Genomic DNA, 144,179 nt, shown 5'->3' with positions numbered 1-144,179 from the left:
TAAACCAGGGTATGCCCCCTTATTTTGGCATACCGGCCATTAGACCAAGGCACACTTTCAGGTCCATTTCATATGGTAAGTCCACACTTTCAGGTCTATTGCTGATGGTAAGTATTATCTTTACTATAAGTGTTATCTATGTCCATATCGGACATAGGGCTCCGACCATAAATATAGATATAGTAAATCTACTGCACTTTGTTTTGCCTCGGGAGCAAATGTTTGGTTATGCATTTTCTACAAAGTGTCCATTATCCGCTGTGACAGAAGGTATGTGCTAGAAAATAATGGGTGTAGCCAGGTGCTGGTCTACTGCATTATGGAAAAGGAGACATTGGCTTTTATTGTCCTCTCCCTCAACTGAGATACTGATGTTATGTTGCACCATGCTCCTCCAGCCAGCAGAGGGAGAGCTAAAACCAAGCAAGCCCATAGGCTTCTATGCAGAGGGCTGAGAATCATGGGAGTGGTAGTTTAAGATGGCAGCTATATAAATAATGAATGAACTCCTTACAAAACAAATTCCAATAGGCACTGTGCAATAGGAGGAGTGGAAAGATGATTTTTATTATACAGCCCTGGAAAGCTCTTCCTCTTGGCAGCTAGGGAGTTAGAGAGAGAGAGCACCTCTATCTGGATATTCACCTGCCAGCAGGAGACCATACCAGCAGATATCCGAGCTTGAGACTGGGAGTGAAGATACCCGGGTGCAGCGCAGCACCAACCACAGAGAGACGGGAGCATCCACTCACCCTCTGCTTCCCATCCCTGATCACTGAAAGCTTTCAGGGAAAGACCGAGGGGGCCCCCCTGTCTATTGGAAGAGGTATCTGCAGCATCCAGGGACTGGTGAGAAGGCTATTCGCCCATTGCATGCTGCTAAAAGTGACTGAGCCACTGAGGGCAAGACACCAAGTGTACCCAAGCCATACCGCACCCATACTGCACTCTATACCACACTTAATCCAAACCTAGACTGCACCTATACCAACCCTATATTGTATTATACCGAACCTTTACTGCATCTGAACCACATCTACCTTGCACCTGTACCGAGACTATACTGTTCCTATACTGTTCCTCTACTACATTCAGGTTAACTGGGACTGTCATTAAGTGCGAAGATGCTCTTAAAGGGCCCCAGAGATAGCCTGCAGTAGAACACCTCAAAGGACTGCCCCTTACGTAATAATTATTCTGCAAGCCCCCTTTGTTCCCCTGCCCCTTTATGCTTGCCTAGTTGCCAACCATATTAGGTGGGACTACATAGACTTCAGGAAACCTTTCCCATTCTGTTGAAGCAAATTGAGGACTGTATTTGTTTTTTATAGGCTTTTTCCCCTCTATTTTTACCTGGTGATCTGGCCAGTAACACACCTCTTGCATGTGCCCCCACTCTGGATGAATGAGAACAGGGGGCACAACAGACAGTACTATTGTCAGTTTGGGGGGGCGGGAGTGTTAGATGTAGTAGCAGACTTAAACAAATGTAAGCCAGCTAATACTTTTTAAGCAATTACAGCAAACATTTTTTCCTTTTGGGATAAAGGTTTTACATAAATTAATAAAAGCTGATCATTGTAAGCCCCCTGCCATTGTTGAATGGTTTGTCTCATCCCTGTAACTGATTCATTTAGAAGAGAGCTTGTTCTTTTGAAAAACAACAGACTTACTGGCTGGATTGCCAGATGAAAATTTTTTAAAAAAGCATAAAAAGAAAACAAATACAGCCATCACATCTAAGAATTGGTACGCTGCAATATAATAAATTATTTCTTTTGGGTTTAATACCGCTTTACCTAAATTGCTAGTTATTCTAATTTGTTCTAGCATTAGAGTTGCGTTGTTTAACTTTGTCAAATACATTTTATGTTGAAATTTATACTGAAAGACAGAGTTTTTGTTTGAAGTGTCTCTCAAAGGTGTTAAAATCAACAAAATGTTGAATGAATGTTGCCAGATGACTGGCAATACCAAAAACGATTTCCAGCTCTGATTGGGTTCAGGTGCTCTCCTGGTTGCTTTCCATTCCGTAGAGCATTTGATAACAAAATGTGGACAAAATACTTGACAATGCTCATAATATGCATTAACTGTGTTCTGAATTTAATGCCTTTCAAACAAGAATCATGTTCTTCAGCAGTCCTGAATGTTTCAGCTATTTTCCTTTGAACATTTCCTGTTTAGATTGAATGCCAAATCATAGAAGGGTAAAAGCAGTACCTGGTTCCAAGAACAATTAAACATTTTGCAAAAGCCAACCTGCAAGTTGTGTCTTCCAGCCTAGGGATTTATTAGTGGATTAGTATTAGTAGACCTAGCAAAAAGCCTTATTAAGGTTCTGGGTCCAAGGAAATCCACAGTTCAACTTTGCATGTTTCCACTGTGACCATTACATGTACCTATTCTGGGGGGTCATCAGCATTGACAATCACACCTAGTTTTTCCATTCTGTCAAGCTTATCTGTTTTTCTTTCAGTACTTCTGAAACTCTGCAAAGAACATTCACTTTTAGTCCAATTGTTTTATGCAAAAGAATTTGTATTATCTAAAAAAAATGTCCCAGGCCATGAAATAGATGTTTGCATGTATTAAATAGAATTCATATTAGTTTTGTATGTATGTTTCTTTCAGACAGAACTAAAAAAAATACAAGTGTAAAAATGTGTTCCTTTTTAGCCAGGTACATATAATATTTTAAATATGAATATTATCTAAATTTTGTATCCAATGGGTAAGTAGAGCTTTTGGTTTCTTATTAGGGCTCATGTCAATGGGTGTTCTTGTCAAACGCAGCCTTTTCCAGTCATACGCATGATTTCAAATGTAAAATGCTGTGTTTGAATCTCTGTGCCTGCAATCCAAACATATCACAATAGGACATTCAGCATCTGTAGAAATACAACACAACGCAAAGCAAAGAGGGTCAAACACTCTGAACTGTCATCTACTCTACTCCATTAAAGTCAATAGAAATCTGATGACCTGCATTTTATTTGTGCTTAAAATGCAGAAAAACATAGCCTGTCTAAATGACAGAGGTAGAGATATTCAGAGCGGAAAATATTCCAGAGGGTAGTATTGGGGGCATTAGTGGTAGGTTGACTAAAGCACACAAACCCAAGGTAAGTATAGTAACAAGTCCTATTTGCAATCTTGGAACACCCAATAAGAGGATAGTATGCGACAAGATGGGAGATACTGTTGTACGAGGAGATTTAGATTTTGTGGGAATTTCAGAGACTTGGTTCAACAGCTCTTATGATTGGCTTCAATCGCTACCCCCTCTGGGTAGCGATTGAATCAGTCGACTGTGATCCGATCTCCATACCAAATCTAATATGATCTACCTCTTCTGACCATAAAATAATAAAAAACAGAATTACTAAATATACAATTGCTATATGGGATAGATTCAAAGTAATCAAAGGACTGCAATCTCCGCATATACCTCTTGTATCATTTATTAGAAATCCACTTTTTACCCAGCTCATACATCTCCTAAAACTTTTAAAAAATAGATTTCTGCTGACTTAACACAACTCTATGACCTGATAATGACCACTTCATCTAAAACATTTCCTGAAATATGTGAAAGCCATCAATTTCCAGATTCAGAACTCTTTTGTTATCCACAGATCAACATTTTTTTATGCCATTTATATAAGGTAGAGATAATCTATGTGACATAACGCATTTTGAAAGTATTTGTAAAAATGACCCCCACTCAAAGGGGCTCGTGTCAATGTTGTATAGTCACCTGAATACTTTGCCTGATACATAAATACCCTTCTATGTGGAAAAATGGGAGAATGATCTTGGATTCACATGGACTCATCCAAATGGGCCAATACCAAAATATCTTTTCAAAATGTACTAGCCTTAGAGGCGAACTATAAAGTACTTATGCGTTGGTATCTGATCCCTTTTAGGATTGCGAAATTTGTTCCACAATACTCTCCACTTTGCTTTCGTGGCTGTGGTGATCCAGGAACACATTTTCACATGTTTTGGGATTGCCATATAGCAAAAAATTATTGGAAAGAAATATTCCTAATGCTCTCTAAATTATTCAAGAAAACTATCATCCCAGATACGACAATTGCGCTTCTAAATTTAAAGCCTACCCAAATCTCCTATACCCAATTTAAACTCCTTCTACAAATTACCACAGCCGCAAAGCAGACCTTCGCCAAAGCGTGGAAATCCTCATCATTAATGCTTTCTGAAACTATGAATAGAATACATCAAGCTATGATCCTCTCGAAAACAGATGCCATATCCAACGATAACATACATAAATTTGAGAAAATATGGAATCCTTGGGTGACCCACTTTCTCTCTCCTAATTTTGACACTTGTTTACTAAGACCTTGGTAACTATATAACTTTGTTTTGAATAGCCGCCAAATAGATACTATGTATATATTGTTACTAAGAAATCCCTGGAAACCTCTACTAATCCAGACTTTTTCTTCTTATCTTTACTTTCCTTTTTGTCTCTTCTTTTCTCCTTATTCTATCCTGTCTTCTTATATTTATTTTGATATAACAAAATGGTAGCGAAACATTCTCTTTTATAATGTTCAATTATAACACAATAATAGTCAGTAAGCTCTAATGTCCTATTATAAGTAAATGAATCTCGTAGTAATTAATACTATTTCTTTATTACATATTACTCTAAAAGTTAAAAGTTTAACAACTTTTTCATTTTTTGTTGCTCTTGATTATATAATTGCTAAAATTGATTGTAACACCTCCTTCAAATAACATATAGCCTATTTAAGTCTTTAATTGCTTGTAACTACAAGTACAGTAATACTAAGATTTGATATGTAAATTCAACTAATGCTACCATTTAATGTAATCAATATTTTGTTATTTGTACCAATGTTTATATTTTCAAAATCAATAAACAAATTTGACAAGAAAACTGGCTAGAAGGGCGAGTTCATAGGGTAGTGATAAATGGGGAGTACTTGAAATGGTCAGGGGTGGAAAGTGGGGTCCCCCAGGGTTCTGTGCTGGGACCAATCCTATTTAATTTGTTCATAAACAACCTGGAGGATGGGATAAACAGTTCAATCTCTGTATTTGCGGAAGATACTAAGCTAAGCAGGTCAATAACTTCTCCACAGGATGTGAAACCTTGCAAGAAGATCTGAACTGAAAGTGCCTCCACTGCAGCATTTTATTGGGCAGATGGGGCTAATGGTATTTTACTATTGGTCCAAGACTCCAAGCTGTCCATTGAGCTCAGTGCCTCTGACAAGAAGTGAGGAGAGGCACTGTGAGCACAACCTCTCAGTCTGCTGCAAACAGAGTGTGCCAGCTTGTATTTAAACTGGCCGCTCTGTATGTAGCTTCTGACGGGCTGGGCAAGGAGCCCCGTATCTCAGGAACCGTAGGTCATAAGAAGCCCCAAATTTTTTACCAGTGGTGGGGTAGGACTTAGGCTACCTACCCCCCAATTTGGGGTCTCTGTGACCTCAGGTCGCCGAGCTACGACCCTCGAAGCTCGATTTAAAAAACAAAAAGGAATGTTCATGGCAGGTGAGGCTCTGCTGCACGTGCAGTTGTAGTAGAGAGTGGGAATGCAAGTAGACTCCTATGGGACACCTACAGAGTGTCTGCATGTCTGGGACACACTTTCAAAAGTAAATTCAGAGGAGGGAAAAAGAAAACAGCAAATACGTATAAGTTACATTAATACTATCTGTGTTATGAAAAAAAAGACTTTCTTATTATTAATATTAGCTGACATTCCAGCTGCAAGAGTCGGCTGATTCTGGCCACTGGAATTCAGTGGCTGCAGCTACCTGGCTGTGTAAATGTGGTCTAAGGATTTTATTTTCAGCCACATGACTGTGATTCTCAGTCTGGAGTCAAATAAAAGTAACTGTCACTTTTTGAAAATAAGAACTTACCCTGGTGTGTTAGCTTTGTGATTTGATATTATGCGTGTCTGTTCTTAGGTAGGGTCAAAGGGCAGCACTTTTTGCCCTTGTTTTTAATGTGACTCTGATCTACTGTGGTTCCCTGAAAACCAAGGTGTTTTTTGTAGTTAGTGACCAGGTTTACACACATCTCAGGAGGGATTTTGGTCCACTCTTTTTTACAGGTCTTCTCTAAATCCTTAAGGTTTCTTGGCTATCGCTTGGCAACTCAAAGTTTCAGTTCCCTCCATACATTTTCTATTGTCGATTAAGGACTGGAGACTGGCTAAGCCGCTCCATTACCTTAATGTCCTTTTTCTTGAGCCACTCCTTTGTTGCCTTGGCGGTATGTTTTGGGTCATTGTCATGCTGGAAGACCTATCAATGACCCATCTTCAGTGTTCTGGCTGAGGGAAGAAGGTTCTCATCTAAGATTTTACAATACATGGCCCCATCCATTGACCCCCAAAGGCTGCAAAGTTGGTCGGTACCTTTAGCAGAGAAACAGCCCCAAAGTAAAATGTTTCCACCTTCGTGCTTGACTGTAGTGATGGTGTTCTTAGGGTCATAGTCAGCATTTTTACTCCAAACACGGCACGTCCCCCTCCTCAAGAAGGCACATGTGCAGTCATGCCAAAGAACATCTAATTGATTCAGAGAAGAAAGTGCTGTGGTCATATGAGACCAAAATTGAGCTCTATAGCATTAACTCGAGTCGCCATGTTTGGAAGAAGAAAAATGCTGACTATGACCCTAAGAACACTATCCCTACAGTCAAGCATGGAGGTGGAAACATGATCCTTTGGGGCCTGTTTCTCTGCCAAAGGTACAGGCCCCACTTTGCTGCAATGAGGGGCCAATGGACGGGACCATGTATTGTAAAAACTTGGATGAGAAACTTTTTCCCTCAGCCAGAACACTAAAGATGGGTTGTGGATGGGTCTTCCAGCATGACAATTACCCAAAACATACCACCTAGGCAACAAAGGAGTGTCTCAAAAAGAAGCACATTAAGGTCATGGAGTGGCCTAGTCAGTCTCCAGACCTTAATCCAATCGAAAATTTATAAGGGAGATAAAACATTGAGTTGCCAGAAGACAGCTAAAAAACCTTAAGGATTTAGAGAAGATCTGCAAAGAAGAGTGGACCAAAATCCCTCCTGAGATGTGTGCAAACCCGGTAAACAACAAGAAATGTCTTACCTCAATTTGCCAACAAGGTTTTCTCCACGAAGACCCAATTCATGTTTTGCTAGGGAATTAAATAATTACTTTACTGAACTGCAACCTAATTGATAGCATTTTGTTGTATGTGTTTTTTCTGGATTTTTGGTTGATATTCTATCGCTATCATTTAAAATACATCTATTTTTTAAAAAAATTATAGACCCTTCATTTCTTTGTAAGTGGGCAAACTTACAAAATCTGCAGGGGATCAAAAAATTATTTTCACCACTGTAGTTTACCTTTACCTATTTTACCAATAGCAGCACTGTTATTGAAAGGATAATTGTCAGGGCTGGGCTCTCAGCCCTCCCTTATCTGTGCTAGGTTGCTCAGCTGTCGGTTAATTGCCAGCACTCATCATTCCACAGTGGCTTACCTGGTGATCATTTCCTGCTCCTCAGTCCGGCCTACAGCCAGCCCCTTCTGGCTATTTAAACTGCCTGGTTCAGTTCTTCCGTGCCTTAGCCTTGGTCAAACATATCTGGAGACTATCTGCTGTGTTCCTGTTGAAGATTTGCCTGGCTGACGTCCCTTCTGGTTCCTGATCCTGTCTGCTGACTCCGACTATGCTGATCTCTGGCTTCCTGATTTACTGGCTTGTTTTGACTACCCGCTTTGACTACCGTACTCTGGCTATGTTGTGACTACGTTTACTATCTGTGCCATTTTTACCATTACATTAAAAGGTGTGATTTTAACTGCATTTTCTGTCTCCGTCTGATTCATGGTTCCTGACAATAATATCAATGTGTGAGCATTTAGCCTTTGAATTAGGGAGGTTAGCCCCCGGTAACAAAAAAAGCTGATTTCTAATAGGTACACAAAAAGAGTTTTCTGCAAAAAAAAGAAATATTGCAGATCTTGTATTAAGTTTACAAAGACTGACACATTCACTCATTTTACCAGTGTTTAAAAAATATAAGAAAAATACAATACTCTAGTGTAGAAATGATAAATTTGTAATAATGGCCTGGAGTTTCATTGCTTCAGTCTAAATATATTATGTAGTGGTCTAGAGCAGCCTTTTTTAACCATGGTGCCCAGGCACCCTTGGGTGCCAACAGTTTTTTCAGGGATGCCTTGGCAAAATGCCTAAAAATTGCCCCAAAATTGTATACAAGCCAATGGGTGGATGAAACCTGCCTTTTAATTACACAAAGCCACAGGTTTTCATTGTGCACCATTACAACTTTCCAGCTGGGTGCCTGTACAGCATCCTTGTTTACCCCTACCCCGCCCCTCTTCATCAGCACTGGGGTCATATTAGCTGGGTGAGGGAGAAGAGAAACATTGGAATACTAGTCAGTGCCAGTGTGCTTTGGAAGAATAAATTACCTCTAATGTTGCATGTGTGAATGTTGCTGGGTTATGTAAACTTTTTAGTTTAGTTATTTGTACATTTTAGAATGGGGTGCCTCAAGAGTGTGCTTAATTTTAAAGCGTGCCTTAACTGTAGGAAACACTGGTCTAGAGTATGACTAGTGTTGTGACTAGTAGAACTTATAGAAGGTTAATTCTGACAAGAAACTTGTGTTAACCTAGAGGAACTATACAATCCTTCTAGATCCCTGAAGCTGTGTACAGAGGACCTTCTCCGTACATCCACCTTAGAGCTTAGAAAGGTTTTTGGCTGCACACGTCGTAATTGCCTCTAGCCCTTCACTGACATTTTGCACAGTTATGTTGATATGCATTATTGCTGTTAAAATCATTGGACATTTTTTCATTTTTTTTTCTGTTCTAGCTTGACAGTTTGACTTTGATTGCACTTTAAGTTGAAGTTTGGTAAGTTGCTCACAGCAATACCCTTTTAAACAATTATACCTGTCCCTTCTGCACTGTGACTTCATAGCCATCTCATGGATCTGTCTCAGCTTGCAGTCTGCCTCCATGTGGAACCTGTCAGTTGTCTTCATCTGTAGGCTGTGGCCACTGTATGTGCTGTGGGCTATTTGCCTTGGATTCAAGCTGCTAAGACGTATCTTCAAACACATTCATTGCAATCAGTCTTTTAGCACTTTCAGTCTCTGCTGCAGGCCATTGGCACATCCACTTATGTTTAGAGTCCTCTATGTATTTCACCTGTACACGTTATAAATGAATAACAGTCCAACTCATTCCTAATAATTTTTTCTTGTAGACAGAACAGATAAGGATGTAAAACAAAAGTAGAAAGAAGACAACGTGTTTTATTTAAACAGCAGTAATCACAAGAGTTGTGGCAACTCTCTAAAGGACACTACCAGTGTCTATTTCAATGTCCATGTCAAGTCTAAGATGCTCTCCTGATTTTGGTAAGTATATAGTTGATAATTAAAAATCTGCTTATATATATCAAAAATGTATCCAAGGAAGGAGATTTATTATTCAAGAGATTGACTCTATACCTAGGGATACTTGCATACAAGGTCTGACATACATCTCCTTATGAGTGTCATTTCCCAGTAGTGTCTCACTAAATTTTTTTTTAAAATTGTATGGGGTGTGTGTTTTTACTTTTTGTAATCATTTCTATTTACTCTTCTGGAAGTGGAGGTTGGAGATCAGAATCCTTTCAACAATAGTAACTATGGCCATATCAATTTTAACAATATATGATAACATTCTCTACCATAAATAGGGTACCAGTATAATTAGGATGTACGCTATACTGTAAATGTAAGCAATTGAGTTATTACAGAGAGAAAATTAGATTAATCAGACCTACAGTGAGGAAAAAAGTATTTGATTACATTGTTATATAGTTACATAGTTACATAGTAGGTGAGGTTGAAAAAAGACACAAGTCCAACCTATGTGTGTGATAATATGTCAGTATTACATTGTATATCCCTGTATGTTGCGGTCGTTCAGGTGCTTATCTAATAGATTTTTTAACCACTTCCAGCCCAGGCACGTCATATGACGTCCTGGGCTTTGGGCGGGTATATCTGAATGATGCCTGTAGTTACAGACATCATTCAGATATTGCCGGTTTCAGCCGGCGAATCTCGACACCATAGGAACGATCATAGCAGCCGTTCCGCCGCTTGATCATTCCTATGGGAGGCGAGAGGGGACGGACGTCCCCCTCCCGCCGCCCTCCGGTGCTTGCTCCGACTCACCGTTACGATCAGTGAGGCGGAGAGTGGATCCGCCGGTGCCGGATGTAGATCATAGAGATTTCCGGCGGACCAGATGGTCCCCGGAGTCTCTATGATCGTCGGAGGCCGGGCGCGATGTTATGACGTCACGCCCGGCCTCTCCATTCAAAAAAGCGGCGCCGCTTCGGCTGGGAAGCGGCGATCGTTTTTTTTTTTTTATTTCGGGCTTCCCAGCCTAGTGGTGAGATATGGGGTCTTATTGACCCCATAACTCACTATTAAGAGCACCTGACATGTCATATTGCTATTACAAGGGATGTTTACATTCCTTGTAATAGGAATAAAAGTGATCTTTTTTTTTTTTTTTTCAAAAAAGTGTCAAAATAAAAAAAATAAAATATAATTAACAATAAAAAAAAAAAAATTTTTAAAGCGCCGCTGTCCCCGTGTGCTCGCACGTAGAAGCGAACGCATACGTAAGTCCCGCCCACATATAAAAACGGTGTTCAAACCATACATGTGAGGTATCGCCACGAACATTGGAGCGAGAGCAATAATTTTCGCCCTAGACCTCCTCTGTAACTCAAAACATGTAACCAGTAAAAAAATTTCAAGCGTCGCCTATGGGGATTTTTAAGTACCGAACATTGGCGCCATTCCACGAGCGTGTGCAATTTTGAAGCGTGACATGTTAGGTATCTATTTACTCGGCGTAACTTCATCTTTCACAAAATGCAAAAACATTGGGCTAACTTTACTGTTTTTTTTTTTAAACACAAAACAGTTTTCTTCCCCAAAAAAACGCGTTCGAAAAATTCCTGCGCAAATACTGTGTGAGATAAAAAGTTGCAACAACTGCCATTGTATTCTCTAGGGTCTTTGCTAAAAAAACATATATAATGTTTGGGGGTTCTATGTAATTTTCTAGCAAAAAAATGATGATTTTTACATTTATGAGAAAAATGTCAGAATTGGCCCGGTATTGAAGTGGTTAAACTATCAATGCTCCCCGCTGAGACCACCGCCTGTGGAAGGGAATTCCACATCCTTGACACTCTTATGCCCCGTACACACGGTCGGATTTTCCGACGGAAAATGTGTGATAGGACCTTGTTGTCGGAAATTCCGACCACGTATAGGCTCCATCACACATTTTCCATCGGATTTTCCGACACACAAAGTTTGAGAGCAGGCTATAAAATTTTCCGACAACAAAATCCGTTGTCGGAATTTCCGATCGTGTGTACACAAATCCGACGCACAAGGTGCCACGCATGCTCAGAATAAATAAAGAGATGAAAGCTATTGGCTACTGCCCCTTTTATAGTCCCGACGTACGTGTTTTACGTCACCGCGTTCAGAATGATCGGATTTTCTGACAACTTTGTGTGACCATGTGTATGCAAGACAAGTTTGAGCCAACATCTGTCGGGAAAAAAAACCTAGGATTTTGTTGTCGGAATGTCCGATCAATGTCCGACCGTGTGTATGGGGCATTACAGTAAAGAACCCTCTACGTAGTTTAAGGTTAAACCTCTTTTCTTCTAATTTTAATGAGTGACCACGTGTCTTGTTAAACTCCCTTTGGCAAAAAAAGTTTTATCCCTGTAGCAATAACTCTCGGTGGAGCTGCTGGTTAAGGCGAGTCTGTTACCTTCACTCTGCTTCCCTCTGTTTCACCGGCACCGGGTCTAGGGTTCCGTTGAGTTTACTTCTGGATGACACACGCACCAACACTGGAGTACATTTTCAATGCTTTATTAAAGAAACGACTTAGGAAATAGCAGGAAAGAGGTGGAAAGGAAACTTGCAGAAGAAACTCAAATATCCTCTTGTAGGGTTCTTTTGACAAATGTCCTGGTAGAATTCAGATACTATATGGAATGCGCTCCCCTTGTGGGACACACTCCTTGCTTGTCTGGATAGGCCTCTCTCACCGGTCTAGCAGCCAGTACGCAGCACGAATCAAAGTCTCTGCCACAGACTTGTTTGGAAACAAAACCCGTACGATCCTCTGCCACAGGATGTATCAGATTTTCTGTAGTGAATGTCAGTCACAGTGCTTGAACCTTTAAGCCAACCTGGCAACACTATGCTGTATAGTTACTCTCGGATACGTCCTCCAACCGAGACACCAAGCCCCTCTATAGACCAGCACTCTGCGTGATCCCTCCAAGACGGGTCCTCCCCTGGGATCTCCTCGGTTGTCCAGCTTCGTCACACAGGACCGACAGCTCAGGACCATTCCTCGGCCGCGGTGGTAGGCCCCAGACAAGCCTCTGGACCCACCCCTGTGCCGCAGTATCGTGGGCCTCCGGAACGGAGGGCCACGAGGTAGCTCCTTAATGCATACCTGTCGGCCAGGAGGGCCAGCAGGTGGCTGAAAAATGAACCCCAATATATGGCGTCTGTCCCATAAATACCCTCGCCCAGAATGCAACTCGGAGGACCACCTCCACCGAGTTGTCTCCGGGACAGAAGAGCATCCATACGCTTCAACGCGTTGCCTTTCCAACACTAACCAGTGGTAACAGCGACACCCACCGGTCAACACGGAAACACACACAACGTCAGCCAAGCTGGAACAGAGGCAAACTTAACCTTCCTAACGCACAAATTACTAAATTTACCTAACATGCGGTAGATTGCAAATCTACCAGCGTTTCATACTCCCCCCACTACAGTAGACGTTGTCCCCAACCTCTGTCCAAAAACAGCAACAATAACTCTCAAGCCTGAGAGTAAGTATTTGAGATTCTTATAACTTTGGATAGACAAAGAGAGAGAAAGGACAGTTTAAAGACATTATAAGACTTACATCTATAAAACATTATGTTTACAGCTGCAAACAAACCACAGTATGATTGTACACAACCTCACTATCTAACTAGCTGAAAAGCCTCCCAGCTCTATATATGATCCGATGATCCCTGAAAAGGAAACATAGTTAACCCCTTCCCGCCGACCGTACGCAGATATGCGTACTTGGCTTTCCGGGGTTATACCGGGATGATGCCCGCAGCTGCAGGCATCATCCCGGTACCCTTGTTTACAGCGGGCGATCGGCTACCCGTGTATAACAACCGATGCGGCTAAAAGCCGCTCGGCTGTTATACCGGAGGAGCGGGAGGGGACATCCCCCCCTCCCGCCGCCTCCCGCCGCTGTTACCGGGCCTCCCGTGCGATCGGGAGGCCCGGTGTCCGTTCGGCTGCCTTCGGCGGCTGGGGGCGGGCTGGAACGAAGCTGCGAGCGGCTTCGTTCCAGCCTTCTTGTTGTAAACGCGGAAGCGACGTCATGACGTCACTTCCCGTTTACTCGGCTGCCAATGGCGCCGAATTTAAAAAAGTACACAGTATTCAGAATCGCCGTTTTCGGCGATCTGAATACTTTGTAGTGTAAAGGAGGGATGGGGTGTCTTTTAGACCCCCCATCCCTCCATAAAGAGTACCTGTCACCACATATTACTGTCACAAGGGATGTTTACATTGCTTGTGACAGCAATAAAAGTAAAAAAAAAAAAAAAAAAATTTTAAACACAATTTATAAAGTACAAAAATAAATAAAAAAAAAAAAAAAAAAAAAAACATTTTAAAGTGCCCCTGTCCCCGCGAGCTCGCGCAGCGAAGAAAACGCATACGGAAGTCGCGCCCGCATATGTAAACGGTGTTCAAACCACACATGTGAGGTATCACCGCGATCGTCAGAGCGAGAGCAATAATACTAGCCCTAGACCTCCACTGTAGCTCAAACCTGGTAACCGTAAAAAAATTTTAAAGCGTCGCCTATGGAAATTCAAAGGTACCGTAGTTCGTCGCCATTCCACGAGTGCGTGCAATTATAAAGGGTGACATGTTTGGTATCTATTTACTCGGCGTAACATCATCTTTCACATTATACAAAAAAATTGGGGTAACTTTACTGTTTGGATTTTTTAAAATTCATGAAAGTGTCACTTTTCCAAAAATTTGCGTTTAAAACACCGCTGCACAAATACCGTGTGATAAAAAATATTGCAACAATCGCCATTTTATTCTCTAGATTCTCTGCTAAAAAAATATATATAATGTTTGGGGGTTCTAAGTAATTTTCTAGCAAAAAATATGGATTTTAACTTGTAAACACCAAATTTCAAAAATAGGCTTAGTCATGAAAGGGATTTATTAAACACACATATGTACATCCTATACAACAATAGGAGCAAAGCCTCATTTAAAAACGAGACTCTCTTCCCATAATCTATACCAAAAAAAATATTCTTTAGGAGTCCATCCCTGCATACATTTTTTTCTTATAAAAGAAATCCGGCTAGCAAAAAAGAATTCCTTGGATTTAAACACTGAACAGAATCTGTAGGTCTTGACAATGCAGATCTCTTTACCCTGACACTATCTAGCTAAGTAACTTCAAAGTTCTATTTCCATACTTACCAGTAAAACCGGGGATCTGGCAAAGTCAACGATTTTCCCTCTTTATCCACAGTGGTAATAAAGTACACAACATTGCCCTTTCCCGGTCTGCAGATTACCACTTTGTCAGCATAGATGTGCCGACCGAAATTCCAATGTACAAAGCATCCGTTAAAACGTTCATCCATCCTGACAGAACATCCAATCTTTCTGAAGGGCTTAGGTACAGACAAATAGTCCCAAACAGCTTCACTGTACCAAAGTTCCCAATTAGCTTCAATCTCCTGCATGATATCCTGGGGCACATAGGGGAACTCCAAACCATACTCTGCTGCCACACGCTTGTTTAGCATCCTCTGTAAGCGAGCAAGTTTTGGCAATGATCTGTCTCTCCCCATACCAGGCAGTATACAGGAATTCAATGACTTTCTCACCATAGACCCAGCCGGTGTCTGTAGTGAACTAGTAATTTTTGGTAAAGTCCCAGCGACAGCACTGTGTGTCTCCACACAGGGTGATGTCTTCCCAGAACTCAGGGCAGTCCATTCAGGGAAAGTTATTGCGGAGGCAACATCCACACTTTGTGACCACAATAGCTCTTGTGACATAGTCTCAAATAGGTCACCATCACCGGAAAGATCCGACATGGATTCTATTTCCGAATCTCTCAACTCTTCCGCCGGCAAATATTTATTCACAGTCCCGAACACATTCCCCACCAGTGGCTTACCCGTTCCTGACGTAGACTCTGGTAGCTCCCGTTCAGGTAACCTCTGGGGTAGGCCTCGACCACGGTCGCGGGAAACCTTCACATAGCCCACCTTCCTCTGAGTAGGCACCATAGGAGTAGGCGTAGTGGACTCAGAAACCAAAGTAATGTCCCCTGATGAGACAACAGCAGCAGTGTCTCCTTTTGGAACATTGTCAGCAGCAACAGGCAAAGTGGTGGCCTGTCGCTCTCTCTCCGTAGCGATAGCAGCTCCTACTGTGGCGATACCTGTTGCCCAATTCATCCAATAAGCACGGGGCGGCATGGTAGGTTGCTCCACACAAACAAGTATTCTCCACATTGCGGACATCGGCCGAATGGACGAAGGTGCACTGCCAATCCTTCGCATTGATGGCAGATCATGCCCAGTCCCTCAACATCTCCTGAGGTATACAGGACAAACCTCCCCTGCGGCTTCAATCGAACTCCAGCATCTGTAAGCAGAATTCCAGATAGCACAGTATTCATCACGGTGCTTGTAGGGAACATTCTCGGTCCCATAACCAATTGCAATGCCGGAAAAGACATGGCCACACTCTGATCTTCTCAGCACGATCACAAGGCTCCTCTTTCCCTCTGGCGCCAAACACATACACGCGTCCCAAGCAGTAGCAAGTAGGGTAACTCCTCCCACTTGTTCTTCCAGTCACGTAGCTCCCGGGCCTTTCACTGACGCCCGACGTCTACGCACTCAGAAGCAAAGTCCTGTAGTTTAACCTTTCCTCTTCCTGAAAAGATTTTTTTTTTCAAAGTCCAGCTCTCTCCGTAAACTCCCGGTAAAACACTCCAACACTGGGTTGCGAGAACTGACGGTCAACAAATCCCGGACGACGCCCCCATATGTAGCAATAACTCTCGGTGGAGCTGCTGGTTTAAGCGGGTCTGTTACCTTCACTCTGCTTCCCTCTGTTTCACCGGCACCGGGTCTAGGGTTCTGTTGAGTTTACTTCTGGACGACACACGCACCAACATTGGAGTACGTTTTCAATGCTTTATTAAAGAAACGACTTAGGAAATAGCAGGAAAGAGGTGGAAAGGAAACTTGCAGAAGAAACTCAAATATCCTCTTGTAGGGTTCTTTTGACAAATGTCCTGGTAGAATTCAGATACTATATGGAATGCGCTCCCCTCGTGGGACACACTCCTTGCTCGTCTGGATAGGCCTCTCTCACCGGTCTAGCAGCCAGTACGCAGCACGAATCAAAGTCTCTGTCACAGACTTGTTTGGGAACAAAACCCGTACGATCCTCTGCCACAGGATGTATAAGATTTTCTGTAGTGAATGTCAGTCACAGTGCTTGAACCTTTAAGCCAACCCGGCAATACTATGCTGTATAGTTACTTTCGGATACGTCCTCCAACCGAGTCACCAGGCCCCTCTATAGACCAGCACTCTGCGTGATCCCCCCAGTGCTCGCAACCTTTCCTCATAACTAATATCCTCCAGACCCTTTATTAGCTTAGTTGCCCTTCTTTGTACTCGCTCTATTTCCAGTACATCCTTCCTGAGGACTGGTGCCCAGAACTGGACAGCATACTCTAGGTGCGGCCGGACCAGAGTCTTGTAGAGCGGGAGAATTATCATTTTAGCTCTGGAGTTGCATGCCAATATTCTGCATGAATGCATGCCAATATTCTGTTTGCTTTGTTAGCAGTAGCTTGGCATTGCATACAATTGCTGAGCCTATCATCTACTAGGACCCCTGCTAAATTACCTGCTAAATTTCGTACGTTTGCCCACTGACAAATAAATGATCAGTCTGTAATTTTAATGGTAGGTTTATTTTAACAGTGAGAGACAGAATAACAACAAAAATATCCAGAAAAACGCATTTAAAAAAAGTTTTAAATTGATTTGCATTTTAATGAGTGAAATAAGTATAGGATCCTCTATCAATCAGCAAGATTTCTGGCTCCCATGTGTCTTCTATACAGGTAATGAGCTGAGATTAAGAGCACTTTCTTAAAGGGAGTGCTCCTAATCTCAGCTTTTTACCTGTATAAAAGACACCTGTCCACAGAAGCAATTAATCAGATTCCAATCGCTCCACCATGGCCAAGACCAAAGAGCTGTCCAAGGATGTCAGGGACAAGATTGTAGACCTTCACAAGGCTGGAATAGGCCATCTCACCAAGCAGCTTGGTGAGATGGGGACAGCAGTTGGTGCGATTATTTTCAAACGTAAGAAACTCAAATTAGCTGTCAATCTCCCACAGTCTGGGGCTCCATGCAAGACCTCACCTTGTGGAGTTTCAATTATCATCAGAACAGCGAGGAATCAGCCCAGAACTACACGAGAGAATATTGTCATTGATCTCAAGGCGACAACACAAAGTAACACCGCTCTGAACTATGATATCTGGATAGCAGATAATTGGTAACTTTGGCACACCCAAAATCCAGGTGCACTTGAAGATAACTGAAAAAAAGCCGGCACTCTGGATATATCATCTGTGGTCTTTATTGCATCATGACAAGTAAAAAAGGACAAGTAGATGCGTTTTGGCACAAGCCAGTGATCTCAAGGCAACTGGGACCATAGTCACCAAGAAAACAATTGGTAACACACTATGCCGTGAAGGACTGAAATCCTGCAGCGCCCGCAAGGTCCCCCTGCTCAAGAAAGCACATACAGGCCTGTCTGAAGTTTGCTCACGAACATCTGATTTAGAGGAGAAATGGGTGAAAGTGTTGTGGTCAGATGAGACCAAAATCAAGCTCTTTGGCATCAACTCAACTCGCCATGTTTGGAGGAATGCTGCCTATGACCCCAAGAACACTATCCCCACTGTCAAACATGGAGGTGGAAACAATATGCTTTTGGGGTGTTTTTCTGCTAAGGGGACTGGACAACTTCACCGCATAAAGGGACGATGGACGGGGCCATGTATCGTCACATCTTGGGTGAGAACCCCCTTCCCTCAGCCAGGGCATTAAAAAAAGGTCGTGAATAGGTATTCCAGCATGACAATGACCCAAAACACACAGCCAAGGCAACTAAAGAGTGACTAAAGAAGAAGCACATTAAGGTCCTGGAGTGGCCTAGCCAGTCTCCAGACCTTAATCCCATAGAAAATATGTGGAGGTAGCTGAAGGTTCGAGATACCAAACATCAGCCTCAAAACCTTAATGACTTTGAGAGGCTCTGCAAAGGAGAGTGGAACAAAATCCCTCCTGAGATGTGTGCAAACCTGGTGGCCAACTACAAGAAATGTCTGACCTCTGTGATTGCCAGCAAAGGTTTTGCCAAGTACTAAGTTTGTGAAGGGGTCAAATACTTATTTCAATCATTAAAATACAAATCAATTTATAACTTTTTTGAAATGCGTTTTTCTGAATTTTTTTGTTGTTATTCTGTCTCCCACTGTTAAAATAAACCTACCATTAAAACTATAGACTGATCATTTCTTTGTCAGTGGGCAAATGTACAAAATCAGCAAGGGATCAAATACTTTTTTCCCTCACTGTATAAGGTCAAGGCATATGGCTTAAACATTTTTTATAAAACAAAAAAAATGCTGGAGCCAAGTTTTGATTTGTTTGATTGATTTTTTACTTAAAACAGTATTAAACCCAAAAACAAAATACATAACGGGAGAACAGATTAAAAAAAAACCCTGGACGTGCTTGTTCCATGATGTAGATATGGAAGTACCCCAATACAGCAGGCTATTAGTGCCGTTTCTTTTGAATGCTGCAAAAGCTTTTATACCACGCTTCTGGAAAGTCCTGGAAGCTCCAAATGTGAAAGATTGGATAATAAGTGTGGAGTGGGTGAGATCCTTAGAGGAGTCAATACACCTAATAGAAGGTACACGAGAGAAATATCTTAAGACATGGCAGAAATGGCTCAATTTCAAGAGAACGTAGGAGAATCTATTGCTGATGGAGTCATAGAGGCAGATAAGATGCGAGGAAAGAAAGAGGAAGGCTGGGGGATGGGGGGGAGATGCGGGGAAAAAAAAAAAAAAAACTATGTTTATGTTCTTAGCCAGCCATAGACGGTTTGAATCTCGGTTGGTTCAGCAGGAATAGATGGACAGGCTGAATGTACCCAAGTTGATTGATCAATCAACTTGGGTACAACCAGCCTACTGGATATTTCATGTGCTAGCGGCTGTTATAGCTGCAAGCAATATTCACTGTGTTCTCCTGGCGAGGACGGCTTCCTCCACCCCCCTTACATCAGATGTCCTCAGCGGAGCCCCTCCTTACATCCGATGTCCCCAGCGGTGCCCCCATTACATCAGGTGTCCTCAGTGGAGCCCCCCTTAGATCAGGTGTCCCCAGCGGAGCCCCCCCTTACATCAGGTGTCCTCAGCGGAGCCCCCTCTTACATCAGATGTTCCCAGCGGTGCCCCCCTTACATCAGGTGTCCCCAGCAGAGCCCCCTTACATCAGATGTCCCCAGCGGAGCCTCCTCTTACATCAGGTGTCCCCAGCGGAGCCCCCCTTAGATCAGGTGTCCCCAGCAGAGCCCCCCCTTACATCAGGTGTCCCCAGCGGAGCCCCCTCTTACATCAGATGTCCTCAGCGGAGCCCCCCTTACATCAGATGTCCTCAGCGGAGCCCCCCTTACATCGGGTGTCCCCAGCGGTGCCCCCCTTACATCAGGTGTCCCCAGCAGTGCCCCCCCTTACATCAGATGTCCCCAGCGGAGCCCCCCTTACATCAGATGTCCTCAGTGGAGCCCCCCTTTACATCAGGTGTCCCCAGCGGAGCCCCCCTTACATCAGATGTCCCCAGCGGTGCCCCCTTACATCAGATGTCCCTAGCAGAGCCCCCCCTTAATTCAGATGTCCCCAGCGGTGCCCCCCTTACATCAGATGTCCTCAGTGGAGCCCCCTTACATCAGATGTCCCCAGCGGTGCCCCCCTTACATCATATATCCTCAGCGGAGCCCCCTTACATCAGATGTCCTCAGCGGAGCCCCCCTTACATCAGATGTCCTCAGCGGAGCCCCCCTTACATCAGGTGTCCCCAGCGGTGCCCCCCTTACATCAGGTGTCCCCAGCAGTGCCCCCCCTTACATCAGATGTCCCCAGCGGAGCCCACCTTACATCAGATGTCCTCAGTGGAGCCCCCCTTTACATCAGGTGTCCCCAGCGGAGCCCCCCTTACATCAGATGTCCCCAGCGGTGCCCCCTTACATCAGGTATCCCCAGCGGAGCCCCCCCTTACATCAGATGTCTCCAGCGGAGCCCCCCCTTACATCAGGTGTTTCTAGCAGAGCCCCCCTTACATCAGGTGTCCCCAGCAGTGCCCCCCTTACATCAGAAGTCCTCAGCGGTGCCCCCTTACATCAGGTATCCCCAGCAGAGCACCCCTTACATCAGATGTCCCCAGCGGAGCCTCCCCTTACATCAGGTGTCCCCAGCGGAGCCCCCTTACATCAGGTGTCCTCAGCAGAGCCCCCCTTAGATCAGGTGTCCACAGCGGAGCCCCCTCTTACATCAGGTGTCCCCAGCGGAGCCCCCTCTTACATCAGATGTCCTCAGCAGAGCCCCCCTTACATCAGGTGTCCACAGCGGTGCCCCCCTTACATCAGGTGTCCCCAGCAGTGCCCCCCTTACATCAGATGTCCCCAGCGGAGCCCCCCTTACATCAGATGTCCTCAGTGGAGCCCCCTTACATCAGATGTCCCCAGCAGTGCCCCCCTTACATCATATATCCTCAGCGGAGCCCCCTTACATCAGATGTCCTCAGCGGAGCCCCCCTTACATCAGATGTCCTCAGCGGAGCCCCCCTTACATCAGGTGTCCCCAGCGGTGCCCCCCTTACATCAGATGTCCCCAGCGTAGCCCCCCTTACATCAGATGTCCTCAGTGGAGCCCCCTTTACATCAGGTGTCCCCAGCGGAGCCCCCCTTACATCAGATGTCCCCAGCAGTGCCCCCTTACATCAGATGTCCCTAGCGGAGCCCCCCCTTACATCAGATGTCCCCAGCGAAGCCCCCTCTTACATCAGATGTCCCCAGCGGTGCCCCCCTTACATCAGGTGTCCCCAGCAGAGCCCCCTTACATCAGATGTCCCCAGCGGAGCCTCCCCTTACATCAAGTGTCCCCAGCGGAGCCCCCCTTAGATCAGGTGTCCCCAGCAGAGCCCCCCCTTACATCAGGTGTCCCCAGCGGAGCCCCCTCTTACATCAGATGTCCTCAGCGGAGCCCCCCTTACATCAGATGTCCTCAGCGGAGCCCCCCTTACATCAGGTGTCCCCAGCGGTGCCCCCCTTACATCAGGTGTCCCCAGCAGTGCCCCCCCTTACATCAGATGTCCCCAGCTTAGCCCCCCTTACATCAGATGTCCTCAGTGAAGCCCCCCTTTACATCAGGTGTCCCCAGCGGAGCCCCCCTTACATCAGATGTCCCCAGCGGTGCCCCCTTACATCAGGTGTCCCCAGCAGTGCCCCCCTTACATCAGATGTCCCCAGCGGAGCCCCCCTTACATCAGATGTCCTCAGTGGAGCCCCCCTTTACATCAGGTGTCCCCAGCGGAGCCCCCCCTTACATCAGATGTCCCCAGCGGTGCCCCCTTACATCAGGTATCCCCAGCGGAGCCCCCCTTACATCAGATGTCTCCAGCGGAGCCCCCCCTTACATCAGGTGTTTCTAGCAGAGCCCCCCTTACATCAGGTGTCCCCAGCAGTGCCCCCCTTACATCAGAAGTCCTCAGCGGTGCCCCCCTTACATCAGGTATCCCCAGCAGAGCCCCCCTTACATCAGATGTCCCCAGCGGAGCCTCCCCTTACATCAGGTGTCCCCAGCGGAGCCCCCTTACATCAGGTGTCCTCAGCGGAGCCCCCCTTAGATCAGGTGTCCCCAGCGGAGCCCCCTCTTACATCAGGTGTCCCCAGCGGAGCCACCTCTTACATCAGATGTCCTCAGCAGAGCCCCCCTTACATCAGGTGTCCCCAGCGGTGCCCCCCTTACATCAGGTGTCCCCAGCAGTGCCCCCCTTACATCAGATGTCCCCAGCGGAGCCCCCCTTACATCAGATGTCCCCAGCGGAGCCCCCCTTACATCAGATGTCCTCAGTGGAGCCCCCCTTACATCATATATCCTCAGCGGAGCCCCCTTACATCAGATGTCCTCAGCGGAGCCCCCCTTACATCAGATGTCCTCAGCGGAGCCCCCCTTACATCAGGTGTCCCCAGCGGTGCCCCCCTTACATCAGGTGTCCCCAGCAGTGCCCCCCCTTACATCAGATGTCCCCAGCGGAGCCCCCCTTACATCAGATGTCCTCAGTGGAGCCCCCTTTACATCAGGTGTCCCCAGCGGAGCCCCCCCTTACATCAGATGTCCCCAGCAGTGCCCCCTTACATCAGATGTCCCTAGCGGAGCTCCCCCTTAATTCAGATGTCCCCAGCGGTGCCCCCCTTACATCAGATGTCCTCAGTGGAGCCCCCTTACATCAGATGTCCCCAGCGGTGCCCCCTTACATCAGGTGTCCCCAGCGGAGCCCTCCCTTACATCAGATGTCCCCAGCGGTGCCCCCCTTACATCAGGTGTCCCCAGCGGAGCCCCCCCTTACATCAGATATCCCCAGCGGAGCCCCCCTTACATCAGGTGTCTCCAGCGGAGCCCCCACTTACATCAGATGTCCCCAGCGGTGCCCCCCTTACATCAGATGTCCCCAGCGGTGCCCCCCTTACATCAGATGTCCTCAGCGGAGCCCCCTTACATCAGATGTCCCCAGCTTTGCCCCCCTTACATCAGGTATCCCCAGCGGAACCCCCCTTACATCAGATGTCCCCAGCGGAGCCCCCCCTTACATCAGGTGTTTCCAGCGGAGCCCCTCTTACATCAGATGTCCCCAGCGGTGCCCCCTTACATCAGATGTCCTCAGCGGAGCCCCCCTTACATCAGATGTCCCCAGCGGAGCCCCCCCTTACATCAGATGTCCCCAGCGGAGCCCCCCTTACATCAGATGTCCCCAGCGGTGCCCCCCTTACATCAGATGTCCCCAGCGGTGCCCCACTTACATCAGATATCCCCAGCGGAGCCCTCCTTTACATCAGATGTCCCCAGCGGTGCCCCCCTTACATCAGGAGTCCCCAGCAGAGCCCCCCCTTACATCAGATGTCCCCAGCGGAGCCCCCCTTACATCAGGTGTCCCCAGCGGAGCCCCCCCTTACATCAGATGTCCCCAGCGGTGCCCCCTTACATCAGATGTCCCCAGCGGTGCCCCCCTTACATCAGGTGTCCCCAGCGGAGCCCCCCCTTACATCAGATGTCCCCAGCGGTGCCCCCTTACATCAGATGTCCCTAGCGGAGCCCCCCTTAATTCAGATGTCCCCAGCTTTGCCCCCCTTACATCAGGTATCCCCAGCGGAGCCCCCCCTTACATCAGATGTCCCCAGCGGAGCCCCCCCTTACATCAGATGTCCCCAGCGGAGCCCCCTTACATCAGGTGTCCCCAGCAGTGCCCCCCTTACATCAGATGTTCCCAGCAGTGCCCCCCTTACATCAGGTATCCCCAGCAGAGCCTCCCCTTACATTAGGTGTCCCCAGCGGAGCCCCCCTTACATCAGGTGTCCTCAGCGGAGCCCCCCTTAGATCAGGTGTCCCCAGCGGAGCCCCCCTTACATCAGGTGTCCCCAGCGGAGCCCCCTCTTACATCAGGTGTCCCCAGCGGTGCCCCCCTTACATCAGATGTCCCCAGCGGAGCCCCCCTTACATCAGATGTCCCCAGCGGTGCCCCCCTTACATCAGATGTCCCCAGCGGTGCCCCACTTACATCAGATATCCCCAGCGGAGCCCTCCTTTACATCAGATGTCCCCAGCGGTGCCCCCCTTACATCAGGAGTCCCCAGCAGAGCCCCCCCTTACATCAGATGTCCCCAGCGGAGCCCCCCTTACATCAGGTGTCCCCAGCGGAGCCCCCCTTACATCAGATGTCCCCAGCGGTGCCCCCTTACATCAGATGTCCCCAGCGGTGCCCCCTTACATCAGGTGTCCCCAGCGGAGCCCCCCCTTACATCAGATGTCCCCAGCGGAGCCCCCCCTTACATCAGATGTCCCCAGCGGTGCCCACTTACATCAGATGTCCCTAGCGGAGCCCCCCTTACATCAGGTATCCCCAGCGGAGCCCCCCCTTACATCAGATGTCCCCAGCGGAGCCCCCCCTTACATCAGGTGTTTCCAGCGGAGCCCCCTTACATCAGGTGTCCCCAGCAGTGCCCTCCTTACATCAGATGTCCCCAGCGGTGCCCCCCTTACATCAGGTATCCCCAGCAGAGCCCCCTTACATCAGATGTCCCCAGCGGAGCCTCCCCTTACATTAGGTGTCCCCAGCGGAGCCCCCCTTACATCAGGTGTCCTCAGCGGAGCCCCCCTTAGATCAGGTGTCCCCAGCGGAGCCCCCCTTACATCAGGTGTCCCCAGCGGAGCCCCCCTTACATCAGGTGTCCCCAGCGGAGCCCCCTCTTACATCAGATGTCCTCAGCAGAGCCCCCCTTACATCAGGTGTCCCCAGCGGTGCCCCCTTACATCAGGAGTCCCCAGCAGTGCCCCCCCTTACATCAGATGTCCCCAGCGGAGCCCCCCTTACATCAGATGTCCTCAGTGGAGTCCCCCTTTACATCAGGTGTCCCCAGCGGAGCCCCCCCTTACATCAGATGTCCCCAGCGGTGCCCCCTTACATCAGATGTCCCTAGCGGAGCCCCCCTTAATTCAGATGTCCCCAGCGGTGTCCCCCTTACATCAGATGTCCTCAGTGGAGCCCCCTTACATCAGATGTCCCCAGCGGTGCCCCCCTTACATCATATATCCTCAGCGGAGCCCTCTTACATCAGATGTCCTCAGCGGAGCCCCCCTTACATCAGATGTCCTCAGCGGAGCCCCCCTTACATCAGATGTCCCCAGCGGTGCCCCCCTTACATCAGGTGTCCCCAGCAGTGCCCCCCCTTACATCAGGTGTCCCCAGCGGAGCCCTCCCTTACATCAGATGTCCCCAGCAGTGCCCCCTTACATCAGATGTCCCTAGCGGAGCCCCCCCTTAATTCAGATGTCCCCAGCGGTGCCCCCCTTACATCAGATGTCCTCAGTGGAGCCCCCTTACATCAGATGTCCCCAGCGGAGCCCCCCTTACATCAGATGTCCTCAGCGGAGCCCTCCTTTACATCAGGTGTCCCCAGCGGAGCCCTCCCTTACATCAGATGTCCCCAGCAGTGCCCCCTTACATCAGATGTCCCTAGCGGAGCCCCCCTTAATTCAGATGTCCCCAGCGGTGCCCCCCTTACATCAGATGTCCTCAGTGGAGCCCCCTTACATCAGGTGTCCCCAGCGGAGCCCCCCTTACATCAGGTGTCCTCAGCGGAGCCCCCCTTACATCAGATGTCCCCAGCGGTGCCCCCCTTACATCAGATGTCCTCAGCGGAGCCCCTCCTTACATCAGATGTTCCCAGCAGTGCCCCCTTACATCAGGTGTCCCCAGCAGTGCCCCCCCTTACATCAGGTGTCCCCAGCGGAGCCCCCCTTACATCAGATGTCCTCAGTGGAGCCCCCCCTACATCAGGTGTCCCCAGCGGTGCCCCCTTACATCAGATGTCCCCAGCGGTGCCCCCTTACATCAGGTGTCCCCAGCAGAGCCCTCCCTTACATCAGATGTCCCCAGCGGTGCCCCCCTTACATCAGGTGTCCCCAGCGGTGCCCCCTTACATCAGGTGTCCCCAGCGGAGCCCTCCCTTACATCAGATGTCCCCAGCGGTGCCCCCCTTACATCAGGTGTCCCCAGCGGAGCCCCCTTTACATCAGATATCCCCAGCGGAGCCCCCCTTACATCAGGTGTCCCCAGCGGATCCCCCCTTACATCAGATGTCCCCAGCGGTGCCCCCCTTACATCAGATGTCCCCAGCGGTGCCCCCCTTACATCAGATGTCTTCAGCGGAGCCCCCCTTACATCAGATGTCCCTAGCTTTGCCCCCCTTACATCAGGTATCCCCAGCGGAACCCCCCCTTACATCAGATGTCCCCAGCGGAGCCCCCCTTACATCAGGTGTTTCCAGCGGAGCCCCTCTTACATCAGATGTCCCCAGCGGTGCCCCCCTTACATCAGATGTCCTCAGCGGAGCCCCCCTTACATCAGATGTCCCCAGCGGAGCCCCCCTTACATCAGATGTCCCCAGCGGAGCCCCCCTTACATCAGATGTCCCCAGCGGTGCCCCCCTTACATCAGATGTCCCCAGCGGTGCCCCACTTACATCAGATATCCCCAGCGGAGCCCTCCTTTACATCAGATGTCCCCAGCGGTGCCCCCTTACATCAGGAGTCCCCAGCGGAGCCCCCCTTACATCAGGTGTCCCCAGCGGAGCCCCCCCTTACATCAGATGTCCCCAGCGGTGCCCCCTTACATCAGATGTCCCCAGCGGTGCCCCCCTTACATCAGATGTCCTCAGCGGAGCCCCCCTTACATCAGATGTCCCCAGCGGTGCCCCCCTTACATCCGGTATCCTCAGCGGAGCCCCCCCTTACATCAGATGTCCCCAGCGGAGCCCCCCTTACATCAGGTGTTTCCAGCGGAGCCCCCTTACATCAGATGTCCCCAGCGGTGCCCCCCTTACATCAGATGTCCTCAGCGGAGCCCCCCCTTACATCAGTTGTCCCCAGCAGAGCGCCCCCTTACATCAGATGTCCTCAGCGGAGCCCCTCCTTACATCAGATGTCCCCAGAGGTGCCCCCTTACATCAGATGTCCCCAGCGGAGCCCCCCCTTACATCAGATGTCCCCAGCGGACCCCCCCTTACATCAGATGTCCCCAGTGGTGCCCCCCTTACATCAGATGTCCCCAGCGGTGCCCCACTTACATTAGATATCCCCAGCGGAGCCCCCCCTTACATCAGATTCCCCAGCAGTGCCCCCCTTACATCAGGTGTCCTCAGCGGAGCCCCCCTTACATCAGATGTCCCCAGCGGAGCCCCCCCTTACATCAGGTGTCTCCAGCGGAGCCCCCCTTACATCAGATGTCCCCAGCAGTGCCCCCCTTACATCAGATGTCCTCAGCGGAGCCCCCCTTACATCAGATGTCCCCTGCGAAGCCACCCCTTACATCAGATGTCCTCAGCGGAGCCCCTCCTTACATTAGATGTCCCCAGCGGTGCCCCCTTACATCAGATGTCCCCAGCGGTGCCCCCCTTACATCAGATGTCCCCAGCGGAGCCCCCCTTACATCAGGTGTTTCCAGCGGAGCCCCCTTACATCAGATGTCCCCAGCGGTGCCCCCCTTACATCAGATGTCCTCAGCGGTGCCCCCCTTACATCAGGTGTACCCAGCAGTGCCCCCCTTACATCAGATGTCCCCAGCGGTGCCCCCCTTACATCAGATGTCCCCAGCGGTGCCCCACTTACATCAGATATCCCCAGCGGAGCCCCCCCTTACATCAGATTCCCCAGCGGTGCCCCCCTTACATGAAGTGTCCTCAGTGGAACCCCCTTACATCAGATGTCCTCAGCGGAGCCCCCCTTACATCAGGTGTCCCCAGCGGAGCCCCCCTTACATCAGATGTCCCCAGCGGAGCCCCCCTTACATCAGATGTGCTCAGCTAAGCCCCTCCTTACATCAGATGTCCCCAGCGTTTCCCCCCTTACATCAGGTGTCCTCAGCAGAGCCCCCCTTACATCAGGTGTCCCCAGCGGAGCCCCCCTTACATCAGGTGTCCTAGTAGGTCTCCGCCGGCTGCGTGGTTACAAGAATAGAACCCCGCCCCTTTCCATAACAGACCGGCAGCGGAGCGGAGTGGGGCGGGGGGTGGTCGGAGCGAGGCGGTGGATAGGCAGAGCGGGGCGGAGGGTGGGCGGTGACGTAGGAGCTCCGTCTAGCCACCCAGCCCTGTTCCTGGTGTTCCTGGTCTTCTTAAAAATGGCGGCCGGCGGACCTCTAGCGGCGGCAGGCGGCAGTTGAAAATCGTAAAACAACAGATTTCTCGGGACATTTCCCAGGAAACATTAAAATCGTGAAAATAGTCTAAATCCCGAAAATGTCCCAAGAAATTCGGGACAGTTGGTAAGTATGGGAGTGTCATGGTCTGGGGCTGCATGAGTGCTGCTAGCACCGGGGAGCTACAATTCTTAGAGGGAACAATGAATGCCAATATGTACTGTCACATACTGAAGCAGAGCATGATCCCTTCCCTTCAGAGACTGGGCCGCAGGGCAGTATTCCGACATGATAACGACCCCAAACACACCTCCAAGTGACCACTGCTTTGCTAAAGAAGCTGAGGGTAAAGGTGATGGACTGGTCAAGCTTGTCTCCAGACCTAAACCCTATTGAGCATCTGTGGGGCATCCTCAAATGGAAGGTGGAGGAGCTCAAGGTCTCTAACATCCACCAGCTCTGTGATGTCATCACGGAGGAGTAGAAGAGGACTCCAGTGGCAACCTGTGAAGCTCTGGTGAACTCCATGCCCAAGAGGGTTAAGGCAGTGCTGGAAAATAATGGTGGCCACTCAAAATATTGACACTTTGACACCCCCCTCCCCCCCCCCCCCTCAGGACACAGCAAAATGTATGTAATATTTGTGGCACAAACTGAAATAGTGCCAATAGTTGTGGTGTACTGCAGGGGACTGAAGAGTTTAAAATAGGTGCAGCTAACAGCTGCGAAACAAAAAATGTCCCTGTGTCAGTGGTGTCACTAAAAAGAAAAAAGTCTCAGCATTGGTGATGTCACTAGAAGGAAAAAATGTCCTTGTGTTGGTGGTATCACTGAAATAAAAAATGTCCCTGTGTTGGTGGTATCACTGATGTAAGGGGGACTCAGCGGAGCCCCCCTTACATCAGATGTCCCAAGGGGTGCCCCCCTTACATCAGGTATCCCCAGCGGAGCCCCCCCTTACATCAGATGTCCCCAGCGGAGCCCCCCTTACATCAGGTGTTTCCAGCGGAGCCCCCCTTACATCAGATGTCCTCAGCGGAACCCCCCCTTACATCAGATGTCCCCAGCGGAGCACCCCCTTACATCAGATGTCCTCAGCGGAGCCCCTCCTTACATCAGATGTCCCCAGAGGTGCCCCCTTACATCAGATGTCCCCAGCGGAGCCCCCCCTTACATCAGATGTCCCCAGTGGTGCCCCACTTACATTAGATATTCCCAGCGGAGCCCCCCTTACATCAGATTCCCCAGCGGTGCCCCCCTTACATCAGGTGTCCTCAGCGGAGCCCCCCTTACATCAGATGTCCCTAGCGGAGCCCCCTCTTACATCAGGTGTCTCCAGCAGAGCCCCCCTTACATCAGATGTCCCCAGCGGTGCCCCCCTTACATCAGATGTCCTCAGCGGAGCCCCCCTTACATCAGATGTCCCCTGCGGAGCCCCCCCTTACATCAGATGTCCTCAGCGGAGCCCCTCCTTACATTAGATGTCCCCAGCGGAGCCCCCCTTACATCAGATGTTCCCAGCGGTGCCCCCCTTACATCAGATGCCCCAGCGGTGCCCCACTTACATCAGATATCCCCAGAAGAGCCCCCCCTTACATCAGATTCCCCAGCGGTGCCCCCCTTACATCAGGTGTCCTCAGCGGAACCCCCCTTACATCAGATGTCCTCAGCGGAGACCCCCTTACATTAGGTGTCCCCAGCGGAGCCCCCCCTTACATCAGATGTCCCCAGCGGAGCCCCCCCTACATCAGATGTCCCCAACGAAGCCCCCCCTTACATCAGATGTGCTCAGCTGAGCCCCTCCTTACATCAGATGTCCCCAGCGTTGCCCCCCTTACATCAGGTGTCCTCAGCGGAGCCCCCCTTACATCAGGTGTCCCCAGCGGAGCCTCCCTTACATCAGGTGCCCTAGTAGGTCTCCGCCGGCTGTGTGGTTACAAAAATAGAACCCCTGCCCCTTTCCATAACAGACCGGCAGCGGAGTGGAGTGGGGCGGGGGGTGGTTGGAGCGAGGCGGGGGATAGGCAGAGCGGGGCGGAGGGTGGGCGGTGACGTAGGAGCTCCGTCTAGCCACCCGGCCCTGTTCCTGGTGTTCCTGGTCTTCTTAAAAAGGGCGGCCGGCGGACCTCTAGCGGCGGCAGTGGAAAATCGTAAAACAACGGATTTCTCGGGACATTTCCCAAGAAACATTAAAATCGGGAAAATAGTCTAAATCCCGAAAATGTCCCGGGAAATTCGGGACAGTTGGTAAGTATGGGAGTGTCATGGTCTGGGGCTGCATGAGTGCTGCCAGCACTGGGGAGCTACAATTCATTGAGGGAACAATGAATGCCAATATGTACTGTCACATACTGAAGCAGAGCATGATCCCTTCCCTTCAGAGACTGGGCCACAGGGCAGTATTCCGACATGATAACGACCCCAAACACACCTCCAAGTGACCACTGCGTTGCTAAAGAAGCTGAGGGTAAAGGTGATGGACTGGCCAAGAATGTCTCCAGACCTAAACCCTATTGAGCATCTGTGGGGCATCCTCAAATGGAAGATGGAGGAGCTCAAGGTCTCTAACATCCACCAGCTCTGTGATGTCATCACGGAGGAGTAGAAGAGGACTCCAGTGGCAACCTGTGAAGCTCTGGTGAACTCCATGCCCAAGAGGGTTAAGGCAGTGCTGGAAAATAATGGTGGCCACTCAAAATATTAACACTTTGACACCCCCCTCCCCCCCCCCTCAGGACACAGCAAAATGTATGTAATATTTGTGGCACAAACTGAAATAGTGCAAAAAGTTGTGGTGTACTGCAGGGGACTGAAGAGTTTAAAATAGGTGCAGCTAACAGATGCGAATCAAAAAATGTCCCTGCTTCAGTGGTGTCACTAAAAAGAAAAAAGTCTCAGCATTGGTGATGTCACTAGAAGGAAAAAATGTCCTTGTGTTGGTGGTATCACTGAAATAAAAAAATTCCCTGTGTTGGTGGTATCACTGGAAGAAAAAAAATGCCCCTGTGTTGGTGGTATCACTGGAAGAAAAAAATGTCCCTGTGTTGGTGGCATCACTGGAAGAAAAAAATGCCCCTGTGTTGGTGGTATCATTGGAAGAAAAAAATGCCCCTGTGTTGGTGGTATCACTGGAAGAAAAAAATACCCTTGTGTTGGTGGTATCACTGCAAGAAAAAAATATCCTGTGTTGGGGGTATCACTGGAAGAAAAAAATGCCCCTGTGTCGGTGGTGTCACCGGAAGGAAAAAATGTTCCTGTATCACTATAGCTATTGGAGCAAGGAGAGATCAGCTATTAATGTCAAAACTTCTTCTGCAAGAGAATTAAGTGGCTGAAGCTCCGAGTGCCCCCCTCCCCCCATCCACATATCAACACTTTGCCCAAGATACATATTCCTCCTGCCCACCCTTTGTCCTGGCCCTGAACATATCGTAAGGTCATTTTTTTTTAATTACTTATTTATTTTTCTGAAATAATGTTTCATGTTGCTAGATAGAGCTGGTAACCCAGGGATGGAATGTTGAAGCAAGTGAAAGCCTGCAGATAGCAAAAGGTTTTTAGTATGTAATTCAACTTAAAGTGGAACTAAACCCTCCTATCCTTTTCAAACTGGGGCACTCCCTCAAAGGCCCAGACAGCCTAGTACTCCATCTCCAGTTCTTCCACCGACAACTCCTCCCCAGCTGGGCTGACCCTGGGTATTTCAAGGAGGCCTGCCCCCTGCCAATCCTAGTTGGGTATTGGTAAAGGCTCCCTGAAACACTCCAGACAGTTCCACCTCTCCTCCCCTCCTCTTCTTCTAGAATCCTCTAGAAGCAAGAGGGAGGTAACCGTGGAGTGATGCTGTCTGTGAGTCACTGCTGCTGCTCTAAACCACTCCCAGCCCACACAGATCAAGACAAACAGGCCTAGCTTCCAGCTAGGCCTGCCTAAATTTACCTGCACTACAAAAATCCTCACCTCTAGCATACATGGCCCGCATGGTGACTCCTGCGACCCCTGTACTTGTGATAACAAAGTAATTTGTACAGGATAATTCTGAATTTCTGACATGATCAACAATATTTTTTTGCACTTATCAGACAGATATAAAAACATGTCTTTAATGGTTTCAAAGTTCAGAAATTCTCTGCTAGGGTTTACATACACTTTTTAAAAAATGAATTAAAATGTTTAAAGGAATCCCAGCTTGCACTGATTATTTTCAAACAATTTACAGGCTAGAGCTATCATATTATAAATTGATGAAGAAATGGCAACGTTTAAAGCGTAACTAAACCCATCAATTTTACAGTTCCAAAAAACAGTTACATTCCTGGTGTGCCGGGAACACTAACTGTCACATCTGCTTGTGTCCACAACCAAACTGTCAAAACATTAAATGGCATGCGGCCTAACTGATCACATGTGCAAGCACCATGGCAGTTGTAGGTCAAACAGAAGCTGAGATGGTAGCTTCCTTGGCTGACCTTGGGCCTGGGACTCGGGTGCAGGACGGATCCCTTTAAGAACTCATGGAGGATCTGAACAGGAGGCTTGGAGAGGAGTCAGAGAGAACATCAGGAGCTAGTACTGCCGGGCAAGTCTTTAGGAGGGAACCACCGGTTTGCAGCCAGGAGGGCTGGTGAGTGTCATGTGCTAGTGGGAGGACTGGAGAGGCATGCCAGAGAGGACTGAGAGGAAACACTCAGAGCTGGGAGTGGAGCCAGTGAGGATTGCAATGTCACAGGTAGGTGAAGACAGGCAGCTGCAGCCAGGAGGGTTGGCAGGGCCTGGAGAGGGCTTACTGGGAGCAGTAGTCCCCCTAGGACAGCTAGCACTAAAGACTTTCTATTTCTATTTTTGCTATATTAAAAGGGGTCCACGGTCCCTGCCTGCAAATGGTGGTTACCAAGGCTTGGCCGAGTCAGTGTCAGGCCTAAACAGGTACTAGCTGTGCCTGAAAAGTAAGAGTTGTGCTAGAGCAAGAGAGAGTAACAGTCTGCAAGCAAGAGTTGTGCTGGAGGAGACTGTAGTAGCCAAGTGTATATAGTTGTCCCAACTGATTGATATGCAATCAACCAATTGCTTGTTCTACAGGGCATCCTATATATTCCTATCCCTATCCAAGTTCAAATCCCTCAATAAAAATACAAAACAAATACATTGACTGTTCATTGTCTCAAAAGTGACTGGAAAGTGAATGCCGGACTGGGCAGGGTGACAGGTGGGCCACAACTTTCAGCAGCCCCTATGGGGGTACTGCTACACCTAGATAGGAGGAGTGGCAAGGGTGGCTGAGACCGAGCTCCACGATTCTCAGCCGAACTGTAAATCTGCAATGCGGGGAGCTCGTCACAGTGTTTACACCTAAAGTGAAAGCTCAGTGTGTGCTGTGCTCTTTGCCTCCCCCTACAGTGCAGTACCCAGGAGGAAGCGATAAGGTAAAGGACTGACATTTTTTAAAAGGCTATCTGTATGTATGTGTGTTTATATATGTGTGTGTGTGTGCATGTATGTATGTGTGTGTGTGTGTGTGTGTGCATCTATGTGTGTGTATGTCCATGTATGTGTGAGTGCATGTGTTTCTATGTATGTGCATATGTGCATTTATATATGTGTGTGTTTATATATGAGTGTGTGTATTTATATATGTGTGTGTGTGTGGTTATATATGTGTGTGTGTATATATATATATATATATATATATATATATATATATATATATATATATACAGTGGGGACGGAAAGTATTCAGACCCCCTTAAATTTTTCACCCTTTGTTATATTGCAGCCATTTGCTAAAATTATTTCAGTTAATTTTTTTTCCTCATTAATGTACACACAGCACCCCATATTGACAGAAAAACACAGAATTGTTGACATTTTTGCAGATTTATTAAAAAAGAAAAACTGAAATATCACATGGTCCTAAGTATTCAGACCCTTTGCTCAATATTTAGTAGAAGCACCCCTTTGATCTAATACAGCCATGAGTCTTTTTGGGAAAGATGCAACAAGTTTTTCACACCTGGATTTGGGGATCCTCTGCCATTCCTCCTTGCAGATTCTCTCCAGTTCTGTCAGGTTGGATGGTAAAAGTTGGTGGACAGCCATTTTTAGGTATCTCCAGAGATGCTCAATTGGGTTTAAGTCAGGGCTCTGGCTGGGCCATTCCAGAACAGTCATGGAGTTGTTGTGAAGCCACTGCTTCGTTATTTTAGCTGTGTGCTTAGGGTCATTGTCTTGTTGGAAGGTAAACCTTCGGCCCAGTCTGAGGTGCTGAGCACTCTGGAGAAGGTTTTCATCCAGGATATCCCTGTACTTGGCCGCATTCATCTTTCCCTCGATTGCAACAAGTCGTCCTGTCCCTGCAGCTGAAAAACACCCCCACAGCATGATGCTGCCATCACCATGCTTAACTGTTGGGACTGTATTGGACAGGTGATGAGCAGTGCCTGGTTTTCTCCACACATACCGCTTAGTATTAAGGCCAAAAAAATCTATCTTGGTCTCATCAGCAGAGGCGTATCTAGTGAAAATGGCGCCTATGGCAACCACTGAAACTGCGCCCCTGTCAAAACATTTCATCTTTCATATACTGCGGATAGGACATGATTAGAGGCTGTGGACATGGTAGTTTCCTACTCTGTCCCCCCTTAATATTACCATACCTTTCCACATCAGTCAGTGTCCGTCTTCTGTTCTGTCACTGTGTCCCGTTCACCTCTCCAGTCAGGCACTGTGCACATCAGTGTACTGTCCTCCTCTGCTGGGCCGGCTTCCCCCCCCCAGTAATGTTCTCCTGAGTCCTCCTGTGGTCTGTGCCTCCTCTGCACTGTTGCGCCGCTGTGGCACCGCCGAGAACGATTGCCTTCCATTTAAAAATGGCGCCAGGCGGCGACATTACGTTACTGCACATGCGCTGCCTGGTTGAGCCTGTATGATCTTTCCTGAGCCCTGCAGGCTTTGAAACGGTTGCATGGCCGGCCCATGGCCATCTTTTTACAGGCACGCTACCCTAACAGGCTTTTACGGGCAGAAGAGACCATACCTCCCAACTTTTGAACTTCAGAATGAGGGACACTTGAGGGAGGAAGTGTCCGACGGCACGCTACGTGCACTGTGGCAAAAGTGGATGTGGTCAGACTCTTAACAGTGGGGGGGGGGGGGGCTTAATGGGCCTGGCTAAACAAAACCCAGGTTTCCTTGTACTTCTAAAATATGCTTTGATTGCTGTGCCACAAGATAAAGTCTCATGGACACATACAAACCCCAGCACTATCATTAAAAAAAAAAAAAGGAAAAGCTTCCATTACAAATGGTTTTGTATAAACTATGAAAGTGTGTGTTGAACAAAGTGTGGAAGGATTCAGGAATGCATTGTGTACAGAGTTCAGGGTTCTGAAGTGTGCTATGAACAGAGTGCCTTGTTCAGGAGTGTGATATGCACAGGGAGTAGATTTCTGGAGTGCTTTATTTACAGAGTACAAGGCTCGGGAGAGCACTAGGTACAGACTGCAGGTTTCTGGAGTGCCTTTTGCACAGAGTGCAGGTCATCCATTCACATCTCACTATTGCCCCTCTGCTCTGCCCTCATCTCCCCAAAGCTCCACCATCTTCCACTTGTTTATCTTTGTAAAAGCAGATCTCTTCTGTAGATGGCTCTTCTATCCACTGCAGCCAGAGCTTCCATTCACCTTTCAGTGCACTGGGTGCACACTCCTTTTCAGCTCAGAGAGATCAGAGACTTCACCTGTCAGATCCAAGCTGTGATGTCGGATATGGGAGGGACTGCTACTTAGACCCGCCCCTCTGTCAAACAACCAGTGTAATGAAAGAGTCGCCAAAAGCTGTCAGTTTTTTTTCATTCAGCCTGCTGGTTGAATGAGAAAAAATGAACAGTGTATACCCAATTCCATTTTCAGGTAAATGTCAGCTTTAGGCTACTTTCACACTGAAGCGTTGCGGGCACTGGCACTATATTTAGCGCCGCTTTACCGTCATTTTAGCGGCGCTATTCGGCCGCTAGCGAGGGTTAACATTTTTTTTACCCCCGCTAGCGGCTGAAAAAGGGTTAAAACAGCAGCGCTTTGCAGGCGGGTTTGGAGCGCTGCCCCATTGTTTTCAATGGGAAGGGTTCGCTTTAGGAGCGGTAAATACACTGCTCCTACAGCGCTCCAAAAATGCTGCTTGCAGGACTTGCAAGTGCACCACTCCAATGTGAAAGCCCTCGGGGCTTTCACATTGGAGTGAATTGAGCGGCTCTTTCAGGGCGCTTTGCAGGCGCTATTTTTAGCACTTTAGCGCCTGCAAAGCGCCTCAGTGTGAAAGGGGCCTATATGTCTCCCCACATCAGGGATCGGCCTTGGCACAGAGCAAAGCATTCACCAGGTGCCTTACAGACAGACAGATGGCAGGAGAGTGCAGGGATGTTGTCAGCAATGGAGGCGCCCAGCTGTAGTACTTATCTTTTAGACCCCTTTCACACTGAGGCGTTTTTCAGGCGCTACAGCATTAAAAATAGCGCCTGCAAAGCGCCCTGAAAAAGCGGCTCAATTCACTCCAATGTGAAAGCCTGAGTGCTTTCACACTGGAGAAGTGCGCTGGCAGGGCGTCAGAAAAAGTCCTGCCAGCAGCTTCTTTGGAGCGGTGAAGGAGTGGTGAAAACTCACCGCTCCTCCCCATGAGCTGCTATATCACTGGCAAAACACCGCTATGGAGGCGTTTTGTGGGCAGATTTAACCCCTTTTTGGTCGCTAGCGGGGGGTTCAAACCGCTCCGCTAGTAGCCAAATAGCGCAGCTAAAACGACAGTAAAGTGAGCACTAAAAAATTTTAGCGCCACTTTACCGCTGACGCCCGGGGTGGTACAGTGTGAAAGGGGTCTTTGATCTGAATGGACGATGACAGGTTCTCTTTACTGCCTGACACCCCTAGGTGCCTGATCCCCCTCTCAGATCTCCTGTAGGGGGCCCCAGAGCCCACACACTGGACAGATCCAATCTGCAGAGAGATATAATATCTGCAATGATAGATCCCACCAGAACATACAGACAGCTGAGGGGGAGGCCAGCCTGACACATCACCCCCCCCCCCCCCCCCACCAGCACAGTGAGTGGATGGAACATCACACAGTATGTAGTACCCAGGAAGTGATGTCCTCAGCACTGTACATAGTGATGGCATAATAACAAACCTCCCCAGAAAGCAGCTGACATGCTGGGACCTGAAGTCCCTCCTCTGCATGTCTGATACCCCACTGTCCAATCAGAGCTCAGCCTCCTCTCACTATACACTCACCTTACATTCACCTGCAGTGTTCTCCCTGTGTATAAGAACAGAAGCTGCTCATGCTGGAAAGGACGTAGAGGGAGGGGCGGGGCTTAGTTACAACCTGCTAGAGGGGAGGAGCTGCTGTGCTCTGTGCAAGGGAGGAGGGGGAGGAGCATTACATGTGAGTCGGCTCTTTCATTACACTGGTTGTTTGACAGAGGGGCGGGTCTGAGTAGCAGTCCCGCCCAAAACCGACATCACAACTTGGATCTGACAGGTGTAGTCTTTAATTGGAACTGCACAGTGAACATCCGGCTGGCTCCCTCGCCAATCCCTGGATGTGCTGGATGTTCACACTGCTGCAGGTCCTATTCAGCCACAAGTTGACATATAAGCAACATAATTATGCAGGACAAAGCCTTGCTGCCCAGCCACTCAGCAGCGCCCATTTCATATTGCGCCTATGGCACTTGCCATGTGTGCCATACCCTGGATACGCCACTGCTCATCAGACCAGAAAATCTTATTTCTCACCATCTTGGAGTCCTTCAGGTGTTTTTTAGCAAACTCCATGCAGGCTTTCATGTGTCTTGCACTGAGGAGAGGCTTCCGTCGGGCCACTCTGCCATAAAGCCCCGACTGGTGGAGGGCTGCAGTGATGGTTGACTTTCTACAACTTTCTCCCATCTCCCGACTGCATCTCTAGAGCTCAGCCACAGTGATCTTTGGGTTCTTCTTTACCTTTCTCACCAAGGCTCTTCTCCCCCGATAGCTCAGTTTGGCCGGACGGCCAGCTCTAGGAAGGGTTCTGGTCGTCCCAAACGTCTTCCATTTAAGGATTATGGAGGCCACTGTGCTCTTAGGAACCTTAAGTGCAGAAGAAATTTTTTTGTAACCTTGGCCAGATCTGTGCCTTGCCACAATTCTGTCTTTGAGCTCTTCAGGCAGTTCCTTTGACCTCATGATTTTCATTTGCTCTGACATGCACTGTGAGCTGTAAGGTCTTATATAGACAGGTGTGTGGCTTTCCTAATCAAGTCCAGTCAGTATAATCAAACACAGCTGGACTCAAATGAAGGTGTAAAACCATCTCAAGGATGATCAGATAAAATGGACAGCACCTGAGTTAAATATATGAGTGTCACAGCAAAGGGTCTGAATACTTAGGACCATGTGATATTTCAGTTTTTCTTTTTTAATAAATCTTCAAAAACGTCAACAGTTCTGTGTTTTTTCTGTCAATATGGGGTGCTGTGTGTACATTAATGAGGAAAAAAATGAACTTAAATGATTTTAGCAAATGGCTTCAATATAACCAAGAGTGAAAAATGTAAGGGGGTCTGAATACTTTCCATCCCCACTGTATATATATATATATATATATATATATATATATATATATATATATATATATATGTGTGTGTGTGTGCATGTATGTGTGTGTGTGTTTATATATATGTGTATGTGTGTGCGTACATGTTTGTTTACATGTATGTATGTACATTTGTATGCACTTTAAAATCCTGCCCCCCTATATGTGTACAATCCAAACTGATTTTTTTTCTCCTGTGTGTTCATAGTACTAGCAAAAATATGTTGTTCCTCTGAAAAGTGATCCATGCTCAGATCGCTTTTCAGAGGCATTTGACAGCCTGTTTTTTTTAACCCCCTAAATGCATCATCACTATGCTTCAACTGCGTGCAATGCACACAGTTGTGGAGTGGCTGCAGTGCAGCCCCATTCACCTAGGGGTATACTTCAAGGGTGCCCTGAGTGGAAAAAGATTGAGAAACACTGGCAAAGAGGAACCCATCTCTCCATTTTCTCCCTCCAGCCGCTGAATGCCTGCTGGAGGGAGAGGAGGAGAAGCGGGGGGAAATGGAGAAATCAGTTCCTTTATATGCAGCCACTCACTTGCGACCGGGCTCTGGCTTTCCTCCACCGGGCTCAGAGGAAAGGGCCCTGTCCGGGGTCAGGGGGGCCCTTCATGGTTTCTTGCATCGGAGCCTGAAGGTTCTACTTATGCCACTGTCACAAGGCATCTAATTAGCCCTCCTACTTCATATTTTAGGACTACAGAACGATTAGTGACTATTTTGTAAACATGGAAGAATGGGGGGAGGAGTTAAATAGTTTAGCAAAAGATAACTAGGTTGTGTTGTGAGCCCATAATAGTAGGACTGAGTGCATTTCTGGCAGATCAACAGATATTTTTCTGTTCTTACAGGGTCTTTAACCACTTCAATACCAGACACTTTCACCCCCTTCCTACCCAGGCCAATTTTCAACTTTCAGTACTGTCACACTTTGAATGACAATTGCGCGGTCATGCAACACTGTACCCATATGACATTTTTATCATTTTTTTGAGACGGATAGAGCATTCTTTTGGTTTTTTATTTCTTGGAAAACAAACGAACAGTTTGAAAAAAAAAAGTTTTTCTTGGTTTCTGTTATAAAATTTTGTAACTAAGTAATTTTTCTCCTACACTGATATGCGCTGAAGAGGCTGCACTGACGGACACTGATAGGCTGCACTGATGAGGTGTCACTAATGGGCACCGATGAGGAGACACTAATATGCAGCACTGATGTGCACTGATCAGCGGCACTGATATGCAGAACTGATGGGCACTGATAGGCAGCACTTATGGGCATTGATAGACAGCACTTATGGGCACTGATAGTGGGCACTAATAGATGGCACTGATGAGGAGGCACTGATGGGCATTTACAGGCATCACTGATGGGCACTGAAAGACAGCACTGATGGGCACTGACAGGCATCACTGATGGGCACTGATTGACAGCACTGACAGGCATCCTGATGGGCACTGACGGGCATCACTTATGCTCACTGACGGGCAGCACTGATGGGGCTGCACTGATAATCAAGGCACTGATTATCAGTGTAGATGTCCCCACGGAGGAATGTCACTTATCAGCTCTCCTCACATGCTGTCAGCATGAGGAGAGGAATGCCGATAACCGGCATTTCCTATTTACACTGTGATCAGCTGTGATTGGACACATCTGACCACATGGAAAAGAGCCTACGTCATAAGCTCTTTAGCGTGATTGGTGATGCGCTGTGTCCGAGGGACATTGCGCTCAACCGATCACTGTGCTGCGCACCCCTGGGGACGCGCACAAGCGGCGCATTTTGAAGGATGTCATGCGACGTCCAGTCAGGTTGGGAAAGCCACCCCAGCCATCATTCTGCTTTAGGCCGGGCGGGAAGGAGTTAAAAATTTAATTTGGGTACAGTGTTGCATGACCGTGCAATTGTCAATCAAAGTGTGACAGCGCTGAAAGCTGAAAATTGGCCTGAGCAGGAAGGGGGTAAAAGTGTCTGGTATTGAAGCGGTTAAGGGGATCCTTTGGGGTCCCCCGGATCAGCAGAGCTAACTCGATAAAGGAGCATGGCTTTGCTTACTCCTGTCAAAGCTGCCTCTCTGATAAATTGTGGGGGAATATTCAAGAAACAGCAGGAGAGACAAAGGCACCCGGATCTACAGAATGAATGAAGCAGAAGCAGGGAGATCCTTGCACTGCAGGCTGTCAGGTATATTTTCCTCTCCAGCAAAGAGAACAGTGACCAGAAAAGCAGTGATATCACCAAATTACTCAAAATCCAGTCCAGACTGACAATCAGAAGCAGTGGTGCCTTGGATGATCTAACACTGCAAACATACATATATATGCTGTACATATGTAGCCCTTTTTTGGGGCCTTATGGTAAATGGTCCTCCCCAAACAGGATATTGCGCTAAACCTGTAGGTAACTAAGAGAAACAGAACTTTCGTTAAGTGGAAGAGTGAGTTTGGTAATAAGTTGACAGTGCCTTCCCCCACGACAGGGCCTCTATGAACAAAGGGGATACCTTTCCTGGGGAAATAACCTGTAATTTAATCAAAGTATTTGGGAGAAGAGGCACTTCTACAACTAGCATATAATATTAACCATAAGATTATAGATACACACCACACTATCAAAATAATACAAGCTTTATTGAAAAGATTAATAACCTTACTTACATCCAATGCACATACAGGTATTATCAGCAAAGGGCCTAACAAGAGTCCTGCTGGAATTGTGCACATATACCCAGGTATCAGTGGCGGATGGTGTTCAATATTTGGGGGGGGGGGGCGGCAAACCAACGCCCACCCTTCACCATGGGAGACGGACAGGAAGGCAGATGACAAGGATCCGGGGTAGGGCTGCTGCTCCTCGCTCCAGCTACTCCTCGCTCCGGGGCCGTTGCTTCTCCTCCCAGCCGAACAGGAAGTGGGTCCTGAGACCAGATTGGCCGGGAGTCCTAAGACTCCCTGGTCAATTGGATCTCAGGAGCCGCTTCATGATTGGCCAGGAGGAGAATCAGGAAGACAATAGTGAATATTAATTTGCTGTTGTCACATAACTGGGTGGGCTCAGAGTACAGTGATCTTGTCATGTCTAATCTGTGATGCAAACAGACCTCTAACTACCAGAAGTGGCTGTCATATGCCTCAGCTGGCTCCAGTCTTTGCTGGTTATTAAGCCCTGAGCTAAAACTAGCTAAAGAATCCCAGACCAGAAGGGACAGGTTTAAGTAGACTAACAGGAGCTGCATATAAACTCGGTTGCAATAAAAAGGTTCACTTACTAACATACAGAAAGGTGACCACTACACATACATACTGTGTCACAGACCAAGCAAGCCACCAGTCATTAAATATATAAACCCAGAATCTATGGACAACAATAGTAAACTGTTAACATTGTAACACTTGCCTAATGACCTCTGATTCTGATCTGGAATAGCAATATAGTTCTTGCATGGGGACATGTGGTCTCTCTCACACACATACAGTACTGTGCAAAGTTTTAGGCAGGTGTGAAGAAATGCTGTAAAGTACAAAGGCTTTCAAAATTATATATTTTAATTGTTTATTTTTATTAATTTACGAAATGCAAAATAAGAAGAAAAATCTAAATTAAATCATTATTTGGTGCGACTACCCTTTGGCTTCAAAACAGCATCAATTCTTCTAGGTTCATTTGCACACAGTTTTTGAAGGAACACCACCACAATAGATTTGAAATGAAACAAACAATATATGCTTTAACTGCAGACTTTCAGCTTTAATTTGAGGTTATCTACATCCAAATCAGGTGAATGGTGTAGGAATTACAACAGTAAAAAATACTGTTTTTCTTTCAAAATTGTAGCTCTTTTTTTGTTTATAGCGCAAAAAATAAAAACCACAGAGGTGATCAAATACCACCAAAAGAAAGCTCTATTTGTGGGAAAAAAAGGACGCAAATTTTGTTTGGGTACAGCATTCCATGTCCGCCCAATTGTCAGTTAAAATGACGCAGTGCCAAATTTTAAAAAGTGCTCTGGTCAGGAAGGGGGTAAAATCTTCTGGGGCTGAAGTGGTTAATATGACATACAACCCCTAAAATACTATGCCCAGGAAGACAGCTCATTCAGTGCTGCAACCACTTCACCTTGCACCAACAGGTATTGAAGAGTCTTGTTTATTGGCAACTGACCATCTTGACTATATACAGGGGTTGATTTACTAAAACTGGAATCTGATGCAGCTGTCCATGGTAGCCAATCATCTTCTAATTTCTGCTTGTTCAATTAAGCTTTGAAAAAAAAAGAAACTTGGAAGCTGACTGGTTACTGTGCACAACTGTACCAGGTTTTGCACTCTCCAATTTTAGTACATTTTAGTAAATCAACCTAACAGAGTTGCTTTTACATAACTTTTGATTATTTGTGCTTAAAAGCATTATTAGCTAATGAATTGGTCTATGAGTATATGAAACTGGCCTTAGCTACCGCTGAATGCTAGTGGTTGAATCCTGCAGTAAAAATGAATAGAAGTTACAGGGATAGCCAAAATGAATCATAGATCTTGCTGTGCCTCAAGATATATGCAGGTATGTCCTTTGCATCTACAATGTGATGACTGTGGACTGTACAGTCATTTTTGCATCCAAATTAGACTGTATGCAAAAGTAAATTTTTATTTTTTAAATAATATGTATGTTAACATGGATTTAGAAAAACAATAAAAAACATTATCATTTTAATAACTGGCCTTATCATTAAGCAGTAGGAGCTCAAAAATACAGACCAGCACATTTCTTTTTTACTATGATTAGACCAACAAGTACAATATATTTTTTTTTTTTTTTATATTTCTGTTATATGACTGTAGTATAAACCTGGACATGGACATTAGTCAATGGTCAGATGATGAAAGAAACTTTACTTTGATTGCCGTTTATATAAACATCCATGCTGTGTATACCACCACCAGCACTAATCCAAGTTAAAGTGGTGTTCTGGCCTAAATGATACTTTTTAAATAAAAATACCCCTATAATACACAAGCTTAATGTATTCTAGTAAAGTTAGTCTGTAAACTAAGGTCTGTTTTGTTAGTTTATAGCAGTAGTTTGTTATTTTATAAAATTACAGCAGGCCGTGGCCATCTTAAGTGTGGGCATCTGAAGCCAGACTGTATTTCTTCCTGGATCTCATCCTTGCAGATCTCGCACATGCTCAGTGCAGCACAAGCAGTGTAATAGGTTTCAGGTCAGGTTTCCATAGCAATGGCAGTTTCAGAGGAAGTTACCGCCCCTTCCCAGAAGGCATTGCAAACAGGAAATGATGCGATGGGCCGCGGCCAGGGAGGAGGAAGTGAAAAATGAATACAGTAGATATACAGTAGGTGCTGAGAAAAAAAATTTAAAAATATCCAATTTGTTTACAGTGCACAGTTTAGTGAGGGATGCTGAAGAGTTGTAAAAGTGGGTGGAACTCCACTTTAAGAGCTACAGTAGGAAATCTTTAAACAGCCGAAGACCAGGAATCTGACACTGTCAGAAGTGTCAGATTCTGAAGATTTTTTTTTTTTTTAGCTAGAGGTTTCTCCTAACTACAGTAAAAATCACTGGCAGGAAAAGACATGAGTATTATTTTTTTTTTGCTTGCAGAGAACATTTTATTGAATTTAATTTAGCATTAATTCATGTAAAAAAAAATGTTCCCTTTACGTTTTAGCTTTGCAAAGTGATCAAGGTTTGACTTTTGTTTCCTTACCTGATATATTGTTTATTTTTTTCTATGTTATATCACTCTGTCTGTTCTCTTTCAGGTAGATAGGAAGGTGACTTTCCATACACAAGGACAATGAATGTGAATTATGGCTACAACCAATGTACATACTGTTGGATTTAAACAATGTGATTACTACTGTTTATACTGATGTCTGTGTAAACACATATAGTATCATTACACATATTAGCGTGCCTAGGGTTGTGCAAAGACAGACCCAAATGACAGTTTTGCTTTTACGGCATAGTACATTTTAAAGAGATGAACCTTTAGAACATAAACCCTGTGATAGCTGACACGTTTACAGCCTATTGATAAAGAGCACAAAAGCTAATGATTGCCAATGGCCTTTTTTTCCTGAGGCAATACATAAGTCAGTTTTTTTTTTTAAATGTCTAACAGACTTTTTCACCAAAGTCTGTGTTATGCAAATCCAGAGAAACTAATTGCATGTATTATGATGTAAAGAAAAAGGAAATGTGATTTTACAAAAAAAGAAAAGTAATAAAACAAATGTGTTTTTTTTTTTTTACAGCTTTATATACAAAGGGGGCCATTCTCCAGAAGATAGTGTCAGAAAGATACAGCCAATCATACATCCAGAATGATCACATGCGTGACTAGTATCTATGACTACCCAAAGTAATAAAACTGCAGTCTTTATGAACAGGGCAATTTTGTGTTGAATGTGTGTTCATCAAAGAAAGACTGTTCATATTAAATATCATTTGTGGATTAAATTAAATCCACAGAGCTGACATTTTGGGGGCGTTTTTTTTTAATTTTTTAAAAAAGAACTTTTCACATTTTTGATTTTCTATTTTAGTTTAAAATATTAAACACAATATGCATACACATCTTCTTCTTCTACCTGAAAGCATAATTCTAATTTTGTCTGGCATCTTCTCAAGTGTATAAAATAGATCTTCCATACAAAGATCTGGTGAGCAGTGTTTTTTGTCTATGGCTGGTAAGATCTTTGTCATAAGAGATCACGGGTTGAACACACTGTCCCGTTTTTTATACTGATAACACACTTAAGCTGCGATGACAGATTGCCTAATGCCCCATACACATGAGCGTACATTCTGCCAGCAAAAGTCAGTTGAGAACTTTTGGACGGAAATTGCGACCGTGTGTATGCTCCATCGGACTTTTGCTGGCAGAATTCCAGCCAGCAAAAGATTGAGAGCAGGTCCTCTATTTTTCGGTCAGAAAAAGTTCCTATCCGAAAATGCGTTCGTCTGTATGCAATTCGGACTTGCAAAAAATCACGCATGCTTGGAAACAATTCGACGCATGCTCGGAAGCACTGAACTTTATTTTCTCGGCTCGTCGTAGTGTTGTACCTCACCGTGTTCTTGACAGTCGAAAGTTCAGAGACCTTTTATCTGACCGTGTGTATGCAAGCCAAGCTTGAGTGAAATTCCGTCGGAAAAACCATCCAAGATTTTTCCAACGGAAATTCCGCTCGTGTGTACGGGGCATAACATGCACTGAATATGAAATGTCTATTTGTAAAAGGAGAAAGTCTGCTTGTTGTGACCAGAAGTGTTTGATCACCATTAAACCACCTTTTAACCGTTTAAAGTGTATTTATCCATTTTTTTTTAGTTTTAGGTAGGGTAGGAAAGGGTTAAAACCCCTGGCAGGTTATTTTTTTTGGCTGTCCACTATTGGGAAAAATTTTCATTCACTTCCTACACTGGTGGTGTAACAGAAAGTAAAGCCTCGTACACACGATCAGATTTTCCGATGGGAATTGTGTGATGACAGGCTGTTGGCGGAAAATCCTACCGTTTGTACGCTCCATCAGACAATTGTTGGCCAACTTTTGGTGGACAAATGTTGGATGGCAGGTTTATACATTTTCCGCGGGCAACAGTCTGTTGTCGGATTTTCCAAGCGTGTGTACACAAGTCCATCGGACAAAAGTCCAAAGTACAAACACGCATGCTCAGGAGCAAGGACGAGCCAGAAGCGGTCGTTCTTGTAAACTAGTAGTTCGTAATGGAGAATTAACATTCGTGACGTGGCAAATTATAAAATCTCGAAATGCAGCGCACATTCTCTTCTTCTTTAATGGGATAATAATGAAGCTGCTTTGCTGGGGATATTGATGGAGTTCTGCCAAACATATTTTAAAAGGCTTTTATTTTCTAGTGATATCAAGAATAATATTATTATGCTTGTTTTTTGGGGGTTTTTTGGGGAAAGTTACCACAACACCATTATCCTGTAGTTTTTAAGATCAAAGATACAACTATGTTGGTGTCCCTTGTTAATTTTACATTGTATTTTTTTTAATGTAACTGCCTACTCCCAAACTGTCATTTGAAGTAAAACACATAGCCAAGTATTATTCTACACATTTTTTTTATTGTGCATTAAAAAAAGAAAAGAATTAAAATTAGACATGATATCTGCCAATAGAACTTAACCAAAAAGTGCATTCTATGCATCCAATAATATAGAAAATATACCAAATCAAATCATTATTCAACCAAAAAATTAAATAAAAGCCTCATGCTTGTGTCCTGCTTCTTAATATAGGCGGTCAACAATGCCAAGAGTTGGTGAAAGCAGGGGTCCGTCATCCGGAGATAATTCCGAAAATCATCTGGATTATTCTCCTGGAGCTCCTGCAGCAATGGCATATGACATATTTAGTACGTCACTACGTTTGTGTTTGTTGGCTGACAATTGTGTGCCGTTTGTATGCAAGACAAGTTTTTGGCCAACACCCTTCGGAACAAAAGTTTGAGGCTTTGTCGGCGGAAAATCCGATCGCGTGTACGAGGCTTTAGATGAAATCTCCAATAGTAAGGGGAGTTTCCCCCTTAGATGAGCCTTTCTCAACCAGGGTTCCCCCATGTGGTTACTAGGGGTTCCTTGAGCAGTAAGCAGCTGGATCTCCCCCCTTCACTGACCACTAATGCAAAGTTGCAATTTTCAACTAACCCCCAAAGTAGAGGTTGCTTCTACACTGAACATATATGTGTTAGAGAACACCACAATGTTTACTGTGATTCTTGCTATATGCTATATTTCATTTCATTTTAAGATTATTAATGAAAATAATTTTATTGCATAGAAAAGTGGATGTTAAATGATCTGTCGTGGGTGTCAAATATACTAGGTATGCCAAATTTTGTTATTTAAACCTTTCTATGATGTATTGTTTATGCTAATGTTCCATGGGCTGTAATTATAATTATTTTTAACAGGGCTTCCCCTGAAGGAAAAAGGTTGAGAAAGGATACCTAAAGCTGACTATACATTATACAATTTTCTTTTTCAATTTCCTTGATATTTACCTTCAACTATGTAGTGCAATTGCCTGCCTGATTGCATACAAATTGAAAGTGTTTATGTTTGTCTTCATATTATATGGTTTTGTTAAATCTACAAGAAATCTGTACAATGTATGGCCAGCCTTAGACTGTTGTCCCTGGAATAGCTGTCCCCATTGAAAGATTTTCCTTAACTTTTTTGTTCTGGGGACAATATTAAAAGTTTGGGTGTCCCCTCACTTTCCTTCTAGATGACAATGATCACCAATACAAATAGGGAGGGTGAAACTTCTCAATGGGGACATAGACTGCAATAGAAAACTTGGCAGAGGGTTCAACCTTTCCCTACTCTTTCCAAAACTAAAAAAAAGGTTTTGTCTAGAGATACACTTTAATGCACTGAGACTGAAAAAAATGCTAAATCCAGATGGTTTGAAATGTATAATGTAATTATAGTCCAATGTTCTTTCTATATGTTGTAATGTAAAACATTTTTAGAAAAGCAGCCTTACCTCTAACAAATTGTTCTCTTTTTACTTTTTCAAAATAAGAAAACGTATATATAAAAAAAAAAAAAAAAAAGAATGCTGTGTAATAATCGCCTACCATACAAAGACACGGTTCACTGTATTACCTAATTCTACGTTTTGGTTTTTGAGATTGCTTTGTAAAATTGAAGCGCCAGTTATTAAATAGCAACCATTTATACCAAAAGTCTTAGACACCCCTTAATTAGTAGCATTTAGTAATTATAATAAGGTAATAGCTAGGCTGGAAAACATTTTCAGAAATGAAGAAAGAAAAATGTTTAGGATCTGTATAAGTACCTGTATGTTATTTGATTATATTACAGTATATATTATTATATTAAAGATTTTGTTATATTATTATTACTACTTGATTATATTGACAAAGAAAAATGATTAACTATTTTTAAGTGTGATATTCGGTATACCAATTATGTACTTTACATGTATTATGTTTGTACTTTTTTTTAGATATTAGTTGCCACCTACAGCTTAGCAAATTGATGTTGAACTTTGACCTGTGATCCCTCACTCACTTATCCCCCAAAGCAGCAAGCTTAAGGTAGCATTGTGTTTGAAGCCTGTGCACCTTACACAGGGAAATCCTGAAGAAGACAGAGCGGAATAGATGATAGGAAAGTTGAGTGAAAGAGGTGAATCCTGTGGATGGATAGAGGGGGGAGTGGAAAGTGACTTCAGGGAGTGGCTGTGCATGCACTATCCAGATCAACTACAGACACAGAGGAGAGATTCTGCCAGAGACATCTCTGAACAATCTGCTACAGACTTGTCAGCACATCCTAGACTTGTTGTGACCAGGTGACCAGGACAGTGACACAGAGACATGCACTAGCAGAACAGACGAGGATAGCTGGATCTAAAGGATTCCACTCATCATGGGGCACAGTGATGAGCTCAGAGGAAGCATCTATTGCACATAAGCAAGAAACAAACACTGGAGAGAAAAGGTAGGACAATAAAGGGCACATCAGGGCATCCCTGAGCAAGCCGAGGTCAAAATAGCAATGTAAAAACCCCTAAAGAAAGTACAGAAGAATCTTTACAAATTCACTGCTGATTTCTAATAATGCTGTCTAATGATACATTGTTGTGACATTATGTAATATATAGTGTTTTGCCATTACAAAGACATGTCTCAACATTTCATACACATCTGGTCAGCATTTTAAAATAATTTCAAGGGACATTGTTTCTGAGCCAAAAAAGCCAAAAAGCTTGCTAGTCTTCATTCTATCCTAATCAAGCTCAGTTATTTGGACAGCAACCGTGGTATTGTTAATAATGTAATAACAATGGCACAATGACTGCTTGGATGGGATGCTGGCAACTGCTGAACTGCAGCGCTCACAATTATCATCATTTTTTTTTTAAATAATTTCCTGGGACACTTTTTGCTAAAGCTCAACCTATATCATCCTGAATACCATGCCAGAGCACAGCGTGAGACTACAGCACCAAGTTTTGTATGTTTAATAAATTGGGTTGAATTCTTCCTAAATCTTAGCGTTGCTCTTTACTAAACATAAATTGTAAAAAAAAAACAGACAATGATAATATGTGATAGTGTAGCACTTCGTTAAAAACAGCATTTGTAGAGGACAATTGGTCATTTTTTTGGTGTTTTTTTTTGTTCAGTTGGTCAGGTTTGACATTTCCAGGGGCAATCACATCCAAGCCAAGGCATGAACTCTTTGTGCAAATCAGAAACAGTTGGGAGATATGTCAATATTTTCTAAAGGGTATCTGAATCAGGATTAGATGTAAATACATTGAGTTACAATGTATGCAGAGGTGATGGAATGTCTAAAAATGTATCTAGATGCGGAAATCAATATGAAATATAAATGGCATATAAGAATTGATTCATTGATATTGCTCCATAGATTTGCTTGTGATTTATCGGGATGGCAGTTGCAGTGAAGGCAATTCATGTTCAGTTGAGGTAATGCTGGTGAGAATATCAGCATGTAGTAAAAAGATCCCAGTAGACGTAGCCAATGTATACCCTCTATCATTATAATATAAGCTGCCAATGATGTGTCAATAAAAAGTGTCATGTCACAATAGCAAATATATTATGGAGTTATATTCAACTTTTTAATAGAAATTTCCCTGCTTACATACCATGACAAGAGCTGTGCCATGTGATGGTTAACCCTGTATGAAAATCACAAAACAGTTTATTTGTTTACCAAGAGCAAAAAATTAACCCATCTAATGAAAAGGTTGACCTGTTCTTAGTGATCTATCTATCTATCTATCTATCTATCTATCTATCTATCTATCTATCTATCTCTGGATCTATCGATCTATCGATCTATCTATCTATCTATCTATCTCTGGATCTATCGATCTATCGATCTATCGATCGATCTATCGATCTATCTATCTATCTATCTATCTATCTATCTCTGGATCTATCTCTGGATCTATCTATCTCTGGATCTATCTATCTATCTATCTATCTATCTATCTATCTATCTATCTATCTATCTATCTATCTATCTATCTATCTATCTATCTATATATCTCTGGATCTATCTATCTATCTCTGGATCTATCTATCTATCTATCTATCTATCTATCTATCTATCTATCTATCTATCTATCTATCTATCTATCTATCTATCTATCTATCTATCTATCTCTGGATCTATCTATCTATCTATCTATCTATCTATCTATCTCTGGATCTATCTATCTATCTCTGGATCTATCTATCTATCTCTGGATCTATCTATCTATCTATCTATCTATCTATCTATCTATCTATCTATCTATCTATCTATCTATCTATCTATCTATCTATCTATCTATCTATCTATCTATCTATCTATCTATCTCTGGATCGATCTATCTATCTATCTATCTATCTATCTATCTATCTATCTATCTATCTATCTATCTATCTATCTCTGGATCTATCTCTGGATCTATCTATCTCTGGATCTATCTATCTATCTATCTATCTATCTATCTATCTATCTATCTATCTATCTATCTATCTATCTATCTATCTATCTATCTATCTATCTATCTATATATCTCTGGATCTATCTATCTATCTCTGGATCTATCTATCTATCTATCTATCTATCTATCTATCTATCTATCTATCTATCTATCTATCTATCTATCTATCTATCTATCTATCTATCTATCTATCTATCTATCTATCTATCTCTGGATCTATCTATCTATCTATCTATCTATCTATCTATCTATCTATCTATCTATCTATCTATCTATCTATCTATCTATCTATCTATCTATCTATCTATCTATCTATCTATCTATCTATCTATCTATCTATCTATCTATATATCTCTGGATCTATCTATCTATCTCTGGATCTATCTATCTATCTATCTATCTATCTATCTATCTATCTATCTATCTATCTATCTATCTATCTATCTATCTATCTATCTATCTATCTATCTATCTATCTATCTATCTATCTATCTATCTCTGGATCTATCTATCTATCTCTCGATCTATCTATCTATCTCTCGATCTATCTATCTATCTATCTATCTATCTATCTATCTATCTATCTATCTATCTATCTATCTATCTATCTATCTATCTATCTATCTATCTATCTATCTATCTATCTATCTATCTATCTATCTATCTCTGGATCTATCTATCTATCTCTGGATCTATCTATCTATCTATCTCTGGATCTATCTATCTATCTATCTATCTATCTATCTATCTATCTATCTATCTATCTATCTATCTATCTATCTATCTATCTATCTATCGATCTAATCTATCTATCGATCTATCTATCTATCTCTGGATCGATCTATCTATCTATCTATCTATCTATCTATCTATCTATCTATCTATCTATCTATCTATCTATCTATCAGTATATCCATCAGCAGGCATGCTTTCAAATTAATTATAAATGATTGCCAAGATCATATTATGAAACTCATATCATAGATATAGACTAGCAATTTAATAAGGAAATACACCCCATGATACAGGCACACCTTAAAGCCTCCCAGTCCCATGGCCCTGGCAAGTTGGCACACACAGGGGCAAATAGGTGTGAGCAGTATAATGGTTTCTGATTCATTAATTCTCTCAGAGATTACTGTGACAGATACAGATTTCTTGGCTGTAACTCAATGAATCAGCCAAATAAACTCGTTATTAAATCTACTTTGAGATGTTTGTATTTTATTTACTATTTCAGTCTCTAAAAGTCATACATACAGCTAAGGTTTAAAATGAACTTAAAACTATTTACCATTATGTAATACATCTATCTAGTTATCAGTCAATACGGAATTAGTAAGCATCTCATCATGACATAATCGCGCACTCTATTCTTATGAAATACTCTTCTTCACAATAAATGCTTTACTGTCCCATTGCAACAGATAGATGATTCAGTACAGAACCATGAGGGACATAACAGAAGTTTCATTGATCCCTTGATTAGGTAAGATATGTAGGTGGCATTGTGACATTTAACATTTAGGCTATGGAGCATGTCAAAGCTCAATTTCATATTATAGTACAGTAATTCTGATAGATATGTTTTTTGTCCCCAGAATTTTGAAGTATCTGCACATTTTCAGGATGGAACATGCACTTCTATACCGCCGCTGTCACTATCTAGTTTCTGGTGACTAATAAGCGTTATTGCAACATATAGCTCCCACAGTCTGTTAGCATGTATCATTATGCTATATTCTACAACTAATTTAGGAGATGTCTGTCTACTGACAACAATATTATTATAATCAGTATAATGGAAACTCTGGTGTTTGTGGGTTAATCATCAATATCAGCCATGTGTATGTTACATATTAGACAGGGTGTAACCAAAAGTTAGTTTCAAACTATGCTGTGTAATAGGACTTCAACAAGGCTAGTTATCCTGTGCATCCAAACGCTAAACTTTATTATAGCTGGGGCATATATTTAATTAGGAAACAAAATTCTAATTCAAGAAACTTGAATGTGTAAATGACAGTATTGCCATTGTGTAGACTAGCATAGGAAATCTACATCCTTGTGTCTAACTAGTGAGCTTGATACTATATACACACAATTGTGAGCAATACCCCTTGAATGACCGTGGGTACCATGATATTTGCTTTCTATTGGAACTGTAAGGTATTAACACCCCCAGAACATAATAAGACAGTAGGCTCAAATCAGAATGATAAAACATCAGGATAAGCATCCAAATCTTCCCAAAAGTGTAGTATTTTTAGCCAGTAAACTTGGATTTTAAAATTACTATCTGTATCTTTGTGTTAAAGCTTTGTGAACTGAGGCATAGGTGTGCTGATAGGACTCCATAAAAATGTACACAAGTAAAGGCCTGTTTTATTGTTATTCTTTGCACCTGTCATTATCTCGATTGACCACTGATCAGTTTTTTCCCCTTGAGATGGGCCAACTATTGGTGTCTGCGGAAATTATTATGCTAATTCATGGAAAGATATTTCATAAGAAAATTATTTTAGTGGTCAGAACTTTTACCGCTACATCATGGCTATGGTTACCCTTTGCTGGCCACTTATCAGTTTGATTTTGCATAAGTCTGATCTGTTAGATCAGCAAACTTTACCAGCGACCATGTAGATCAGTGACTTGTCTGGTTGAATATAAATGGAATGGATTGTTTAGGTGAGCCTTTGAACTGTTTAGTTATTGGTAAATGTTACTGGTTATTGGTAAATGTTACTGACCTAACAGATCAAATCTAAATATAACCTAAATGGGCAGTTTTAGATCTTCTGATTGCATAATTAGTTCATTATCTCACATTTACATAACTACATTTACACATACTTATTATTTGCATTGATCATGGCACAAGTATTTGAGTCAGTATCCCCTCTTTACTGGTTTGACCACAGTTAAAACATGTGGGCCCATTCCCGCCAGTTAGGTGGCTATATATTTAGTTGCATTTCCAGTGTATTAAAAATGCATTAAAGCCCAACTCCAGCAAAATAAAAACTTCTCCCTTCAGTGTGCGTGTTAGTTACCTGATCCTCTGCTCCCCCCAACAGATGGTACTCCCCCATACTCAAGTGGAGGATTGTTCCTCGTTATCCTCATGTCCATTGCATGGCTAGGGACTCTGTGTCACTCTTGATGACATCAGAGGACCCTAGACTGCTGGAGTGAAGGGGAGAGACACCAGATCCCATAGACCTAAACAAGCTGTTTACCCTTGCAGTTCTGGTGCAGCTCCAATGCATAGGAGAAGTTTTAGTTTTCCTGGAGTTCAGCTTTAGGAAATCCATTGTCTTCAGTAGGGCCTCATACACACCGGACATTTTTACAGCTGCTGTTTTTGATTTTAGGTGTTTTTTTCTGCAGCGAGTAAACTTCCCAGCATGTTATCCTATGTGTCCATGCACACATAGGCTTTTATCAGCGTTTTTTGGCAGGGGCGTTTTCTGGCTGGAAAAAAACCCAGAACTAGTGGGTTTTAAGAGAAGCTCTTCACCTGTAAATACGCTCTAACTCTGAAAAATGCTAAAAACGCTGATAAAAGCTAAAAAACTTGGCTATTCGGTGTTTATGAGCGTTTTTGAGCCATACGCTTTTGTGTATAGTTTTGCTAAAAAAAAAAAGCTAAAAGATGCAAATGCTAAAAAACGCTGAAGAACGCTTCTGCAAAAATGCTGCAAAACGCATTCTACAGCTACAGCCTTCTACAGCTAATGTTACTGGCGTTTTTTGGCGTCCAATGTGCATAAGACATTAATCACAACTGGTTGCTTTGAGGTGTGTTGGAGGAGAGTCTCTCATCTAGTGTTTAAATTGCTTTGACTGCCTTTCATGTTACCAAATAAATCAACAGAATAAGGTCCTCGAACCACTTGCAGTTATACTGCGGCAGGTTGGCTCGGCTGCGCAAATCGCAGGTGTACGTCGGGCTCATACACGGCGATCTTTGGGCACACGCGCGCTCCCATTGGTCAGTGGTGGGGAGCTAATCAGCAGGTCCGGCGGACTCCATGTCTGCTGGTCACCCGCGATCATTCCCTGCAGTGACAGAACAGGGATCTGCAAAGAAGGCTAATCTCCGTTCTGACAGGGGAGTTCACACTATGCAGGAAGATGGATCTGTGTGTTGTACCAGTGAGCTCTTCCACCATACAGTTAGAAAACACAGTGAGGGAACACAGTTAACCCTTTGATCACCCCTGATGTTAACCCCTTCCCTGCCAGTGTCATTAGTACAATAACAGGGCATATTTTTAGCACTGATTACTATAGTAATGTCACTGGTTCCCAAAAAGTGTCAACAATGTTCATTAGGTGTCTAATCTGTCCGGCGCAATGTCACAGTCCCGCTAAAAATCACTGATCGCCGGCATTACTACTAAAAAATAAATAAATAAGAAAAATGCCATAAATCTATCCCTATTTTGTAGATGCGGTAATTTTCGCGCAAACCAATCAATATATGCTTATTGGGATTTTTTTACCAAAGATATGTAGCAGAATACAAATTGGCCTAAATTGATGAATACATTTGTTTTTTTTACATTTTTTTTTTGGAAATACTTTATAGCAGAAAGTAAAATTTTTTTTTTCAAAATTGTCGCTCTTTTTTTGTTTTTAGCGTAAAAAATAAAAACCGCAGAGGTGATCAAATACCACCAAAAGAAAGCTCTATTTGAGGGATAAAAAAAGAACGTCAATTTTGTTTGGGCACAGAGTAATTGTCAGTTAAAGCAACACAATGCCGTTTTGCAAAAAATGGCCTGGTCATTAGGGGGGTAAATCCTTTTGGGGCTGAAGTGCTTAAACTTGCATTTCAAAACGTGTGAAAGTCATGACAACTAGCACTTAAGTGTATGTAAACCTTACATAAGTGGAAGTCCATGCTTTTCCTAACTATGCTTAAACCTGGTCCCACCCCCATTCTAACTCCTATTCTAACTACCTGTGAAAGGAAGATGTGTATACATATCTATTCTGAGGGCGCTCCAGTCCAGTCACATGTTTGGCTTTGAGCGATGTCTTTAGGGGAGAGGAGGGACAGCTGACAACAGATGTCCTTTAGTAGGCCTATGGGCGATGTCACCGCCCAGGCATTTCAGTCATTGTCAGCGATTTCTCCTCTCCCCTGAAGAGGCTGATGTGACTGGATCAGAGAGCCGCCAGAATAGGTAAAGATAAGCATCTTCCTTATACAGGGTAGTTAGAATAGGCTAGAATAGGGGAGAGGTTTAAGCTTTGATAGTAAAAACCTAGCCTTCCACTTAAAAATAACTTGGTTAAATTTAATTCCTCAGCAGCAGTTAACATTTATTTTGCAGTCTTTTTTTGTTTATAACTAATAATATAGACAAAACACCTGGTGATCCTGCCAGTGTCTCCTGCATTACCAGGCTTCCTGTGTTGTCCCGACCACACTAAACATGGCTGCAAACCCATGGTTGTGTGGTCAATTTGCTGCTTAGTTCAACCAACCCTGCACACAGTAGAGAGAAGATCTTATGCAGAAAAGGATCCATGCTTCCCAGGTCGCTGAAGGTAGAGCGTGATAGGTGAAATCACAGTAGCCAATCACAATGGAGGATCTCATTCTTCATAAAAGACTAGGCACGTCCGTCCTTCTCAACAGTGATGAGTTTGATGATTGTGATCATGTGACTGCATGAAAAAAGACTTGTGAAAGGTACTTACTTATATTGGTTTACCTTGCATTTGTATGTTCATATTACCCCATGCCCCCAATTTGCTGTACATATGCTTTAATATATGTATTTTTGAAGTGCAATTATTATTATTTTACCAGATATATTTTAACTAGGCTTAGCTAGGCTCACTTGCAAGTGCTCCCATTTTAAAGAGTTCATTTAAAACACCTTATATTACCACTCCCCGAGCAGATCACACTTTTTAGGGACACAAACTGTATCGGAACACCTTGTGAGGATTTAGTCAGTTTTAGAACACAACTGAAATCTCTACACACCCTTCCTTGTATCAGTGTACACTTGGAAAGCTTAATGAGATCAGAAGACCACAGTATGCAGTACGTCTCAAAGAAGAACTATCAAAATGTTTTCATGTCTTGCGTGCCTTTGTATATCAGTGATGTAATTATCCAACCCCAAAATTGCTCCGCTTTTGCTTTAATTCATAGTAGTAAATGAGCATGTCCTATTATAAAGAACACATAACAAGATTAAACCTGCTCTAATGATACCTGCAAAGGATTACCCAAACCTCCAGCTAACCAGACAAGCAGAGACACCTGCGGAGGGTACTGTTCAGCCCTAGTACATTAGCTGTTCAGTAACCACATGCAGAGTGTCTCTAGAGAAGCATGCAGGGTACAGTTTACTATTAAGTCTTTCATAGGCTTACTCAGTGGTTTAGTATTACTTAACTTTATAGTCATGCTGAGCCCTATTTACTTTAACCAATGGACCCCACAGAGCATTGTTTAATTATATCAGCGTGTAAGTGTTTCTCACATCTAGTCTGCCACCATGGAAATACAAGTTTACATCCTTGGCTTTAATTTTTTCACACTACTTGTAATAAAAATAGTTGACACATACATAGAATTTCCCATCAAGAAATCACAAAGGTTGAAGAAAAGGCTACCAAAGGCCACCAGAATAAGTCACATCATAAATATGAGATAATTTTTCAGTTATATAGTATATCTGTTGCTAAATATCAATACTCTATTGATAATCAGGCTGCTTGATGGAGAAGTTATTTCATAGGTTTGTAAATATACCGTTATATACACCTTACATGTCCCACTTCCAGTCTTCACAAAAGTTCTATTGAGCAACGGTATGACCAACAACCAATGTGCTAGATGTTTATTTGTGCTGGACACAAGAGCAGAAATATTACCCCTCATTCCATCATTTAAGGGTCAATGCACGCTGGCTTAAAAAGACACTCAGCTCAATATTATCCTATGTGTCCATGCACATTAAGATGTTTAGAGGCATAAGCATTTGGAGGCAGAAAAAAAAACCCTTCTGTTTTGCGTTTTTGAGAGCAGTGTTCTGGCAGAAAAAAAAATGCTAAACACGCCTAAACGCTCGTACAGAAAGCGCTCAAAATAAGCTTTTTTTTTCTGCAAGGGAACTTGCACTTTTGTTTTTAAGCCAGTGTGCATGGAAGACTGAAAAATCTGAAATAATATTCACGATTTATGTGTCTGATGGCTTGACTCAAATAACCAGTGAAGAGATGTCCTTGTAAGTAGCATTGAGCTAGTATAGCTAAAGGAAATGTAAAATTCTGAGCAATCATTTAAACATCTTTCCTTTTTCTCTATTTAAAAGGTAATGATTCTGTAAGTGTGAATATGCTAAGATGTAAAAGTCACGAGATCAAGTTTAACAAGTCATAGGGGATCTAGTGGAGCAGCTGTAGTGACTAAAACAGGCATGTACAGTGCCTTGAAACAGTATTCATACCCCTTGAAATTTTCCACATTTTGTCATGTTGCAACCAAAAACGTAAATGGATTTTATTGGGATTTTATGTGATAGACCAACACAAAGTGGCACATTATTGTGAAGTGGAAGGAAAATGATAAAAGGCTTTCAACATTTTTTACAAATAAATATCTGAAAAGTGTGCGGTGCATTTGTATTCAACCCTCTTGACTTTGATACCCCTAACTAAAATCTACTGGAACCAATCACCTTAGAAATCACCTAATTAGTAAATAGAGTCCACCTGTGTGTAATTTAATCTCAGTATAAATACAGCTGTTATGTGAAGCCCTCAGAGGTTTGTTAGAGAACCTAAGTGAACAAAAAGCATCATGAAAGCCAAGGAACACACCAAACAGGTCAGGGATAAAGTTGTGGAGAAGTTTAAAGAAGGGTTAGGTTATAAAAAAATATCCCAAGCTTTGAACATCTCACAGAGCACTGTTCAATCCATCATCTGAAAATGGAAAGAGTATGGCACAACTGCAAACCTACCAAGACATGGCCGTCCACTTAAACTGACAGGCCGGGCAAGGGGAGCATTAATCAGAGAAGTAGACAAGAGGCCCATGGTAACTCTGGAGGAGCTGCAGAGATCCACAGCCAGTCATGCACTCCACAAATCTGCCCTTTATGGAGGAGTGGCAAGAAGAAAACTATTGTTGAAAGAAAGCCATAAGAAGTCTTGTTTGCAGTTTGTGAGAAGCCACTGCAAACATGTGGAAGAAGGTGCTCTGATCAGATGAGACCAAAATTGAACTTTTTGTCCTAAGAGAAAACTGCCGTGTAGCAGAAAACTAACACTGCTCATCATCCTGAACACACCATCCTCACCGTGAAACATGGTGGTGGCACCATCATGTTGTGGGAATGCTTATTTTCAGCAGGGACAGGGAAGCTGGTCAGAGTTGATGGGAAGATGGATGAAGCCAAATACAGGGAAATCTTAGAAGAAAACCTGTTAGAGTCTGCAAAAGACTTGAGACTGGGGCGGAGGTTCACCTTCCATCAGGACAATGGCCCTAAACATACAGCCAGAGCTACAATGGAATGGTTTAGATCAAGGCATATTCATGTGTTAGAATGGCCCAGTCAAAGTCCAGACCTAAATCCAATTGAGAATCTGTGGGAAGACTTGAAAATTGCTGTTCACAGACGCTCTCCATCCAATCTGACAGAGCTTGCGCAATTTGCAAAGAAGAATGGGCACAATTTCACTCTCTAGATGTGCAAAGCTGGTAGAGACATCCCCAAAAAGACTTAAAGCTGTAATTGCAGTGAAAGGTGGTTCTACAAAGTATTGACTCAGGGGGTCTGAATACAAATGCACGGCACACTTTCCACATATTTATTTGTAAACAATTTTGAAAACCATTTATCATTTTCCTTCCACTTCACAATTATGTGCCACTTTGTGTTGGTCTATCACATAAAATCCCAATAAAATACATTTACATTTTTGGTTGTAACATGAAAAAATGTGTAAAATTTCAAGATGTATGAATACTTTTTCAAGGCACTGTATGTCATATTTCATTGCCATTATTTTAAAATCTGTGGTCACCCTATTTAAAATTCAAAATACATTTTAGAAACAAACAACTTGATTTTCTCAGATAACTGTTCATGCGCTTGAAACGTATAACTGCTATACAATGTAAGGTGATCTCCCCAATTACTGTCATTACTGCACCTCGCAGCCTCGGATTACCTCTGATTTATCAGCTGGGTTTTTGGGTAGAACTAGTGTGCTGGATTTCCTATACTGTGGGCACTGATCTCTTGAGGTCTGCTGATATACGGTAATTATTTTTGAAAGGTTGTCCCAAACTGCTCCAGTAATCATCCTTAGACCAAATTCATGCTAACTAGATTACATTTCTGTGCAAGGAGGTCGACCCAAAGCTCCTAACGAATATTCCCTTCTCAAAGGCCCCCTCTAACTAACCTTTTCTGTGATCCCAAACTTCATGCTAACCGTCCCAGATCCCTCTTTTCCAAAGACTAATCTTCCTGTGCCAAAGAATACATGGATGCCGTGGAATCTCACCCTGAAAAAAAATACAGAATTTTGACTAAAACCTAAATCCAATTTTCCACTACCTTCACCTTCACCAATACAATATTATTTACAGAAGGACATATAATAGCAGGTAATATTATCCAAGTTACTTATTATATTATTTTAGTATCCTTGTCAACTACATATTTAGGCGTCACATCTTCTACATTTTAAATATGTGTATTTATTGCAGTACAGGAATACAACCCCAAGTTCAAAAAAGTTGGGATGCTATGTAAAATCTACATAAAAACAGACTGCAATGATTTACAAATTTCATAAATCCCTATTTTTTCACAATCAAAAATAGAAAACATATCAAATGTTGAAACTGAGAAAATGTATCATTTAGGAAAAAAAATAAGGTCGTTTTGAAATTGATGGCAGCAACACGTCTCAGAGAAGTTGGGACAGGGCAACAAAAACTGGCAAAGTAAATTAAATTAACAATGAAGTGCTGGAATACCATTTTCCAACTAATTAAGTTAAATGTCAACATGATTGGGTATAAAAAGTCAGAATCAGAGTGTCTCAGAAGTAAAGATGGGCAGAGGTTCGTCAGCCTGTGAGCTGTGTCTAAAAAATGTTGAACAATTTCAGAATAATTTTCCGCGATGTAAAACTGCTAAGATTTGAAATCTATCATCATCTACAGTACATATCATCAAAAAAATTATGAGAATCTGGAGCAATCTCTGTGTGCAAGGGACAAGGCTGAAATGCAATATTGGATCCTGTGATCTTCTGGCCCACAGATGGCACTGTATTAAAAACAGGAATGATTCTTTGATAGACATCACTGCATGGATTCAGTAATACTTCCAAAAATCTGTGAAGACAGTTTGCTGTGACATCCAAAAATGCAAGTGAAAGCTCTGTCGTGGAAAGAAGCCTTTACTGAGCATGATCAAAAAATACAGCTGTCTTCTCTGGGCCAAAGCTCATTTAAAAGTGGAAAACTGTTTAGGGTTGTCCCGATACCACTTTTCTAGGACCGAGTACAAGTACCGATACTTTTTTCAAGTACTCGCCGATACCGATTACTGATACTTTTTTTTTTAATGTCATGTGTTTTTTTTTTTTTTTTTTTTAACAATGCTTTATTTTTTTCGGGGTGGGGGGGTGAACGGTGTCTGTGCATTTTTTTTTATTTACAATTTTTATTTTTTACAATTATATACTATAATATAAAAAAAAAATTATAGTATATAACAGTAATTTTTTATTCTTTTATTGCAATATGTGTTTTTTTTTTTTTTTAAATCAGCCCTGTTGGGGGGCTTTGGTGAGATATCAGGGGTCTTAACAGACCTCTGATATCTGCTCCTTGAGACAGAGAAAGAGACAGAGGATAGAGATTCCCCAGTCCCTTTCTCTGCAGCCTCAGCTGCACTGAAAATGAATGGAGAGAAGACAGGGGCTCCTCTCCATTCATAAACTGAGACATCGTAATCACAGGAGATTACAATGTTTCAGTTGACTCTGTCCATTCACAAAGGAAGGAGGAGGAGGACAGCAGAACGGAGGGGACAGCGGAGAGGCACAGCAGAACGGAGGGGACAGAGAAGGAGAGGGAAACGGCGGAACGGAGGGGGACAACGGAGGGGGACAGAGGAACGGAGGGGGCATGGAGGATGCAGTGACAGTCAGCGGTGATCGCGTGTGGGGGAGTTACAAGCACCGATCACCGCTGTATGTCACTAAAGCAGCTGAAAGCCGCGGGGGGAGAAGCTTGTAACTCCCCCACGCGCCGATCACCGCTGACAGTCCAGGTATCGGGGGAAGCATCGGGAGCATTTGCCCGAGTACAAGTACTTGGGCAAATGCTCGGTATCGGTGCCGATACCGATACTAGTATCGGTATCGGGACAACCCTAAAACTGTTCTCTGGTCAGATAAATTGAAATTTAGCATTATTTTTGGCAACCATGGGCACCGCGTCCTCTGGACTAAAAAGTCAAGGGACCTTTCAATCTGTTATCTGCACTCAGTTCAAAAGCCTGCATCTCTGATGGTATAAGGGTGCATTAGTGTGTATAGAATGGGCAGCTTGCACAACTGTAAAGGCAGCATCAGTGCTGAAAGATATATCCAGGTTTTAGAGCAACATATGCTCCCATCCAGACTACATCTTTTTCTTTAGAGAAGGCCTGACATATTTCAGCAGGACAGTGCAACAGCATGGCTGTGTGGTAGAAGAGTCCGGGTGCTTAACTGGCCTGACTGCAGTCCAGACCTTTCACCAATAGAAAATAGTTAGTGCATCTTGAAAGGAAAAATATGGCAAAGAACCAGGATTGTTAAGCAGTTGGAATCCTACAGTATATCAGGCAATAATGGGACAACATCCCTCTCCCATAACTCCAGCAACTGATTTCCTTAGTTCAGTTCACAGTGTGTACAGAGTGTTGTTAAAAGAAGAGGGGATGCTACACAGTAGTAAACATGGCCCTGTCCCAACTTTGTTTTAAATGTGTTGCTGTTATCAACTTCAAACTTGTTTTATTTTTTTTCTTAAAATGGTACATTTTGTCAGTTTAAACATTTGTTATGTTTTTTTTTTTGCTTTCTATTGTGAATAAAATATAGGTTCTATGAGTTTTGAAAATTATTGTATACTGTTTTTATGTAGATTTTACACCATGTCCCAACTTTTTTATAATTTGGGTTATACTTCTTCTGTCCAGCCCATCTTATTTGTGGCATTGCAGCTGCCCTGATGTTCCCTCTTGGTTGTATCCTGGCACAGGTTGCAGGAATGGTTCACTTTTTCACCTTTCTTAACCATATGTTAAGATCTTAAGACAAAAATAAAGGCACAGATACTTACCTCTGTTCCAATGGTCTGACGCCCACAAGGTCCCTCGCTGGCATCAACATCTTGTCCCTTGTCTCTGGTTTACTCCAGGTGCCAATCTTTGGCTATCTTGATTAGCCAATGCGGGATGATGTCAGTCCTGTGCATACACAGGAGTACATTCATCTTGACATACAGTGAATGTGCCAGAATGTAACTGTGCTGTGCATGTGCAGCCCAATGTACATTCTGCAGGAGATTGTGAACAGGCAGATACGTGTATTTTATTGAAGAAGGGACATTGTATGTCTCTTCTGCAATAAAAAGCCTGTATGTTTACAATTTTTTACTTTTTGGCTTTAATTCCGTTGCAAATTTTCCAGCCAGTGTGATATTGTTCTAGATTCTTTACATCCTGAGCATCTGCCCTGCTTCTGTCTCCTAGTTACACCTCTCTAATGAACATAGTGAATATTCGAATGCTTTAGAAAACACGTTTTAATTTATATACAGTACCTCAAGCAGTGTGTAGATGGATGTTCTATACACAACATAAATAATATCAGTAACAAAAATGGTTTCTATGTATTTTTGAAATGTTGAAATATCCACTCTTTGCATACACTATAATGCCAAAAGTATTGGGACGCCTGCCTTTACACACACATACATGAACTTTAATGGCATCCCTGTCTTAGTCCGTAGGGTTCAATATTGAGTTGGCCCACCCTTTGCAGCTATAACAGCTTCAACTCTTCTGGGAAGGCTGTCCACAAGGTTTAGGAGTGTGTCTATGGGAATGTTTGGCCATTCTTCCAGAAGCGCATTTGTGAGGTCAGGTACCGATGTTGGACGAGAAGGCCTGGCTCGCAATCTTTGCTCTAATTCATTCCAAAGGTGTTCTATCGGGTTGAAGTCAGGACTCTGTGCACCCCAAACTCGCTCATCCATGTCTTTATGGACTTTGCTTTGTGCACTGGTCCAAATCATTCGGTGGAGGGGGGATTATGGTGTGGGGTTGTTTTTCAGGGGTTGGGCTCTTAGTTCCAATGAAGGGAACTCTTAAGGCGTCAGCATACCAAGACATTTTGGACAATTTCATGCTCCCAACTTTGTGTTTGGAACTTTGGAACAGTTTGGGGATGGCCCCTTCCTGTTCCAACATGACTGCGCACCAGTGCACAAAACAAGGTCCATAAAGACATGGATGAGTGAGTTTGGGGTGGAGGAGCTTGACTGGTCTGCACAGAGTCCTGGTCTCAACCCGATAGAACACCTTTGGGATGAGTTAGAGTAGAGACTGCGAGCCAGGCCTTCTCGTCCACATCAGTGCCTGACCTCACAAATGCACTTCTGGAAAAGTTGTTAAACATTCCCATAGACACACTCAAAATTAAAACCTTGTGGACAGCCTTCCCCGAAGAGTTGAAGCTGTTATAGCTGCAAACGGTTTGCCAACTCAATATTGAACCCTACAGACTACGGCTGGGGTGCCATTAAAGTTCATGTGCGTGTAAAGGCAGGTGTCTTAATACTTTTGGTAATATAGTGTATATCAAAGAACCTTCATAATGTTACTTATGCAGTGTAAAAAAAAAAAAGTAGTGCAGTGTTGACTGTTTTCTTCATGGCTCTTTAGTTTATCGGCATGATATCAGCATGCAGAGCTGTGTTCTTCTGTGATTTTTAGTAAAAGGGTTTAAAGGGACACTTAACTCAGTTACCCAATCCATGCTGATCCCCAACTTCAAAGTCAGTCTCATATCCCCTGTCCTTCCTATGCACCATTAACAAAATTTAGTGAATGCTTCGGGAAAATAGTGTGCACACTTTTGATAAAGAGTTCTTATTTATTTTAATTTTTTATGTATAGTAGCACATAGAAGCCAGTCAGGATTCACTCTGCTGAAGCCAGACCGGAAAACAAGTTTATCAATAAAAACTCTTTAAGAAATAAGGTAATCAGCTCTTAAGTCTAACTGGGACGGGAGGGTACAGAGGAAGGGCATGCTATTATCCCTTGACCTTCATAAGGCCTTTGATTCCCTGTCCTGGGAATACCTCTTTTATACCCTAGATTGTTTTGGGTTTGGTGAAAATTTTCTTACAATAATCCGCACGTTATACAGTGAACCTATAGCCAGATTGTCGGTCAAGGGATATAGCCCGGATTACCTCACTATACACAGAGGTACTCAATAAGGTTGCCCCCGATCCCTTATCCTATTTATTCTGGTGCTAGAGCCTTTAGCCATCAAACTGAGGAACAACCCAGCTATCTGAGAAATATCATGCGGAAATAGGGAACACAAATGGGCTCTGTTCGCCAATGATCTCTTAATGCTACTGACATCTCCAAACACCTCCATACTCAACCTTTATAGTGAGTTGTCGCATTTCACAATAATCTCAGGACTGAAGGTTACTCATGCTGAATCTCAAGTTCTCAATTTTAGATGACCGTACAGTTCGCTCCCTTCAACAAAACTTCAACAAAACTTTCCATTTAAATGGTAGGCGGCTGCACTACCCTACTTGGGTATCAAATTAACCCCCTTCATAGACACCTTATACAGTAAGAACTATCCCCCCCATATAGGAAACTACATATAGGAAACTACAGGACAATCTTACCAGCTAGACATCTAGCTCCCCCTCGTAGTTCGGCAGGCTGTACTTTGTAAAAATGAATATTTTGACTAGAATTTTATACTTGTTCCGCACCCTACCAATAACAATTAATATGTTTGACTTATGTCTTTTTCAGCAGAAGGTTTTGAAGTTCATTTGGGGGGACAAGAGACCCAGGTTGAACAGACTCATGCTTTTCACCCTAAAGTTAAAGGGAAGCATAATTGATCCGCTTTCACTCAAAACGGGCTAGCCCATCGTAGAATCTTCCCATTTCCATCCACTCCAATTAGTCACTTGATGTGGTTGAACAGCAGAGATAGACCTAGTATATTATGCCCAACCCTATCTTTTTCCCTTGAGTTGTGGGACAGATTGGTGATAAGTCATGGATTTAAATCCCTCACGCCCCAATGCCCCCCCCCCCCTTCAGGTCTATGTTCTCAAACTTTTGAGTCATGGACAAACAAAGGTTTTCTTCGTCTCGGAGACCTACTCGACCACAGAGGTTTTTTATTGAAAGGTGCATTACAGGAAAAGGCCCAACTCTCCACAAGGGAGCTATTTAGATATTCTCAAATATCGCTTCTCCTGAACACCTTCAAGTGCACTAGTGATCTGACTTCCTTGACCCCTATGGAGTATCTATGTAGAATTGTAGATAAGCATACTGGGCACATATCAAAGATATACACAATATTACATGAAGTTTCTACTAAACTGCCTTACATGGCAAAATGGGAACAGGACTTGGGGGAAGAGTTGGAAGTAGCGGAATGGGGGAAACTTAAATTCGAAATTTTATATCAATGCGTCTCTGATCAAGGCAAATTATGAAGTTTTCCTGCGATGGTACTTAGTGCCAACCTGTTTGGCGTCCTCTGTCCTGGGGGCTTCCTCCAGATGTTTTCGTGGCTGCAGTCAGGAGGGAACAGTTTTCCATACCTGGGGGATATGCAGCAAAGTAAGGCAGTTTTTGATCCACACATTTACCTTTATCTATCCCCTCACCCAAGTGAATCTAACCAAGACCCCACAGCAGGCCCTTCTGGGGAAGCTGGTGGAGAGCATACCAGGACACGTGAGACGCCTAATCGCATTTATATTCACCGCAGCTAGGAATTCTATTTCACGATCCTGGAAGTCCCCCATGATTCCCTTTGACCTTTTAAAGACTAAATTTGCGTGGATCATGATCAATGAATGAATGGTGGCTATTCTCCAGGATAAGCTGGCCTACTTTGAGAAAGCATGGGATCCTTGGAAAAAATACCTTTCAGGACCTTCCTGATTTGGACAGAGGGATCTTTTTGTACAACGCATAACGTGTGCACGCTTTGTACTTTTCTCCTGCTTTGTTCTTTCTTCCTCTCCACTAGATTCTTCCTTTTCCTCTGTACTTTTTTCTTTCTATCCTTCCCTCTCAGATACTGGTATACCTTCTAAGCCATCATTGGTCCGGAGAGACTTCTTCATCAGATAAATCGGTGAAGGGTTTGAAGAAGTCCAAGGAGTCAAATAGACTGCTGTTAATTACCTGTTAATACTGTACATACAGGGACATGGTTTTCTCCTTATTTGATTTTTCTTCAGCATTCCTTTTTTTTCTCTTTTGGGCATGTGTTCAAGTTATTCATACCCTGTTTAGGACTCATGTAACTTACAGCTCAACATAATAGGTTACTCATCGGCAATATGCTACTGCCTGACAATGTTCCCTCTTTTGTAACCAGTATTGTATGCTGAGATGGACCAAAGAAAATCGTTGTACTGTTTTATACTTTTATGTTCTTTTCTCTTTTGTGAAAACTTTAATAAAAACAATTGGAAAGAAGAAATAAGCTCATTTGTGTCTACATTGTGTTCCACCCAGTAGCCAGGAGCTCCATTCATAAAAATGGTATCCTGTCTGCTGACGGTTTGTCCTAATTCAGACTTGTGCATCTCTGTTCTGCAAGTAGGACAACCCATGCATTTTAATGGGCTACCCCACCCTCGGAAACATGGGGAGAGTAGCCCCCAACCCTTTTTTTTATTATTTTTTGCTGATGCGTGAGGGTGCCATTAAGAGTTCATGGCACCCTGCGCATTTGCTAAAGAGCAGCGTATTTCTCTCTCGCATGACTGTGAACGTGTTCCCGACACGTAATAGTGTGAACCTGGCCTTTGTGCATACCTCTCAACTTTTCAACTTGACATAGAGGGACACTTTGAAAGAGGGATAACAGCAGCAACCATACTGCCAGAAAAGTATCACAAATTCTTTATTAAATTTCCCCATAGAGTATATTTATGGCAAAGTCATTAATATTAATTGTTTGAACTTAAATTTGATTAAAATGTATTCCTGCAATAAACATGATATTTTTAAAGATTCAAAAAGGGGAGAGAAGTTGGGAGGGGATTATCACAGTGCTTGCAAATAATAATAGAAACCATATATATAAAAAGTTATAGTTTACTGAAGACAAGATTGAAAACCAAATAAAGCCATTTGTTGAGTAATGTTTAATATTTCATTGTGATGGTGGTCACATGGCGAAAGTTCATGCTGAACAGGGATCTCATGTTTGTATATTAACCCGACATGTTTCGCCTTATGGCTTCATCAGGGGATATACGAATTAACCAATGACTACGTGAGACTGTATAAAAAATAGAAAATATAGCATAACCAAATTATATCAAATAATAACATACATCAATGCATATAACAATCAAATTTACATCATTTGCCAATGTCCACCCAAAAAGGGAGCTTACCGCCTCAAAATTCCCAGAGAGGGCCACCGCCAAGAGAGGGACCACCACGAAGGGGACGCACTACGCGGCCACAGAGGACATACAATGACCAGACTAAAAAACAGAAAAGAAAGAGGAAGGAAAAACTGTAAAACCCGAGTGTTTGCAATATCCGTCATTTGAAAAAGTCGCACCAAAATGCAAATCGCAAGAAGGTGCATAAAGATTGAATCTGTGGTAAATAAAGATTTTTCCAGACAAATTACTTACTTAAAAGAGAGTAAACTCAGGGCATATGGTGGAGGGCGCCTAAGATATAAAACAACTCATGTCCAAAAAAGATGGAATGAATATCTCTGAAACGGAAAAAGGAAAAAAAATAACAAAGGAACAAAGAAAAATGCGAATGGAAGATGAAAAATATGAAAAGACCGTCTTAAAACAAAATATGAAATTAACTGAGGATTTATTGATAGTAATAATCAAATGAGTAGAGGAGCCTGGGAATTACATTTTTACTGAGCCCATACAGTGAAGTATTTGGGAATATTAGCATATGAACTAGGATGAACAGAGTTAATTACAAAGATATCCATTTAAAAGTTAAGTTTCATAGAACGGTACCACAAATTACACCGGACTACTGTCTCAATCTATTGAAAGAAAACATTTTTTAAATCACAGATATCTAAACAAAGAAAAGGTATGATGATAACTAAAGACGGAGATGGGATTAAAAAAAGGTACATTGTATAGGAAGGGTTATTTAAGGACAGTAGGTTTAAAGCCCATAATAAGGACACCTAGTTAGCCAGCAATAACTAGAGGGCATCTATAGGACTAATTGAATAGTGGTGTGTTTAAAACAGCAGTGTCCAAAACAATCCGATCTCAAATGACCATGAAATTAGTACAGGAGAACATGTATAAAGCAGCAAGAGTTTTACCTTGTGAACACAAAGGAGTAGTTCGTAGGTCGCCCTCCGTCTCTGGCAATGGTGCTGCCTGAGAAGCCATCTTAAATGTGTCTTCCATTTGGTCGGTGTCTGACGTCACTGACCAAATGCAGACGTGATGGCACCACTGCGCATGTGCGGGAACTTCAAGTAGTCTCTCAAACTACAATGACCAGACAGCCTAGCAGCGGGTGGCAGAGGGCGCAGCCAGAGGCAACGACACAGAGAGAGAAACAACCAACCAGTCATTGCATCAGGGAACAGCCCTGAGCAAAACAAATCCCGTGGCAGACCAGATGGTCAGAGGGAGAGAGAAACACTGCACTGATAGGTGGAATTAGTGTGCTGAGAAAAAGAGATGGATACCATGAGATAAGATATCTCTGGGAATGGAAAGTACGGCATGGGACAGGCGCTGACTGGGGAACCCCCTCAGCGCCCTGGGCGTCCATATGGTCGCAAATGTGCCTGACACCCCAGAGGGGGGTCCATATAGTAGCAGCCCCATCGGGGCCAGAGGCGGCAAGATCCCAAAAAAAGGGGGATGTGGGACCGATGACCACATATTAGTGACCCACAAAAAGAAAGGTGGACAGGGCAAATGGATACATAATTCAATAAAGAGTTGTTATTGCGGTTTCATATATTTAACATACAGTGCAATGTTTACAGTCAAAAATGTAGATCTGGTACAAAAGAACATACAGTAATCTCAGCAATTTAATCAATTTACATAGTAAACAAAAAAATGGGGGCGGACTTTATGCTTCCTGATGGCCGTACCCGTTCTATTAAACATAGAGTCACCTGCCAAATGCTGGGGGTGGTCTACCTAGCTAGATGCCTGTGTGGGGGCTTCTATATAGGGAAAACTAAGCACCCGTTCTTTAAGCGCATTAGAGACCACATTAAACCCATTTGTAAGTGAAAGATGGAAACAGCCATCGGCGTTGAAATTTTTCTTCTTATTTGCTATTTTTTCCCTTTTCCGTTTCAGAGCTATTCATTTAATCTTTTTTGGACATGAGTTGTTTTATATCTTAGGCACCCTCCACCATATGCTCTGAGTTTACTCTCTTTTAAGTAAGTAATTTGTCTGGAAAAATCTTTATTTACCACAGGTTCAATCTTTATTCACCTTCTTGCGATTTGCATTTTGGTGTGACTTTTTCAAATGACTGATATTGCAAACACTCGGGTATTACATTTTTTCCTTCCTCTTTCTTTTCCGTTTTTTAGCCTGGTCATTGTGTGTCCTCTGTAGCCGCGTAGTGCGTCCCCCGCGTGGTGGTCCCTCTCTTGGCGGTGGCCCTCTCTGGGAATTTTGAGGCAGTAAGCTCCTTTTTTGGGTGGACATTGGCAAATTATGTAAATTTGTTTGTATTATGCATTGATGTATGTCTATATTTGACACAATTTGCTTATGTTATATTTTCTATTTTTTGTACAGTCTCACATAGTCATTGGTTGATTTGTATATCCCCTGATGAAGCCATAAGGCGAAACATGTCGGGTTAATATACGAATATGAGTTCCCTGTTTCACCATGTGACCACCATCACAATGAAATGTTAAACATTACTCAACAAACGGCTTTGTTAGGTTTTCAATCTTGTCTTTATTAAACTATAACTTTTTATATATATGGTTTCTATTATTATTTGCAAGCACCGTGATAATCCCCTCCCAACTTCTCTCCCCCTTTTTTAATATATGACTATTTGGGATGAGGTGCTAAATACTAGGTGTTTACCTTAGTAGGACACAACTCTACAAATGATATTTTAAAGGTTCACACACACAAAAGTTTAAAAAAGACAGTATCCCTAGTACAATGGTAACATATGAAAATACAGAAAGACAACTGCCACAGAATCAAGTCTGTCAATAATATTTATAAAGTGTATGAGAGATGAAGGGTCTGTTATATAAAGGCATGTAAGAGGAGGTGTCTGCTTTAAGATGGTCTCTGCCTTACATCCAGCCAGTCTGGTCTGGACTTCTGCTCCCTGGCCAGGGTATATAAGAAACAAGAAAAAATATGTATGCAATGACCCGATCTGGAGGCGGTTCCCTCCTTTTATCTGTTTGCCCCAAAAGAGGATGGTACCATCAAAAGGCCTGTGAAAACCTGACCAGCATAATTAACCCCTGACTTCCAAGAGGCACCAGCTTAGCAACGTCAATAAATAGTTTAACAGTTAGTACAGTCAAAACATAATAGAAAGAACGCCTTTTAGTAAGTACTTGCTTACAAGGTAAAGTCCCACTCCAGCCAAACTTAGATTTTTTTTTAGATTTAAATGGCTTAGAAAAGGGTGAGAAGTTCTGCTTTTTATTTTTTTATTTTTTGTGATCATTAGGGCAGACAGCAATTTAATTCAAAAACTTTAAAAAAATAAACATTTTGGCTGAAGTTGGGCTTTACATTATAATCCCTGGGAAATTAAATACTTGCCTGATCTTGAACCCTCTGGGCCCCATTGTGATAAATATGTTTAGGGGTGCCAGGTAGGTACTAATAAAGCCCAGTGAAGGACTGATATGTCCTCTGCACTGGACTTTGGTGGTCATCTTGGGCAAGTTATTGTCTACTATTTGCACTGGAATCCCATGAGATTTGGGTGCTATATTGGTGTGGCTGTAATATACACTATATATCCAAAAGTATTGGGACGCCTGCCTTTACACACACATGAACTTTAATGGCATCCCAGTCAGTCTGTAGGATTCAATATTGAGTTGGCCCACCCTTTGCAGCTATAACAGCTTCAAGTCTTCTGGGAAGGCAGTCCACAGGGTTTAGTAGTGTGTACATGGGAATGTTTGACCATTCTTCCAGAAGCACATTTGTGAGGTCAGGCACTAATGTAGACGAGAAGGACTGGCTCACAATCTAATTCATCCCAAAGGTGTTCTATCAAATTGAGGTGCAGGCCAGTCAAGTTCCTCCACTGGTGCGCAGTCATGTTGGAACAGGAAGGGGCCATCCCCAAACTGTTCCTACAACGTTGGGAGCATGAAATAGTCCAAAATGTCTTGGTATGCTGACGCCTTAAGAGTTCCCTTCACTGGAACAAAGGGGCCAAGCCCAACCATTGAAAAACAACCCTACACCATAGTCCCCCATCCACCAAATGATTTGGACCAGTGCACAAAGCAAGGTCCATAAAGACATGAATGAGTGAGTTTGGGGTTGAGGAACTTGACTGGTCTGCACAGAGACCTGACCTTAACCCGAACACCTTTGGGATGAATTAAAGCGGAGACTGCGAGCCAGGCCTTCTCGTCCACATCAGTGCCTGACCTCAAAAATGCGCTTCTGGAAGAATGGTCAAACGTGCCTATAGACACACTCTTAAACCTTGTGGACAGCCTTCCAAGAAGAGTTGAAGCTGTTAAAGCTGCAAAGGGTGGGCTAACTCAATTTTGAACCCTACAGATTAAGATTGGGATGCCAATAAGTTCATGTGCTGGTAAAGGCAGGAGTCCCAATACTTTTGGTAATATAGTGTATATATATATATATATATATTACATGCTATGGGTGTCCAGTCCTTCGTTGGAGAAAGAAGGGGCAGCATAAATGGCAACCTGCAGTTTTTAGTAGGCCCCAGGTAGGCATTGCTCTGCCACATACCTTCAGTAGGCATGGGAATGAAGCAGCCCTGTAGATGGAATATGAGTTTGCTCTTGACTGGACCTTTTCCCTTTGCAGGTCTTCCCTGCTGTTGGTTGGAAGCATCATTAGGACTTTGTTTTCTGGACTTCAAAAGCAGATAACAGAGGAGTCTCTCATTCTCAGGGAAAGAATGTATAGCTCTGCAGCACCCCCTCTTGTGTAGCTGAGGAAGTAAGCAAATAGTAGCATGGGACTGAACTGTGTTATGTGAAACTGTTTATGAATACCAGTATGTGGAACTGTTATCACCATTATTTGAAGCTTCGGTAAAGGAACCTTCTACAAAATTTGTCTTGTCCAGTGATATGGAGGTGGACCTCTGTAGACCATATCACAGTATTATCAGGAGGATGGAAAATGATAAACAATTAGTATAGCATGGGTAGTGGTCAGTTAAAGGTGGGTCCTAGTGGTGGAGTAGTCAGAGAAGGTCTGTGATGACAGGCCTGCTGCAATGCAGTCTTTTGTGATAGTGCAGGAGCACACCCAAGGACCAGGCCTGAGACCATGTAAGTGGATGTAGATGTAAATGTAGTGGCACCAGTTCTTGCTTAATGGTGCAAGAGTAATAAGAGTCTTATGTTGTACAAAGAGAGCTGGTAGGAGTGCTTGAGGCTCTGCTATTTCTCTCCTAAAGTGCATAGGGGCATATGGGCATGAGCTCAGCAACCCAGCCCCAGTGTCACTTATGTACCCAGGTGAGTTGATACCCAGTGCAGGCTCCAAGTTACATGTATTGGCCATGATGCCATCCAGCATGTGGAAACTTTGTTAATGGATAAAAATGTCACATGCATGGTTTACAATTACTTCCCTTTTTCCATACAAAAAATAAAAGGTCTGCACCTGCTTTATCAGTGATATCTCAACAAGTGTGTGAGATAACATGAGCACATGAAATAGTCAGAAGCACTCCTAAAAAGTTTGATCACCATCTGATCACTGTAGTGAAGTTATTTTCAGCATTTACAGGTTACTTTAGACAACAACTTCAGACAAGCTATTCACTATGTAACACTGAGGACCACAAAAAAGATCTGTGTTTACAAACCAGTGTCTTTTTATTAGACTCTTTTCACAGCCAAGTCTATTGAGAGAAACTAACCTCTCTGAGGCCATCACAAGGACATTCCCACATGAATGCATGGTGTGTCATTGGCTGAGGAGACATCCCTTAGTCCTTTTCCTGTTAGAGCTTGCATCTTGACTGTGGGTTCTTTTTGTTTGAACTATCTGACCTCATAATACTAACCTTGCTTTTATCTGTTCTAGTCCGATTGCTGACTGCTCCAACCACTGTTCTGCTCCAGACCTCAACCTTATCTCCAATTTGGTTCCTAATTTCTATTATCTAATGACCTGGTAATGGACTTTTGGCTTTTCCCCTCAAAAATCCTGTCCTATCATTCTGCACTCCACCTGGCTTATCGGGTCTGTTGGTTGCAACCAACAGGGCCATCCCAGGATTTGCTTACAGAGGGTACTTGCCACACAGGGTCCAACCACACCACTGGTGTCTTTGGTGAAGACCAAGGACCCCTGGAGTAAGTGTCCTTAGTAAGAACATTTTCCCATCCTGCTGTCAGCCTGAGACCACGATTCTTTTCTATCTGACTAAACCCTTATCCTTACATTTGTGATAACAATTACCATAGCTGCAGGGTAGTGTTACATCTGTATTGTTTAAAAGGAATTCATATACATGTCTGTCTATAGGTCATACATGTAGCTGACCTTTGGCAGTATAAAGCTAATGCTTTCCCCTGCTCTCCTGACCTGTGATGTTTTAAGGTTTTTTTAGGTAGTCGCGGTTCCCCTGCACCTGAGGATTATTCTTCTCATTACAAATTCCTAATCCATCTTGTACCTTGAGCTTTTCAAATCAGAATAAAGCATTCCCTTCTTATCTTGTGTTCTGATTGGTCACTTACTCTGTTCTCACAGCTGCACAATTAGTTATAGCAACCACCTGGAAAATCCCAACTACCCCGGGGCTGTCTGGCCTGTGAATACAGTATCTAGAATCCATGGAAAAGGAATATATAACTTTTACTGATAAATAAGTATGTCGGTTTTAGCATCACTGGGCTCTAGGTCATGATATTTACTTTTTAAATAAAAAGCATTTAAAATAAATTAAAAAATTAGTAATATAAATATTTTTCTATAATTTCTTCTTAATTTTGGTTCCCTCTTTTTTCATATCATCAGCTGTTTTTGTTCATTTTATGTTATTTGACAGCTCTCAAAATGCTTATAGGCCACATAACATGGCGGCTACCAATTACACAAATTTTCAGAGGAACACCCTAAACCCTGAAATTGTATGTTCTGGGTAGAAGATGTCAGAGACTAACAAAAAAAGTTTTGATATAGTTTTTTGATTTTTGATTATTTTGTATCAGACCAGACCAAAGCTGTATATTGTATTTTTATTTGTTCACTGATATCTACATTTTAAAAGCAGGCTCCACATGTAAAACCAAACTAAACTCTCAATGCTGAAGCAAGGGCTAAGCTATCTAGGTTCTATTTTTTACCATCCTGCTAGCTAGCATTTGTTCTGTAGTGTTAGCTGTTTTTTCTCCTTTTATAAGGTAACACTGGCCTTATGCTGGTTGTACACCAATAGAATTTTGTTTGGGAATTTTTGTTTTTGGAATGTTCATTCATTTTTTTTTTACGAGCTCAAATCAAACTTTGTTTTTTTGACCATAGTGACATGAATGTTCAAAGGAGCAGGATAATAATTTCTTCTCGAACAAATGTAAATCTAACTATGAATGTGGTTTTCACTCGGGAAAAATTAAACAAATTGTAGGAAATATTCTGACAAAAAAATGCCGTAACACTATTTAAATGAAAATCTAAAATGCTTGTTTTTTCTTCCTACTGAACAACCATTAGTGATCAGTCAACTGTATAAATCAGTTCAACAAACCTGTCATTAACCAGTAGATCAAACAGAGAGGATGATTAAAAAAGTAAAACTCGCACCAATTAAAGACACCTATCACATTAAAATTGAATAACTTATGACAAACATCTGCAATTATACTTATGTTATTTTGTAAGTAAGCATACATTTAAGGTCTCTTGCACACAGCTGCAAAGTACAGCATATGGGGGTACAATGTAAAATATGTCTGTGATTGTAATGCCCAGGAGCTATAGCAACAGTGTATTTTTGAGCATAAGAATGCTTTACAGAAAATGCAGTGCGCAAGTGCACTCGATGGTGCGTAAATGTGAGTCCTGCCCCACAACATTCCCCAGTCTCAGCAACCTGGTCCCAGGGCAACAGGAACCAGAGGTGATACCCCAATATCTGCATCAGTGGCCATAGGCCCCCAGGACATCATCTCCATGCTGCTTGGAATTTCCAGTGAGATATTGGGCAATGCTCAAACATTACGTATTATCAGGATAACCTTTCAGCTTAATTGCCCGTGAAGATGGGAGGACAGTCATTCTCAGAGACAAGAGAGTTTTCTAGATATCTCAAGCAACTGGATCTTGCAGATACTGACATACCAGACTGGAGGGTGGTGGAAGACATTCTGGTCCCTGAGCACTCCAGACCCCAGCAGACAGTCAACGATTGCACTGAGCAAAGACAGAATCCTCCCCGTGCCCTCTCCCTACCCTGAACACTTAATTCTCTGGAAATTTGGGCAGCCATCTTTGAGACAATTAAAATAAAAACTATACATGTGTTTGTGCTGCTTATACCAAAAAGGTCAATCAAACTCAAAAAGTAAACACAATAAATCAATATTTTATAATAATGAACTATCCACCAACCAGAAGATAATATGTGAATATTCTAATAGTAGAACAATATTCATTTTATCTTTTTAGATAATAAACATGTAATGCAAAATGATAAAACTATATACAACATAAATCTACAATATAGGAATAGGTGAAAATATGATACCACTTAACCTTTAAAAAAGATGTGGTAATAGCACCAATTAATCAATAGTAAAAAGTCCCCCAAAAAAGTTCAATAACAGTGATTAAACAGCGTGTCTTCTGTGTTTGATTCTCTCTACACCAATACATTCCATGCTCCAACACAAATAAATCAGTGCTCCACCACCAGCTGAATGGCACGCTCACCTTGTTAGTGGACCCAATTAAATATACAGGTCTACAGCGCAAAAATCAACAGGTCCTCAGTAAGGTCTCCCATCCCCTGGATCAGTGGAGGGGGGCTGAGGGGGGCTGGGGCCCTGAGTGGTTCCCCAAAAAGCCCCTGGCCTTGGGCATTCACAATTGTATTATTAGCCCCAAACCCGAGCGGGAACCAATCTGACCCCAAGCATGGCTGAGTGACATAGCAGGTCCCACCTTCTGGAGCCTGCAGCGCCTATGATGGATGTCCCACTGGTCCAATGCCACGGGACATGTGACATCCATCATAGGCACTGCAGGCTCTAGAAGGCAGGAATTACATGCGGGCGCCGCGTCGCGTCACTGTGAGAAGAACCTCGCTCAGTGCTCGGGCAGGCAGCTCTCCTCTTCTGTCATGGCTCTGGCTCTGGCTGCCTGGAGTGCCTGCTGCTGTCTACTCTATTGTGATGGACATACCACACACTACGGCTGAACTGTAGGAGGAGGTCACGTCACCTGAAGTCTGGTCAGGTATGTCAGTGTGTGTCAGTGTTTGTCAGAGAGGTAGGTCAGTGTGTGTCAGGTAGGTCAGTGTATGTCAGGTAGGTCAGTGTATATCAGCCAGGTAGGTCAGTGTGTGTCAGGTTGGTCAGTGTATGTCAGGTAGGTCAGTGCTTGTCAGGTAGGTCAGTGCGTGTCAGGTAGGTCAGTGTATGTCATGTAGGTCAGTGTATGTCAGCCAGGTAGGTCAGTGTATGTCAGAAAGGTCAGTGTATGTCAGGTAGGTCAGTTTGTGTCAGGTAGGTCAGTGTATGTCATTTAGGTCAGTGTATGCCAGATAGGCAGGTCAGTGTGTGTCAGGTAGGTCAGTGTATGTCTGGTAGGTCAGTGTATGTCAGCCAGGTAGGTCAGTGTATGCCAGCCAGGTAGGTCAGTGTATGTCAGATAGGTTAGTGCATGTCAAATAGGTCAGTGCGTGTCAGGTAGGTCAGTGTATGTTATGTAGGTCAGTGTATGTCAGATAGGTAGGTCAGTGTGTGTCAGGTAGGTCAGTGTATGTCAGCCAAGTAGGTCAGTGTATGTCAGCCAGGTAGGTCAGTGCATGTCAGATAGGTCAGTGCGTGTCAGGTAGGTCAATGCGTGTCAGGTAGGTCAGTGTATGTCATGTAGGTCAGTGTATGTCAGCCAGGTAGGTCATTGTATGTCAGGTAGGTAACACCCCCCCTCCACACAACCCCACTGCCCGCCACCCCAGTGTATGTCAGATAAGTCAGTGTGTGTGTCAGGTAGGTCAGTGTGTGTGTCAGGTAGGTCAGTGTGTGTCAGGTAGGTCAATGTATGTCAGGTAGGTCAGTGTATATCAGATAAGTCAGTGTATGTCAGATAGGTCAGTGTATGTCAGATAAGTCAGTGTATGTCAGGTAGGTCATTGTATGTCAGGTAGGTCAATGTGTGTCAGGTAGGTCAGTGTGTGTCAGGTAGGTCAGTGTATGTCAGCCAGGTTGACATAGAGAATTGTTCCTTGTTGCTCACAGCCAAAAAAACACATGCCCATATCTTCACTGGAAAATGTCAGATGAAGAATCTGAATAGTATCAGTGGGACAATGCAGACCAGATTTATGAAGAGGGACTCCTGCACAAAGCAGTTCTTCCCTGACAGGTCTTTCTCATATTAGTTTCAGACCGATGACACACTGAGGCTGAATTACTAAAGGAATAGACAATATTCACATTCAACTTAATAATGTAAAGTTGTGGTAACTTTGAACATTCAATATGTTTAGGGGAATAAATATAAAAAAAAGTACTTACTTTTGCACATTACTGGATGAATAAAGTATTCACAGCTTCACCTTGTTTACTAAGCTGAATTAGGGCCCCTTTCACATGGGCGCCTCCATGCAACGGATTCCTGCTTGCTCAGCGGGGGATCGATCCGCTGATTCCGGCTGAGCAGGTGGATGACAGGTCTGTCTCCGCTCCGCTCACCTCTATGGGGAAATCGGATGGGAACTGACCGCCTGTCTGTGGGAGGTCCGCTGGACTGACAGGCAGACCACATCCCGTGTGAAAGGGGTCTAAATGTTCTCTTTGCAATGTGAACAGTCTGCCGCTTTAGTAAATCAATCCCAGTGAATACTAGTGTGAAGCATAAAACAGGAGCTAGCTGCTTAATTTAAAACAGGGGTGTACAACCTGCGGCCCAAGATAGCTATGAATATAAAAATTGTAAATATGAATTTGTAAATATAAAATTGGAAAATTACCTAAAAATGTTGATTTTTTTTTATTTTGGAATTTTTTGTCAAAATGCGTTTACACTTGAACACATGCAGCTAAAGAAAAATTTAACAGTGTCTCTTTACTGGACCAACGAGATATTGATGTGTTAGTTTATCAAAAACAGTGTCAAATATCGCACTTGTTTTATGTTGCCCTCTTTTACTTTTATAATAAAAAAATATTACAAAAAAAGTTTTATTACTCAGATAGATGTATTATCTCTATCAGTGATTGTTAACTTGTGATCTGCCTGACTTTAGTGTATTTTACGTGTGGCCCAAAACAATTCCTCTTCTTCCAGTGTGGCCCTGGAAGCTCAAAAGGTTGGACACCCCTGATTTAGACCATTTGAGACAAATAATAAATGGGGCTTTTTTTATTTTATTTTTTATTTTTTCTATTGTTGATTTTAATTAAATAAAGTAGTACTAAGTCCTCAGAGTTTTTTAAAGCTGAAAGAGGCATCCCCCCCCCCTATTTTTTTTTTTTTTACTCCCTCGATTACCTGATGCTGAGCTGGCCACGCTTCAGATACACACCCATACAGAGGACCCAGCGTTGTCCTGCTGGGATCCTCTTCCCTGCAGCCGCTGCCGGGTCCCGCACTGCCATGTTCATCTGTCAAAGTCATCAGGAGGCTGCACCGGCTCTTTCAGGTTCTGGGGCAGCCTACTGACCTGCTGCTAGGCCTGCCCCCTGCTCCATTGGTGAATGGGGTGACATGCGGAGTATGTGACGTGCTTCCTGGGTTATGCAGGTCCCATATCCCCTGAGGCGCAAAGGGCACTGACGTCACTCGCCCAGGCTGATGACAAAGAATGGGGGGACAGGCCAAAAATAAACAAACCGCTTGCTGCCCAGCCACAGTACATTTACTGTGGCAGGGTGGCACGGGCAGGCTGCTCCAGCGACCGTTGTGTTCACTGGAAACAGTGGATTGTGACTCCCAGTACACAACCACTTTGTGTGCCATTCATAACAGCTGTGATTCCTATATGTGATGCTGTGTTTGGACCACAGCTATCACTGGGAACCTAGGCCAACTACTGCACCCTGCACCATATGATAGCTGTCGGCCAATCATAGTACACAATAGTAAATCACAGCTGTTATGAATATAAGCCATTCATGACATTTCAAAACGTTGCTGGTACAGTGATCATCGCGTATGAGTACGTCACTGGTCTTGAAGTGGTTAAGGAAATTTAGCATTTTCACTTTAAGCATTAATAAAAGACCTTCCCTCTGCTGAATAGAATTATTTTAACTTTTCTTTTGCATTGGAATGTTTGCATGTCCCCAGAGCAGTGCCCAGCTCTCCATGCCCTTCGTTTTGACAATTCCTTACCTATTAGCCTTGAAAGTGACTAGAATTGATTTTAAAGATTCAGCTCCTACTGACTTCAATGGGGTATAGTCTAACATTTGAACTTAGAAGCAGTTTGGCAAAAATCCTGTGAATCGAACCCAGGCACATTAAGTTCATCACTACTTGTAATGCCGTGTACACACGCTCGGAGTTTTCGACAACAAAGGTCCGACGGACTTTCGACGGAGTTACGGCAGTCTTTCGACTGACTTTCTAACGACCGGACTTGCCTACACACCAAGTCCGACAGATTCGTACATGATGATGTACGACCGGTCTAAAATAAGGAAGCTGATAGCCAGTAGCCAATAGCTGCCCTAGCATCGGTTTTTGTCCGTCGGACTAACATACAGACAAGCGGATTTTTTGACCTGACTCGAGTCCATCGGAAAGATTTGAAGCATGTTCCAAATCTAAAGTCCGTCAGATTTTCAACCAAAAAAGTCCGCTGCAGGTCCGATGAAGCCCACACACAGTCGAATTGTCTGCCGGACTCGGTCCGTCGGACCAGTCCGGTCGGAAAGTCCGCTCGTGTGTACGCGGCATAAGTGAATGTTAAACTACAACAGAAAAAGATCAGGTCTGCTCCCTTGCTAGACAGGGGTGTGAGGCGCAGAGCTGTGTAAATCTCAGGGCCAGGTGAATAAAATACAAATCCCTGTATTTCAGCTGTGTTTTTTTCCTATTTCCCTGGAGCTTTAAGGGCCCTTTCACACGGGCTGTCCAGTCTCCCCTATGGAGCAGAGGATGCCAGCGGTGACATGTCGGCTGACATCCGCTGCTATGCGATCCAATCCTGTCCGCCAAATCCAGACAGACGGTGGTCCTATTTTCCATCTGTCTGGTGGATTGGGTCGGATAAGAATGGACAGGTGGTCCGTTTTCACCCGATTTCACCCGATTTCTCCATAGAGGAGAGCGGGACTGTGTCCGTCTACGCTCTACGCAGTAAGCAGAGACAGACCTGTCATCTGCCTGCTCAGCGGAGAGCAGTGGAGCGATCCCCCATTGAGCAAGTGGATTCCGTTCCACGGAGGCATCCATGTGAAAGGAGTCTTATGTAAATGTTTAGATGTGCTTCCTATTTCACTACTGTCTTTAAGCTCATATGGTAAAGTGTCTCATAATCAAAAAAGTAAGGTTTCCACCTTGTATGAAGCAATTGTTCAGCTATGTTAAAAGTAATATTCTTAAAATGAAACCCTGTTCAATCCTCCTTTTTTTAGTTTTGAGTGAAGTGAAGAAATTATTTGATCCAACAATGAATCTTCATTGCAAACTGTGAATTCAAAATCAAGTGTTATGAACTAGCGATAACCAAATAGGTTTAAAAATAAGGCAAAATTAGCAAAACATCTTTTCAACAGACAATCGTACAATTCATGAATCAAAATGCATCCTACCTGAATTGCATGATTTTCAACTTATCTGACAGGTTCAAATTTAAGAGTAATAAAAAATTAATCAATTGACTCTAATTGCTCAATGCCAGTAAACTGTAAAATATATAATCTACTTTTCACCGAATGTGTCAAATGTAGACAGTAGTTTTGTTACTCCCATAACAACATATAGATTTTTGTGTGGATACATGGATATATATAAATATATATCATCATCATTATAGGTGAGCATGTTCGGTAGGAGTGTAATGTTATCTAACATAGTGGTACTACTACTGCTATTATACATGACAACTTTCTGCCAATGGTTGTTGAGAATGCTGGCGGGTGCAGGCTCTGTCGAGTCAATAACAAACAGTGACTTCAACACCCCCATTCACTTACATTCACAGCCATGTAAGTAAGGGGGCAGACATGGCTTTAAAAAAAAGTGAGAGGTCCTCCCACACCAGACCCTTATCTGAGCATACAACCTAGCAAGACAGGAAAAGGTGGGGCGAGCATGCCCCCCACCCCAAATTATACCAGGCCACATGCTTTCAATATGGGAGGAGTACTCTGCCAGGGGCTAACTCACTGGCAAAGCACATTGCCCCCATGTTGATGAGGACAAGGGCCTCTTCCCCACAACCCTGGTCTGGCAGATGTAGGAGTCTGCGGGCAGGTGCTCACTGGAATTTGGAAGCCCCCAATCACAATAAGGGGTACCCAGATACCAGTCTCCCCATGTGGATGGGTAATGAACAAAGAAAGGAAGACCAACTTGTTTAGGAGGGAAGCCGTGCCACGTCCAATAGTACATAAACACAAGAAAAGGTTCCCCTAGGTGGACTTTCCCGGCACTTGCATAACAGAGAAAAATTAGAAGTAGAAACTATAATACATCATAAAAGAATATATATTTTATTCAATTGGAAAATACAAATGTTAAAAACAAAATGGATATCATAGGTAACAAAGCAGTACTACTTAGTAAACACAGTAGACAATCAAGCAATAGGCAATGATGAAAAGAAACCAGAAAACTCTTTTCAAGCCCAAAGAGTTGAAAAGAGTTTTCTGGTTTCTTTTCATCATTGCCTATTGCTTGATTGTCTACTGTGTTTACTAAGTAGTACTGCTTTGTTACCTATGATATCCATTTTGTTTTTAACATTTGTATTTTCCAATTGAATAAAATATATATTATTTTATGATGTATTATAGTTTCTACTTCTAATTTTTCTCTGTTATGCAAGTGCCGGGAAAGTCCACCTAGGGGAACCTTTTCATGTGGATGGGTAAGGGTATATAAAAAAAAGTAAAGTGTAAACAAAAATAGAGCGTTTTTGACAAGTCCGTTAAAAAAAAAAATCACACAATGTACATTCATCATCAATCACATCGTCCAGCAATGAAGATCCACGCCAAACACGATGCCAGATGCACGCCAAAAGAAAAAATGCTGAACACTGAAAGATGTCTATAATCGTCACTTCACCCCCGCCAATTTCCATGGATATATATTTCTGGACCTACATCTCTGGACAATGCGATTGATAGTGGATTTACACTGTGGGACTTTTTTTTTCAGTAAATGACTTGTCAAAAACTGTGTATGTGTGTTTATTTACACTTTACTTTTTTTTTTAACGAGTTAGTACTATGTTCCCCTTACTCATTCAGAAAGACGAAGCAGTATCTGGGTGTCCTTTTATTGTTAAGGAGGGCTTCCAGATTACGATAAGCCCCCCCCCCCCGCCTGCAGACGCCCAGAACCACTAGGCCAGGGTTGTGGGTAAGAGGCCCTTGTCTTGTGGGTAAGAGGCTGTTTTTCAGTAAAGGACTTGTCAAAAACTGTGTGTGTGTGTTTATTTACATTTTACACTTTTTTTTGAATGAGTAAGGGTACTATGTTTTTAACATTCAGCTCCCATTAACTTCAATGAGGTTCAGATTCAGCATTAAAACTTTAGTCATGTTTGCTGAACCTGCTCCAAACCGAATTTGTGTTCATTTTCCCAACTAATCATCATGTAAATTTCATGAGCATTTTAGCAGGCATAATACACTACCCAGGGATATAATAATATTCTGTCCATAGAAAAAGCATGTATCCCAATAAGCCCATTAGGACTGAGAGCAGAAAAGGAAAATAATTCCATCTTATCAAATGAAAAAGTAGATTTTTGTACTAACCATGAAATCATTTTCTTGGAGCTCATTGAGTGACACTGGATTTAGAGACTATTGGGTTATACTGCTGCCTACAGGAAGATTTGGACACTGGCCAGAAAAAAAAACAGGGATCAGCCTGGCATCTCTCACTTGCATCATGCCTCAGTTTTGTAGCAAAGAAGTGCTAAGAGTAATAACATAGACACATGTGATGGGACCTGTGTCCCTCAGTGAACTCCATTGAGGAACCATTCAGAATAACAAAAAGAGAGTCAGTCTTTCTAATACAAGCAGTGGCTGCAAGGTAAACATGCATAGCATGTAGTACACCCAGGCAATTAAGGGAAATCTCCTACTGATGTACTGGAGCTTCACAGAGGGATAGAAGCACAATGTCCTGGATGGGATGAAAGGCTGAAACAACCTTGGGTAGAAAGGAGGCTATACACCTGCCTCAATACCACTTTGTCCTTTGGTAAGACCAGAAGGGAGTCCCTATAGCACAAAGCCACCATCTTAAACACCTTCCTCACATAGTAAGTGCTGAGAGAACTAAATTGAACTCCCACAGAGGGTCAGGTGAGAGCACACTGTACAAAGGTCTTATTTAAAGAACGGGAAGCTTGTGGCCTCTGGAACAAGATTACAAGTGTCAGAATTTTCCCCTTGATGATGTACAAGGCAAATGCTGATTCAAGCCTAATTGCAAAAAAAGGTTAGGGTTTGTCCCACAAAGTATTTTCTGGGATTGAAGTTTCCTTTCTTGCCCCAAGCAAAGTATGTCTTCTGTGCTTGTTGGCAGAACTTGAGGGCCAGATAGTAAACTGTAAAATGGCTTTTCTAATATTTTTTGTCTCAGTGATAATGGTCAACAGGACACGTAGATGTTGTGAATGTCCACAGTGGGGACATCGACAACAATATGAGCCAAAACGGGTTTATCTATTACAGTAATTTATATAGCACAAAACAATTTATATACTGTGCATTCACATCAGTCCCTGTCCTTAGGAGTTTACAATCTAAGATCTTATCTCACATACACACTACTAGAGCTAAATAATCTACCAGCATATATTTAGAGTGTGGGAGGAAACCACACAACTACAAGAAAAACATGCAAACTCCATGTAGATAGCGTCCTGGCTGGGATTCAAACCAATGACCCCAGTGCTGGAAGGCAGAAGTGCTAACCACTAATCCACTGTGCTGAACCTAACCCTTTCTTACTTTATCCAAAACAAAGAAAAACATTTTGGCTATAGATGCACTTCTGTCTGACATGTATACTGTATGTATTAATCCAGAGTCATGCATTGTGTGGGTATGTTGTCATATGTAATTTAGGCAAACTGATCCCTGTACTTCTCTTATGTTGTAAAGATTGTCAGCAATTGTACATTTTAAGAATTTGGGTCATTTAGGGCTAGGGAGGAGGACTATATAAAATATGTAAATATCAATAATAATAGGTAGAAGTATTATCATTATAATCAAGGCAAAATTAATGTACACATTGCATACCAACTAGTGACTGACAGTTCTAAACTCATGATAACTGAAGTATGGTTGGTTGTTGTAAGTTACTAAACAGTATTCCTCATTAAATTATTATAATGAGGTGTATGTATGGTGTTTGTTTACATAGTGGAAGAGTTAGAACCTCTGCCAAGTTTTTATTGCTGTCTCTGTCCCCATTGGAGGGATTTGGCTTCTCTATAGGTCCTGGTTCTCTGATACAGAAAGTGATGGGAAGGCCAACATTTTTGATTTCCCATTTTCCAAGGTGTAAGCCTATTCTGGTGAAAGCTATCTATGTTTGGCTATCCCTTGTTCTTTGAGAAGGAGAGAAAGTTTTGACTTTTTTATACACCTTAATGTTTATATAGCTTGTTTGGCAAAAGCTAATTTAATTTGTCTTGAAAATGTTTAATTTCAAAGAAAAGCCCATTATCTGAGATTTAAAATGATAAGTTGTCAGTGTCCTATTTGTATAAATAAAAAATGCTGCCTTGCCAATGGCATTTCCCACAGCTAGTTCTTCTAGAATTTGAATGATTTCTCAGCAATATAAATATATCACATATGTAAAGTTAACTCTATAATGTCCAGGCAAAGCTCCATATGTTTTATTTTGTATTCTTGTCTTCAACAGACTCAACAAGGCTACGAAAAAGAGGGAGCTCCTGGGCCAGGAGATGAAGAAGGAGCCTTACCATCTGACACAGCTGTCCAATGAAAGGTCAGAAGATGGCCTGGGACACACACACAGAAACCTGGCCCTGGATTCTTACCATCGCCATATGGCTCTGCAGCCGGTAAAAAAATCACCAATTTTATGTGACATAAAAGTCATATATCGTATATACTCGAGTATAAGTCGTTCCAAGTATAAGTCGAGGCCCTAATTTACCACAAAAAAATGGGAAAAACTTATTGACCCGAGTATAAGACGAGGGTGAGAAATGCAGCAGCTACTGCAAGTGGAAAAAGAGGGTCAGCAATGCCCATCTGCAGCTGTATACCTCCCTGTGTCCTTTGCATGTATCATGTGTCCTGTGCATATGTGTCATGTGTCCTGTGTATATGTGCATGTGTCATGTGTATATGTACCTGTGTCATGTACCTGTGTATATATGCATGTGTATATGTACCTGTGTATGTGTATATGTACCTGTGTGCATGTGTCTGTGTGTGCATCCTACCTGTGTCCTGTGCATCCTGCTCTGCACCGATCAGCGTGTAGTATTCAGCCATTCACTGTTCAAAAGCCGCGCCTCCTCCTCGTCCAAAAAACTCCATTTCCCAGCAGTCAGCGGTCAGCCTATCACAGACATTCTCTCATCCTCATACCACGGACGAGGATGAGAGAATGTCTGTGATAGGCTGTACACTGACTGCCTATCACAGACGAGGAGGCGCGGCTTTTGAACATTGAGAGCCGCTGCCGAGTCTATGCAGCACACGCTGGCCGCCGTCTGCCTGCATGACACGCTGATCATGCAGACAGACGGCGGTGACTCGTGTATAAGTCGAAGGGGGCACTTTCAGCCCCAAAAAAGGGGCTGAAAAATTCGACTTATACACGAGTATATACGGTACCTTTATTAGTGCAGTCACACAGTTCCCAGTCGTTCCTGGTTTGAACCCAAATCTATCTGTTTAGAGGTGTAACTAGAACCTTCAGGGCCCGGTGTAAGAAAATATGAAGGGGCCCCTGACCGATGCCCTTCCCACTGCTCCCTTTACTCCCATCGTGAGACCCTTTATTATAGTCCCACAGCGGGCCACCTTCCTGCTGTCTTGGGGTCCCCCCACAGTGGTGGAACGCCAGAGCCCAGCTGCAAGTGCAACCTTTGTGACCCTGGTAGTTCCGCCACTGGTGTCAGTAGTTTTTTTTTTACCATGGGGGCCTTGGTGAAATATCAGGGGTTTAAACAGACCACTGATGTCTCATTTTTGAGACAGAGAAAGGGACTGAGAACAGATTCATCAGTCCCTTTCTCTGCAGCCTCAGCTGCACAGAATGAATGAATAGGAATAGCTCTGTCAGTGGTGGCTGGTGCGCCATTTTTTTGGGGGGGGGGGGCAAACACTGATAGGGACCCCCTGGTTGGGGAGCATGGAAGCTACTCACTGTGCCCTGTGGTAATGTCAGCTGGCACCTCTCCTCCATGTTAGGTCCTGGGCTGAGACTAAGCAGGCATGGAGATGTGCTGCTCCACGTTCAGTAAGTCCTCTTCTAAATAAGGGGAGTCGGTCAGTGACCTGGGAGGCAGGGAGAGAGATCACTCGGTGGTGAGAAGGGCGGTAGTGTGTGCTCATCCGCCGGTGTGAGAAGGCCATTGGGTCCTCTAATAAGCTCCTCTGTCTCAGGAGTTGCATGGTGAGCCGGTGCCATCTTGTGAGTGGCCGGCGTGGAGGCCAACGGTGGCCGCAGTTTCAAGAAGCACTCCATGGTGCGGTGGAAGGCTGTGGGAGGTAGACCGTGCTTGCTGGGTTCCAGAGGGACTAGCAGGTACCGGGATCTGTCGGGTAGCCGTAGTGGTATTGCTGCAGGAGAGCCGCGGACTGGAAGCTCTGGAAAAAAGCCTCCTAACGCCGATATGCCAAGACCACGCCCCCAATACAGTCGCTTTTCCTCTCGGCCAATCGGGTCTCAGGACCTGCTTCCTGATTGTCCGGGAGGAGAAGCAGGAAGACAATAGCAAATATTAATTTACTATTGTCACACAACTGGGCTCAGTGCGCACTGCTCTGCACCCCGAGTCCACCCATATTATATCTAATATGTTTATTTCCTATGATCTTTAGTTCCCTCTGGTTGCCATATTGTGGTATTTTTCTGATTGCAGTATTTCAGGTAAATACTGCATTACAGCCACTAGACGGAGCTGACAATCATAGGAAATAAACATATTAGATATGGAAATAAGCATATTAGATATAGTACGGAGAATATTTGCAATGGCAGTGACATTCACATGGCTAATTTTTTATAAATAGACTGTTGTGTCAATTGACTAATTGAAACCAATATGCCCATTTTGTGGTTGATATATTATAAAATACAGTTAGGTCCATATATATTTGAACACAGGCACAATTTTAGTTTTATTCAGGTATTTACCAAAACATATTCAAGCTATATTTATATAATGGCTATAGGCTGAAAGTGCACACTCTCAAGTTTAATTTGAGGGTATTTACATCCAAATTGGAGGAAGGGTTTAGAAATTACAACTCATAAGATTAGCGATCCCCCTTTTCAAGGGACCAAAAGTAATTGGACAATTGAATCAAAAGCTTTTTTATGGCCAGGTGTGGGCAACTCCTTTGTTATTTCGTCTTCGATTAAGCAGATAAAAGGTCTGGAGTTGATTCTAGTTGTGGTATTTGCATTTGGAATCTATTGCGGTGAACCTACGTCATGCGTTCAAAGAAGCTGTCCATGCAAGTGAAACAGGCCATTGCAAGGCTTCAAAAACGAATCCATCAGAGAGATAACAGCAACATTAGGAGTGGCCAAATCAACAGTTTGGTACATTCTGAGGAAAGAAGAACGCACTGGTGAGCTCAGCAACATAAAAAGGCCTGAACGTCCACGGAAGACAACAGTAGTGGATGATCACAGGATCCTCTCTATGGTAAAGAAAAACCCATTCACAACATCCGGACAAGTGAAGGACACTTTCCAGGAGGTGGGTGTATCATTGTCAAAGTCTACAATCAAGAGAAGACTTCACGGAAGCAAATTCAGAGGCTACAGAGAGAAAAGCCAGATTAGACTTTGCCAAAAAACATCTAAAAAAGCCAGACCAGTTCTGGAAAAGGATTCTTTGGACGGATGAAACTAAGATTAATCTGTACCAGAATGACGGGAAGAAAAAAGTGTGGAGAAGGCTTAGAACAGCTCATGATCCAAAGCTCACAACGTCGTCTGTAAAACAGTGGAGGCAGTGTGATGGCATGGGCATGCCTGGCTTCCAGTGACACTGGGTCATTGGTGTTTATTGATGATGTAACAGAAGACGCCAGTCAGTTGAATTCTGCAGTGTTATACTGTGACATACAGAGATATACTGTCAGTCCAGATTCAGCCAAATGCAGCAAAGTTGATTGGACGGCGCTTTACAGTACAGATGGACAATGATCCAAAACACATTGCAAATGCAACCCAGGAGCTTTTGAAGGAAAAGAAGTGGAATAGTCTGCAATGGCCGAGTCAATCACCTGATCTCAACCCAATTGAGCATGCATTTCACTTGCTGAAGGCAAAACTAAAGGCAGAAAGACCCACACATAAAGAACAACTGAAGACAGTTGCAGTTAGAGCCTGGCAAAGCATCAGAAAGGGTTCAAGACTTCAGGCAGTCATTGCCAGTAAAGGATTCTCAACAAAATATTAAAAATGAACATTTTATTTATGATTATATTCATTTGTCCAATTACATTTGAGCCCCTGAAAATGGGGGGCTGTGTAAAAATGGTTGCAGTTCCTAAAATTTGTACTTGATATTTATGTTCAACCCCTTGAATTAAAGCTGAAAGTCTGCACTTCAAATTAATTTGGATTGTTTTGTTTTCATTTTATTCTGGTGGCATACAGAGCCAAAAGTATGAAAATTGTGCCTGTAGTTAATAAAGGATAAGTGTGCTTAATAAAGGATAAGTGGACTTATCCTTTTTGTCTCCCAAAACCCTCCTGCTCCCCTCCTGGAGGAAATTTTAAGAAGCATGAGATTTATATCAGTGTTTCCCAAATTTTAGTGTTATTATCTTATTTACCCATATACAGCAACACAAGTTTATCAAGTGCCCCTGATAGCTGAACTCCGGGATACGCAAATCTTTTCTACATACAGGAGGGATATGTATTGCTAGAATCCTGGTGCGCTCTGGTATTTCTTTCCGGTCTGAGCAGTAAACCAGCATGAAGTGTTGCCTCTATGCAGGAGATTTTTGCAATAAAGACCAATCACTGCTGCTTTCTCTCCTTTTTGAGGGTGACTGGTCTTGTATCCGCCCCCTCCTAGGGACAGCTTTAACAGGTAGAAATACCCCATCAAGTTGTCATGCGTACCTTCTAGCTGAGAAAGGCTGGTCTATACAATGATAGCCGGCATGTAGGTAGATTGTGTTATTTTATAATAAACAATTAAGAGGATGATACAGCATTGCTCTTCCAGTGTTTTAGTTTAATGAGAACTTCTTCAATTCTTATAAAGCATTGTTTGGGGAGGTAATTGTAATCTGTAAACTATTTTAGGGTCCAGATTTCCAAGTAGACATCTTCACCACCATGTGTATATGGTGAAAAGGTCATGCATGTGCAGTATACATGCTAATTGAGGAAGAAGAGCCTCCAAGTCACTGCAGGCTGCAACCTGTGGATGTGGTCACCTGCTTATCCAAGGGAGGTAGTTTTACGCTACTTGGGATTGTAAACATAAAGAAACAGTTAAGCCTCATACACATAATGAGAATATCAGATGAATGATCGTCCGTTTTTTTTTTGCATGCTAGTCTCATATTGAAAATGAAGAGGTTACAAAAATTACGAAAGTACTTGTAAGACAGAATACAACTTTGTAAGTGATGCAATGTATCGTATTGTAATGTATTCTTTTGTTCCTGTGCGTACATGGTCTTGGTCTTCAAATTTGTTTTTGGATGAATATTGTCCTGATTAAACAAAAATCGTCCATTCTGGTATCATCCGAGAAATATTTTCGTGCGTGTGCCTTTGGATAATTTTGCTTGAATTGTCCTGATCAGCTCTGGAAAGCGTACTAACGATCAGGATTATGCACAATCGTTTCAAAAGCGGTATTTTTGTCTAGTTTTCTTATCATGTGTACTAGGCATTAGCCCCATTAAAAGTATTGTTATCCTTTAAGTGCAATTTATTATATTTACCTTGCTAAATGCTTCTATTTAATGCTGTGAAGTTCTTAGTTAAAGAGGAACTCCAGTCTCCCCCCCCCAAAATTAAAAGTCAGCAGCTACGAATACTGTAGCTGCTGACTTTTAATATAAGGACACATACCTTCAGCCTCCTGAGACCTGTGATGTGTCGCACGGGGCTGCAGGGGAAGGAGGAGGCTGAACTTCTGGAAGTAGGGTAAACAGGTACCCCCCCCCCCAAAAAAAAAAAGATGTGCCAAATGTTAAGGAGGGAAAGGGAGGAAGAGCAGAACTTCCCATTTTGGGTGAAGTTCCGCTTTAGTTATATAATTACATAGTTAGTCATGTTGAAAAAAGGCACAAGTCCATCTAGTTCAACCAAAAAAAATTATAAATACAATCCCATATACACAATCCTTTACCCACAGTTGAGCCAGAGGAAGGTGAAAACCCCCAGCAAAGCATGATCCAATTTGCTACTGCAGGGGAAAAAATTCCTTCCTGATCCCCCGAGAGGCAATCCGATTTTCCCTGGATCAACTTTACCTATAAATGTTAGTACCCAGATATATTATGTACATTAAGGAAAGAATCCCGGCCTTTTTTAAAGCAATCTACTGAGCTTGCCAGAACCACCTCTGGAGGGAGTCTATTCCACATTTTCACAGCTCTTACTGTGAAGAAACCTTTCTGTATTTGGAGATTAAATCTTCTTTCCTATAGACGTAAAGATTGCCCCCTTGTCCTCTGTGATAACCTTAAAGTGAATAATTCAACACGAAGTTCACTATATGGACCCCTTATGTATTTGTACATGTTGATCATATCCTTCCTTAATCTCCTCTTCTCAAGAGAGAACAAACTTAGTTACGCTAATCTTTCCTCATAGCTGGGTTCCTTCATGCTTCTTTTGGTTTGATTTGGTTGCCCTTCTCTGCATTTTCTCCAGTTCCCTGATATCCTTTTTTAAGAACTGGTGCCAAAAACTGAACTTCATATTCCATTTAGGGTCTTACTAATGATTTGTACAGGGGCAAAATGATATCTCGCTCTCTGCTGTCCATACCTCTCTAAATACAAGAAAGGACTTTGCTCGCTTTGGAAACCGCAGCTTGGCATTGCATGCTATTATTGAGCTTATGCTCTACCACCTCTAAATTAAGCTTCACTAGCAATCGCCTTTGGCTGGGTTTTTGTCAGATATATTGTTAAGCTTGTGATAACTTACTACCTTAATAGACAATAGCAATTAAATTCTGACACTTATGGTGATAACATATATACATACATAAATCACAGCCTGTTAACCTTTAGAAGGTGTCTACTTTCTGACTGTGGGCTGTTGTTGGGCATGTCAACCACTGGTCCCTGTGGCAATGAAATGCTTAAGCACCTGAAAGTTGAGGCATGCTGTCAAGATGGGATTTATGAAAGTTTTTCACCTCGGCCTCAGCGTGTTAAAAATATTTACCTTCCAACAGTCAAAAAAACGTGGTGATACATGGGTAAGGGAGGGATAGAAATAGGTAGTAAATATTTCATAAATTATAGTGCAAATATACATGAAGACAGAAAATCAGTTAGAAGAAAAGGAAAAGCAGAACTAGTTAAAAAATGTGAAAGTAGTAGGGGAGTAGGGTGAACATCAATGATTTTATTACAGCATAAGTGATTGCTATCATGGTCATGCTAAAATGACATCATAGTGTACCTGCAGATTGTTGCTCATTTTGTTGCGGCAAGAGATAACCCTGCTCAAACAGGGACACTTAGAAAAAGGTCTGGGTGGCAGAAAATAAATATTTTTAACTGCAATGTCTGCACAATGCCAACAGGCAGACAAGTCACTTATTTATACAAGTATGTACATGTGCTCTTGAATATTTTGGTAATCCTATGAAGCCCTTTACTTTGACCTTCAAATTTTTGCCTAAAAAAAAAAAGGAGAAAGCACTGTACTTACATATTGTTTGCTAAGAATAAAGAATTGCGTGTTCTGTTTATAGTAAGGTATATTATTGCATAGCAATATCTTAAATCTGCGATTCACAAAGAACTTGTTTTAACAGAGCAGGCGTTTCACACAGATCTGAAGATAAAAATCTCCTATGTGTTGGCACCTGTTAAAAATACATTAAACGTGTGTGTCTGCCAGTGAGTGCAGATATCTCTTCATTAAACTTAGGTTCATTACACTTATGTACTATACAAAACAATCCAAAATGTATGCATGGAAGTATCCGCGCTCTAATAAATTAAGGTCAAAGTCTAGAGCAGCCAGCATAAGTTTGTTAATAACAAAATAAAATAACATAGAAGTCCATATGCAGAGTTAAACCCAAATAAAAAATATTGTCCATAGCATGTGTTGAAAGCAAGAGATGAGACCCCACACCAGCTTCAGTGTGTAATGACAGCACATCACACCACAGTGTTAATCCAATCTCCTTACCAGAAGAAAAGTAAAACAGGCCTTTTTGCATGGATCTAAATGGCATCTCCAGCATCAGACAACAGGTAAGCAGCTCCACAACGTGATGCAACAGGTGGAATAACTGGCAATGATCAATAAACTGGACTCCAAGTAAGTAATCCAGGAAATCATGCTCCACTTTGCTCACCCAGAGATCACAAAGGAAGGACCACCGTGATGAACAAAAAGAGGCGCATAGTGAAGTACGTTCAAATCAATGACAAGGTTTATTAAAGGCTGTACTTACAAACATTAACGTTAAAAACGAGTGTCAATATAAAACTTGCAGAAAGTGCCGCGGCTCATAGCGATCATGTGTCTCTGGGGACCCGCCTAATGCGTTTCATCCAATAGGACACCGTCAGATTCATGCAATATGCCTGTTTTACTTTTCTTCTGGTAAGGAGATTGGATTAACACTGTGGTGTGATGTGCTGTCATTACACACTGAAGCTGGTGTGTGGTCTCATCTCTTCCTTTCAACACATGCTATGGACACTTATGTACTGTATATACAACTTGCTGAGAAAACCATATACACACTGTAAGCCATATCGATGGTCATGCACAGAAACATCTGTTTCACTGACTATGAGTAGCCCATGAGTCTCCTTACTTTAAAGGTATACCCCAAAATTGAAATCTAAGTTTGACAATGCATGTAGGGTGCATAGTCTACCAGCTGAGTAGTTCAGGTTTCCATCCAGACATTTCTTGTACTACACCATTCTACGTATAGTCCCTTTTGTCTGTCTAGTGATCCTGGAAAGCACCTGCTGGCCATGTTGGCCTTACAGATAACCTGATGTACATATGCCACTAAAAAGAAGTTGCTCACAGTCATCTTCTGCCAGCCTGAAATCTCATTCAAAATATATCATTCAAAATAATGAGATTCTGTGTACCACGGGTATAGATGCAAATATGTTCATTTTACTCCTGTACTGTGATTTTGAGTTTTACAGCGTGTGACAACATGTGGGAAGTTCTGCTCTCCCATAAGGCAGCACTGAGCGTCAGGAGGTGCTTTTAGGAGCTCATTTAGGAAGGCCATGTAGCAGAGCCATGATTAGAATCTTTAGGGCCCCGGTGCAAGAAACCACAAAGGGTCCCCCTGACCTGAGCCCAGGGTCATTCCCACTGGTCCCAAAGCCCTTTACAGAGTTTCCCCTCACATTAGAGTCCCCTTACATCAGAGTTCCCAGTTTTCCCAGAGCCCCCTTTACATCAGAGCTCCCCTTTACAGTACATCAGAATCTGCAGGTTTCCCCTTTACAGTGCAAGGTAGAATTCTGTGGACCCCAATGTAAGGTGGAACTCTGCAGACCCTGGTGTAAAGGGGAACTCTGCAGACCCTGATGTAAAGGGATACTCTGATGTAAGAAGGTCTCCAGAGCACCCCCCCCCCCCCCCCCGTTTACACCAAAGTTTGCAGAGTTCCTCTTTACCTCAGAGTCTGTAAAGTTTCTCCTTGCACTGTAAGGATTAACGATGCTAACTCTTAAAGGGGAACGCTGGGAACTTGATGTTAGTGAGAGCCCTGGAGACCAGAGACCCCCATATATCAGATTTCCCCTTTACACCAGAGTTTGCAGAGTGAATACACTAAGGTAAAGGGGTTCACTGATGTAAGAGGGGAGTTAGCACACTGATATAATGGGGGACCCTTATATCAGTGTCCCCCCTTACCTTAGGGTCTCAACTCCCCTGATATCAGTGACCCCCCACAGAGTGACTGACTACCTCACAAACTCTGTGTGGTCTGGATCTGTCACACACTGACCTCCTGTAAGTCTTTTGGTCCACCTCTTCCCCCCTGCGCTCCCTCCTTGCAGTCGCTTTCAAATTTACCTGACCAGCAGTCCGATCCCAGGCCAATTACTAATTGTCCAGCTCTGGAACTAAGCATGCGCAGTATGGAGCCAGCTCTGGCGGGGGGGGGGAGATGGGCGGGGGGGGCGGTGCACTTCTTAGGTGAATTTGAAAGCGACTGCAAGGAAGGGGGAGGAGAGGAGGCCTGCACTCCCCCCTCCCCCCCCCCAGCCACCCACAGTGCCAAAACACCAGGGCCCGGTCACAAGTGCGACCTTTGCAACCCTGGTAGTTCCACCACTGCCATGTAAAGTAGTGGTCAGGAGAATTAAGGCATATGTTCTGTAAAATGCCAAACACAGCAGGAGGAAGCATACAGGTAGTCCATCTGTTTGAGTCTTTTGGTAGTAGAACATCCCAAACCAAGCAAACTATGTTGACCATTGCTTAGTTTGTGAACATGCTGTGTTTCAGCTACATTAAATTGAAATTGCACTGCATCTGAGTACCACAAACCAAAATTGATATTCAATTAATTGTAATATTCAAAGCAAACTCATCTACCCATGTCTCCATGCTTTATTTTGCTGAGAAATCATTTTTAAAAACATCCCTAGCATTTCTGGTCATGGCCAGCTTGAGTAAGCGCAGATGATTCATGTAGCATGTATCTCCTGGAATCCATCTGCCCTTAGCTCGGGTATGCAGGCAGGGAGGGGAAAAAGTAAATATAATATAAAACTAAGTAAATATAATATACTTTCCGATTTATCTACTAATGCTAACAACATAGGTAAATACAAATAGCCAATGTTGATTGAGAGAGTGAAAATCCACTTTAATTTGTGTATGTAGATTCCTTCATAGCAGTGCCAGACTTCTTCCCCACACCATGGTAACACTCAGAACTGATAGTGATTTGCTACTTTGTAACATACTTAACTTGCCTAAAGCCTATGAATCCCCTGTGTGTAACATCGGCATTAACTTGATCACTCTGAAGTACCATTCTACAAAAGTAAAGATCTACATGGTGGCAACTGACACATTCCTTTACAAAGAGGGAAATATTACAGGTACTGAGTTTGGTAGTACTGTAGGGTTGTTCAAAGTTTGGGAACTTGGTCAACACACAATTTCCATATACAAAAACTTGAAAAAATTATTTTATTATTACTATTATTTTAGTGGTGGTGGTAAAAGTACTATTTTGGAAATATCATCTATTGCATTCACATGCATTTCAAATATTGTGGTAAAGTTGGCAATTGGAGAGTGGGCTACTCGATAAATCTGGGCAATTGCCTGGCCTGTAAGGGTGGGTTCACACTGCCATGTAGGGGTCCGATGCGTCCCTGTTTACCGTTTCAGGCACAATTTCGGTCTGAATTTTTGGCTGAATTCAGACCTGAAACGGACCAGAAGACGCACAGGACTCCTGTGCAATTCGCTCTAGTGCCGCTCCGCAGATGTATGAACCATTTGAGAGCATTTGAGAGCCAGTCACAGTCTCCTAACATGCGAACTGGATGCGGGGAAACCGGCATCCAATTCGCAATAGTGTGAACCCAGCCTAAAGTGTGCAGTTATAGCCATATGTAAAGACTGCAGTTCAGCAACCTGCTAAGAGCACTGCATACTTATGGTCAAGGGATAGGGGCGATGGGTTCCAGCAGAGGGTATGGTGATTAGGGCTTGTGGGGATGCACTGAATACTGTGAACTTTAAGAAGTTGTAGGGTATAGAAACTCAGTTTACTGATGTACAATAGTGGCAAGGAGAAAAAGCAGGTTAAATTATCTGCACACAAGGTTTTTGTATATAAAGGGCCTTCAAAACAACAAAGTATTTCTGTATGCTACGTAGGGTTCTGTACAAATATGAGTTTCATTACTGTATATACTATAGAGAGGTCTTTTTGCATTTCTGTATTCTGGAAGTGTGATGATAACAGGTTCTCTTTAAAAGAGGATAACTGCAAGCTGGGCACTGTAAAAGCAGTTACAGTGGAAACTTGGATTAGGCGCATAATCCGTTCCAGGAGAATGCTCGTAATCCAAAGCACTCGCATATCAAAGCGAGTTTTCCCATAGAAGTCAATGGAAATGAAGGTAATTCGTTCCGCATTGACTTCTATTGCATGCACTACCGCATGTGGCCAGAGGTGGGGGGCGCCAGAGAGCCTCAGAAATACTCGGGGACAGCTCGGCTGAACTCGGAAAGGCTCGGAAACACTTGGGAATTGGTATTTCTGAGTGTTTCCGAGTATTTCCAAGTGATTACGAGTATTTCTGAACGGCTCTAATCGGCTCTGAACCGTTCCAAGTGTCACCGGCACCCCCGCATCTCTGGCCAAATGCGGTACTGCACACCCCATTATCTTGAACTCTGCTCGTTTTGTGAGACAACACTCGCAAACTGAGTCAGAATTTGCTGCTCGTCTTTCAAAACGCTCGTTAACCGCGTTACTCGTTAACCAAGGTTCCACTGTAGTAGTTGTCCCCATGAATTTTAGAATTCTGACATTTTTGTAGTGTGACTGCCCAAAAAGTTTAGTTTTTTTTTGTTTTTTTATCCTTAAATCAGCACAAGGGATCGTACTTACATTCAATGAGAAGTGCTCCTTGTGCTGGTGGCTTCCAGCAATAAAAAGCACTCTTTGAATGAAGGACGCGGACCTTTCATTCATCGGCCTGTCCTCCAAACATAGAACTAGAAGCTATAGTAAAGCTTTTATTAATAGGGGAAGGTGGAAAGGACGAATATTGTTGTCACTCTTGACCAGAGCCTATGACAGATCCAGCAGCTGTATTAACCCCAGTAGCATTGGAAAATTACCACTTCAACTTTCAACTAAGGCAGCAGCCACCAGCACAAGGGACACATCACTAATTGTAAGTACCATCCCTTGTGCTGAAAAAACAAAACAAAAAAAACTTAACTTAGGCTTTAAACTAAATCAACTGGGGCATCGGTTCTACTATGACTTATGGAGTCCCTTCTTGTGACACACATTTTCTGTCTTTATTTGATTACACATTTGCTAATAATGTATAGCCGTGTATGTTTTATTACCTTACTGTTTGCCGTTTTGGAAAAGCTTCCTTTTATTGCTGAGGTTATAAAACATGAATTATTTTCCCTTCAGCATGGGCATGTTTTGATCTGTTGTTTGGTCCCTTGGCTCAGAGTTCTGTTTTCCTGCCCCTCCTACAGCTAAAGAGAAATTGCTGAGCCCTAGCTCCAAAGTGAAGACAAATATATTCCCACCCTGCAGGGAGCGTCCCACAGAGTTTCTGACAGCGGCCGAGTCTTCTGTCCCCACCCTGGGCAAGATGAACAGACCATAGTTTAACTCTTTAACTCTGAAACAGTCACCACTGTGGGAGAGAAAGGGTCACCCCCCATCCCTCCCTTTTATGTTCCCATTCTAGACAGAATGTTATGCTGTAATTTGCAATGCCAGTCATTCCTCATATCTTTCTTCAAATGCATGTTGCTGGGATCAGTCAGTAGCAAATAAAACAAGTTGCCTAGAGTTATAGAGGAAAACATACACTGGAATGTAAAAATGTCTTCAGGCCTTGCATTTTTATTGATAACCAATGTATTTGACAGGTCCTGTCCTGTCCTTAATGGTTTTTATCTACATCTGCTAAACAAGTGTAGCCATTCCCCCGTAGGGGTTGCTGAATGTAGTGGTTCACCTGTCACCCTGCCCAGCCAGACATCCATTTCTCAGTGACATAGACCAGTCCATAGCTTTGTTTTGTTTTTGTTTTTATTTGGGGGGATTCAAATGGGATAGGAAATTGGGAATTATGAGGTGCCCAAGAATATTCAATGCAAACTTGATTGGGACTTCTATATACACTCCAGTATGTACACTCCAATCTTTTCTCCAGCACAAACACTTGCTGCACACCGTTTTTCCTCCAGCACTTCACTTGCTGCAGACTGTTACTCCTCCAGACTAGCTAGCACCGCATGGGTAGGCCTGACACTACTTCAGCCAGGCCTCAATGAACTGTCTTTTGCAGGCAGGGACCTCGGGTCCCTGGGGTGTAGAAATAGTTCAAGTGCTAGCTGTCCTCTATTCAGCTATCACTTTCAGATAGTTCTCTTCAGGCCCTGCCAACCAGTCTGGCTGCAGAGACTTCTTTCCACTGCCCTTGCCACAGTCCTCTCTTCTGGTTCTGCACTCATCTCAAACTGCAATCTCCCAGTTCTCTCAGGTGTGCCTATCCCAGTCCTCCCGACTGTGCTTACTCACCAGCCCTCCTGGCTGCGACCAGTAGTCCTCCCTGAAGACTCTTAGAAGTGTTCTCTCCCGCAGTCCTCTACTTGCTCTCATACGTGCCTCTCCTTCCAGGATCTCGTCACTCCTCCTTGATGCACCTGAGCCCCAGCCCAGGGACAACCTCCCCCCCAGACTGGGGAGCTCCCCGTGGGTACCGAAAGCCTCCACACTCTCTCACTCCAGCTCTTCCACCCAACAACTCCTCCCCAGCTGGGCTGACCCCAGGTATTTAAGGAGGCCTGCCCCTGCCAATCCAAGTTGGGGAGTCAAGGCTCCCCAGAATACCCCAGGCAGCTCCAACTCTCCTCTCCTCCTCTCCTTCTAGGACCTTCTAGAAAGAAGAGGGAGGGTGACAGTGATGTTGCCTGTGAGTCACCAGCTGCTGCCTTGAGCCACTCCAAGCCCTGAATGAAAACAAACAGGCCTAGCCCTGCCTAAATTTTCCTATTCTGCCAGAAAATCCTCACTTTAGCACTTCCCTAACTAGAGGGTGCTACACAAGAACGTAAATTAGCATTTTAATCTCAATAGAAATAACACATAGCTGATTGCCAAGGTATGATATGTTCTCCCCTAATTAAGACATCTAAAGCGGTTATTTGCAAAACATCAGCGTACTACCCAGTTCAGATAGCATTTAAGGTTAGTAGCATCACAAGCCAAGCACTAATACTAGTCAGTCTGTTTGTGGTCCCTCCATCCTACTAGGTGTGGTCCATGACAAATAACATGTCTTTAGTTACGCACCAATATCCTGAAAATCAAAATATCTGGTGTGTAATATATTGTATTTAGGTTAGCCTAGGGCACTAGCCAGTGAGATAATAGCACGTGTAAGGAGAGTGTGAGGACACTGCATATTTATTTATTTTATTTATTTATTTCAGGTACTTATATAGCGCCATCAATTTACGCAGCGCTTTACATATACATTGTACATTCACATCAGTCCCTACTCTCAAGTAGATTACAATCTAAGGTCCCTAACTCACATTCATACATACTAGGGACAATTTAGACAGGATCCAATTAACTTGCCAGCATGTCTTTGGATATTAAAGCGCTGCTGAGCACATTTAGGTTGACTGGGGGATCCCTCTTTAAGATGGACCTGTGAAGTATCTTAGACTGACCTGCAATTAAAAGCACACCCCATGTAACTATCAACACAAGTCCTTTTTTTTTAAAACACACCCTGCAGCAGGTCAGGACAGGAGTATGTAACATGGTGTTTCTTACATTGCTGGTCAGCAGCTGTAAAATAATACCTCCCAAAAGCATTGAGGAGTTAATGATAATACCAAGGCCAGAATGCTGAGAGCGGCTTCCCTTGCAACTAGGTGTACAATACCCCTGAAGTTGGCACAGAGGGTATCAGGCACGGAGAGGCACGGGTCGCCAGCAGGTGTGCGAGCCACAAAGATATCTTCAGGTGCGGAGAGAACCCGTGAAAAAAGGACTAGTTGCTGGACCAATGAGAAGCCTGGCTGGGGCTCAAACACTTCGACCTTGAGACAGGAACTGGAGAATGATCAACTGAGGCGGCTGAGGGTCAAGCACAGAGGAGCAGGTGGCAAGTAGTCCCAAGGAGGCTAGAGTCCAGAACACAAGAGGGATCCTGGGGAGGCTGAAGATCAAACACAGGATAAGGCAAAAGCAAGTCTTTTTAGCAGGCCGAGGATTAAACACCGGGTGATCATTATAGAAGGTCCTTAAGCAAGCCAGGGGGTCAAACACAGAGGTCAGGCAGGAGCAAGTCCAATAGAGAGAAGCCGAGGGTCAATCACTGGAGAGGAGACAAGCAGAGAAGTCCTTAATCAAGCCGAGGGTCAAGTACTGGAGAGAATTCAGGAGTAGTCAGACGATCCGGGTCAAATAGGCAGGCACAGGTACTCAGAGAATAAACAGGAACACTGGGAGCTGAGAAGATAAACCAGCAACTAACACAGGACATAGCTGCCATTATATAGGCCCTCCGGGGGGACGTCCTGCTGCGCGCTCACGTGTTCGTGCTGATGCGCCGCGTTGTGCGCCCACATGTGCTAATCTGCTCGGGTGGCGCGCTCGTACCCGCCGATCGTGTAACAGTACGCGCTGGTGTACAACTCCACCACACAGGCACACAGGGATGCTCTGATACTGACAGGCTCTAACGCTGCTATTCCCCTGACAAATGCAATCCCCCCCTTCATCCAAAGTGTTGGTGTTCAGTGGTAATAGGATTCACCGCATTCAAATAATTGGTGGGCAGTGGCAATAAGATCCCTCTTCAAGTATTGGTGGTCAGTGGCAATAGAACCATCACGCATCCCCCCAAGGCACTGGGAGAGAGTGGCAATATGATCCGTAACCAAACATTGGTTGTCCTCCCCCCAATCATTAGCGATCAACAGCAGCATCAGTGGTGGTCAGTGGCAATAAATAAACAAAAGCACTGGTGCTCTGTGTACACTTACCTGGCAGAGATCAGTGTCCAGTGCTGCTACCTGTGGGGTGACATCACCGTCAGAGCTATGCAGATACTGTCAGAGACAGGCGATCACCCCACCCAACAATGGAAGCCAGAAACAAGTGAAGATTACTGGAGTAGCTGTGTGTACTTGAGTGATTTCCAGCTTCCGGGGGCATGGGCCAGGTGTGATATATACAGTATCTCACAAAGGGAGTAGACCCCTCACATTTTTGTAAATATTTTTTTATATCTTTTCATGTGACAACAGTGAAGAAATGACACTTTGCTAAAGTAGTAGGTGTACAGCTTGTATAACCATGTAAATTTGCTGTCCCCTCAAAATAACTCAACACACAGCCATTAATGCCTAAACCACTAGCAACAAAAGTGAGTACACCCCTACGTGAAAATGTCCAAATTGGGCCCAATTAGCCATTTTTCCTCCTGGTGTCATGTAACTTGTTATTGTTACAAGGTTTCAGGTGTGAATGGGGAGCAAATTTGGTGTTATCGCACTCAATCTCTCATACTGGTCACTGGAAGTTCAATATGGCACCTCATGGCAAAGAACTCTCTGAGGATCTGAAAAAAGTAATTGTTGCTCTACATAAAGATGGCCTAGGCTATAAGCAGATTGCCAAGACCCTGAAACTGAGCTGCAGCACAGTGGCCAAGACCATACAGCAGTTTAACAGGACAGGTTGGACCCAGAACAGGCCTCGCCATGGTCAACCAAAGAAGTTCAGTGCACGTGCTTAGCGTCATATCCAGAGGTTGTCTTTGGCATATAGACGTAGGAGTGCTACCAGCATTGCTGTAGAGGTTGAAGGGGTGGGGGGTCAGCCTGTCAGTGCTCAGACCATATGCCGCACACTGCATCAAATTGGTCTGCATGGCTGTCGTCCCAGAAGGAAGCCTCTTCTAAAGATGATGCACAAGAAAGCCCGCAAACAGTTTGCTGAAGACAGGCAGACTAAGAACATGGATTATTGGAACCATGTCCTGTGGTCTGATGAGACCAAGATAAACTTATTTGGTTCAGGTGGTGTCAAGTGTATGTGTGGCGGCAACCAGGTGAGGAGTACAAAGACAAGTGTGTCTTGCCTACAGTCAAGCATGGTGGTGGGAGTGTCATGGTCTGGGGCTGCAAAAGTGCTGCCGCCACTGGGAAGCTACAGTTCATGGGAGGGACCCATGAATGCCAACATGTGCCGTGACATACTGAAGCAGAGCATGATCCCCTCCCTTCAGAGACTGGGCTGCAGGGCAGTATTCCAAAATGATAACGACCCCAAACACACCTCCAAGAGGACCACTGCTTTGCAAAAGAAGCTGAGGGTAAAGGTGATGGACTGGCCAAGCATGTCTCCAGACCTAAACTCTATTGAGCATCTGTGGGGCATCCTCAAAACGGAAGGGGGTGGAGCACAAGGTCTCTAACATCCACCAGCTCCGTGATGTCTTCATGGAGGAGTGGAAGAGGACTCCAGTGGCAACCTGTGAAGCTCTGGTGAACTCCATGCTAAAGAAGGTTAAGGCAGTGCTGGAAAATAATGATGGCCACACAAAATATTGACACTTTGAGCCCAATTTGGGCATTTTCACTTAGGGGTCTACTCACTTTTGTTGCCAGCGGTTTAGACTTTAATGGCTGCGTGTTGAGTTATTTTGAGGGGACAGCAAATTTACACTGTTATACAAGCTGTACAATCACTACTTTACACTGTAGCAAAGTGTCATTTCTTCAGTGTTGTCACATGAAAAGATATAATAAAATATATACACAAATGTGAGGGGTGTACTCACTTTGTGAGATACTATAGTCTTTTGGTGGCAATGGTCATCAGGACAAATAGAAAAGGTAAATCTGCCCAGCAGGTACACATAGGGCAATCAAAACCTGTGTCTGTGCAGCCACTGTGCCCCAATAGACATAAATAGGACTACCTGCACATTGTTGCACAGAACACCTGTGCATCCTGTGCAGGTGAAAACGACCCTTCACACAGGTGTACACATATATTATATTTTATATATAATATAATTATATTATATAATTATAATATATTATATTATAATAACATTATTATACACATACAGATACCCCCATGAGAATGAGGCCTTATAGTTAAAATTTAATGAAAAGTGAATTCAGTGAATATCGTCTAAGCACTCTAGTACTCCATTGTTTACAGAATCACATCTATCTAAAATGATCTTTTCATATAATCATATTTATTTCAACAAGGTTAAATAAGGCCATGAATCCAGAAAATTAGAGGATCTATTGCTCTTTGAAGGTTATACACATATTGCTGACATAGTTGTGTTCTTGTATGTTTTCTGTAGTCATTACTCTTTCTTTTCTTCTCTAGAGTTCTTTGCAACGATATCTTGGGACTAAAGTTACCCAATGACCCCATCCTAACTCCCAACACCGTCTGCCTGACATTACCCGGCTTAAGTAAGCGCCAGATGGGGCTCTGTGTGCGGAACCCTGATGTGACAGCGTCAGCCCTCCAGGGCATTCAAATTGCCATTCATGAATGTCAACATCAATTGAAAGGCCAGCGTTGGAACTGTTCCACTTTGGAGACCAGTGGGAAAGTTCCACATGACAGTGTCATCTTAAAGAGAGGTACAGTCAGGGTAACCAATCTAAACTATCTGCATATATGTGGTTTCAAAACATTTCATAAATACAATGAGCAACATATAATGCTTTAGCATTAATCAATGCGATCTTGCAGCTCTACAATACTGGGTTGAATTCTGACAAACTATTTTATGCTAGTCGAATGCCCTGTACACACGGTCGGACTTTCTGACGGAAAATGTGCAATCGGAGCTTGTTGGAAATTCCGACCGTGTGTGGGCTCCATCGGACATTTTCCATCTGATTTTCTGACACACAAAGTTTGAGAGCAGGCTATAAAATTTTCCGACAACAAAATCCGATCGCATCAATTCCGACCGTGTGTGGCCAATTCCGACGCACAAAGTGCCACGCATGCTCAGAAGAAATTCCGAGATGGAACAGCTCGGTCTGGTAAAATTAGCTTTCGGAATGGATAGAGCACTTTCGTCAGACTGCAATGTTTAAAATTGTTTAATACAGCGCACTCTCTTCTTCTTTACAATGCTAGAAGAATGAAGTAGTTTTGCTGCTCATATTCACACAGACTTCTCACAAACTTCTTTCTTTATTATTTATCGTGATTCCCTCAATATATTTTGATTTGTCACATCTGACAAAAAATATATATATTATTATTTTTTTGGTTTGTATTTTTTTCAAGGCTGATCTTTTTTTGTTTTTTTGTTGTTTTTTTTACTTCAGAATATTTTTGTGTGTGTTTTGTGTGTCAAGTTACCACAACACCATTATTATCTTGAATTATTTAATCTCAAGGAGATTGCTTGGTGTTGGTGTCACTTGTTAATTTCACATTGTATTTTTGAAATGTACCTGCCTCCTCACAAACAAACTGTCCTTTTTGAAGGAAAACACACATAGGCGAGTATAATTGAAACAAAAATTCCTTTATTAAGGGCTCAGAACCAAACAAAGAGGGAGGCAACGCTGGAGAAACATTATAAATTGGTGAAGCCTTTGACCCACAGGGCACACATCAATTATTTTACAGCAAAATTGGTGGCCTGAGGAGTCCATATCTAAGGGAGTGCAGTCTGGTCCAGAAGAGATCATGAAAGCAGCAGATGACATGTATGTTCCCAGGCTGTGGTACTACAAGAGGCTGCATATTTTGCCAGACCAGACTGAACCCAGGTCATCACTCTCTGGTCTTCCTTCCATGCTTCCTTCCCGGCTGTGGCTCTGGTGTTGGAGGTGTGGCAGGAGGAGGAGTAGGACCTGGAGGAGGAGGAGGAGGACTATGGGTGAGGTGACAAATGTGGGTTGCACATGTGATTTGGCCCCTCAACCCCTTATTTAGAGCTTCCAAAATTAAAAACTCACATAGGAGTCGTTGGCCCTCCTCCATCTGCATCATTTTGCATGCAGTTATGGCAGCAAAGTCCTCCTCCACACTATGGGGTGTTCTGAGGGCCTCAGTAGCCTTCCAAAATAGGCCTGTGGCAGCCTACTCCAGGTTACTCCTCTTCCTGCCACTTTGTCTTTGAAGGCGGAGGGAAGGGACCTGGGTATCAGGCAGCCTACTTGGCCCGGCCACCTCCTGGCTGAGACTTCCCTGTGTATGAAAAAGGGACATGGTTTTAGTTTTTGCTTCATCGATCACAATCATAAATTAGTACTCCAAAATAACACCTATTTAACATCATTGATTGGACAACCAGAAACATTTAGAAGAATGCTATACGTGGCTCAAGCTGGGCTCCTCCACATGTTGCTGGCTGGAAGGCCCAGGTTGGGCGTCAAAAGCCTCAGCTGGGGGGTGAAGGAAGCGTGGAAGGAAGAGTGGAGAGTGCTGGCCTGGGTTCAGTCTGACCTGCCAGAAAATGCAGTCTGTCATAGTACCACAGCCTCGGGACATAAATGGCATCTGCAGCTCCTGATCTCTGGGAATCCTGGACCTTCTTGTGCTCAGGCCACCAATTAGGATCTTCAAATAGGTGATGTCTGCCATGGGGATCACAGACTTCACAAATTGCAGCAAATTATTCAGCGCTGCCTTCCTCTTTGTTTGGTTCTTATATTCAGGACGGTTTATCTGCCACAGACAGGGCAGCTCCCTGAGCATATCTATGAAGATTGGCATAAAGTCATGATCCTTCAAGATATCCATTTTAACTGCAAGACACAACACAAGACAAACCCTAATGTCAGCCTAAAGTCTTCTAAACTTGTGCAAATACAGGCCTCAATCTAGAAGCAGTATAAGCCCAATGTTAAATCTTACCTTCGTTATCATGATCTGCGCCTCCGTTACTCCTTCCTCCGCTCACAGATCGTACGTACTACGCACGCGTGTTACGCTTTATAGACACTGCGGATGCATGAAACTCCACCCGCCCCTGACGTTCTTTCTAGTCTATTCCCCGCCCCTTCTCGTTCGTTGCAGTGGGGAAGAGCACATGGCGGAGACAGAGCAGGTGTCTGATAATTACACCAACGAGGAGGAGGAAAGCCCGGAGCCAGAAATGTCCCACCTCAAGTATGTCCTTTGTGGAGATGGTGGAGATGGTGGACATCCTGAAGAAGGCCGACTATGACAGGAAGTATGGACCTTACCCCAACCCCAATGTCAGAAAGGCCAAGATTATGGCGAAAGTGGTCAAGAGTCTGCACCAGAATTTTGGGGTATGACGATCCAAGGATCAGCTCAGGAAGCGGTGGTCAGACCTCAAAATCAGGGAGCATGAACAGTACAGAAGGATCAGGAGAGTGCTGCAAAAAAGTAGGTAGTTGTGCTGTGTTCCTATTCTTTATTTTAATTATGTTCGTTCTGCTCCATGTGCTTTTCTTAACTGTTGTACAGTTTAAAATGGCAACTTTCATGTTCATGGGCACATTGTTCCTTCGTATGAAACATTGTTCGTTCGGCCTAGAAAACACCATTGTTTTGTCCATATGCATTCGACTCAATTTTTTATGGCCTACTTCTCTTTAAAAAATGTTGTTGTGTAGATGGGTTTGTAACTAGAATGTAATGCAATTCTTACTGTCAAAAAAAAAAGAATGTAATGCAAACTAGATTCTGTGTAAGGAGAGGACACTCAGCAGCAGTTTTCACATCTGGACGCTGGAGCACTAGTGTGGGACACAAGAACACCCTTTTTATTAGGGGGCCCCACACAGGTGCTCCAGTGTATACTATAGGGGTGTCTCCATCTGTGAAGCTTGTACAAAACAGGTAAGTATTCAAGCTTGACAAAGGACAAACATTTTTCTTCATCTTGGAACTCTGCCAAAAGAGACAATTGTACCCCACTTCCAAGCAATGTTTCATATTCCGATTTCTGCCATCAAATATCTGTGTGCTAAGTATACCTATTTTTTTTACATAGGGGATAAAAGACTTGGAGGACACCCCTCATCTGAGGAGACAACAGACCCCCCCACCTCAGGAAGAAGTGGAGACCCACCAAAGACAACAGGAGGAGGAGGAGGAAGGAGATGTGGTGAAAATTGTCACCACAACAGGTGAGTGTCTGCGACCACAGGCTCAGGTAAGAGATGGATGCCGGCATATTTATAATACATGGTGTGTTTTTATTTCTATCTTTTTAGGTGATCGTGATGTTGTGGATCCAGGGCATTTCACCAGTGAAAGTGCACAGATCCTGATCGGGGAGATCATGGGGTGTAATAGGGACTTGGAAAACATCCAGAAAAACATCAATGATGATCAAAAAAATGAAGAACATCATTGATGTTTTAAAAACCCCTCCAAATCCCTTCCCTTTTTTGTGCTTTTTAGGATCTAAAAATTTCTAACATTTTTTGACATATTCAAGAAAAGCCAAATTTTGAAGATGCACACAGTGTGTCAACATGTGCTATCTGCCATCACGGGAGATCAATGTATGCGTTTTGGGGGTGCAACCCCTTCCTCAATAATAAAGTAGATGGGAGGAAGAGGTTGCACCCCCAAAACACGTCCCTTGATTCCCCATGATGGCAGGTAGCACATGTTGACATTTGGCAATTTGTGTGCATCTTCAAAATTTGGCTTTTCCAGGAGTGACTTCAACCCATCTAAACGCAATATCAAACACAGTTTAGAAATACTCATGTCTGATATTGCCTTCAATTTCTTTAAAAGTTGAACTTTGTAAGATTTGTGTCTTTCTTGTTGGTTTTAAACATGCCTGTTTTACCTTAAAAGGACATTTCTACTTTTAGTAATGTGACCCAAAAAATTGTTATACAACAAACATGCTGGTTTGTTTTATAAACCTTTTATAAATGCATATGTGATTGTGCTGGTATTAAAAAGATTGATAATCAAGAATGTGTGGATTATTTGTTTCAACGCTCCAAAACTTTTGTTGTGCTCAAATTGGTGTTTTCTGTGACAATGGGGGTTATTTCCTAAGGGAAAATACACTTTGCACTACAAGTGCAGTTTCAAGTGCACTTGTAGTGCAAAGTGTCTTTGCTTTTAGTAAATAACACCCAACAGTGCTTTGTAATGTTACACAATCACGCCATTTTTTCTGTCAGGGTCAGTTAAAAGAAACACAAGCAGTATATGTCACCAAAGATTTTAGTAGTTAAAATGTTTTTTTTTATTTTAAAAATGTTTCAGACATTGGCATATTGGTGGCCCCCCTACCCGCAAAGTAATCAAGGTATCTAAGACGGACGTCATGGGCACTCAGGGGGGGCAAGCCAGGACGACCACTTTCAAGCGCCGTCAGGGTTGGTTCATTATGAATTCCGGCTTCAGGCCCAACTGAGCCAGCATAGTTGGCAGAATTTTGCCTTAAAAAGTTGCGTAGAACACAGCACGCCAGGATGATATGATTCAGTTTGTACTCCGCCATGTGTATGGGTGTAAGAAATAGGCGGAACCGGCTGGCCATGATTCCAAATGTGTTCTCCACCACTCTTCTGGCTCTGGCCAGCCGGTAATTAAAAACCCTCTGGTCCAGGGTGAGGATCCTCGCCGGGAATGGCCGCATAAATGGTCCCCCAGCGCAAACAATTCATCAGCAACGAAGACGAATGGGAGTCCTACCACAGTGTCTTCTGGAGGTGGCAAGTCCAAGCTGCCATTCTGGAGACACCTGTAGAACTCCGTCTGGGCGATGACTCCATCATCGGACATCCGGCCATTCTTCCCCACGTCCACATACAGGAACTCGTAAGTAGCCGACACCACTGCCAACATCACAATACTATTGAACCCCTTATAATTATAATAGTATGACCCCAAGTTGGGTGGTGGGACGATGTGGACGTGTTTCCCATCAATTGCCTCTCCGCAGTTAGGAAAGTCCCACCGCTGGGCAAAGAGGGAGGCCACAGTCTGCCATTCCTGTGGGTTGGAAGGGAACTGTGGAGTCAAACAAGAAAAAAAAAAAATAATTTTGCACCTAAACAGAGAAAGCAGATTAGACACAAACATTCTTGTCCAACATCAGTATAACATTTATTTTAGGGAGTTTTGAAAGACCAAGGTATAAGGTCCACCTATCAGATTCCCCCTCCCCCCCCTCTCATGGGCCATTTCTAACATTTTGGGGGGCTGGGGGAGATCTTTTGGACAGGTAACCCTCTCCACTTCATTGAGAGATGAATGCCTAAATAATGTGTATTACTTTGGCCAGCCCCTCCTTACTTACACTATTGACAGCCCATTGGACAGGTAAGAAGTGTCTTAATACAAAGATATAAATACACATTGTACACATTTTAGCACATTTGGACATTCTGCTATTACCTATCAAGATAATAATAGTATACAAAAACTTTAAACAGTACCATTTGAAAGTATACAGGCAGGCCGTTGCACTACATGCTTTGGGGAATTCATCCATACATCTGACCACAAAAGAGATGGGTATAGTGTGTATGGGTTTGGCAAAGTCAGCAGATAGATGATTGAGGATAGATAGAGAATTGGTATCAGCTGACTTAGCAGTTGGGGGGAGGGAGGGTTCCAAATGATTTGGGGACCCCAAAAAAAAGCCTCTGGCACTCTGCCTGAATTTAAAGCACAAATCACATTTTTACACATTTTAGGGGGTATTTAGGGTAAAGCACTACTATGGAGCTGACAAAATACACTGTTAAGTGACTACATGAGGTGAATATAGGGCCAGGAGACCATGCTGGGGAGGTAAGTGAAGGCAAATATGTATGAAGGACAAAAAAAATAATTACATAAAAAACCAGCATGCATGAGGACAAAGGGGACATTCACAGCATATTCCAATCATGGTAATTAGGGAATGAGGAAAGAAATACAATATATTAGCAAACATTAAATACAATAAAATGTGATATTAAAGGATAAAAATCTTACCTTAATATACTCCTTCTGCAGGACCTGGATGATGGCAGAACAGGTCTCTGGGATAATGATCCCCAGAGCCTGGGGGGAGATGCCTGTCGAGAACTTCAAGTCCTGCAGGCTTCTCCCCGTCGCCAAGTACCGCAGGGTGGCGACGAGCCTCTGCTCCGGAGTGATGGCTTGCCTCATGCAGGTATCCTGCCTGCTGATATAGGGGGTCAGCAAAGCCAACAAACAGTGAAATACGGGGTCCGTCATCCGGAGAAAGTTCCTGAAATCATCAGGATTATTTTCACGGGTCTTACTGAGCAAAGGCATATGACAGAACTGGTCACACTGAAGCAACCAATTCTTGGTCCATGAACTCCTCCCCACCCTGTTCATGGACTGGACTAATCCAATACGAACTGACTGCAGGCACTGAAGAGCAGATACAAACCCACAAGCACAAACTGAACAGCAGAAAACGATCTGAAAACCAGGAGTCTGAAAAAGTGCGAATCGTCTCTCACCAAACTTTTACTAACACAAGATTAGCAAAAAGAGCCCAAAGGGTGCCGCGCTTGGTTCAGAACTGCCCTTTTCTAGTCTCGTCGTACGTGGTGTACATCACCGCGTTCTTGCTGATCGGAAATTCCGACAACTTTGTGCGACCGTGTGTATGCAAGACAAGTTTGAGCCAACATCCGTCTGAAAAAATCCATGGATTTTGTTGTCGGAATGTCCGATCAATGTCCGATCGTGTGTACGGGGCAGAAGACTGCATCATATTTGACAAACTGTTTGATGTAGTCTTTCACTAGTTTTTCGGAACACACCATCTAACATAGCTTTATCACCTACTGATCCTGGCAGTATACATATTATTTTTCCATTGCGTGTAACAGGATGCCAACGCTGTTTGTCAGTGGCGGCCGCTCGTATGTGGCCCGGGGGCACCGCCCCCCTAATCCATGCGCTCGGCCCCTAAACTACATGCAGGGTGCCGGACGCATGGATTTCAATGGGGTAGTTTTTTTTTAAAGAAGAAGAACATGATTAGAGCCTGAGGCTCTAATTGGCTTCAAAAAGGGTGGGCTCAGGGTACAGGGCACTGCCCCCCGAGCCCACCCAGTTGTGTGACTTCAGCAAATTAATATTCGCTAATGTCTTCCTGTTACTCCTCCCGGGCCAATCAGGAAGCGGGTCCTGAGACCTGATTGGCCAGGAGTCCTAAGACCCGATTAGCTGGGAGTTCTAAATCCTAAGTCCTGATTGGCCGGGAGGAGAAGCGACCGCCGGGGACTCGAGAGGAGATGCAGGGGGGAAGCAGGTGGGGGGTGGTTGGGTGGCTGGGTGGGGGTCGTGGGCCGCCCCCCCCAAGAAAATTAAGCACCAGTCGCCACTGCTGTTCATTCTACTCTGAATTGCACAGCAGTGTTTTCACTCAGTGGACAAGGTAGTCTTAAGCAGGGTATACACTTTTTACCCTTTAGACCGGCTTCTGTTGAACAGACAGCAGTATACACATACCAAAAGTTGTCCAGTTCCTGCTGAAACTGCTGAACTTCGGTACCTGTATGCCCAGTTTTAGATTAACTTTTTTTATGTTTTTGAAGCAAAAGACAAACAAATTGAAGGCTAACTCCAATTAAAACTTTTTAAAGTGTATTTCTGCTTTTGCAGCCAAATTTGTATAACACCTACTTTAAATTTGTTACATGTTCTTATTCTTTAGCATAACGAATTATGAAAACTTCAAAGCGTAATATTTTTTCTGCTATGCAGAGGGGGCTGGGGAATTATGTTTATCATAAGTAACCCTGTCTGTATTGTGCTGGCAGATCGCATTATAAGTTGTAAACACTGTCTGTCCTAACAAAGAACTAGTGAACTAGAAGTTGGGCTTCTTAATTGTATTTAAAGAATCATTTTGGGGTTCATTTACTAAAACTGGAGAGTGCAAAATCTGGTGCAGCTGTGCATGGTAGCAAATCAGCTTCTAATGTCAGCTTGTTCAATTAAGTTTTGACAATAAAACCTGGAAGCTGATTGGTTTCTTTGCAGAGCTGCACCAGATTTTGCACTCTCCAGTTTTAGTAACTCAACCCCAGTGTGTCCCTCTTGGTCAATGGGGACAGATTGAGGTGCCTCTCATTCAAAATTGTTAACAGTAGCTTGCAATCTGCCTGAGACCAAACATACACACAGAAAGGTAAGAAATATTTATTTTTTATTATTTTTAAGTATGCTGTTTAAATGGGAATACATAACAAACATGTAGTGAGGTTTTCTCAAATTTAACTGCAAAAGTGGAAATATATATTAAAGTATGGCTATGTGCTGGTGCGTGGTTTCTGTATAGCGAAAGAACATGTACTATTGAGAAAATTAAATCAGAGGAGTACAAACACCCACCTCTCTATATAATGCCATTATGAATACACTTAAGAAATAGAAATCCACATAATAATAAAGTGCTGAGTGTATAAATCAAAGATTGCTAATAAGATGCACTGTTAAATGCAATACATTAATTTCATACTTAAAAAATTAGTATAATGAAAATTATGCTCCAGCAAATGTAAAAGAACTTATATTCCAAAGTCCATGTAAAAAAATTCCCAGAGTTCATAAATTCTCTCTGCTGAGTATGGGTCTATGATTCTAAATGTCCCACATGCAAAAAGATATAGGAAAGTGTCCTTGTGCAAAATAAAGAAAATAAAAAAGTGTTTGTGCTTCACCACTGTATTCCAAACCAATACAATTGGCCGCTTACCAGACCGATTGATCCCAATTAAGAGATCATATGCGCTTTGTAAGGAATCACATCTGAGGGTTGGTTGTCAGTCGGCCTAAAAGGATTGGAATAGATCCAGGCTCACGTCTCTCACACCGTGTTATAATGTAAGCAATGGAGAAGGGTTATCATGCACAGAACGGTTCGTGTGCTGACGTCATGCTACTGGCTCCTACCCGACGCGTTTCCTCTCAGAAGGCATCGACTGGGAATGGAGGCCTCATTTTGTTGATGGCCGTGCACCATCGATGTATATCTGCCTTATACAAGCTACTATTTTGGAAGTGCATTTCTATTTTTAATAAATGACAATATATTATATGTGTTTAATGCACTATGAGCCTTCTCCATTGCTTCCATTATAACACAGTGTGAAAGACGTGAGCATGGATCTATTCTAATCCTTTGAGGCCAGCTGACAACCAAGCCTCAGATGTGATTCCTTACCAGCGCATATGATCTCTTAATTGGGACCAAACGGTCTGGTAAGCGGCCAATTGTTTTTGTTTGGAATACGGTGATGAAGCACAAACACTTTTTGATTTGCTTTATTTTTCACAAGGACACTTTCCTATATATTTTTGCATGTGGGACATTTAGAATCATAGACCCATACTCAGCAGGGATATTTTATGAACTGTGTGAATTTTTTCACATGAACTTTGGAATATAAGTTTTTTTATATTTGTTGGAGCACAATTTTCATTATACTAATCTTTCAAGTATGAAATTAATGTATTGCATTTAACAGTGCATCTTATTAGCAATCTTTGATTTATACACTCAGCACTTTATTATTATGTGTATTTATATTTTTTAAGTGGATTCATAATGGCATTATATAGAGAGAGATGGGTGTTTGTACTCTTCTGACTTAATTTTCTCAATAGTACATGATCCTTCACTATATAGAAACAGCGCACCAGTACATAGCCATACATATTTAAAATGTCCTCAATTTCAAGGGAATTTACTGAGTGCAGCAGTTTGGAACATTTTTTGTAAATTGTGGCCAAGCGCAATCTTTTTTGGAATCCTTACACATTAAAGTATAACTAAAGGCAAAACTATGTTTTAGCTTTAGATAGAGTGGAGAGAGATTAGAACACCTGTCAGTTTTTATTGCTGTCTGTGCCCCCGTTAGGGAGGTTCACCCTCTCAATTTGTCCTGTTTACCATTATCGTTGAAAGCAAAAAAAAAAAATCCCAAATTTTGGGTTGTCCCCAGAAAAGTAATAGAGGGGAAATCTTCCAATGGGAGCACTAGTTCTGTTGACCTGAGGGTCACCAAGGAATTCCCATAATTTGCAGAGATTTCCTCTCACTTCCTGTTTGGCTATGGGACAGGATGTGAAGGGAAATCTCCAAAATGAGAAATAGTTGGCAAAAAAAAAAATCTGACAGGAGTTATAACCCTTCCTTACTCTATCCAAAATGAAAAAAAAAAAGGTTTGCCCATAGTTCTACTTTAAGCATTTACAGCTTTGTTTAAATGTTAACCAATTCCCCTGTGACATGTTGACACCTTAATGGTCAATTGCTACGCAACAGTGCTGTCAAGTGGGAAAATAAGGAGTGACTCACATGCTTGCCATATATGTATGTTCAATGCATTTCTCTTTGTCCCTGGTTGCGAAGGAAATGGCGGTCAAGCAAAGAGAAGGTCATGATATGCAGGAGAGGGGCAGGACATTATGGGCAAAGCACAGGTCTACTTTAAGAACATATTCCCAGTCTGCAAAACAAAGTGTATTTCTACTAAAATTAATAATTTTTTACTACCAGTATTTTTTTTTTTAACTTTATTTTTTATTAGTATTTTTAAGACAAAAAGGATACATGTACAATAGGTTACAGCAGAACTCAGTCATCCAATATTAAAGTAAAGCATTACAAAAGTGTCATCAACATACATCGTGTGATATAGATCTAGAAGTCAGCCTAGGAACGCTGATATGATTCGAAAAAGTTAATTAAACTTAAAATTAAAAAAGTTAAGTAAATAAATTGCATATCGTTAATAGCAAAAGAACTTCAAATCCAGAAAAAAATAAAATATTGGAGCATGACTTCCATTTTTAAGATGTTCCTTAATAAGTGGACAATAATTGGCACAATAGAGTTGAGATATTTTGGGCGTTAAATAAATCCCCAAATATTTAAACTATAACTATAGGCAAAAATTTAATTTTTACTTTTGGATAGAGTGCAGAGGGATTAAAACAATTGTCAGTTTTTATTCCTGTCCCCATTAAGAAGATTCACCCTCTCCATTTGTAAAGGGAATTCCCTTAATTCGCAGGGATTTCCTCTATCATTCCTGTTTGGATATAGGACAGGAAGTGAAGGGAGATCTCACCACGGGTTGCAGGAAAGAAATTTGCTTGATTCCCCCATCAACACAGACAGTGTTGACAGGGAAATCCCTCCTGCAGAGCCATTGTCTTCTCCCGGCGGGGAGAAGGCAGTGATTAGCACTCGCGGCTATAGCAGCCGCTTGCGATAATCTGAAGCGAATCTGGCAGGCTGGTTGTACCCAAGTCGATCGATCAATCAACTTAGTACATTGAGCCTGCCAATTAATTGTTGGAATTGTGTATGGCTGGCCTTACACTACCCTCTCTACAGGTTGACAATGCTGCTGTCCAAGGTTGGTTACATTGCTCCTTTATAGATGCAGTGGAGGGGTGAGTGTGGCCTCCCAAAGACAGGAAGTGCGTTACCAAAAAAAAGAAGCCTAAAAAAAAAATGAGGGTAGCCATCACATCCAAGGATTGGTTAGCTTCAATACATCACATTTTTGTGTCTGGGTACACTTTAAAGTGAATGTAAGGTTTTTTTTTAAATAACAAACATATCATATTTACCTCGGACATCCTCTTCTGGGGTCCCCCAGTGGCTCTCTTGGCTCCTCCCCACATCAGATAACCCCCTAGGAAAAGCACTCTCCCGAGGGGGTTACCTTGCGGGCGCTCTCCCAAGTCCAGCATTCGGCGTCCATAGCTGCCGAATGTATGACTCGGCCCCGCCCCCCCGCGCCCATGTCATTGGATCTGATTAACAGCAGCGGGAGCCAATGGCTGCGCTGCTATCAGTCTATCCAATAAAGAGCCGAGAACCCTGGGCAAAGAGGCGGCGCGTTCCGACCGGGTCAAGTTCCAGGGCTCAGGTAAGTAAAAACAGGGGGGGGGAGCAGGAGGGCCGGTCAATGCCAGGTGTTTTTTCACCTTAATGCATAAGATACATTAAGGTGAAAAAACACGAAGGTTTACAACCCCTTTAAATAAAACAAAAATGTCAATCAGAAAGCACAGTGGCTGTAAACGTGTGAACAAACTTCCCCACATTAAAGGTAACTTTATCCCTTTAGCTTTGGAGAAGTGCCACACTTTTCCATCATCATAAGCAGCCTGAAAGCATACTGAAACCAGGCCAATGAGGACGGAGCTAGGAAGGTAAAGTGTATAAAACAATATTGAAGCTCACTATTACAGCTGTTTCTCCTGGGAAATTCCCCAGTACAAGTAGTAACTTCATAAACTATCAAGTTCTGGCTCCCTGGATGAAATACTTGGGAGCATGTGTTGCTTTTAGTAAAACAGGCAGCACTAATCTCTTTAACGCTTTCTAGTATGCCATAAATGTGCTCTGTGAAATTATATAGCTATGTTGGAGAACCCAAGATAAAAAGAGTGTCCAGGGTGTTTCCCTGACACTTCTCCATCCACCCCTGCAAGCCATTGTATGCCCATTGCAAAATCTCCTGATAGTTAGAGACCCCTTGATTTATGGGTAGCGATATGACAAGCAATCAGGAAGCATAATGCATGGGAAAGGGGGTAAACAAGCGGCACCCAAAATGGACAGAGGCAACCTGCAACTGCAACCTTTATTTCTACACAACAGAACAGTGCCCCATACCTCATGTTGCAGAGTGTAAGTACTTAGACCTATAAAATACATGGTATGTGCTTTAGTTGTTAAAATATTCATTTTAAGTGCAGTTATTAATCTGTTCCTGGAGCACCTTTAGTAAAAGTGTTATCTTTAAACCCCATTTCCAGTGTTTTCCTTTGCACTTAATAATCAGAAACTAAATACACATGCGATCCTGCAAGTCCAGTGTAAGGACGCTGAAAACAATCTATAAAGACAAAAAATGAAAAAGAACATGAAGATATTTACCTACATTTCCTGTCCCAGAAACACAGCAGAAAATTACAGGACATTCTTCCAAAGCAAGGAAGTATTCCCTCTTTGACAGTTGTTACCAGAACAGATTTCCAAATTGGAAACTTTCCCCTTACTCCCTGTCCCTGTGACAATACAAAATGTTGGATATCCCATCACTTTCTGTACTGGGGACAAACAGAGCAAATACGGAAGGTGAATTTCCCTTGTGGGGGACACAGACAGCAATTAAAACCTGACAGGTACTCTAATTCTCCCCCTCTCTTTCCAAAATACAAATTTTGGCTTTACATACACTTTAAATTTCAGAGTGTTTATGGTAATATTATGCTGAACAAAACTATGTAGTAAAAACTCTTGCTTTATCTGAGGTATGGTATGTCTGAAGGTGGACAATCCTACAAATGGAGAAACTAGCATGGATGAATCTAGATAAAAAATATCACACAATCAATGTCCTAGTATAGACAAATCCAACTATTTATTCTTTTGATAATCTTACAAAATTAAATAAGCCAATTTACCAAGGAATATTTTCTTTAATTGAATTTGATTTTAAATCTTGGTTTTTATCTCCAACAGGTTTTCGTGAGAGCGCCTTTGCCTTTTCATTGCTGGCTGCCGGTGTCATGCATTCAGTTGCTACAGCTTGTAGTCTAGGCAAGTTGCAAGGATGTGGATGTGAGTGGAAACGCCGGGGAACTGAAGAGAAAATTCGTCTGAAGCTAAACCAGTTGCAGCTCCAAGCTTTATCTAAAGTGAAGGGCCTCCCAAGAGACTTGACTCCACTGCTCCGGGAGACTCCAGAGCCCAGTCCTCAGGACACATGGGAATGGGGTGGCTGCAAGCATGAACTGGAATTTGGAGAAAAATTCTCCAAAGATTTTCTGGACTCCAGGGAGTCACCAAGGGACATTCAAGCAAGAATGAGGATACATAACAATCGTGTGGGGAGGCAGGTACTGAATGATCAAAAGTATGACTCAAATGAGCATTTAAAGCTAAACTCCAGGCAGATATTACAAAATACAATTTTCCAAGAGTTTACCGTATGCCAGAAGAAGCATTTTGAAATATATAGTAAGTTGGGCTTTGTTAGAACAAAGTGAAATTGATATTTTAACTTGCATAACAACTTTATGTATCTTTATAATGTTGCTGCAAGTAACTCTTTGACCAAAAAAAAAAAATGGTAGATATTTTGCAAAAAGGTTTATCTAGGATATAAAATCCTTTTGCTTGCTTTTATGGCTATTAAATTGTCGCTGACGAAATAACGCTAGTTTCATGTTTGGAACCTGTTACTCCTCTATTTAGGATGTAACATGCTCCATTACCTCCAAGGTAAGAACACAAGGAAAGCAACTATTTTCAATGCTTATTTGCAGTTTAATTTCGATATATGATTTTTATTTGACTTGCAATGTGCCTTTGAGCTTGCTAGAAACATTTTACTACACCAGGAAGAGTCAATTCCTTAGCACTAGTGGCATACGTAGCCTACCCAACATCCATGGTCGTATTATGTTTTAACCCCCCCCCCCATCCGCGCACTTGCATACATACACCAAAATTATGTTCAGTAATCGTGAAATTAAATACATATATTAATAATGGGCAGAAAAGAAATAGGAGACTATTATTACACTGCAGCAAAACATGCTGATAATAATGGTGCTAAAAAAACAAAAAAACAAACATTAGCTGCGCAATACTGAAATAATAGTGGTATACTTTGATGAAGACGGGTCTAAATTCTAGTAATATACAGTGATGCACTCAGGACTTTGTAGCATATAGAGTGCAACAGTCAGGACTATGTTGGTGTTGCACCTTGTGGTCAGTGCACCCTCTCATGATGGTCTGTGGGTTCCCAGTATATGGTGGTCAGTGTTGCCCCCTTTATGGTGGCCAGCATGTGCCCTCTTTATTATGGTCAGTCCTTTATGGTCGTCAGCATGTGGCCTCTTTATGGTGGTCAGTGTGTGTCCCTTTTATTGCAGTGTGTCTGTGTCCTGTCTGTTTTGGTCAGTGTACGCCTCATATTATATTGGTATGGTTTTTGCTCCCCCTTTCATTGGTGGTCAGTGGGAGCAGAGTGCATACATGTATACTTACCTGAGTAGCAGTGGCGGGGGGTGGCAAACAATCCTGCTGCTCTGCGCCCCAAGCCCACTCTTGTTTTAAGCCAAATAGAGCCTCAGGCTCTAATCACGTGCTACTTAAAAAAAAAGAAACCCATTGGAATCCATGTGTCCGGCACCCTGCATGTAGATCAGGGGTCAGGCGCATGGATTGGGGGGCGGCGCCCCTGTGCCCCGTATGGATGGGCCGCCACTTCTGAGTACCACATGTCCCATGACAGTGAAAGCTTCAGCCAATCACGGCACAGAGCACTGTCAGAATCATGATTGGACACTGTCATTATGACTTTATCCAATCATGGCTCATTCTCGCCCCACAATATAAAAGTATTCTTTCAATGGCAGCCATTTTCAGTGTGAGAGTGTAGAGAGAGATAGAACAGGGCTCTGTTGAGTGCTATTAGTTAGTTAGTGTGCTATACTGTGCTATTTTGCTTCAATTGTCAATGTAGAATATTCGTTTAGTGTCAATCTAGGGATAGTGTGAGTGTAGTGAGGAGGACCATCATTCAGCTTTGCATTGTGTGCAGCTAGAGTAGGGACAGCTCAGATAGTTTCATTGTAGTGTAGTGAGACTGTGTCATTTATACATACATTAGTGTAGAGTAGGGACAGCTCATATAGTTTCAGTGTAGTTTAGTGAGACCGTGTCAGTAATCTTGATATTAGTGTATAGCTAGAGTAAGGACAGTTCGGATAGCGTCAGTGTAGTGACGGTTGAACACCGTCTATTTGATTGCGTTACTGCCAGTATAACGCCATTTACTTCTGTGTGCGTTACTGCCAGTTTAACACCATATAGTTTTGTGCATTACTGCCAGTTTAACGTCATATAGTTTTGTGTGCGTTACTGCCAGTTTAACATCATTTACTTCTGTGTGTCAGAATAACTTGCTCTGTATATCAATCCACCAAATGTGTAACAGTGTATGTGTTTAGCGGTCATTGCAGCAACACCCCCCAAATGGTAGTAACCAATGCAGACAGCACCCCCTTTGGTATGCCACTGCATACAGCTCCCTCCCCCTCTTTGCTCATCATAGCCGTCTATTCTTCTTTGAGTGTCTAATTACTGTCTGTGCTGGCCCAGCATCTTCTCTACGTCTCACATAAACTTGCGCCTGCCATGGAAGGAGTGAAGAAGAATATTAAAAAGCAGGGGCTGGCAACATCAGCTCTACAGCTGTGGTGAAACTATAAACCCCATCACACATCTGCCTCTGTGAGTCATGCCTGTGGCCGTCAGTGTCTTTCAAAGCCTCTTGGGACTTTTAGTTCCACAACAGCTGGAATGCCAAGGTTGCCTACCACGGCTATAGAATGTCACTTGAGTGACAGCTTGGAGTCTGCTGACATCACATTCAAGATTGTGATTCCCAGCAGTAGTCTCAGGGTTTTTAGATGTCTACACAAAGCAGGTTTTTACAAGTAAAAACATACATAAAATAAGTTAAATGCACACATAACCTTATGATAAGATTTTTGTTGCTGTAAATAGTCTGGCAACAGAGTCTCCTTAAGTTTGGAGCAAGCTATTATTTTAATGGTGGGAAGCTGAAGACACAACTGGAGTGATTGTAAAGGTTTGTTGTTTTTTTAAAAATAACAAATATGTTATAATTACCTGATCTGTGCAAGGGTTTTGCACAGACCAACCTCGATCCTCTTCTTCTGGGGTGCCCCGACGGCGCTCATGGCTCCTCCCCTTCTTTGGGTGCCCCCCATGGAGAGCCGCTTTCCATGGGGGGCAACCGTGCGAGGTGCTCACAAGACAATGGCTCCCGCTGCTATCAATCTATCCAATCAGGACAGAGACAGCGGCTGGGGTCGCTGGGCTTGTGCACATCGCTGGAACGGACGGGGTCAGGTAAGAAAAAAGGAGGACTCTGGGGGCAGATGCAGCACAGAAGGTTTTCACCATAATGCGTAGAACGCATTAAGGTGAAAAACCTGGAGACTTTACAACCCCTTTAAGGTGACAATTTTTACCTATGTCAAACCTGTATAAAGTGGAAATAAACAGTAAAATATTAATGACAAAGTAGATCAAAGTGCCATTGCGTTCGATTTTTTTTTTTTTTTGTGGTCACTAAAATCTATTGAGCCATAGGATAAGGGTGATTCAATACCTCTCAACATTTTGAGATGGGAATGAGGGCCCAAAACAAAAAAAGGCTTAGTTAACCACTTCAGCCCTAGAAGGATTTGCCCCCTTCCTGACCAGGCCATTTTTTGCGATACGGCACTGCGTCGCTCTGACAATTGTGTGATGTTATACCCAAACAAAATTTATGTCCTTTTTTCCCCACAAAGAGAGCTTTCTTTTGGTGGTATTTGATCACCTCCTGCGTTTTTATTTTTTGCGCTATAAACAAAAAAAGAGTGTCAATTTTGAAAAAAAAAATATATATATTTTTTACTTTTTGCTATAATAAATATCCCCAAAGAATTTTCAAAAACGAATTTCTTCATCAGTTTAGGCCGATATGTATTCTTCTACATATTTTTGGTAATAAGCGTATATTGATTGGTTTGCAAAAGTTATACGTCTACAAAATAGGGGATAAATTTATGGAAGACAGATCGGACACTTTTCACACTTTTTTGGGACCAGTGACATTTATACAGCGATCAGAGCTAAAATTAGCCACTGATTATTGTCACTGGCAGGTTAACACTAGTGGTGAGCAAGGGGTTAAGTGTTCCCTAGTGAGGTGTTTCTAACTGTGGGGGGAGTGTATTGACAGGGAGTAGAGAGAGATTGCTTTTCCTGATCACTATGAACAGCAGATCTCTCTCTACTTCCCTGACAGAACAGGAATCTGTCTGTTTACATTGACAGATCCCTGGTCTGGCTCTCTGAGGAGCGATCATGGGTCACCGGCAGACATCGCTGCCGTCAGCCACATGCATCGGCTCAGTTGTTGTGCCGCGGGTGTGCGTGCCCCCTAGAGCTCTTAAAGCGGCCGACGTACACCTACGCGATTCACGCAAGGGAGCCAACCTGCAGTGTAATGACGGCGGCTGGTTGGCAAGCGGTTAATATGCTTATGCCTGTGTGGAAATGTAAATTCATATTGCAACATCATTGGATACTATCAAATTTAAATATTATACATCACTGGTGACCTACAAATATTCCCTTTGCTTCCACATTATTTGCTTATAGGTTTACTTAAAAGTAAAGACAGATCGGACACTTTTGACACTTTTTTGGGACCAGTGACATTTATACAGTGATCAGAGCTAAAAGTAGCCACTGTTTACTGTATAAATGTCACTGGCAGGGAAGGGATTAACACTAGGGGGCGATCAAGGGGTTAACTGTGTTCCTTATGTGTGTTTCTAACTGGGGGGGGGGGTGTGGCTGACTAGAGGAGGAGAGAGATTGTTGTTCCTACTTAGTGCTACAGAATCTTAAAGAGCCGACGTACAGCTAAGACGGCTCGCGCAGCTGTGCCAACCTGTCACAGTATAACTGCGGCGGCTGGTCGGGAAGTGGTTAAAGGAGTTGTAAAGGCAGAAGGTTTTTTTTTTTATCTTAATGCATTCTATGCATTAAGATAAAAAAACCTTCTGTGTGTGGGTAGCAGCCTCCCCAGCAGCCCCTAATTACTTACCTGAGCCCCATCTCCAGCGATGTCCACAAGTATCTTAGCTGGGACTCTCCTCCTGATTGGCTGAGACACAGCAGCAACGCCATTGACTCCCACGGCTGTTAATCAAAGTTAGTTAGCCAATCCGAAGAGAGAGGGGCCGGATCGGGGTTCCGTGTCTGAATGGACACACGGAGCTGTGACTGGGCCCGGGTGCCCAATAGCAAGCTCCTTGCTGTGGGAACACTAGACAGGAGGGAGGGGCCAGGAGCAGCTAAGAGGGACTGGAGCTGAGGAGGATCCAGGCTGCTCTGTGCAAAACCAACTGCACAGAGGAGGTAAGTATAACATGTTTGTTATTTATTTATTAATTTTAATTTTTTAAACATGACTTTACAATCACTTTAAACGTACAAGGGCTTTTTTTACCACTACTATTCCTGTATATTGGCTTTTCAAATTTACAAATGCAACAATTTAGAACTTGGATGAAAGGTTTAGCACTGAGAAACACTTTTTCAAAGATTAATAGTGCATTTTATATATAACTATATAGATCAGACCAAAATGAGGGACAAATAGGGATAGAGGGACATTGTTCCAAATCAGGGATTGTCCTTCGAAATCAGGGACAGTTGGGAGCTTTATGATTCTGTTGGATAAACTTATGTAATGTGTCAATGTAAAAAAAGGATTGGCAGAACGACCACCACCTGGCGCCTATAGACACAATGGGGTTTATTTACTAAAGGCAAATCCACTTTGTAGTGCAAGTGCAGTTTCTATAGATCTGAGGGGGGCATGCGAGGAAAATAAAAAATCATTAATTTTGCTTGTACATGATTAGATGATACAATCAGCAGAGCTTCCCCTCATTTCAGATCTTCCCCTCAGTTCTACAGCGACTGCACTTCCAAGTGCACTTTCAGTGCAAAGTTGATTTGCCTTTAGTAAATCAACCCCAATGAGTCATGTTTGGACTTAGTTGGTGCAGCTGTGCATAGTAACCAATCAGTTTCTAACTTCAGCTTGTTCAATTAGGCTTTGACCATAAGCCCACGTTCACATTGGGCCGATTTGGCATGCGACTTGACATGTCAAATTGCATGCCAAATCGGCAGCTATTTCCGGCAAGGTACTGGAGAGGCGGGGCAGCTATAATCTTGTGATTTTTAAAAAGCACAGATTTTTACATACTGTCCCTGGTTTTATTGAGGCTGGCAACTCTGATCGGGCCCCTTAGTGGAATGGGGCCCTCGGGCAGTGCCCGAGTGCCCGAATGGTTAGTCCGCCCCTGGTGTGAGCTTGTGCGAGTTCAGATTCTGTGTGCACCACTTTTAGTAAATCTCCCCCATAGGGTCTCAGGTAAAAAGCTGTGAAATAGCTCTGCCGTTAAAGCTCCGCTCATTTATAAAGAACAGCAATTTGCTTTAAAAATGTGCTCTGCATAAAAATTTAATGAAAAGGTAAAAAATGTCACATGACTGGCTCTCCATCAGTCACTAATAAACATATAGAACTCGTGTGGCTATGTTGGCTACGCTCTGCGTCCCAAGTTTTATAAACGGTATGGACCGTGGTGTGTGCATACCACAGCAATATCTGCTGTTTGTAATAAGTCCCTTTGTCTACAGGTTTGCCTATGAAAAAATTATTTACCGCTTTATTTGCCTTTTCTTACCAGTTTGAAGAGTACTTCTGGAGCTGAGAGTCAAAAGTGAGAGGCCCCGTTGAGGTCTGATTGTTGCTGTATTGTTAACTGCCTGAGCTCTTTTAACACATGCTGTCTTCTAGCTCCTAAGTAGCCATAACAATGATAAACTGGAGTTGTGAAAGATAATTGGTCATATTACAGTTAGGCCACTTTCACACTGAGGCGCTTTACAGGCGCTATAGCGCTAAACATAGCGCCTGCAAAACGCCTCTCCTGTCACTCCCGTGTGAAAGCCCTCGGGCTTTCACACTGGAGCGGTGCGCTTGCGGGACAGTAAAAAAAGTCCTGCAAGCAGTATATTTGCAATGCTTTAAGAGCGGTGTATATACCACTCCTAAAGCGCCCCTGCCCATTGAAACGCCAGCGGCGCTTTGCGGGCGCTTTTAACCCTTTTTGGCGGGTTAAAAGCGTCCCGCTAGCAGCAGAAAAGCGCCACTAAAACGATGGTAAAGCAACGCCCCCGTGTGAAAATGCCCTTACAAAAGTTTAAAAATGCAATACTCACCTCCTCACTGATGTTATCCTATGCAGAGATTCTGTTTGTTCAAATAGCTGCCACTTCTAGGCTGAATGACACTCAGCCTCACTGAACCAGGAAGTCGGTAAACAGGCAGTAATGGTTCCAGCAATCTGGCAACCGCCAGAAAAAAGGTGCCAGCAATCTGGCACCTTTTTTCATGTGACCTCTCACTTCTGTCAAATCCAATGCTGCTCATAAATATGTTTTTTTTTCTATCTTACTTTAATTTTTATTTTCCATTCTCCCAATCACTAGACCAATTAAGTTGAAAATAATACCCCAAATACGCCCTGTGGAAAATCTTTTTGTTTTCTATAAGATTGCTTAATGGGGTTCCTGTTTTCAGAACATTTTTTAAATTGCTTTTATCTAATTCACTTTTAAAATTGATTGAAGTTTGCCACTCAATCAAATTAGTTACAGTGCCTTGAAAAAGTGTTCATTTTTCCACATTTTGTCATGTTACAACCAAAAATGTAAATGTATTATATTGGGATTTTATGTGATAGACCAACACAAAGTGGCACATAATTGTGAAGTGGAAGGAAAATGATAAATGGTTTTAAAAATGTTTACAAATAAAGTGAAAAGTGTGGCGTGTATTTGTATTCAGCCCCCTTTAATCTGATACCCCTAACTAAAATCTAGTGGAGCCAATTGCCTTCAGAAGTCACCTAATTGGTAAATATAGTCCACCTGTGTGTAACTTAATCTCAGTATAAATACAGCTGTTCTGTGAACCCCTCAGAGGTGTGTTAGAGAACCTTAGTGAACAAGCAGCATCATGAAGGCCAAGGAACACACCAGACAGGTCAGGGATAAAAGAAAGGACAAGGCCTTCCGAAGGGGTCGCAGTAACTGAACACTACGGTTGAATTTAATTAAAATTTATTTAGAAAAAACATACCATATCAAATATGACAAAATACCAAAAATAGCGGTCTGAGTATAACCTCCCAAAATATTAAAAAAGACAATGTTGTTATTTAAAAAGAGGGATTGCAGCTGCACACACATCCACACAATCAGACATACACACAGCTCAAAGGATGGGAGTTGATTGAAGTATTGTTGATCAATATATTGCATATACTATCGTCCTTCTTCCTTATTAAGCAGTGGTTTGTGGTCATCCCAAACAGGATATATAGCTATAATTTGTTTGAGATGTGGATGTGCTTGAACAAACAAGTGGGTATATCATGGGCCGTACTAGGTCATTAGTACACAAATTCAACTGTGGCACCTAGGATTAGGGGCTCTCATTTGTCTGTTGGAGGCACAGGTGGCTTAATTGTAAAGGTTGCAGTGTACAGTAAGCAAGGCTGCAGGGGTAAAACTTCGTAAGTGTAATACTCATTTAAAGGTTCACTGATCCATCACAAGTAGGTATGGGAAGGGAGGAACACAGGGGGAATTGGTGTTGTCAGTCCTAAGCTAATCAGCAAGTTCAACTGAATGGTAGCAATGTAAAATAATCTCACCCATGTCTGTGTCTCCTCATACCTCCAGCCATCCTTTCTGAGCCGAGCTCCACTCCTGAATTCACCGGATTATCCCCTTGGGAAGTTGGTCTAGGTGTTGGATCCAGTGTCATCCCCGCCTGCAGCAAGCTCTCAGCTGTTCCACCGCCACTGCCTCAATACAGTCTGTATTAGTGCTACAACCCCTCCGTCATCACGAACGTGTGGACATCATGTTCACATGTTCATGTTTTGTTAGCCAATAACAGCTAACTTCCTCAGAGCACTAATACAGACTGTATTGAGGCAGTGGTGATGGAACAGCTGAGAGCTTGCTGCAGGCGGGGATGACACTGGATCCAACACCTAAACTGACAGGCCGGGCAAGGAGAGCATTCATCATAGAAGCAGCCAAGACGTCCATGGTAACTCTGGAGGAGCTGCAGAGATCCACAGCTCAGGTGGGAGAATCTGCCCACAGGACTACAATTAGCCGTGCACTCCACAAATCTGTGCTTTATGGAAGAATGGCAAGAAGAAAGCCATTGTTGAAAAAAAGGCCATAAGAAGTCCCATTTGCAGTTTGCGAGAAGCCATGTGGGGGACACAGCAAACATGTGAAAGAAGGTGCTCTGGTCAGATGAGAACAAAATGTTACTTTTTGGCCTTAAAGCAAAATGCTGTGTGTGGCAGAAAACTAGCACTGCACATCATCCTGAACACACCATCCCCACCGTGAAACATAGTGGTGGCAGCATCATGCTGTGGGGATGCTTTTCTTCAGCAGGGACGGGGAAGCTGGTCAGAGTTGGTGGGAAGATGGATGAAGCCAAATACAGGGCAATCTTAGAAGAAAACCTGTTAGAGTCTGCAAAAGACTTGAGACTGGGGTTGAGGTTCACCTTCCAGCAGGACAACGACCCTAAACATACAGCCAGAGCTACAATGGAATGGTTTAGATCAAGGCCCTCTAATATTCATGTGTTAGAATGGCCCAGTCAAAGTCCAGACCTAAATCCAATTGTGAATCTGTGGCAAGCCTTGAAAATTGCTCTCCATCCAATCTGAGAGAGCTTGAGCTATTTTGCAAAGAAGAATGAGCAAAAATGTCACTCGCTAGATGTGCAAAGCTGGTAGAGACATCCCCAAAAAGACTTGTGGCAGTAATTGCAGTGAAAGGTGGTTCTACAAAGTATTGACTCGGGGGGGCTGAATACAAATGCACGCCACACTTTTTACATATTTATTTGTAAAAAATGTTGAAAACCATTTATCATTTTCCTTCCACTTCACAATTATGTGCCACTTTGTGTTGGTCTATCACAAAAAATCCCAATAAAATACATTTACGTTTTTGGTTGTAACGTGACAAAATGTGGAAAATTTCAAGGGGTATAAATACATTTTCAAGGCACTGTAGGTGGAGAGCACTAGTCAATTTCAGATACAGTAAGTTAAAAAAATACAAAGCTCCAAATATACACCTTTTATAGGTAAGCCTGTTTAAAATTTACGACTGATGTGGCGCTTACCTCCGAAGGAGCTACCGATGTATGGCTTCCCTGATTCCAGAGGACAGTGACCCTTTTCGCAATGCCACACCCTCTAACACACCAAGGCTGAAGAAGCAGGATTTATTTGAGCCATGAACCCCAACAACAATTACAGCAATTAAACAGTAAAAAAATAAAGAAAAGATGTACTATGCCACAACCAAGGACCTAGTAATGCTGGATCCACTCTCCTCCAGGTACTAACTAATGGTGATACTGGCCTAGAAGATGAAAAGGTCCTAGAATCTCTCTAATACCCCTCCCACTAGCCAGTGTGATACTAAATATTCAGGCTCAGAGTCCTGTGCTGGAGCATTTAGGTAAATTTGTATCTTACAGGAAGGCGCCAAGTTAGCCCCCTCTTGTTGTCCAGTTTCCAGAATCAGGGGCTTTGGCAGCAACCCTGGATGTTATAGCGCCAATTTCTCATGAAACCAGTGACACCCCTCTCCTCCAGCTTGCTGGAACTCTCTGATGGCAATGGCCTTCAAGCAAATTTGGTAGCGCATTCCCACTCCCACACAGCTGCGAATACTGGGGACAAGCAATGTTTCCAACTCAGCAGCACTCAAACTAACTCCTCATGCTACACCCCAAGACTGCCCTGAACTCTGGCTTCTCCTTCCTTTTCCTCCTCGCTGCAGCACTGTCCTCCTGGAACTTGTAGTCCCATACAGTTCTCCACTTAATACAGGCTGTGTCCTGGGGACTACTGTACATCCTCCACACTTTCAAGCAGCTCCCATCAATCTTTTACAGATTTCTGGGTTGACTCTTTCCTTTCCCATACTGCCCTGCAGGCAATAACAGTGTCCTATGTATCCTGGCCTGGGCAGTTGTGGCTGCAATTACAGCCCTGTCACAGTACCTGTGCCCTCTTTCTTCCCCTCTCTCCCCATGAAGCCACTCCATACACTACACTAGAGGCTGGGGGAAGGGGAGAGAAAGCTGCATTGTGAGGGCATTGACAGCCGGTCTGTGTGGCTATGGTCCAGTAAGTGCCACAGCCCGAGGCTACACTCAAAATTTAGATTATGGCATAACCTAATGGGAACCTGTTCTCTTAAGGCCCAGCCCTATATGTTGTGATCACAAACTTAGATGTTCCTTGTGTGATGTACCTTAAAAGGTACATCATTTATGTTGAATTTGTTCTTTTTCATGCACATCTTTAATGTGCACTTTTGTGTGCAATTTGGCCACTCCCATGCGGTGCCCTGTAATTAGCCAGGCCCGCTACTTCCTCTATTCCCCTGCCATTCTCTGGAAATACAATTTCAGAAGTCTCCAGGATTGATCTGCAGTCCCTATGCACGCACAGTGGTTTATCATCAGTCCCAATACACAGTTGTATATCTGCAGTCACATTGCATCGCAATTATTACGCAGTCACAATGCACAGTGGTTTATCAGCAGTCACAGTGGCTCACTATCAGTAACAGTAAACAATGGTTTTTTGCCATTCACAGAACACAGGGCCTCATTCATGGCAACACAATGCACAGTGGCTCATTGCCAGCTAGAATACACAGTGGCTTACTGCCAGTAACAATATACAATGGATTATTACCAATAAGTGTACTGTGGTTTAGTAGACAGTTGCCAGTTACATCACAGAAAAATGTCACATCACATTATATAAGAATGCCATTAGTGTTGATAATGCAGAGAAACGCATTTGTCAGCCAGCATAAATAGGAGCCAAGTTGGCAATCACAATGTTCAAAAATCCACTGCCATGTACTGCCCTACCTGTCAGTATCCTCATCCTCACCTGTCAAAGGTGGGATTTTTCCTCACATTCAAGCCGTTTCTTTTTACTTCCTGTCTTGTTTTCAGGATCACCAATAGGGACACATATGTCTGAAAGTACCGGATAGAGGTTCCAATCTCTGAGTTTAGGAAATGATAGAAAATATCATCAGTGGGGACACAGACTGCAGCAAAACTTTTTTTTTCAGTGAACCAATGAAAGGTTAGGTCTGTCAGTTTATTACTATCTGTGTCTTCCTCTCCTGGTGACAATTGTTTGCCTCATTTCTTGCCCTACAGTCATAGGAACAGGAGGAAAGATTAAATAACCCCATAGAGGGCACAGACAGCAAAAAAAAAAAACAAAAACATTTTGGGCTTTAAATGCACCAAAAAGAGGCTGTTCACTGTATGAGAGCAGCTATCTCCTTAACCTCATCAAGAGCTGTGTAAAGTTTTAATCCCTACTCAAAGTTAGCTATGCACAGATAGACATACAATGGAATAGATTTTTTTGGCTGCATCCATCCAGCTAATAGTCTGTTTCTAGGGTGCTGCTAGGATTGTGAGGACCCAGGGCACCCTGAGAAAAGGAATGCTGCAGCATGCTATATGCACTAAAACATATGCCATATCCCTTATGTCCACAAAACAGGTCTTAATTACTATGTCACAAACAAAATTCACACAGACACATATAAACCTCAGCACAATCATTTTTTGAATGAAACTATTCTATTACATATGCTTGCAGGGGTCAGGAGTATGTAGTGCACAGTGTGCAGAAGTCAGGGGTATGTTGCGCACATATTGCAGAGGTCAGGAGAATATATAGCTTGGAGCGCAGCGGTCATGGGTGTGTGTAATGCACAAAGTCAGGGGTTAGAAGGGTGTGTAATGCAGAGTGCAGGGGTCAAAGGCATCTGCAACACACAGAGTACAGGGGGCAGGAGAATGTAACAGACAAAGTGTCAGGGGTGTGTAAGCCACAGAGTGCAGGGGTCCGGGGCGTGTGTAACACACATAGTTGATGGGTCAAGGGTATGCGTAACATACAGAGTGTAGAAATGTTGGGTGTGTGCAGTGCAAAGGGTGCAGGGGTCAAGAGAATGTAACACACAGAGTCCAGGGGTCAGGGCTGTGTGTAGAGCACAGAGTGCAGAGGCCAACGATGTGTGTAAAGTCCAGAGAGCAGAATTCCAAGGCGTGTAATCCACAGAATGCCAGGGTCTGGTTTGTGTGTAATCCATAGAATGCCAGGGTCTGGGGTGTGTGTGTAATGCACAGAATGCCAGGGTCAGGCGTATTTATGGTACAAAGTGCAGAGGTCAGAAGAATGTAATGAAAGGAGTGTGGGGGTTTGTGTAAAAGGCAAGAGTCAAGAGAATTAAACGCACAGCGAATAGGGGTCAGAAGAATGTAACACAAATCCAGTGGTCAGGTTAATATAACGCACAGAGTGTAAGAGTCAGAGGTGTGTGTATTCTATAAAGTTCAGGGTTCTGGGGCTTCTGTAACACTCATAGGGGATGATTTACTAAAGGCAAATCCCCTGTGCACTACAAGTGCACTTGGAAGTGCAGTCGCTGTAGCTCTGAGGGGAAGATCTGAAAGGAGGGGAAGCTCTGCTGGAGTTCTATCATCAAATCACGTGCAAGCAAAAATGCTGTTTTTTATTTTCCTTGCCTGTCCCCCTCAGATCTACAGCAACTGCACTTCCAAGTGCAATTGTAGTGCACTTATAGTGCACAAGGGTAAATAAACACCATAGTGTACATAGTGTAGGGGTCGGGGGGGGTGTAACACACATAGTGCATTGGTCAGGAGAATGTAGCACATAGAGCACAAGCAAAAATCTCACTCCAGAACCCCCTGCATCAGCACAAGGTCAATGTTCAAGACTAAATCCTCTCTAAGCACAAATTCACCCCTTTCAGTACAAAATTGGCATTCTGGCCCAGTACAATTTTCTCCTCAATCAAAATAGCTCCCAGCACAAATTTCCACCTCTCTATCTGACTCATCAGGGTTCGAATATGTTGGGGCTCCACCACAATATCTGAACTCTTCCAGGATTCCCTTCGGCTGTGCCAAAGCAGAGTCAAGGATAAGCTTAGCAAGACTTCCCTCTTCTCTCTCACTATGCCGCACCGTAGTGCAAACATATAGACTACTGTAGGCTAATGAACAGAAGTACCATGTCAGGCAGTGCACTGCTAATTTGTAAGAGAAATGTATAAGTAGGTCTTTAAGGCTAAATTAACCTTTCTATATATTTCTTATAAGATAGCAAAAATATACTTTTAAGCAGGGGTCTACTTCAAGGCCAGTCCAGTAAAGTTTGGCCATTCTTCTGAGTCTCGTGTTTATTGAATATGTATTTGAATTGTGTGTCATAATAGTTGTATGCTGTAATGTTGTGTTCAGTATTCAATATTCTCAGACATAAATTATCAAGAACACCAACATTTTTATTATTTTAATTGAAAAATGCCATGTATTCTAAAACAGCTATTTTAATACGTTTTAAATAAGCTCTGACATAATGTTGACTATCTCTTGCTTTCTGCCCAGGCGGTGACTGAAAACATGAAGCGCAGATGCAAATGCCATGGGACATCTGGAAGCTGCCAGTTCAAGACTTGTTGGCATGTGACTCCTGATTTTCGAGCAGTTAGCACGCTTCTACGGGAAAAGCTACAGCGTGCTGTGTTTGTGAACTCCCGTAATAAGAACAGTGGAGCCTTCCATCCACGTCTCAACAAGAAGAGATTGGCTCGTGAGCTTGTCTACTTTGAGAAATCTCCAGACTTTTGTGAAAGGGATCCTCTTGTAGACTCCCCAGGCACTCAAGGGCGGGTATGCAACAAGACAAGCCACCAAATGGACAGCTGTGCCAGCCTTTGCTGTGGGCGAGGACATAATATCCTCATGCAGACCCGTCGGGAACGTTGTAACTGCCGCTTTCACTGGTGCTGCTATGTTATGTGTGAGGAGTGCCGCATCACACAGTGGGTCAATGTGTGCAAGTGAAGAAACTTAAAAATATCTCATTTTGTTTGTTAGCAATTAATTTATTCTTTCTTAGCACTGAAAATATATATATTACTTGGTAGGATCCACATCTGTCCAAAAGTAGCCAAGAACTTACGCTATTGGAATACTTAGTCCTGAAACAAGAAGACCACCAAAACAATGCCTATATCAAATTCTGTTACCAACATTACTGGACTCTGTTGATCTGCTGAACAAAGAACACATATCCCTGCTTATTTATATAGTAGCTAAAGAGAAGGGATTATAACCCTTGGATGGGATACTGTGGCATCTCATGACTTTATGGAATTACAGTACATATTCGTATGATGAGTATATTTCCTGTGAAAGGATGGGATTTTTCTTACTGAACTTTCCTTTTTAAAAACATTTGGAATTTGTACATGTGGAAATAATTCTAACCTTGGTGTACAGGTACTCTGTTTAACTCCAGTACCCCTGTTTTCTAATACCTACTGACCTAATGACAGATTTAGCCCAGCAGGTCCAAAAGAAAAAGGAGGCTAATTTATTGGAGTTTGTATACATAAATAAAAACATATTTTAGATGAATTTCCCTGTAGTATTTTCATCCTTCAGAGAGTCAGTATAGTTATGCTGATTCTGCTAAGAAAAGGGTGTCTACCCTAGCAGTTACCCCACTTCTGCTAGGGATAATGTATTTGTTCATTGGGAATACTGAACCATTATTGACTTCATCAAGCAGAGGTCTACCATACAGTGTAATTCAATATACTGTATTACTACAAAGCTGTGGATAACTGCATGAGCAGTCCTTTACCATCTGCTAGGCTGCATGGCATCCAAGTTATACAAATTATTTTATTTAATCCTCCATGTACAACCATGTGCACAAACACAGTTTAGTTACACTAATTAGAAGATAATTTTGATATATGTGAAATCATTTTACAAAGGTATTTTTGTTTATTTTGTTACTAAGGCTTTGATTTTCTTGATTTTAGGACAAAACTTACTTATCTTAGCTAAGGGCATCTACCTGCCATGCCCCTGACCAAGGCATCCTCACTAGACAATCAGGCTTTCATAGTCAGGACAGGGACTTTGTAACAACGAAAAAAGCAGCAGACAAGAGCACAGAAGAGAATATGTAGGCTAATAAAGGTAATTTCAGAGGGATTGTGATTTCTGTTCTTAGACAGAACCTTTTTTAAACCAGGCTGACAGGTCAAAATTCAATATAACACTTTCAAAATACAGATAACTCTTCATTATCAGAAAAATCAGCTAAAGCAAGCACCTGTTCTTTACTCTTCCATCACATCATTATTTTGATTACAGTGGATGTTTATTAATGAAGTAACAATGAAACTTTGGTAGATACCTTACTACATCACAGTTCCGTCTAATTGTCTACAGTACAACCACCACGAGCCCCAGTGAGTCAGCAAGTTACCTGGAGAAATACTATTAAAGGAAATAAAATAGTGGTTTTAGAGGTTTTGTACGTATTTTCTTTTTTATGGTTTTGACTAAAAAGTAATATTGAAATATATATACACTATATTGTCAAAGTTATTGGGACGCCTGCCATTACACGCACTTGAACTTTAATGGCATCCCAGCCTTAGTCCGTAGGGTTCAATATTGAGTTAGCCCACCCTTTGCAGCTATAATGCCTTGTACACACGGTAGGATTTTCCAATGGAAAATGTGAGATAGGACCTTGTTGTCGGAAATTCCGACCGTGTGTGGGCTCCATCACACATTTTCCATAGGAATTTCTGACACACAAAGTTTGAGAGCTTGCTATAAAATTTTCCGACAACAAAATCCATTGTCGGAAATTCCGATCTTGTGTACACAAATCTGACGCACAAAGTGCCACGCATGCTCAGAATAAATTAAGAGACGAAAGCTATTGGCTACTGCCCCCTTTATAGTCCCGACGTACGTGTTTTACGTCACCGTGTTCAGAACGATCGGATTTTCCAACAACTTTGTGTGACCGTGTGTATGCAAGACAAGTTTGAGCCAACATCTGTCGGAAAAAATCCATGGATTTTGTTGTCGGAATGTCCGATCAATGTCCAACCGTGTGTACAGGGCATAACAGTTTCAACTCTTCTGGGAAGGCTGTCCACAAGGTTTAGGAGTGTGTCTATGGGAATGTTTGACCATTCTTCCAGAAGTGCATTTGTGAGGTCAAGCACTCATGTTGGACAAGAAGGCCTGGCTCGCAGTCTCTGCTCTAATTCATCTCAAAGGTGTTCTATTGGGTTGTGGTCAGGACTCTGTGCAGGCCAGTCAAGTTCCTCCACCCCAAACTCGCTCATCCATGTCTTTATGGACCTTGCTTTGTGCACGGGTGCGCAGTCATGTTGGAACAGGAAGGGGCCATCCCCAAACTGTTCCCACAAAGTTGGGAGCATGAAATTGTCCAAAATGTCTTGGTATGCTGATGCTTTAAAAGTTCCCTTTACTGGAACTAAGGGGCCAAGCCCAACCCTTGAAAAACAACCCCCCACTATAATCCCCCCTCCACCAAATGATTTGGACCAGTGCTCAAAGCAAGGTCCATAAAGACATGGATGAGCGAGTTTGGGGTGGAAGAACTTGACTGACAAGTCCTGACCTCAACCCAATAGAACAGCTTTGGGATGAATTAGAGCAGAGACTGCAAGCCAGGCCTTCTCATCCAACATCGGTGCCTGACCTCATAAATGTGCTTCTGGAAGAATGGTCAAACATTCCCATAGACACTCCTAAACCTTGTGGACAGCCTTCCCAGAAGAGTTGAAGCTTTTATAGCTGCAAAGGGTGGGCCAACTCAGTACTAAACCCTACGGACTAAGGCTGGGATGCCATTAAAGTTCATGTGTGTGTAAAGGCAGGTGTCCCAATACTGTTGACAATATAGTGTATGTAAGGGCTGTCTAGAAAAGGATCAGTTTGATGCAGTTGGCCAGCTTGAACATCTATTGAAATATATGTGAACTAAGAATCCCTGTTTTTAGGCAAGAGTTTGCTTTGAATATGTAAGCCTTGACATGTGGTTACACCTCTTAAATATCTTATGTGTGGAATACAGGGAGGCCATTTAGGACCTAAAGACAGACATACTGGATTTTCATTGCTACTACATAGTTCAGGTCACTATTTAAAAGGTCAAGGAAGCATGAAGTTGCTGGATTATGCTTTACTTGAGCAATAATGTATGCTGTCTGTGCTGTAACCCCCTTGTGTTTTTCTAAAAGTATTATATATATTAATATATTGTTAGTCAGGTAAATAAATATTAATATTATTCATCAGGTTAAAAGCTTTTAAAGACAAAAATTAAAATAAAATTAACTGGAAAACCATTACATTTTTCTGCTAAGCAAGAAGATTAATTCACACCATTAAACAGGTGTGAAGAGACATATTTTGTTGTCTGTATATCACCAATAACTGGTGTTTTTTGTTTCAAATGGTGGACTTTGAACAATGATTTCTTATAGGTTGCTTTAAATAAATGAAATTTGAATTTAGATCTTTGCCTTTTCAAATAGTGCTGTATGCATAATAGAGACAGTAATGCTATACAGAGAAACTTGTAAACTTGTCATTAATGTATACAGGTCAAACACTCCTGACAAATCATGTACTTATTCCCAACTAGAAGTTGTATATATACAGTACTTAAAGTGAACCTCACCTAAACAAAAACAGACCTTAGGTTAAAAAAAAAAAAAAGAATATCTGTCCCATCTAGTGCAGGTATGGGGCTCATTGGCAGGAGAGGCCAGGGCTTCCTACCCTGTAGTCTATACAGCCTAGGATCAGAGGGGCATAGGGATTGATCTGAAGACTAAAGCTAACTGTACACCAGTTAGATATTTCGTAGACACTCATACTACAGCTCTGGACAACTTAATAGAGGTACTTGTGCCAGAAGGTGCCTGTGCTTCAATACAGTTGTTTTAGGCACTTTTTAGGCCAGATCATGTGCACTTTATTGCCTTATTGCCAAAAATGTATATATGCAGTATTGTGCGCAAGTTTTAGACAGGTGTGAAGACATGCTGTAAAGTAAGAATGCTTTCAAAAATATATTTTTTAATTGTTTCTTTTTATTAATTTACAAAATGCACAGTGAACGAACAGAACAAAAATCCTAATCAAATCAATATTTGATGTGACTACCCTTTAAAAACCAGCATCAATTCTTACACTTCCAGACTTTTAACGCTTGCACAAAGTCAGGGATTTTGTAGGATTAGAGTCAGGTATATGATTAACCAATTATACCAAGAAGGTGCTAAGGATCATCAATTTCATGTGTAGGTTGAAAAACAGTATTTAACTGAAACAGAAACAGACGTGTAGGAGGCTTAAAACTGGGTGAGGAACAGCCAAACTCTGCTACTAAGGTGAGGTTGTGGAAAACAGTTTCATGTCACAAAGCAGACTGGAGTTTCAAGATGTACTGTTCAAGCTCTTGTAAAGAAGCACAAAGAAACAGGCAACATTGAGGATTGCAGACGCAGTGGTTGGCCAAGAAAACCTAATGCAGCAGATGAAAGACACAGAATGCTTACTTCCCTTCGAAATGCAAAGATGTCCAGCAGTGCCAACAGCACAGAACTAGCAGAAACCTGTGGGACCCAGGTACACCTATCTACTGTCCAGAGAAGTCTGGCCAGAAGTGGTCTTCATGGAAGAATTGCGGCCAAAATGCCATACCTCCGACATGGAAACAGGGCTAAGCAGCTCAACTATGCACACAAACATAGGAACTGGGGTGCAGAAAATTTTGAAATAATTAGCTGTAGCAGGGGCAGTTTGTTCGCTGAAGGGCTGGAGAGGGGTATAAAAATGAATGTCTGCAGTCAACAGTGAAGCATTGTGAAGGTTCCTTGCAAGTTTAAGGCTGCATTTCTTCAAATGGAGTTGGAGGTTTGGTCAGGATCAATGGTGCCCTTAATGCTGAGTAATACAGGCAGATACTTATCCATCATGCCATACCATCAGGGAGGCATATGATTGGCCCCAAATGTATTCTGCATCAAGACAATGACTCCAAACATACACCCAATGTCAATAAGAATTATCTTAAGTATAAAGAAGAATGAAGAGTCCTGGAAGTAATGGTATGGCCCCATAGAGCCCTGATCTCAACATCAGTGAGTCTGTCTGGGATTACATACAAAGACAGAAGTATTTGAGACAGCCTACATGGTTGGAACAACCTATCTGCCGAGTTCCTCCATAAACTGCGTGTAAAGTTTACCTAGAAAAATTGATGCTGTTTTGAAGACAAAGGGTGGTCACACCAAATAATGATCTATTTTAGATTTCTCTTCTGAGGATATGTAGTCCATGAATCAGTCAAACTGCTCTTTTACTTGTAAATCCAAGTGCAGATATACAAATCACATTTCTTTCTCGAACATCACGGGACACAGAGCCACAGTAATTACTGATGGGTTATATAGGTATCACTGGTGATTGGACACTGGCACACCCTATCAGGAAGTTCAACCCCCTATATAATCCCTCCCCCTTGCAGGGATACCTCAGTTTTTACGCCAGTGTCTTAGATGATGGACGTGTAAAGATGTCCTGTGCTGAGCTCCAAAGGGAATATCCTAAGGTCCTATACTGGGGCAAGCCAGGCGAACCGGATCCATTCAAAGTGTCTTTTCATGGCCGAATTGAATGGTACCCGGGCCTCGTGTCCGAAGAAACGAGGTTTTACCCGTAATGCTTCTCTTTTTAGAGAGCTGGACCCCGCAGATCAGAAAATGGCTTTAAACTTCCTAATTTCTGGCGAGGTGCTTTACGGTCCCAGAACTGTTGGATCCCCCTACTGATGGGGGCCCCAGTCTCTGACGGTTTTTTCAAACGGAGCCCACCGTGAGAGGTGAAAATTGGGTCTGTGTAAACAGCACCCTGCGGCTGGATAAGGTAAGAGGAGATTCCACAGAATTTTTGAGTTCTAGTGGCTTTTCTCCTTTAAGGTAAATGCATGCTATGCCTATTGTGACCACCGGGGGCTGCCAAGAGCACAAACCTACACATGCTGAATGTCTGTCTCAGGTGTTGTAATCGCTGTGTATGTCCCAGCGTATCAAGCAGGCTGCAAGCAGGTAAGGTGGATGGGGGGATTTCTCATGTTTGAATGTTCCCCCCCAGGCTAGAGAGGGGCCACAGGGGTCTAGAAAGTGGTTATACCACCCGGGCTCTGTGGCCTAATGGCCACCATCTCTGAAGATAGCCGTTCAGGCAAATCTTGTTACCAGTCTCCCTCCTTCCCCCCCCCATCCCCAGCCTTTTCTCCAGAGCATGACAGGAGAGTCGGCAGTGCGGGAAGCGCTCGTTTTTTTTCAAAACTCGAGGGGGGGGGGGCGGTAGAGGAGGGGGCGGGATGTCAGCACAGAGTGTTTAGACTCCCACTCAGGCCAGCTGCAGGCTATTAAAGGCACTCTGTACAGGTGCACTCAGCCTTCTGAGAGACACAGAGCTGACGGTCGCATGTAAGGTGGGACACAGGCATTCTCCTAGGCAGCATTTACTGAAGTAACACCAGACTGAGCATTGGGTAGCAAGGCTTTTAGCCAGACTACATCGCTCAGCGGACAGTGTTCATTTGTATACCTCAAACCTTGTTGCTTTGCACTATGGGTAGAAGAGGTTCAAGCACCCCAGGAACCAGAGACACTAGGGGATCTCGTTCAGGTTCTGAGGGCCCCCTGTCGGCAGCATCCTTCCCCCCTAAAGATGGGCCAGGGACGGCTAGCCAGGGAGAGCCATCGGGGTCAGGGGCTACACCTGCTTCTGGCACTTCAGCCCCTGTATATATTACACAAGAGGTTTTTTCCTCAACCATTAATGGTCTAGAGGAAAGATTAATGGCCGTGATTACGTCTTCACTCAGTGGAAGAAAACGCACTAGGCTTTCCTCTGTTCCCCAAGACCCTCAGACAGAGGAGCTCTGGGATAAAGGAGATGAATCCCTTTCAGAGGATCGGGATGGGATGGATGATTCCTCTTCGGAGGATTCAGGTGCAGAGGGACCCTCTGCGACTTCCCAAGAGGAGAAAGTCTTAGTGCAGATCCTCACTGGATTGGTCCGCTCCACATTTAAGTTGCCCATACCTGAAACTGCTAAAGAATCCTCTTCTGCTTTGGGGTCATTGAAACCTTTCCAAGCAGCACATGCTTTTCCTGTTCATACTTTACTTGAAAAGCTTATTTATTCTGAGTGGGATCACCCAGACAAACGTTTTTTTCCGCCGATAAAGTTTTCAACACTTTATCCGATGGAAGAAAAGTTTATTAAAATGTGGGGAATTCCGGCTATTGATGCCGCCATTTCCTCAATAAATAATAGCCTGACTTGTCCTGTAGACAATGCTCAGATGCTCAGGGATCCTGTAGATAAAAGGATGGAATCCCTATTGAAGGATGTTTTCTCCTTAGCAGGATCAGTGGCCCAACCTGCAATAGCAGCGATTGGAGTCTGTCAATACTTAAGAGACCATGTTAAGCAGGTCATCAAAGTATTACCTGAACAGCAGGCCCAGGGGTTTGCTAACCTTCCAGCGGCCTTATGCTTTGTGGTTGACGCCATTAGAGATTCTATCGTGCAAACCTCCCGTCTTTCACTGGGGTTGGTGCATATACGTAGAATCCTATGGTTGAAAAATTGGTCAGGCGAAGCACCATGTAAGAAGCTACTGGCTGGGTTTCCATTTCGTGGTGCAAGGTTGTTTGGAGAGGACTTGGATAACTATATCAAGAGAATCTCTTGTGGGAAAAGCACTCTCTTACCTGTCAAGAAGAAGAGTAAGCGTCCCTCTTTCAAACGGACTCTTTCCCCAGCGCCGGGGGCTTCAGCCTCCAGGCAGTCTCGACGGCCGCCTCCATCGGGGTCCAGAGACAAGAGTCAACCCCAGGGACAAAAGAAGTCCTGGGGAAAGAAGCCTACTAGGCAAAACACTAAGACCTCTGCATGAGGGGGCGCCCCCGCTCACTCGAGTGGGGGGAAGACTGCGACAATTCTCAGAGCTCTGGCAGGAGGACTTCCAGGACAGATGGGTAGTCTCCACGGTAACCTTAGGGTACAAGCTGGAGTTTCAGGAATTCCCTTCTCCTCGGTTCCTCAGATCAAATGTTCCCAGAGACCCAGAGAAGAAGCAGTCGCTCCTTCTAGCGTTAGAGCGACTTTTGTCGCAGGAGGTCATTATGATAGTTCCCGCAAAGGACCAGGGATTGGGCTTCTATTCCAACCTTTTTACGGTCCAAAAGCCAAATGGGGATGTCAGGCCCATTTTGGACTTAAGGGATCTGAACCGATTCCTAAGGATTCAATCCTTCCGCATGGAATCAATTCGAACAGTAGTTCCCACCCTGCAGGGAGGAGAATTTCTGGCATCAATAGACATCAGAGATGCATATCTGCATGTGCCCATTTTTCCTGCTCATCAGAAGTTTCTGCGCTTCGAGGTAGGAGGGCGCCATTTCCAGTTTATGGCTCTGCCCTTTGGGATAGCCACTGCACCTCGAGTGTTCACAAAGATCTTGGCTCCTCCTCTGGCCAGATTAAGGGCTCAGGGTATAGCTGTCATAGCATACCTAGACGACCTGCTCTTGATAGACCGGTCGGTAGCCTCTTTGAATGGAAACTTGAGGACCACGGTCAGGTATCTAGAACACCTGGGTTGGATCCTCAACTTAGAAAAGTCTTTCCTAAAACCAGTAAGAAGACTGGAATATTTAGGTCTGATTATACATACAAGCCAGGAGAAAATATTTCTACCCCAGGCAAAGATCACTGCTTTGAGAGAGCTGATTCTGACAGTAAGGACCAAGAAGGGTCC

General features: G+C 43.3%; 1 protein-coding gene across 1 annotated transcript; it reads left to right on the top strand.

The window, feature by feature from the left end:
• The first annotated feature begins 49,185 nt into the window (after positions 1 to 49,185).
• Positions 49,186 to 135,903, top strand: WNT10B (Wnt family member 10B). The gene is made up of 5 exons (XM_073614055.1): positions 49,186 to 49,462; positions 87,349 to 87,511; positions 106,013 to 106,275; positions 120,135 to 120,511; positions 134,869 to 135,903. Exons 2-5 carry the CDS (start codon positions 87,429 to 87,431, stop codon positions 135,325 to 135,327), a joined length of 1,182 nt encoding a protein of 393 aa, XP_073470156.1. The 5' UTR covers positions 49,186 to 49,462; positions 87,349 to 87,428; the 3' UTR covers positions 135,328 to 135,903.
• Positions 135,904 to 144,179: the final 8,276 nt, after the last annotated feature.

The sequence above is a fragment of the Aquarana catesbeiana genome, linkage group LG02 (genome assembly GCF_042186555.1).
Source record: "Aquarana catesbeiana isolate 2022-GZ linkage group LG02, ASM4218655v1, whole genome shotgun sequence".
Lineage (NCBI taxonomy): Eukaryota > Metazoa > Chordata > Amphibia > Anura > Ranidae > Aquarana > Aquarana catesbeiana.
This window is presented reverse-complemented; position numbering and strand designations above follow the sequence as displayed.

What these genes read in the sequence shown, in the direction of transcription:
- WNT10B (XM_073614055.1), top strand. Translation starts at nt 87,429, where the DNA reads ATGAAAGGTCAGAAGATGGCCTGGGACACACACACAGAAACCTGGCCC. An exon ending in CAGTGTCATCTTAAAGAGAG is followed by an intron (nt 106,276 to 120,134) that starts GTACAGTCAGGG and finishes TATCTCCAACAG; the next exon opens with GTTTTCGTGAGAGCGCCTTT. An exon ending in ACAATCGTGTGGGGAGGCAG is followed by an intron (nt 120,512 to 134,868) that starts GTACTGAATGAT and finishes CTTTCTGCCCAG; the next exon opens with GCGGTGACTGAAAACATGAA.